Source organism: Miniopterus schreibersii (genome assembly GCF_964146895.1).
Source record: "Miniopterus schreibersii genome assembly, chromosome: X".
NCBI classification, from domain to species: Eukaryota; Metazoa; Chordata; class Mammalia; order Chiroptera; family Miniopteridae; genus Miniopterus; species Miniopterus schreibersii.
In genome coordinates this window covers 68,581,789-68,701,798 of record NC_138104.1, presented here as the reverse complement: position 1 = coordinate 68,701,798, position 120,010 = coordinate 68,581,789, and the positions used below count along the sequence as shown (strand labels likewise).

At 52.3% G+C, this 120,010-nt stretch overlaps 10 protein-coding genes across 20 annotated transcripts; 4 read left to right on the top strand and 6 right to left on the bottom strand.

The window, feature by feature from the left end:
* The first annotated feature begins 4,421 nt into the window (after positions 1 to 4,421).
* Positions 4,422 to 14,537, top strand: FAM3A (FAM3 metabolism regulating signaling molecule A). 3 transcript variants are annotated; one of them, XM_081125705.1, is made up of 11 exons: positions 4,443 to 4,573; positions 4,694 to 4,797; positions 4,895 to 4,956; positions 6,550 to 6,663; positions 7,253 to 7,276; positions 9,454 to 9,577; positions 9,698 to 9,756; positions 10,256 to 10,306; positions 10,622 to 10,706; positions 10,783 to 10,909; positions 12,090 to 14,537. In XM_081125705.1, the coding sequence occupies exons 3-11, from the start codon at positions 4,944 to 4,946 to the stop codon at positions 12,183 to 12,185; spliced, it is 693 nt and encodes a 230-aa protein (XP_080981831.1). In that variant the 5' UTR covers positions 4,443 to 4,573; positions 4,694 to 4,797; positions 4,895 to 4,943; the 3' UTR covers positions 12,186 to 14,537. The 3 variants fall into 3 exon arrangements, with proteins under 3 accessions (XP_080981830.1, XP_080981831.1, XP_080981832.1); XM_081125704.1 differs by having other exon boundaries at positions 4,422 to 4,797; XM_081125706.1 differs by lacking the exons at positions 4,443 to 4,573; positions 4,694 to 4,797; positions 4,895 to 4,956 and having other exon boundaries at positions 6,610 to 6,663; positions 9,416 to 9,577.
* A 2,736-nt stretch (positions 14,538 to 17,273) lies between these two features.
* SLC10A3 (solute carrier family 10 member 3) lies at positions 17,274 to 21,302 on the top strand. Of its 6 annotated transcripts, XM_081125267.1 has the most exons (3): positions 17,445 to 18,217; positions 18,352 to 18,495; positions 19,507 to 21,302. In XM_081125267.1, exon 3 carries the CDS (start codon positions 19,645 to 19,647, stop codon positions 21,070 to 21,072), a length of 1,428 nt encoding a protein of 475 aa, XP_080981393.1. In that variant the 5' UTR covers positions 17,445 to 18,217; positions 18,352 to 18,495; positions 19,507 to 19,644; the 3' UTR covers positions 21,073 to 21,302. The 6 variants fall into 6 exon arrangements, with proteins under 6 accessions (XP_080981395.1, XP_080981394.1, XP_080981393.1 ...); XM_081125269.1 differs by lacking the exons at positions 17,445 to 18,217; positions 18,352 to 18,495 and adding an exon at positions 17,274 to 17,406 and having other exon boundaries at positions 19,507 to 21,083; XM_081125268.1 differs by lacking the exon at positions 18,352 to 18,495 and having other exon boundaries at positions 17,390 to 17,535.
* Positions 21,205 to 24,775, top strand: UBL4A (ubiquitin like 4A). Its single transcript, XM_081125271.1, has 4 exons — positions 21,205 to 22,128; positions 22,289 to 22,394; positions 22,602 to 22,816; positions 22,928 to 24,775. The coding sequence occupies exons 1-4, from the start codon at positions 22,081 to 22,083 to the stop codon at positions 23,036 to 23,038; spliced, it is 480 nt and encodes a 159-aa protein (XP_080981397.1). The 5' UTR covers positions 21,205 to 22,080; the 3' UTR covers positions 23,039 to 24,775.
* Positions 24,776 to 40,666: 15,891 nt separating this feature from the next.
* Positions 40,667 to 56,117, bottom strand: PLXNA3 (plexin A3). Of its 3 annotated transcripts, XM_081126598.1 has the most exons (33): positions 56,072 to 56,117; positions 53,643 to 54,266; positions 52,755 to 53,294; positions 52,105 to 52,287; positions 50,889 to 51,017; positions 50,718 to 50,818; positions 50,274 to 50,397; positions 50,023 to 50,179; positions 49,845 to 49,944; positions 49,554 to 49,668; positions 49,182 to 49,382; positions 48,972 to 49,068; positions 48,632 to 48,822; positions 48,406 to 48,551; positions 48,217 to 48,337; positions 47,978 to 48,114; positions 47,693 to 47,863; positions 47,314 to 47,407; positions 46,991 to 47,230; positions 46,773 to 46,916; positions 46,459 to 46,693; positions 46,230 to 46,372; positions 45,890 to 46,146; positions 45,727 to 45,793; positions 45,482 to 45,628; positions 45,237 to 45,396; positions 44,977 to 45,080; positions 44,626 to 44,722; positions 44,148 to 44,338; positions 43,842 to 44,011; positions 43,145 to 43,357; positions 42,777 to 42,927; positions 40,667 to 41,727 (listed from the first exon to the last, which is right to left on the bottom strand). In XM_081126598.1, exons 2-33 carry the CDS (start codon positions 54,237 to 54,239, stop codon positions 41,632 to 41,634), a joined length of 5,619 nt encoding a protein of 1,872 aa, XP_080982724.1. In that variant the 5' UTR covers positions 54,240 to 54,266; positions 56,072 to 56,117; the 3' UTR covers positions 40,667 to 41,631. The 3 variants fall into 3 exon arrangements, with proteins under 3 accessions (XP_080982724.1, XP_080982725.1, XP_080982726.1); XM_081126599.1 differs by lacking the exon at positions 43,145 to 43,357; XM_081126600.1 differs by lacking the exons at positions 40,667 to 41,727; positions 42,777 to 42,927; positions 43,145 to 43,357; positions 43,842 to 44,011; positions 44,977 to 45,080 and having other exon boundaries at positions 44,248 to 44,338.
* An 8,104-nt stretch (positions 56,118 to 64,221) lies between these two features.
* FAM50A (family with sequence similarity 50 member A) lies at positions 64,222 to 72,266 on the bottom strand. Its single transcript, XM_081125893.1, has 13 exons — positions 72,042 to 72,266; positions 70,604 to 70,688; positions 70,403 to 70,502; positions 69,993 to 70,138; positions 66,953 to 67,029; positions 66,780 to 66,846; positions 66,572 to 66,633; positions 66,210 to 66,286; positions 65,759 to 65,813; positions 65,484 to 65,532; positions 65,315 to 65,385; positions 65,104 to 65,214; positions 64,222 to 64,928 (listed from the first exon to the last, which is right to left on the bottom strand). Exons 1-13 carry the CDS (start codon positions 72,150 to 72,152, stop codon positions 64,920 to 64,922), a joined length of 1,020 nt encoding a protein of 339 aa, XP_080982019.1. The 5' UTR covers positions 72,153 to 72,266; the 3' UTR covers positions 64,222 to 64,919.
* Positions 72,267 to 73,008: 742 nt separating this feature from the next.
* On the bottom strand, positions 73,009 to 79,234 carry GDI1 (GDP dissociation inhibitor 1). Its single transcript, XM_081124994.1, has 11 exons — positions 78,830 to 79,234; positions 77,498 to 77,605; positions 77,259 to 77,358; positions 76,982 to 77,116; positions 76,340 to 76,538; positions 75,943 to 76,074; positions 75,323 to 75,422; positions 74,709 to 74,880; positions 74,268 to 74,412; positions 74,100 to 74,154; positions 73,009 to 74,010 (listed from the first exon to the last, which is right to left on the bottom strand). Exons 1-11 carry the CDS (start codon positions 78,872 to 78,874, stop codon positions 73,858 to 73,860), a joined length of 1,344 nt encoding a protein of 447 aa, XP_080981120.1. The 5' UTR covers positions 78,875 to 79,234; the 3' UTR covers positions 73,009 to 73,857.
* A 367-nt stretch (positions 79,235 to 79,601) lies between these two features.
* Positions 79,602 to 87,968, bottom strand: ATP6AP1 (ATPase H+ transporting accessory protein 1). The gene is made up of 10 exons (XM_081125589.1): positions 87,585 to 87,968; positions 87,210 to 87,336; positions 84,564 to 84,638; positions 84,100 to 84,293; positions 83,531 to 83,571; positions 82,365 to 82,450; positions 81,695 to 81,942; positions 81,031 to 81,078; positions 80,713 to 80,944; positions 79,602 to 80,482 (listed from the first exon to the last, which is right to left on the bottom strand). The coding sequence occupies exons 1-10, from the start codon at positions 87,737 to 87,739 to the stop codon at positions 80,273 to 80,275; spliced, it is 1,416 nt and encodes a 471-aa protein (XP_080981715.1). The 5' UTR covers positions 87,740 to 87,968; the 3' UTR covers positions 79,602 to 80,272.
* Positions 87,969 to 94,797: 6,829 nt separating this feature from the next.
* Positions 94,798 to 102,967, bottom strand: TAFAZZIN (tafazzin, phospholipid-lysophospholipid transacylase). The gene is made up of 10 exons (XM_081124846.1): positions 102,476 to 102,967; positions 102,265 to 102,393; positions 101,227 to 101,272; positions 100,895 to 100,980; positions 96,870 to 96,950; positions 96,735 to 96,776; positions 96,465 to 96,527; positions 96,232 to 96,284; positions 95,732 to 95,809; positions 94,798 to 95,616 (listed from the first exon to the last, which is right to left on the bottom strand). Exons 1-10 carry the CDS (start codon positions 102,582 to 102,584, stop codon positions 95,515 to 95,517), a joined length of 789 nt encoding a protein of 262 aa, XP_080980972.1. The 5' UTR covers positions 102,585 to 102,967; the 3' UTR covers positions 94,798 to 95,514.
* Positions 102,968 to 104,236: 1,269 nt separating this feature from the next.
* On the top strand, positions 104,237 to 112,495 carry DNASE1L1 (deoxyribonuclease 1 like 1). Of its 2 annotated transcripts, none has more exons than XM_081124844.1 (8): positions 104,237 to 104,417; positions 107,533 to 107,736; positions 108,101 to 108,189; positions 108,270 to 108,356; positions 109,465 to 109,565; positions 109,711 to 109,823; positions 109,905 to 110,153; positions 110,228 to 112,495. In XM_081124844.1, the coding sequence occupies exons 2-8, from the start codon at positions 107,608 to 107,610 to the stop codon at positions 110,369 to 110,371; spliced, it is 912 nt and encodes a 303-aa protein (XP_080980970.1). In that variant the 5' UTR covers positions 104,237 to 104,417; positions 107,533 to 107,607; the 3' UTR covers positions 110,372 to 112,495. The 2 variants fall into 2 exon arrangements, with proteins under 2 accessions (XP_080980970.1, XP_080980971.1); XM_081124845.1 differs by having other exon boundaries at positions 104,247 to 104,391.
* Positions 112,496 to 115,652: 3,157 nt separating this feature from the next.
* Positions 115,653 to 118,272, bottom strand: RPL10 (ribosomal protein L10). Its single transcript, XM_081126509.1, has 6 exons — positions 118,107 to 118,272; positions 117,181 to 117,239; positions 116,981 to 117,088; positions 116,620 to 116,758; positions 115,940 to 116,102; positions 115,653 to 115,860 (listed from the first exon to the last, which is right to left on the bottom strand). Exons 1-6 carry the CDS (start codon positions 118,127 to 118,129, stop codon positions 115,708 to 115,710), a joined length of 645 nt encoding a protein of 214 aa, XP_080982635.1. The 5' UTR covers positions 118,130 to 118,272; the 3' UTR covers positions 115,653 to 115,707.
* Between the last annotated feature and the right edge of the window lie 1,738 nt (positions 118,273 to 120,010).

The following is a 120,010-nucleotide window of genomic DNA, read 5'->3' as shown; positions in this document are numbered from 1 at the left end:
CCCTCCAGCTTGGCCTATGTTCCCTCTGCCCCCTACCCCTGCTTGGGAAGGCAATTACGCAGGGCTTTTTCCCCAGCCATCCTTGGCCTGCCATTGAAAGCCAGCTGTTCTTACTCCTGCACTATCCCCCTGGGCTGGGATGGCAGCAATTGGGAGTCCAGTGCAGTTCAACAGGTGGAGCACCAGGTAAGAGGGATGAGCTGAGGCTCCCACCCAGGTCTCTGCAAAACCAATATATAGATGAAGAAATTCAGATTATGGGTTGGCCTGTTCCCATCCCATAAACTAGGATGGCACATCACACACACATTCACACTATATACACAACTATCCCTGGGCACTATTCCTCCTCTCCCCATCTCCTGTAACCAGGGCAGATGGCATCTCCAGGATATGGGAGGAGGGACATCAAGTTCACCTGAATTTTTTTCTTAATAGGAGAAAAGGGAGTTTTATGGGGCAGGGATAAGTCACAGGCTCCTAAGGTGACTTTTCAAAGCTGTGGATTTCATGGTCCCTTCTAGCCCAGGTCCATGCAGAGCACCTGAGAAGGCTCCATGTGGATAGGATTAGAGACCAGGCTTTGGCCAGAGGACCATGGGCTTTGTCCTGTGGCCTGGAGAAGGGGCAACGAGGCCAGCCTAGGGACTCAGGTTCCCTGTAGCCTGTGGGCTCCAGTGTGGCTACAGAGGGCCTTACCCTTGACTCTGAGGTGCAGCCACATGGCTGTGATGGGGGCAGAGGAGGCCCTTTTGCAAAGGCCCAGGGTGACAGCAGTGGACCCCCAGAATGATGCAAAGCCTGTCCCTGAAGACGCAGCCACACTTTCCCCATGCTTACCACCAGAGGGCGCTGTCCTGCCTGCTCCCCGAGTAGACCTCTAAATCCCCACCTACCCTCGCCTGCAGTCCTGAAACTTCAAATCCTCAAAATAGGGACCTGAAGAGGACATCAAACTCCTGGGGGAAGGCTGAGAGCAAATAAAGGCACGGGCCCTTCCTGACCCCAAGGGAGTCTTCATGCTCAGAGCCCTTCCACAGAGCCCACCAGAAGTTTACAGACTTTAGGGGATCAAGCGGAGCTGTGTGCTAGGGATAGTCCTCCCAGATCCCCAGGGGAAGGTGCTGGCATGGCATCACCGAGGGGGACACTCCCAGAAGTGTAGGATGATCCAAGTAGGGACAGCAGCAGGAGCCTGAAGTGGAGGAGGGACCCAGCTCCTCCCAGGCCCCCAGCACATGACGACTGTGTGTGAGCAGGGTGGAAAGACTGTGGGGACCTCCTGATCTGATCCTGCTCTGAATGTCTCCATTGTGACAAAAGCATGAGGGCCAGGTGAAGGCAACCAATTGACACCTCAGATCTGGGTGCTACACTGGGGCATAGATGTAAGGACCCTGGTGAGGATACTCAACTGTGACCTGACTTCTGGGTGCCTATGAAGGATAAATAGGTGAAAGCCCTGATGAGGGCAGTTGACGGTCATCTCAGCTCTAGGAGCCTGCAATCGGGAAGAGGCATGAGGTCCCAGGTAAAGACATTCAGCTGTTACCTGCAGTCTGGGTACCTACAATGAGACACAAGCATGAGGAATCAAGGGAAGACAGTCAACTTACCACCTCATCTCTGGGTGAATTCATTCTGACACAGACCTTAGGGCCTCACTGAATTGAGTCAAATGTCACCTCAGCTCTGGGGTCTTACAATGTGGAACAGATGACAGACCTGGTAATGAGAGATAGTTGTCACTCATATCTGTGTGCTTACACTGGGGCAGATACAACAGGTCTCAGGTGAGGAAAGATACCTGTCACCTCAGCTCTGGGTAGTGACTTTGGTGCTGAGATATAAGGGCTTTCAACTGGCACTGAATTCCTACACTGGGACAAAGCAGTAGGGCCATGTGAGGACAGCCAACAGTTCCTTCAGCTCTGGTGCCTACACTGGGGAAGAGGCATAACACTGGGTCCAGGTTTTGACATTGAACTAATATTTAACTTCTGGATGCCTAAACTAGGGTGAGGCTTATGGGCTCATGAGTGAAGAGTCACCTTTCACATCAGCTCTTTTTTTTAATTGACGAGAGAAACATCAATTTGTTGTTCCACCCATTTATGCATTCATTGGTTGCTTCTTGTATGTGGCCTGATGGGAGATTAAACCTGCAACCTTGACGCATCGGGACAATGCCAATTTAGCTACCCAGCCAGGGCTCACATCAGCTCTTGATGCCTAGCCTCTGGTAGAGGCATGAGGGACAGATGAGGGTATTCAACTATTACCTCAGATCTGGGTCCCTACTCTGAGGCCAAGCATGAGGATCCAAGACACAACAACACACAAGTAACCCTTCAGTGATGGGAGCTACCCTGGGGAAGACATAAGAGCACTCAAATGTCACCTCAGCTCTGTGTAGCTACACAAGTCAGAGACATTAGAGCCCAGGTGATAGCATCAACAGAAAGCCCAGATATTGATATTTACACCAAAAAGGAGAATGAGGGACTAGGTAGAGACATAAGGGCCCAACTGCAGACCATCAACTATCACTTCACACTGTGTGCCTGCACATGAGGTCCAGGTGAAGACAGTCAACTGAAAGCACAAATCTTGGTGCCTACATTGGAAAGGGGAATGAGGGACCACTGAGGTGATTCAACTGTCACTTCAGCTTTGGGTCATTAAACATAGGCAGAGACATGAAGGACTAGATGAGGACAGTCAACTGTCACTTCAGCTCTGGGTGCCTACTCTGGGATAGAGGCAGGAGGTACCTGCACTGGGGCAGAAGCACACAGGGCCACATGATTATCATCAACTGACAACTCAGTGGTCGGTGTCCACACTGAGAGAAGGGAAAGAGGGACCAGTTAATGGTATCAACTGCCACCTCAAGTCTGGGTGCCTATACTGGGACAAGAGGACCCAGGGTAAAACAGTCAGTTGGCACCTTAGCTATGGGAGCTACACTGGGACACAAGCAGGAGGGCCCAGAGGAAACATTCTCTGCCACTTCATCCTGGTTGCTTGTACTGGGGCAGGGACATGAGGGCCTGTAACATGAGGGTCTAATCCTTTCTATGTTCCCATCGAAAAACAGTCCCAGAGGAAATAAGGAACTTGCACAAGGCTGCCTACCTCTTGGGGCACAACAGACCTGGAATTGAATCCAAGGTTTCTGGCCCATCATTCATGTGGTGCACCTAGGGATGGTGGATGTGCCTCTGGACCCTCAACGTTTCCAAAATACTTGCTGTGAGTAAGATGTAAACACTGTCCTCTAAGAATGACCAGCCTGGCAGATGCCCCAAGCCTGGCTGTCAGCCCAGGAGTGTAAGAGAGAACTTCCTCTAATGGACATCACAACTACAGGCATTGCAGAAAAGACCATTGAGGAGGGCATGGTGCCCAAGGTTCAGCACCCACAAATATATGCAAGTTTGGCAAATGGCCACCATTATCCCTAATCCCAAATTCCATGACAAAATCCAAAATACCCCTGACTGCAGTAGCAGTGTCCTAAAACCGATTACCTTGATCTTGTTAAGGAGAATGAGAGAGTGTTGTGTATGCCAGTGTAGAAGCTACTGGATTCTAACCAGAGGTCTCTCACTGCCTAGCTGTATAAGATTTCTCTGTATTTTGGACTCTTTCCTTAGGAATGTTCCTGTAGTGAGGTCACTGGGTCAAAGGGCATGGATTTTCTATGGTTCCATGCCACCTAGCTGCTGCCCTCCAGAAGGATGTCCTGCTGACAGGGGTGGCCCCAGCTCTCCCAGTGCAGTAGTGATCAAGATGCACTGGGTGATGTCAAGGACACCCTCCTGAAAGCGGCCAGAAGAGCAGTCAGGAGTTTTCCCCTCCCATCAGTGGAGCGATATGGAAGACAGTGTGAATGCGCTTCCACCTAGAAATCAGACTGAGAGGGAAGGCATCGGAAGGCTGAGCCTCCTTGTCTCTGGCTCGTCCCATTCTGGTGTTTTCGCCTGTATACTCTTCTGTACCTCAGTGTTTCTAAAAGGCACATATATCAACTTTGAAAGGATTTCGAATTACGCCCCCAGATCCATTCGCCTCTTCCTAGGCTTCAGAAATCCGACCGCAGGGCACCAGCGTAGCCCCAGCACTCCAAGCCTGGGAAGCTGGAATTTCCCACCAAATGGGAGTCTGATGGAAGACTTTGGGGGCGGAGCACACGCGGGGACAGCGGCGGGGCTGGATAGAGCTCCTGCCGTATGGGGTACCCAGTGGCTCTTCTGGAGAGCGAATCAGAGGCGGGGCCCCTCTCAACCGGTGGCGGGAGCAAATGGCAGAGGCGGGCCTGCGGGCGGGGCTGCGCCGGGCTAGGGGCTGGGCCTCCGCTGCTTTCCACCCCCACCCCCCCACCTGGCGGCCTAGAGGCGAAGCCCTAGCCCAAAGTGGGGGTGGGGCCTGCGGGCTGTGGCTCCGCCCCGGGCCGCCATTGCCAGGCCGCGCGGCTTGGCTGCCTAAGCTCTTTCCTTTCGCTGAGCAGGGCGGGGTGGCCGACCTGACAGGGCTGCCCCCGACTGAGGTCGCATCTCCCCACAGCTAGGCAAGTCTCCGGTTGGCCCAGTTCACGTCACCGGCCCCGGGCTTGGAGGGGCGGCCTGAGCTCGGGGCCTCCCACGGGAGGGGCCCGCGTCAGAGAGAACCACTTTCATTTGCATCTCAGAGGCTCGATCGACCTTGAGCCAACGCGTTTCCGAGGCCCCTCCTGTCCCAACAGAGCTTCTCTCCGCGTTCCCCAGGAGCCCGGCCTGGAGGTTGGACGAACAAGTTAGTACACCGATCGCGCCCGTCCCGCAGCAAGGGCCCAGCACTGGCTCATCCCTGATCCCCACCCAAACCTGCTCTTCTGCTTTGTTGCCTCCAGAGTGCACGGTTCACCTGCTGGCGGCCTCAACCCAACCGGAGAAGTGGACATGAGGTTGGCAGGTGGGTGGCTTCCTCAGTGAGCAGGAGGAAGTTGGAAAGGGGGCCTGGCTAGAGGCCCAGGTGTCCAGAGGTCTGTGTCTGGAGGGGCCAAGGGGTACCACTGGGTTTGCTTTTAGAAACGGAGAACTATGCACAAGCATTCATTCTAGGACCTTGAACAGATCCTTTCACTTCTGAGGATTTCAGATCCCCATGTTGTGAGATGAGGATTAGGATAGTGAATTTCTGCCAACTCGGGTAACTGGCTGCTGTTCGGAAAATAAGTTGCCAGAGAGGCTCCAGGGAGCATGGAGGCTAGGTGGACAGGCAGTGGTCTTAAAGGAAAAACTGACCCAAGTGGCTGTGGGGTTGAATGTGAACCTAGTGCTAGCCCTGCTGTTCGCTGGATAATGAAGATGAAGGTGGATTAGGGAGTGGCAGCTTGGGGGTGGAGAACAGAAGTCAAGAATTGGAGTTTATACCTAAGGTTGCAGGGTTATGAATGTATTCCAGTGGAGCTGGCCAGTGACAAACTGGCTGGGAGGGTGTAGCCTCAAGGTTAGGGCCAAAAAAAAAGAGCCACTGCTGGGGGGGGGGGGGGTTGTAATTCAAGGCCAGAAGTAGATGAGAGCACCTATAGGGAGGGTAGAGGAAGGAGAGTAGAGTATAGGCACAGGAGGCAGCCTGAGACAGAAGCCTGGGAAAGTCTAGCTTTTCAGGGGAGAGTAGAGGAGGAGGATCTAAGCCAGGAGGATGAGGAGTGTCCAGGTAGGGTCAGAGTGTGTTGTCCTGGAAGCCAGCGGAGAAGTGTCTTCAGCAGGAGGGCTTGGGCAGTCAACTGAGAGGTCAAGGAAGATTAGGGCTGACAAGTGACCTGGGGAGTGGACACCAAGAATGTCATGGGTGGCCTTGGAAACAAGTTGTTTTCATGGGGTTATGGAGGCAAGGCCAGATTGGGGTAGGTTGTGAGAGGGTGAGAGGTGAGACTATGGAAAGAGCTAGTGTAGGTGAGTTTGGAGGGACTGATGGGGAAGAGGAAGGGAGGAGAGAGAGATCAGTAACTGTAAGGATGTGATTCTGAATTAGGGCTTTTTTTCCTGTGCTCTCTTATGAGGATGTTGAAAATAGAAGAGAGACAGAGATGGAATGATTTTTGTTACAAGAAACCTGAGCAGGGAGGAGAACTCGGGGTCCAAGTCATAGCAGATGAAGGGACTGGTCTTCAAAAGGCGTAGAGACCTCCTCCTTCACCATAACAGGAGAAAAAGAGGACACGATGGGTGGAACACAAATGTCAGCAGCCTCAGAGGGAGGAAGTTAGGGAGCTCCTGGGGGAGTGCTGGAGCCCTCTTGAGCAGTGAGTTCTGGAAGGCTCCTCCACACCTGCCAGGGAGAAACAAGCTGAGAGCCTTGGAGTTGGAACTTCGTTTCCTCCTTCCACCTGTGAGGAGCTCGACTCCCCCTGTTGCCTTGTGGATGGCCACAGGTCTCCACCTTCCTTTTCTCCAGTCGCTTCTTCCAAGTGGATGGGGAGACCTGGTCATAAGAGGCACTGGGGTTATTTGAAGCTCACTGGGATCTGAGGTGGCCTTGCCTTGTCTGTCTTGCCTCCAGGCCCCCTCCGCATCGTGGCTCTGGTTGTGACTGTGGGTCTCACCTGGATTGTAGTCAGCATCCTCCTGGGTGGACCTGGCAGTGGCTTACCTCGCATCCAGCACCTCTTCACCAGTGAGTGTGGGGCTCTTCCTTGCCTCCCTACGGAGGTCCCCAGGGTGGCCACCTGGGCCTGTGGGCTGAAGCTCAGGGTGGGGGTAGGGGTAACCTGGGTTTTCTTTCTCTTCCTGGAAGGCCACCTCTAGCTGCCCTCAGTCTGTCTCTGGGCATCCAGCACAGCCTTGGGCTAGGAAGTTGCTTTGGCTGGGAAGCCAATCCCCACTGATTAGAATTCTGAGCCCAGTTGGAGTCAGTGGGGCCTAAGTGAGGGGTAGGGGGACTTCTGCTGAACATTGGGGAGGACACCCTGGTTGCTCCCTACAGGCTTTCCACTGAGCTGAGATTCGGGAGGGACTCTACCTTGTCTCTGGTGACAGGTCACCTAAGTACTTTTTACAATATCAATTTACCCTTTTCCTGGAGCAGGGAGCTTTGCACACGAACATCACTTAGACTTGAGCAGGAACATACCAAGGCCTGTCTTAGCCCTTGGTCTCTGAGCCTGCTGCCCCACCACCTTGACTGCATGGTATAGAGCCAGGCTGTCCTGCTGCAGGCCCCAGGAGGCCTCTACACTAACAGAAACAACTCTCTGTACCAACAGGTCCAGAGAACTCAGTGACTGCAGGTAAGGCTCCTGTCACCTCCTTGCTCCTCCTCCGGGCCTGCCCCTCATACTACTTATGTGATACCCTTGCCTGCCCCCAGTTCTCCAGGGTTTCTGTTCTCCATTTCTCTCCCCCAAAACTAGCCAACACAGCCTGCTGGAGCTGCCTGCATGCTGTGAACCTAGAAAACAAGTTACTTGCTTCCAGAATACACTGGTGGGACAGGCATAGGATAGACAGTCCCATTTCAAAAGGGAAATATTGGAAGGAATAAAGGGGTCACTAGTCCCAAGCAAGTCCGAAACCCAGCAGGGCAAATGCCATTAGGTTTCAAGGCCTGAGAAGAATTGTCTGTGGCCCAATGCCCTGTCTTCTGGGCCCTCTGGTGGAGGGGGCAGGGCTCTGGAATGGAGGGGATGGTCTCCTGTGCAATTCATGAGGGTCTAAACTATAGGACAATAGGGTCCTCCAAATCTTTCCTGGGTAACCCCATCTCTATTTCTGGTTTCTGATGACATAGTTGAGTGGATCCATAAGTCACACACCTCAGTTCTTTGGAGAACAGTTGTCTGGCCACATCCTTGGTGTTCTCTCCAAAGCATGCTTTCTCATTTTTTGCAATATGATTAGGTTGAGAATTTCCTAAATCTTCACAGTCTTGTTCCTTTACGCTTAATAATTCCCTTCTCATTTTACTCTTTCCTTCCACATCTTACTGTGAGATGGTTCCAGGGAAACCAGGCCCTGCCCTCAGCACTTTGCTTGGAAATAGTGAAATATCCAAGTTCAGTATTTACAAGTTCTACCTGCCCCAAAACACTAAAACACAATTCAGCCAAGTTCTTTGTCACTTGATGACAAGGATGGCCTTTCCTCTAGTGTCCAATAATGTTCCCCATTTCTGAGATCTCACCAGAACAGACTGTAACATTCACATTTCTGCCAACATTCTGGTCACCATTATATATGTATTCTCCAAGACAATAGATTTCTCTACTGCTCTTCTCTCTTTCTGAGCCCTTACCACAATCACCTTTAATGTCTACATTTCTACTAATAGTCTCTTCAAGGCATCCTAGGTCTTTTCTAACATGCACCTCAAAATTCTCCAGTTTCTATCCATTACTCAGTTCCAAAGCCATGTCCACATTTTTAGGGATTTTTTTATAGTAGCACTTCCTGGGATCAAAATCTGTGTCAATTTCCTGGCACTGCCATACCCTCTGGAGGCTCTAGGGGAGGATACTTCCTGCCTCTTCCAGCTTCTGGTGGCCCCAATTGTTCCTTGGCTCGTGGCCACATCATTCCAGTCTCTGCCTCTGTCTTCATGTGTCTGTGTCTCTGCCTCTGTCTTCATGTGTCTTCTCCTCTGTGTCTGTCTTCTCTTCTGTATCTTATAAGGACACTTGTCATTGGATTTAGGGCCATCCTACTCCAGGATGATCTCATCTTAATGAATTATATCTTCAATGACCCTATTTTCAAATAGGGTGACATTACAAGATACTGGGAGTTAGAACTTCAACAAATCTTTTGTGGGGACACAATACAACCTGTGACAGAGGTTGTCCTCCTCCTGTCCTTCCACTTCTGCCCCATGGGAATCAGGCGCTCTCTGCGTTACTGCTTTCCTGCAGTCTGTTCTGGCTGTGTGCTCATCTGTGCAGTTGCCCTCCCAGCTGCTCTTTCTTTCTCTTCTCTGACCAGTGGAAGAAGAGCCTCCCTGGGATCCCTGCCACCTTGCCCTGAGACCAGCCCCAGCAGATATAGAGTGTCTATGAAAGTGTCCCTGGCCCTAGCTGTTTTCGCTTAGTGGTTAGAGTGTCATTGGCCCGCAGACTGAAGGGTCCTGGGTTTGATTCTGGCCAACAGCACAAACCTCAGTTACAGGCTCAACCCCAGCTCCAGGTCGGGGCTCTTGCAGGAGGCAACCAATCGATGTGTCTCTCATACTTCTCTCTCACTCTTTCTCTCCCCCTCTCCCTTCCACTCTCTCTGAAAAGCAATGGAAAAAATATCCTTGGGTGAGGATTAAAAAAAAAAAGTGTCTCTCGCCTGAGCCATGTCCCCTCTCCCCACTGGTCCCCTGTGGTGTCATCACTCATTCCTCCCTATGGGGTGGTCGTGACCTTCCCCTCTCAGACTTCGGGTGACCCTAGGGCTAGGCCTATGGGTCACCCCTGCTGTCCCTGCCCAGTGCCGCGGGCCAGGAAGTACAAGTGCGGTCTGCCCCAGCCATGTCCTGAGGAACACCTGGCCTTCCGCATGGTCAGCGGGGCTGCCAATGTCATCGGACCCAAGATCTGCCTCGAGGACAAGATGTGAGCTCCTTCCCTTGGGTATAATGAGTGGGATGGGAGAGGGAATGGGTGATTGGAGGCTGGGTCTGCAAGGTCAGGAGAGTGGAGCAGACTGCCACTTGAGGGTTTTCCCCTTGCTAGGCTCATGAGCAGTGTCAAGGACAACGTGGGCCGTGGACTGAACATTGCCCTGGTGAATGGTGAGTTCGCTATGATGTGGGGTCACAGTTTGGTTCAGGAAAGGGGGAACCCTGCTGTGACCTTCTCCACCCCCTCCCCACAAGGAGGGGGCATCTGGATGTTTGTCTTGGCTCTCCCCTTACCTCCCCTCCAGAATTCCTAGGGAGGTAGGGAAGGGGCCTGTGCTCGCTGAAGGCTTCACAGAGAAGTGACTTAATGAACAAAAGCATGGTAGCAATAAAGAATTGGAAGTTTGCAGGAGTTTGAAGCATGCTTTGTTGGGAACCCCTGGGGGACCTCAAATGCCAGACAGAAGCTCTGCAGCCTTGAGTGGGTCACAGCTGTCTGAACAAGGGGCACAGTTGGCATGAATATGCAGGGATATTTGAAAAGTTCCCAGAAGGGCTGCACCCAGTGGCCATGCCATGTTGTGAGCCTGGTCTGGGAGGACTGAGGTGATAGGGTGGAATTGCCCTGGTGGCTTGCCCAGCAAGATCCTGATCCTCCCTTCTAACCCAGGAGTTAGCGGTGAGCTCATTGAGGCCCGGGCCTTCGACATGTGGGCAGGAGGTGAGTGGCTGCCATGCCCCCCTTTTTTGACTGTGCAGCAGAATGACTGGGTATCCTTCTCCTGAAACACTGCTTTCCCTGTCCATTTGCTGGGGGCTTCTCAAGCACTTCCCTGGGTTCAGAAAAGGCAGGGGGAGGAACAGGTATGTGGTCATGGGGAGTGCCTTGGCTTCTTACACCAGTTACACCCTTAGTAGGATGTGTCCCTGGCCTGATCCCTACTTTAAGTGTACTCACTTGGAGAACAGGGGTTGGTGGGAGAGGGATGCTCAGTGATGTCTGATGTTTCATGTTCGATGGGACCTGTGCCCCCAGATGTCAACGAGCTACTGAAGTTTATTCGGCCACTGCATGAAGGCACCCTGGTGTTCGTAGCATCTTACGATGACCCAGCCACCAAGTAAGTGATTGCCCAGGCCAGCTTCAGCCTTCCCCTCCTATGGCGACAGCTCACATCTTTTCCTTCTGTGTGGCAGGATGAATGAAGAAACCAGAAAGCTTTTCAGCGATCTGGGCAGCAAGAATGTCAAGGACCTGGCCTTCCGGGACAGCTGGGTGTTTGTAGGGGCCAAGGGTGTGCAGAACAAGAGCCCCTTTGAGCAGGTATGAGTGGAGAGCCTGGTACCTCCGATTCCCAGCCCAGGGCAGGTGGCCTGGTCTTTCTACCTGCATCTCATGAGGTCCCCTTCTGTTCATGCTGCAGCCTTTCCTAAATTTTGCCCCTGCACCCCCACCTTGGACAGCCCCAGCCCCTTCCCAGTCTGCCCATGGAGGGGCAGTAATTTTGATCTTCCCTGTCCTGTATGGATTTCACCCTAAAGGGTCTTTAAGTGGCATAGCTTTCACACAGGCAAGACTCACAACTAAGAAACTTCCCTCCCAAACATCTTCAAGATGTTTGGTCCTGTCCCATCCTCCCAAAACCTAAAATCCCTATTCACACTGCACACCCTTCTCCCACCAGTGCTGACTGCCATCTGCTTCTCTGGGGCCACATGTCAGACCTTGTTTGAGGGGCGGGTAAACCCCAGGTGCCATCCTCATCTTTGGGAGGCTCCCAACTCTGTGAAAGCCATGGTATCCCCAAGTCCTGTCCCCACAGCAGGACAAGATAAACAGGCTATTTCAGTAGTTTCTGGAAAAGAAACCAAAAGAGCAACTTAGCCCCCAGAGAAGAAACACCCCCCCTGACCTTGCTCTTCCAGCAGCTCCGTGTGGGCTGGGTGAAGACAGACATACAGACTTCCTCCTTACCTTCCCAGTGTGTGCCAGGCCCACAGAAGTGCAGAGAAGTTGACACCCCCCCCCCTCCCTGCACCTGTGAGGAGGGTATGCCAATGCAGCTATTGCCATTTTTAGATGAGAAAATCAAGGTGCCCTAGGTGGTTTTGCTCAATGGTTAGAGTGTTGTCCCGCAGACTGAAGGGTCCTGGGTTCGATTCTGGTCAAGGGCGGGTATCTCAGTTGCAGGCTCAATCCCCGGCCCCCATCGGGGCGTGTGCAGGAGGCACCCAATCGATGTGCGTCTCTCTCTCAATGTGCATTCGATGTTTCTCTCTCTCTCTCTATCTCTCCCCCTTCCACTCTCTGAAAAGCAATGGAAAAAATATCCTCAGGTGAGGATGGAAAAAAAAAAAAAAAATCAAGGTGCTAGGATGGGAGTGTGTGTGCCGGGGTGCCCTGAGAGTGCATGGTTACTTGACACCAGTGCAAGGGGACTGATAGTTCTGTCTCCTGTACCTGAGGGCTGAGGCTGTGACTTCCTGCCCAACCCCCCCTGCAGCACGTGAAGAACAGTAGGCACACCAATAAGTACGAAGGCTGGCCCGAGGCACTGGAAATGGAAGGCTGCATCCCTAGGAGAACCACAGCCAGCTAGCCAGACAAGCGCAAGGACCAGGCTGAGGGAGGCTGCGTGTGCCCGGCCCCGGAGGAGGCAGCAGCAGTGCCAGCGCAGGGCTGAGTCCTGACCCCATTCCTGGCCAGGAGTGCTCTCTTGCTTCAACACATCAGGGCTCGAAGGTGGTGACCGGTGACCAGTGTGTGACTGGTGGGGGGACTGCAATGGTCAGCCTCATCACACTTTGTCAGGGGAGCCCAGGTACCCATCTCTTTCTTTTCCTAAAGCTGCTTTCCCTAGTCAGCCCCCACCCAATTCCCAAGCATCCCCAGGCACAAGGCCCTGGGTACTTGCCCCTCACTGCACAGCCAGCTGGTTGGGCATCTTCCAGAACCTCTCCGCCCCAGAGCCACTCACTACTCTAAAGGCTAGTCCTGTTTCCAATGATTCCTGCAGCTGTGGTAGGGGACCTGGCTGCCTCCTGCCCCACTCTCTGCAGGAAGGAACCGCCCTACAGCCTGGCTGGCCAGGGCGGTAAGGTAGTAAGCCTGGCCACTGTCCCTAGTGCAGTGGGTGGCGGCTCCTGCAGTTTGTCAGAGGAACCAGCTTCTAGATGGCCTCTTAATAAATTGGTGCCCCCAGTGGAATGAGTGCGTTCAGCACTGAGTCAGGGGTCGTGTTGTCCTGGGATGGGAGGGATGTGTCCTGAAGGCTCAGCCAACCTACCCCCACAGCCTTAGCAAACATCCTTTGTCTCCAAGAATCCTGCCTGGGACATGTCCTACCATTGCTGAGCTGTGACTCAGGCAGTGAGTAGAGCAGCTCCCCAGCTAGTAGCCCCATATCCTTGCTTGGGAGACAGTTCTGCTCTCTGGGGCTGCAGGAAAATCACTGACTCCCTTGGACATAGCACAGGCCTGTAGGGACACAGGTGGGGATTAAAACCAGCCCACAGGTCTCCCCACTACACCCAGCCTCCTTGAGAGCTAGTGTGTCTCCCCACAGCACTCAACTTTAGATGCCTTTGAAATCAGGACTGCAAAGGACAGAGTCATGTGGACTATTTGTCATTTCTCACAGATTAGTTATATTTCCCTTCATTGAACGAGAACCAGCAAGAAACTATCAGGAGTTTTGCTGGAATACCACATCCAGGGGGCAAAGAAGTGGTCTGGAGTCAGAAAAAGAAGAGAAGGCAGTTGGGATTTCCTAGATGGGAGGAATTGGGGCACCAGCCAGGCAGCCTTGAGGGGGCCATGGTGGGGGTGGTAGACTTACAAGTCCTGTTCTGAAGGTGGGCTTCCTGAGCCTCTGCCTTCTAGGAGTTCAGTGCTTCCAGAGTGCGAGCAAAGTGTCAAGAAATAAAAGATTTAAAGAACAGGCAGAAGAGGTGTGAGAGGCTTTGGTTGTGATGCCAGGAAGGGTCAGGGAAGTGGAGACTCAAAGAGGGCCCAGCTTGCTTGCCTAGGAGATGATCATGGAAGCTGACACCCAGCCTAACCCTGTGCCAAGCACTTTACGTGTATTCATTTTTTTATAGACTCTTTTTTTAGTGAGTTTTAGGTTCACAGCAAAGTTGAGCAGAAAGTACAGAGAAAGAGTTCCCACATACATACCCAACCTCCACTGACACGTCATCATCACCCAAAGCCCAAAGTTAACATAAGGGTTCCCTCTTGTGTGGTAGTCTGTTGGTTTGACAAATATATAATGATGTGTATCTACCATTATAGTATCACACATGTATTCATTTTTAAACCTTTTATTATGGAAATTTTCAAAGGTCCCCTAAAGTAGAGAGAATAGTATAAATAAACCCCAACGTACCCATTGGGGCTACTGCAGTAATCAAATGAAATGGAACCTCACTGAAGGTCTGTACTGCAAGGCTGGGAGGTTTGTAGGCTGCACTGTGCCTCTCAACTGCTGTGACTGCCCGACCTTCCCCAAACATTCACCAGATGCCTGCCATGGGCTAGGCAGTTATATGCTGGGAGTGTGACATTGAGCCCCAGTGACAGCTCCCAACTCCTCAGGGGGCTGTGCCCTCACAAGGGGTAGCCAGTCACACAGATGGAAACAGGCCAGCTTTATCCTCCACTTGGCCTCACACAGGCTAGAAGCTGATAGCAGTGTGGAGCACAGCCTGCCCAACTTTCCAAAGTGGAGGTCAAGCTTTATCCTGCAGTCCTCTGCCACGATGTCACCCCACCCACCCAGAGCCCTACCCTTTAGGATTATAACGTCCTCAATTACAAATACCATAATTCCAACTCAAACTGCATAAGCAAAAATAAATAATGACAGGAGGGAGACTTACTGTTTCTGTAACAGACCCCAAAGCCCATGGGTGATACTAGCTCTAATAAAGTCGTCAGGACATGAACTCTCTCCATTTCTTGGCTCTGCTTTTCTCTGTATTTCATTCCTTCTTAAACATACTGTCTCCTCCAGGTAGGGGAAGGCAACCTCAGCCAAAAAAGAGCTCCCACCTTCCCAATAGTTCCAGTACTTGTCCCTGGGGACTCTCATTGGTCCAGACTGGATTATGGGCTTATCCTTGCATCAGTCTGTGTGGCTCTGATTGGCTACACCTGGGCATGTGCCTACCCCAGAGGCCAGCATTGGGGTCATCCACAGACAAACCTTGTGTACCAAGAGTGGAGTAGAGATGGTTCCCCCAAAGGAAATTGAGGTGCTGTGACCTGATGCTAGGTAGGCAATACACTTCCTTGTAAATATCAAATACATCTCATCCTTGTGCTTGTATAAAATATGCTTCCATGCATCCTTATTTATCACATAGTATTCCGGGAGGCCTCTGCCTGGGGAGAAGTTAGGCACTCCTCTCTGGTCACCATTGTGACCCTATTAATAATACGGTGGCAGGTCTCCCATTTGAAGTGCATTTGTGTTATTTTGGCTGTCATTATAATTTGTTCTAGCCTGGCGGGGCAGGGTTCAGTGGTTAAGCATCAGCCTAGGATCCAGGAGATCGCGGTTCAATTCCTGGACACGGCACATGCCTTGGTTGCAGGCTCCATCCCCAGTCAGAGGCATGCAGGAGGCAGCTGATCCATGACTCTCTCATCATTGATGTTTCTGTCTCTCTCTCCTCCCTTCCTCTCTCTGAAATCAATAGTTTTATATATATATATATATATAATTATTATATAGTTATTATATAATATATGTAATATTATATATAACTGTATTATATATATAATATAGTTATTATATATAATATAGTTATTATATATATAAAATCTGTTCTATCTGTTCTCACAGTCCAGATGACTTCTTTTTTGAAACTAGATATCCTTGACTGATTTGTAGAGCCCTTCCTTCTCTTCTGGGGTAAATTATTAATTCCTTAAATTAACTACAAACATTCTCTTGCCTTCAATTTAGCCATCCCTTTTTCCTGCTGAGAAGGCCTCCAAATTCCCTCATGTCAGACACCCCAGCACTATGGCTTTTCAGGGAAGGCTGAAGTGACTGACGATAATGGGGAGCAACCTTCTAACTGCATTTGTTCTCCCTGACTCCTGGCACCAATTCCCATTCAGTTGTAATATAAAAGCACAGGTTTCGGCCTGGCTAGGTGGCTCACTTGGCCCGAGCGTTGTCCCATACGCCAAAAGGTTGCAGGTTTGATCCATGGTTGGGATGACTGATGTTTCTCTCTCACATCAATGTTTCTCTCCCCCTTCCTCCCTAAAAAATCAATAAACATATCCTTGGGCGAGGATAAAAAGAAACAAACAAAAAAATATGCAGGTTTCCTCCAGGAAGGACACACCTTTTAGGTTTTCCTTCCCCTACTCTTCCACCAGAACCATTCCCCTTATCCCTCTGGCCAGCTTTTCCCTGTCCTTAGACAGCCCACTCCCCACCACTTTTGCAAACTGCAGTCCTCAATGCAGCATGTGCCAAGCCAAGCCCTCTCACGTGTGCCAGCCTGCTTACATCAGGACCCCTCAACCCCACTTGAGAGGGGCAGTTTCAAATGTTCTGGGACACCAAGTCCACACATAAATGGCTTATGCTTTACTGGTCCTCTGAGGCTAAAGAACAGCCTAGAGCTATGGCCTTTGAATATTTTTCATCACCCACAAAAATCAAACCCTCTTGAGCATGCAACCCCACCACGTGTATATCTACACGTTTCATATGCACATCGAGCTTTATAAAACAAATACAAATTTTTTAAATGTATTTAAATAAGTTTAATAAAATTTTATTAAAATTATAATTCCCCAGCCAGCATGGCTCAGCAGTTGAGCATCAACCTATGATCAAGGAGATCACGGTTTGATTCCTGGGCAGGGCACATGCCCGGGTTACCGCTCGATTCCCAGTAAGGGGCGTGCAGGAAGCAGCAGGTCAATGACTCTCATCATTGATGTTTCTATCTCTCTCTCTCCCTCTCCCTTCCTCTCTCTGAAATCAATAGACATACTTATTTTTAAAATTATATTTACTTGAAAAAAATTAATAAAAGTAGAGATGATGTAGCTTTTTTAGACATTCTCAACGATGTGTCTTGTGGACCCCTCAGGGCAAGTACCTGCAACTTTAGGGACCAGGGCCTCTATCACAGCTGTGACAAGAGATTCTTCCCAAGCAGTGGGTTGCCACTGACCTGCTGGCAGACTGAATGCAACTGCCCTGCAGCCTTTGGGAACATGCAAATCCCCTTCGGCTCTGCACTTGTCTACTGTCTTCCCAAGTCTTTACACCTTCACCACCGTTTTGCCCATCCTTATGCCATCTATTTGCATTTCTTTTCTGTGAATCCTCTGGACCTTGCTGGTGGAGCCAAATAGTGTTGAAAGATGGACAAGTCCACTGGTGCCAGCAGAGTAAATGCGGCCAGAAGGAAGATGGAACCAGACCGCGCCTGGAACCAGGTGTCCAGGTTGGTCGGACTCGGCCCCCAGACTACAGGGCTGGGCGCCAGGAGAGGGAACGTGGCCAAAACCCTGACCCCAGGCATCCCAGCTGCACTGCTAACAGCTAAGCCTGTGTGTCACTGCCCCAAGAGGTCGCAGAGTGTTTGGGAATGACTGGGGCCCCTACCCGGAACCGGTGGCTCCTGCGACGATCGTAGAAGACTCACGCTGGGTTCGCGCACCGCACGAGACCACACCCAGCAGCGACCAACTGCGAACCGGAAGGTAGCCGGGCGCGCGCGCCAGCGCCAGCTGGTCGCTCCCAGATACGTCACATCCTGTCGGGACGGCCCCAGCCGGGAGAGGTGAGCAGGCTGCCGCTGAGGAGGCGGGGCGGGGCGTCGACGGGACGGAGGCGGAGCTTCGGTGGGCGGGCCTGGCCCTAGAGGGCTGAGCTAGCCGGCGTCCGCTGGCCCGGCCAGCTCTGGCGGCAGGTGAGAGCCTCGGGCGGGAAAGGCGACCTCTGGCCCCGGCTCCGCCCTTACCCTCTCAGGCCAAGCGGCCAGCCCTACGGGGAGGGACCGTCGCTCCGGGTTCATGAGGCCTCGCGCGGCTGTGGGACTGGGGAGTGGCGTGAGGGGCCCACTGGCGCAACCCCGGGACCGCCCGGCTGATCGCCGGCCCGTCAGCTGCGGAGCAGAGCGCGAGCCCTGCAGCGGCGCGCCCCTCCTTCCCTCCCGCGTTCACGCCGGAGCTCTGCTGGTGCCCCTTCCGACAACCTCTAGACTCCCAGGTAGGGAGAAGCCCGGGTCAGCACTGCCAACTGCCCTAACACCGAACACTACCGGTGTGGAAAAAGCTGCCGGCCCGGGGTTCCCTTCCCTGCTTTGGGGTACATCTGCTCAAACTTCCGACCCTTCAAGCAGAAATGGTGTGGGATCTGGGCCAGACCCCTCTTGCAGTGACTCAAAGCCGCCCGCCGTACTGGAAGGACAGGGTGAATGGCCCTTAGCCTCTTCTCCCTTCTGAACTGATTCACGCCACCCCAGTGGTTTCAGTCCCGGGAGCCTTCATCTTTTCCTTATGACTCCTCCACTTTGCTCCTCACATACTCCCTCTGGTTTTCCTGCCCTACTCTCCAGTGGTGGGACACAAGGCTGGACCAAAGCCTCCAGGGTAAGTGACCCAAACTTCAAACCAGCAGAGGCCATGGCATGCCAGGGCTGTAGAGTGGAGACTTAACCACGGATGAGCCTTTTGCTTAACTTGCCCTCTACCCACCCGCTAATTCCCCTGCTCCCCATTCTCAGATGAAGGAGACCAGGGCCAAAGACCAATTGAATATAGAGAGGCAGGGGCCTCTTCCAGGACTGGGGCACTGCAAGGCATGAGGCAACCAACAGTAGTGATGAAAAACCACTGTGTCTCCATCCTGGTTGCCCCAGTTCCAGCAGGTAAGACAATAGGGTGGTGGCCACCCAAATAGATAAATGGAAGGAGGTGAACCTCCTCCTTTCACCCTGAGGTACCCCTAGAAACACTCATTCCTACTGAGAGTTCCAGGCTCTGGTAGGATTGCATGTGGGCATGGGGAAGAGCCCCTCGACTCCAAGCAGAGCCCCACAGGTGTGACACAGTGGCTCTAGGAGCTCAAATTCTAGGACTGCCAGAGTGGAAGCTCTGATAGGAGGAAAAGCCCTATCTAACCCCCTCCTGCTGCTCCCTCCCGCAACTTCCATGGGGAGGGAGAACTTGCATCCCCATAATCTCCATCACACAGTCAGCAGGTAAGGTAGGCCAGATATCCATGGCAACACTGTTTACAAGTGCATGTCAGTGGCAGACATCAGTCCTTGGGACCTTTGGCCTGATGGTTACCCACTGCCCACACCACTGCAGATTGCTTTCTGCCTGACAGATGACACTCAAACGCCGTAACTTGCTCTCTGATGGCCTCTTGGATCTGGCCTGAGCCAGTATTTCCCATCAGCACCCTTTCTTTCCTCAGGCTTGTATCCTTGTCACCCCTGGGCGGCCTTTCAGAGATTTCATCCCAGTTGTGGCATGGCTGTGGACCTGCTATAGCTGTCTTGAAGCTGGTGGAAATCAGGCTAGTGGCAACAGGATTGGGAGTGGCTCTCCCAAATCCCTTGATATCAGGACATCTCTGTAGGGTCACTGTGTTGGGGGCAAGCCCAGGGGAATCAGCAGGTATGGGCAGACTGGAAACTCCCATCTGAGGTGGCTCCTCTGGGTTAGGGATGGCAAGCTTGAGACAATTGTGCTAGGGGATGGGACAGCCAAATGGTATTCAACAGCCAGCACTAGACATTGCTTTTCTGTTCCTAGGTTTGGGGCAGGGGGCCCTGCTGAGTCTCTCAGCAGTGGACTTTCAGGTTACCATACTCCTGGGTTCCCCAAGCTCACCCTCACCAGCCACCTCTCTGTGTCCCTTCTCTCCTCAGAAAGAGCTCTGCCATCAAGGAAGGCAGCACAGGGCGAGGCTCCATCCATGGACACTTCTCAGTACAACCCAAAGGCAACATCGAGGCTGCTCTCCTAAGCCACAGAGTGCCTGGGCACACCACCTTCCAAGAGGAGCCATGGTGTTTAGGAGGGGCAGCTCCCAGCTGAGGTCTGGTGCAGGAGGGGGCAGTGGTTGCACAGGCCCCCTAGGCACGCTCAGGGCTGCCCTGCTGCTTGTGAGCCTGCTGTGGGGGGTCCAGGGAACAGCCATTGCCAACCTCAGCACAGCTCTGGGTTATCCTGGGCCATTGCCAGGGGGCCGCTACTTGAGCATTGGGGATGGCTCTGTGGTGGAGTTTGAGTTCCCAGAGGATAGCGAGGGCGTCATCGTGATCTCGAGCCAGTACCCAGGCCAGAGCAATGGGCCAGGGCCTGGTCCTACACTGAGAGTTACCTCCTTGGACACAGAGGTGCTGACTATCAAGAATGTGAGTGCCATAACCTGGGGCAGTGGGGGTGGCTTCGTGGTAAGCATCCACTCAGGCCTGCCTGGGCTAGCCCCACTCCACATCCAACTAGTGGACCCCCATGAAACTCCACCCGTGCTAATCGAGGAGCGGAAAGATTTCCGCATCAAGGTCTCACCTGCCGAAGACACCACCACCACCGCTGGCACAGACCTGGTCCACTTCTCGGAGAACCCAATACTCTACTTGCTCCTACCTCTTATCTTTGTCAACAAGTGTTCATTTGGGTGCAAAGTAGAGCTTGAGGTTCTGAAGGGGCTCCTGCAGAGCCCCCAGCCCATGCTGCTGGGCCTGTTGGGCCAGTTTCTGGTCATGCCCTTCTATGCGTTCCTGATGGCCAAGGTCTTCATGCTGCCCAAGGCCCTGGCTCTGGGCCTCATCATCACCTGCTCATCACCTGGCGGTGGAGGAAGCTACCTCTTCAGCCTCCTCCTTGGAGGGGATGTCACCCTGGCCATCTCCATGACTTTCATCTCCACAGTGGCTGCCACTGGTTTCCTGCCACTGTCCTCAGCTGTCTATAGCCGTCTGCTCAGCATCCATGAAACACTCCATGTGCCCATCTCCAAGATCCTGGGAAGCCTGCTGTTCATCGCCATCCCCATCGTAGTAGGCGTGTTGATCAAGTCCAAGCTTCCCAAGTTCTCTCAGCTGCTGCTACAGGTCATCAAGCCGTTCAGCTTTGTGTTGCTCCTGGGTGGCCTTTTCCTGGCCTACCGCATGGGGGTTTTCATCCTGGCAGGCGTCAGGCTGCCCATTGTGCTGGTGGGCCTCACCGTGCCCCTGGTTGGCCTCCTGGTGGGCTACTGCCTGGCCACATGCCTGAAGCTGCCAGTGGCCCAGCGACGGACAGTCAGCATTGAGGTAGGGGTGCAGAACAGCGTGCTGGCCTTGGCCATGCTGCAGCTGTCCCTCCGCCGTCTTCAAGCTGACTACGCCTCCCAGGCCCCCTTCATTGTGGCACTGAGCGGCACCTCGGAGATGCTGGCCTTGGTTATTGGGCACTTCATCTATAGCAGCCTGGGCCCAGTTCCCTGAGGCCCCTGGGTCAAGCTTTTGCCACCCCTAGCCCCCACCCTACACCCACTGTCCCCACAGTTCTTGTGTACCAAAGGCCTTTAGTTCTCATGCACTATGCACTCAGAAAAATTTCCAGGCTTATTTTTGTTACTGGTTTTTTATTCTCCAGCTTTCAGTGCCAAAGAGGCCATGCTGAGTTAGGTAGGTGGGCACTGCCCACAAAATATATTTCAATAAAAGAGAGAAGCAAGCTTGGGTCTCTTCCAATCTTTGCCCTTTAGGGCCTGAGGGTGGTGGTACAAGGGTGTTGACTGGGTAGGTGTGGGCCAGGGTGTAGGACTGGCTTGGGTAACACGGTGACCTCTACACAGACTCTCTCTCTCAGCCCTCCTTCTCCACGCATCCCCTCTCTGTGAGTGGTGGGCCTCTGTTCTAGAATGAGCTGTGGGAGGGTGAGAGCAGAGGTCTGGCTCCCCTGCTTGCTCCCAAGCTCAGTTGACTTCCCGCCGCCAAATTAGAAAGGAGAAGGGAGATGGCCTGTGGCCAGTGTGGCAAGCTTGCCAGGGCGGGGCCCTTTGTGGACTCCAGAGTCGGACCGGGAGACTGCACGGACCAGCTTCACCAGCCCGCTGGGAACACAGGGCGGGTCAGGCCGTCAGCATGGGGGGGGGGGGGGGGCGAGGGGGCTCCCGGCCCTCCCTCCTCCCAAGCCCTAGCTCTCAAATGAAGCGCACCTGGCCCAGCTCGGTCCTCCTCCCCGTCCTGGCGGGCCCCCCTACACAGTCGCCGCGGTGGACTTGTCACCCTGGGCGGTCCCCATGCTGGTACGAAACAGGACTCGGAGGGGACTCCTCCTCCAGGAGCTCCAAGGGCAGTTGCGCGCCGGAGGCGGAGCCCGGGTGCCTGGCGCGCCCCGGCGCTGCTTCCGGCGGCGGCGGGCGGTTCCGGCGCGCTCCCTGGGCGGTGGCGCGCGGCAGGGGGCCGTTGGGCTGAGCGTCTGCCTGAGTGGACGCCGCCGCGGCCGCCATGCAGCTGACGGTGAAGGCGCTCCAGGGCCGCGAGTGCAGCCTACAGGTAGCGTCACCAGGCCTTCGACCCCCTCCCCCTCCGGGGCTCAGGGCTGGGCTGAGGGTGGGGACAGGGCTGGCGGGCCAGTCGCGCCGGGGAGGCCGGGCGAGCCGCCTTCAGCGGGGGCCGCGGGCTCAACCCCTGCTCCCACCCTCGGCCTGGCCAGGTGTCGGAGGATGAGCTGGTGTCCACGCTGAAACATCTGGTCTCCGAGAAGCTGAACGTCCCTGTGCGCCAGCAGCGGCTGCTGTTCAAGGGCAAGGCCCTTGCAGGTAATGGGGAGAGGAGATGCCCAGGGAGTCCCGCACGAAGTCGGGGTCGGGTGTCCAGGCCGAGTTAGGGCAGCATTGTAATGCCTGGGGCATTGGCCACTTGACTGTCGAGGCGGTGGCCGAACCCTCCTCAGCTAGATGCCACAGCAATCCCTGAGGCCACCCCCACCGCTGTGGGTAATGATTTCATCAATATCTTTTTGGTAGATGGGAAAAGACTCTCTGATTACAGCATTGGACCCAATTCCAAGCTCAACCTAGTGGTCAAACCTCTGGAGAAGGTGTTACTGGAAGAAAACGCCACCCGGAAACTGGCCGAGGCCCCACCCCCACGCCCGCCAGCCTGGCAGCTGATCGCCAAAATCTTGGCGCGCCACTTCAGTGCTGCAGATGCCAGCAGAGTCCTGGATCAACTACAGAGGGTGAGAAGGGTAGCCCCAGACGTCCACTCCTGTCCCAGCTGCTCCCACCTGCCTCTGTCCTGATGTACCCCCATTGGCACCCCCTGAATCCTCCTGGCCTTCTCTCCTCAGGATTATGAGAGGTCCTTGAGCCGCCTGACCCTGGATGACATCGAACGTTTAGCTAGCCGCTTCCTGCACCCCGAAGTCACTGAAGTTATGGAGAAGGGGTTCTCTAAATAGGATTCACCGAGTGCGGGGATGAGCCTGGCCAGGCTGCAAGCTGCATGTAGCATTAAATGTGTTCTCATGTTGCAATTTGGCTTATAATAATAGCTGGTGGGTACCCAGCTCTTGCTAGGTGCCAGGCACCACTGAAAGCACTTGACCTGGGTTGCTCCTCCACCTTGAACAAAAGGTGAGACAGCTGAGACTTCTTGCAGTGAAGTGGGGGAGCTAGAATCCGAGTCTAGCCAGCTTCTATAAGTGCCTCAGAATGAGAAAGAAAAAGGGACTGTTTAGAAGATTCTGAGGGATGGGCTTTGGCATTTGGTGTTTAGCCCACTAAGAATAAACCCTCAAGTGACTCCTTTCCAGGCCTCTGGCAAGTCCAGTATTGGTAGGAGGCCAAGTGACAGCCAGCCCTGGGCCCCCTCAGCTGCTGCAGCCAGTGTGCATTCGAAGGAAAAGCAGGTTGGGGAGTCGGGGATGAATATCACCCAGCTCTATGGTGTGACCTCAGGCAAGTCCCTGTGCCACGTTGGTCCCCAGCTGTTGACTCTGCCCAGTGAAGGCCACTCAAACCTCACTCAATTTCCTTCATCCTTACCCCAGACCCGATGGGGAGGGGGTGTCTACAGCAGTCCTCCCCTTTGTGTTCCATAAACTGAGGCCAGAAGCCAAGCGATGGCCAAGCATGGCCCAGAGATGAGATGTCCTGGCCCTTCCTATCAAGCTCTTCCCCGGGCACCCCCTTTGCTTGCCTCCCACTGGACACGGGTAGTCCTTGCTCCTTAGGAATGACAGGTGACTGGCTTAAAGTCACTCACCAAGGCAGTGCCAGAGCCAGGCCTTAGCCAGACCCTCACACAATGCGCTCACCCACAGAATGGAAGTGAACCCTTCCCCCACCATGTGTGCACAAGGGCTTTCACTTTGCACACCCCTCACTTCCTAAGAGTTAACCTCAGGGTGCCAGGGAGTGGGCAGAAGCACGGCCGGGTGGCACTGGTTCTCCCACCCTGCCTGGTGTGTGGGCGCTGGAGGTCATCTTGGCACCTGCTCCTTGGAGGTTACCCAGGGCAGTTGAGGCTGGAAGGAAGCCATGTGCATTGGAGGATGGACACTCCAGCCCTGCCACCGTCCCTGCCTGAGGCCCTCCTGCCTGGGTCCCTGGGCTGGGAAGACGGACAGACGCCTTATGGGCGAAGGATTTGAAGAGCAGACAGAAGCCCCTCTCCCCACCTGAGAACTGGGAATATCAAACAGCAGGGCCCTCTTAGGAGCCTGTGTGATCTAGCAGCTCATGTGATAGACTTGCCAATGCTCTCATTTATTCTGAGTCAGGAAGTTTATGTTGAAATTTTAAATAGCACTAAAGGTGAATATGAGACTGACTTTGATCCAAAAAGAACTGTATTAGCTAGGCTGCTTTTGGTTTCCAATAATTGGTTTAACCATAAAGGAAATTGGTTTAAACAATAAAGGAAACTTACTGGTTTACAAAACTGAGAAGTCCAGGGGTATTGGCAGCAGATGAACAATTTCACCAAATACCCAGTTTCTTCCTACCTCCCCTCTGCACTCTGCAGTGTCTGCTTCATCCCAAGCTGCTGCCTCAGGATCAAAAGATGGCTGCCTGCAGCTTCCACTGAATCCCTTGTTCATAGCCAGCAAGGAGCACCTTCTCACCCTGTAGTGTAGCTTCTTTCTCAGATGCCCCCAGCAAATAAACACTGTCCTTTCATTGGTCACAACTGAGTGATGCCTCCAATCATTTTGTCCAGGGTTGGGTTGGGGTGGGTAGTGGGAGGCCAGCCCCCTGGATACCCATGGGCTGTTGGAGGGAAAGGGAGATTCTCAACAAAAGCCAGGTCCTCAGGGAGAATGAATGGTGGCCCCAAATAGCAACTGTCCACTGCAGGGGCGTGGCACACAGATGCACGTTTCAGACAGACCCTAGAGATGGTTGTTGAGTTCCTTGTGCCAGTGCCTCCCAGCTTGGGGGTGAAAGCCATCCGGTGGTTAGGAGACATCTGGGCAATAGGACATAGGGGTCAGGAACTCAGCAGGGCTTTCAGGCAGGATGTGGAGACAGGAGTGGAATCTTAAGGGTGTATGATGGGAGCCTCACTGAAGGAAGAGCTGACTGGGACCCAGGCCCAGTCTGATCCCAGAGCCCTCTGCAGCCTTCTACTATGACAGCTGAGAGTGACCTGTGGACAGGACATCCTAAACCGTGAAGAAGGATGAGGTGGCTTCCCAGAGAGTGCGGCATGAAAAGAGGGGAGAGGATTGGGCCTTGAGGAACTTCAACTGTAGATGCAGTAGAAGCCAGGAACATCCCCAGATGCAAGGCCACAGAGAGCTCAATGTCAGAAGCCAAGAATGCCCCTCCAGAAAGGGGAAGTTGTCCAGTGCCGCAGAGAGGCAAAGTAAGGGCAGGACTGAGCCTCCTTTGCTTTAGTAACAAGAAGGTCATTGGTGATGTTTGGGGCAGGGGGACAAGAAGCAACTGCTGTATGGGGAGGGGAGGAGGTGGTGACAGTGACTGGGGGTGCCTCATTTTATTTTTTATTTTTCTTTTATCCCCACCCCAGGACTTTTTCTCCATTGCTTTTCAGAGAGAGTGGAAGGGGGAGAGAGAAAGAGAGAAAAAACTTGGATGTGAGAGAGACACATCTATTGGTTGCCTCCTGCCCGGGCCCCTACCAGGGCTGGGGGTCGAACTTGCAACTGAGGTACATGCCCTTGGCCGGAATAGAACCCAGGACCCTTCAGTCTGAAGGCCAACACTCTAACCACTGAGCAAAACTGGCTACAGTGGGGACCCCTCATTTTAGAAGCTTGTGTGTGGCAGGGTAGGGATGGGCAGGTTGGGGGAGGAAAGGCAGGAGAGGGAGGAAATGCAGGGATGAGCAATGGGAGGCCTGGGTGGGAAGGGACCAGGAGGCTCTGGTCCAGGCCCCGTGCCATCATGAGAGGAGACTAGGGACTCTACGTGAAGATGAGCAGCCACAGGCGCACTCTGCCTTTGCCCCTGCAGTCTGGGAATGGCCCCATGGACACCTGCAGGCCCGAAATCCTAAGATCCTTCAATAGGTGTCAGAATGTTTACTGCAGGGGCTGCGCCCCACCTAGCCAAGTGTTCCACCCAGGTAGTGGGTGCCACCCCACCTGATGCTACCTGTCCCCTGTCTACTGTGAGGCCCTGAGACCCATCGCCTGCCCCTAAGGAGGGGCCTCAGGCAGTCCTTGACACACACACACACACACACACACCCCAGGGACATGGTGCAGTTTGAAGGCCCTGTTATCACAGTGACACTAGGAGAAGGCAGGACAAGTGGTGGCCTCTCAGACAGAAATGGTCTGGCACCTGGACTGAGATGCTTGTGGTGTCATTTCCCAAGGGCCCAGAGAGGAGGGGCAGACTCAGAGGAGAGCAGCATATGCTTTAGGATGGGCTTGTAGGAAGTGCCCAGGTGATAGATTAGATGTGCCCACAATTTGCTGGTGCCTTGCAGTCCTCCCATGTAGGCCTGGCCAATACCAGGCCTTGCCAGTTCCAGTAAGTCCAATAGGGTGCTATTTAGCCAGGATAGGCACTCCCGAAGCAGATGTAACAGCTATGGTGGGCCTCAGACCTCCAGGCCCTGAAAAACTTGTGGGAGAGACAACCAACCTGTCCACCTCCAGGGCCCAGCTGGAGTGGCGTCCCTGGGCTCCTGGGGACTCGATCCCCTTCCCTCCCTGCCCACAAACTCCTCTGGGGTAACCAAATGGCTCTGGCATTCCTCACTCCTTGCCCTCTTCTGCCCTTACTCTCCAGCTTTTTCTTCCACTTCACTGCTCAATTCTCTGGCTCCTTTGCTGGTTCTTCCTCCTTCACATACGCACCCTGCCTTTTAATGTTGGGGGCTCTAGGGCTCTGTCCCTGGAGACCTTCTCTTCTCTCTCTCTCTGTATCACTCCCCAGGGGGGCTTGTCCACCTTCACTTCCATGTCCATGACTCATCCCGGCCCTCTCTCCTGAGCTTCAGGCTACATCTCTAGGGTGTGATTCTGAGACAGCTCCTGGCTCTCCTGCAGACACCTCATTCATTCCTTTAGCATACCCTCACTGAGTGCCTGCCATGTCCCAAATACTGGCAACACTAGAACTGGAAGATACAGTTCCTTCCCTCTTGGCACCCACACTGGCCTGTCTCAGTGAATGAATAGACCACTCAGCCATGCTTTTAACGACAGGCAGCTAGAGGCCACTCTATATGTTTGCTTCTCCCAACTCTCCCTTCTCATAGGCAATCAAGCAACAGTATTTTTCTAATAGTCCCGAGCAGTTGCTTTGTAGATGCTCCAGGATCTGGATTTGCTTTATTCCTCCTTAAATTCAGCTTAAGCATTGTGATGAGAGTGCCTCCAGGGGAATGCTGTGTCTTTCCCCTTCCCCACATCCTCAGCATCAAGGGGTACTCAAGGTCAGGTTGTCCTACTGTTAGGGAGGCTCAGTCACGTGGACAACATGGTGGCTACCTGGTCTCTCTGTTGCAAAGTTGTATTTTCCCTTCCTAATGCACAAATGATCTGGGGTAAAACCTTGAGACCCTGTAAATATCCTGTTCCCCAACAACCTTTATCTAATAGTTTACCACCCAAGGATGATTCTTTTAAAAAATAAAAAGTCTATTGCTTTCAGAGAGAGGAAGGGAGAGGGACAAAGAGAGATAGAAACATCAATGATCAGAGTCATTGATGGGCTGCCTCCTGCACGCCCCCTACTGGGGACGGGGCCTGAAACCCGGGCATGCGCCCTGACCAGGAATTGAACCTTGATCTCCTGGGTCATAGATCGATGCTCCACCGCTGAGCCACGCCAGCCAGGCTCAAGGATGATACTTGCCTGAATAAATTGCATTGGTGGCTGCAAAATGGTGGTTTTTCTGATGCTTGCTTTCTTTTTACAATTATTAGTTGGCATTTCTCCTTTTCCCCTGCTCTTTTCACAATTATCAGAGTGTATGCATTGTTTTTATTTATTCAACAACTTAGAATCTAAGAGTGTCATTTCTGGGGGTAACTTTTATTGGGCTATAGCATGCATAAAGTAATGTGCATAAAACATCACTATACAGCTCAATGGAGTTTTTTAAAATTTATCTTTATTGTTGAAAGTATTATAGATGTCTTCCCTTTTTTTCCCCACTGACCCCTTCTACCCCGCCCCCACCCACCTCCCCAGGCCTTCATCACACTATTCTCTGTGTCCATGGGTTATGCATATATACATATAAATTCTTTGGTTAATCTTTGATGGATTTTGCTTTGTTTTTGTTTTTTTCCTCACTCAAAGATATTTTTTTCCATTGCTTTTCAGAGAGAGTGGATGGTGGAGAGAGAGAAACATTGATGTGAGAGACACATCGATTGGTTGCCTCCAGCACAGGTACATACCCTTGGCCGGAATTGAACCTCGGACCCTTCAGTCTGCAGGCTGATACTCTAACCATTGAGCCAAACCGGCCAGGGCTCTTTGACAGATTTTTATTTTATTTTAAAAATTTTTTTTAAAATACATCTTTATTGATTTCAGAGAGAGGAAGGAAGAGGGAGAGAGAGATAGAATCATCAATCATGAGAGAGTCATTGATCGGCTGCCTCCTGGATGCCCCATACTAGGGATGGAGTCTGCAACCCAGGAATGTGCCCTGCCCAGGAACTGAACTGTGATCTCCTGGATCCTAGGTCGATGCTCAACTGCTGAGCCACACCAGCCTGGCTCTCCAACAGATTTTTAAAGTGAATACATCCATGTACTGTATCTGCCTCCTCCAGATAAAAATGTAGAATATTGCCAACATTCCAGCACCTTCTCTGGTGCCCCTTCTGGTCATACTCCTCTCAAAAAGGTTTAATATCCTTTTTTTCTTTTTTTATCCTCACTCAAGGATATTTTTTCCTTTGTTTTTTTTAGAGAGAGTGGAAGGAAGAGAGAGACACATCAACTGGCTGCCTCCCACACAGACCTTGCCCTGGGGAAAGCCTTAACCAAAGTACGTGCCCTTGGCTGGAATCAAACTTGAGACCATTCAATCCACAGGCTGACACTCTAACCACTGAGCCAAACCAGTTAGGGTAGGTTTAATATCCTTTTGGGTGCTCAAATTTTTCTAGCTTTGGTTCTTTCCTGTTGACTCCTGCATCCCTTTGACATGCCTCATGCTTTTGCTTTCCAAACACTTCCTTCCTGTTACTACAAGGTTCTCCAGGCTCATCTTGTATTTCTTCCTGCCCCAGCCCTAGAATTAGACATTCCTCCCAAAAGCTCCAGTTCTTTTTAGTGGAAAATAGTATCAAGAAACCATAGTCTGGGCTCAGGGTGTGTTCATTTCTACTGGGGTGCCAGACTCTTTCACTGGACAAAAATAGGAAAGACTTTTTTTTGTTAATCCTCACCTGAGAACATTTTTCCCCATTGATTTTTAGAGAAAGTGGAAGGGCAGGAAGGAGGGGGAGAGAGAGAGAGACATCGATGTGAGAAAGACACATCCATTGGTTGCCTCCTGCACTCTCCCCTACCGGGTGAGGGATTGAACCTGCAACTCAGGTACGTGCCCTTGACTGAGAATCAAACCTAGGAATTTAACCCCGAGACCGTTTGGTGTGTGGTCCAACACGCTAACCAATGAACCACACTGGCCAGGCTTAGGAAAGATATTTTTAAGAGTTTATACTGCAATCCCCAATTTCTAACCAGCATCACAGTTCTTTGTCACCTTCCCTTATTCCACAGTGAGAATTCTCATTCCTGGCACTATTGAAATATTTACTCGTTTGCTCCGCCAGATAGAGTCTGTCTTAAAGTACACCCAAAATAGCTTCACAGTCAACTCATCACTACCATTGCTGACAACAAACATCCTAAGAATAAAGCCAGTGCCTTTTGTCCTAATATTATGTCCCATGAAGGGAGTATAGAAAGCTAAGTTTAAAAGGCATCTGGGAAGAAACAGGATGGCAGCATAGGTAACAGCTGCACCCACCGCCTCCCACAACCACATCAAAATTACAACTAAAATACAGAACAACCATCACTCAGAAACTCCTAAATCTAGCTGAACAGAAGCCCTACAACCAGGGAGCTGAAGAAGCAGCGAGACCAGTAGGAGGGGTGGAGACGCGGGTGGATTGGGGCTGGATCTGAGAGATAGTGTGGCCGCAGGCCCACACCGGAGCTGCAGTTGAAACCCAAGAGGGACATCCCCCTGGTGAAGGTTTCCCGGAGGAGTGAGGGGTCCCAGCCCCACATCAGGCCCCCAGCCCAGGGCTACAGGGCTGGGAAGAGAAGTTCTCACAACTTTGGGCTATAAAAACTAGCGGGGACTGTTGCTGAGGGTCGCAGAGGCTGCAGGAGCCCCAACAGCTCCTCTTAAAGGGCCCGCGCAAGGACTCACTCAGATGCGCTCCCTCTGAGCCCCAGCGCCGGGCAGCAGCTTGAAAGGAACCTGGGACACTTGGGGAGGAACTAACCTAACTGAAATTGGGGCGAGAGGTGGAGGGGCAGCGTTCTCCCAGACAAAAGAGCTGGCAGAGGCCATTGCTCCAGTGGCGAGCCCTCCCACACAGCTGGTGGGCAGGTGCCCTATTTGAATCGCCAGCACCTGACTCGCACCTTTGGCCCCGCCCCGCTGATTCCCGGAGACCCCGCCCCTCCCCACCTGCAAGCTCATCCAGGCCATTTCCAGTGGCTTTTCTGTGCAAGTGGCCTCTCAAGCCTCATGCTTAGGACTTTCCTAAAATCTCTCAAACAAGCAGCAGTGTGCCCTATATGGCTTCGTAAGTGGCCCCAGGCCTGGCACTAGCGGCAGCCTGCATTGGCTCATAGCTTGGCCTCTCCTGGACAACACCAAGACCAGCACAAGTAGCAGCCAACTATGGTTTGCTGTGTAGCTCATGCTGGGTGGCCCTGGGGAAGGCACTGGCAGAAGCTGACTTTGCACCTCCCAGGAGGCCCCAGAGACAGTGCAACTGATGGTCAGACTCGACCACGCTGGATTACAACCCTACCACATCCATGAGTGACACACTCAAGGGGTACAATTGGTGAACACCAAAGCTCCTGCTCCATAGGAGTGTCTCCAGCACAGCAGCTCTTTGGCTGTAGTTGCAACTGGTCCTCACAGCCGATTGGCCTTGGGGTCAATTCCTCCCAGTGACGCCAACAGCAACCAAGGCTCAACTACAACAGGACAGCGCACACAGCCCACACAGGGGAGCACCTAGAAGGCCCAGCTCAGGTGACGGGGGAGGCTGAGCCACTGGACCCTACAGGACACCTACTACACAAAGCCACTTTACAAATTCCAGGAGACATAGCAATTCTACCTAATACATAGAAACAAACACCTGGGAGTAGCCAAAATGTGGAGGCAAAGAAACATGTCACAAAGGAAAGAACAGAAGAAATCTCTAGAAAAAGAACTAAATGAAATAGAACCAAGCAAGCTAACAGATACAGAGTTCAGAATTTTGGTTATAAGGATGCTCAACCATATTAATAAGACTATTACGAAAACAAGTGAGACCATCAATGACCTAATAAAATATCTATCAGAAATGAAGGCTACATGAATTGAAATGGAGAATAATTTATAGGGAATCAACAGTAGAGGACGCTGAGAATCAAATCAGCAACGTAGAACACGAGGAAACAAAAAACACCCAACCAGAAGAGCAAAAAGAAAAATGAATCCAGAAATATGAGGCTAGTATAAGGAGCCTCTGGGACAACTTCAAGAGGCCCAACATTGGTATTATGAAGGAGAAGAAAGAGAGCAAGAAATTGAAAACCTATTTGAAAAAATAATTACAGAAAACTTCCCCTGCCTGGGGAAAGAAATAGACTTACAAGTCCAGGAAGCACAGAGGGTCCCAAACAAGAGGAACCCAAAGAGGCCCACAGCAAGACACATCATAATTAAAATGCCGAAGGTTAAAGACAACAAGAGAAACTTAAAAGCAGCAAGAGAAAAGCAATTAGTTACCTACAAAGGAGCACCCATATGACTGTCAGCTGATTTCTCAACAGAAACCTTGCAGGCCAGAAGGGAGTGGCAAGAAATACTCAAAGTGATGAAAAGCAAGAACCTACAACCAAGATTGCTCTACCCAGCAAAGCTATCATTTAGAACTGAAGGTCAGATAAAGAGCTTCTCAGAAAAGGAAAAGCTAAAGGAGTTCATCACCACCAGACCAGCACTACAGGAAATGTTGAAGGATCTTCTTTAAGAAGAAGCTAATGAACAAAATAATCGGACAAACTAAATGGATCCAGAGACATTGACGCAGGCAACAGATGATCATATTTCAGAGGGAAGAGGAAAGAGGGAAGAGGGAAGAGGGAAGGGGGGTGGAAGGTGGAAGGAGATTAACCAAAGAATTTATATGCATATCTGCATAACCCATGGACACGGACAATGACTGGGTGAAGGCCTGGAGAGGGGTGGGAGTGAGGTGGAGGGGGTCAACTGGACAGGGGGGGAATGGGACACCTGTAGTGCTTTCAACAATAAAGATAATTTTTTTAAAAAAGCACCTGAATGATTTTCTCTGTGTGGTTTTGTTATAAATTATATATGCAGTTAGACTTACTTATTTTTGTTCCTATTCAATTTTAGCATTTGCCTTTTTCACTCTTTCAAATGTATTTTTGGACATTTAAAATATTTACAATACTTCAAAGTCAAAACTACACAAAAGTATATTCCAAGAAATCCTGTACTCATGTCAGCCTCCTATAGGTGACCATTTTCATTAGTTTTGAGTTTCTCCTTCCTGTGTCTTTTTTTCCAATAAGTATGTGTATCTGTGAGTGTGTGTTCTTTGCACTCTGCTTTTTTTTTTATCCTCACCTGAGGATTTTTTTTTTCTATTCCTTTTCAGAGAGAGTGGGAGGGAGTGGGGGGAAGAGAGAGAGAAACATCAATGTGAGAGAGACACATCGACCCCGCCGGGGATAGAACCTGCAACCAAAGTAGGTGCCCTTGGCTGGAATCAAGGCTGGGACCCTTCAGTCCACAGGTGGACCTCTAACCACTGAGCCAAACCGGCTAGGGCTGCACTCTGCTTTTTTCACATAACAGTGTATCCTAGAAATCATCTCATTTTTTAAAAAAATATATCTATTGATTTCAGAGAGAGGAAAGGAGAGGGAGAGAGAGAGATAGAAACATCAATGATGAGAGAGTCATTGAACGGCTGCCTCCTGCATGCCTCCAACTGGGGAATGAGCCTGCAACCCGGGCATGTGCCCTGACCGGGAATCGAACCGTGATCTCTTGGATCCTAAGTCCATGCTCAACTGCTGAGCCATGCCTGGCCAGGTTCATCTCACTTTTTATTAGAGATTTTCATTTATTTTTACTGCTACTTAGGATTATTATATGAATGTACCATAGTTTATTTCACCAATTCTCTGCTGATGGACATGTGCATTGTGTCCAATAACTTTATGTTACCAATTATGTTTCAGCAGGTAACTTTGTGCAAGTTTTTTTATATTTGTGAAGTAAGTTCCTACATGGGGATTGCTCGTCCAAGACAGTGATCCATAATACTTTGTTTCATTCAACAAAGAACAAACAGCCTTGGCCCATATGCTCAGTGGTTAGAGCATTGGCCTGTGTACTGAAGGGTCTCAGGTTTGATTCCTGGTCAAGGTCATGTACCTCAGTTCGCTCCCTGCCCCGAGTCGGTGCACGCATGGGAGGCAACCAGTCCATGTATCTCTCTCATATGGATGTTTCTCTCTCCCCTCACTTCCTCCCTCTCTTCTACTCCCTCCCTTCTACTCTCTCTGAAAAAGCAATGGAAAAAATATCCTCTATCCTCAGGTGAGGATTAATGAAAAAAAAAAATGTTGGCCCTGGTTGAGTATTGACCCATGAACCAGGAGATCACCGTTCGATTCCCAGTCAGGGCACTTGCCCTGGTTTCGGGCTCGATCCCCAGTAGGGGGCATGCAGGGGGCAATGATGTTTCTCTCATCGATGTTTCTCTCTATCCCTCTCCCTTCCTCTCTCTCTCTAAAAATCAATTTAAAAATATACAAAATAATGTATAAAAAGTGTTGGTATATTGAAATAAAGAAAACGTATAATCTAAAAAAAAGGAACAAACGACCTACTCTATAAACTGCACTGCGCAAGAAAAAGGTACCAGAGATGATATATTAACAATATATAAATGAACAAAACAAGATTATAATTTCAGATTATTAGAAATGCTATGCAGCAAATTAAAATGGGCAAATGTGATGAAGCATGCCTGGGGGTAGTATGTTAGACTGGTGATCCAGACATCCTCTCAGAGGCGACATTGTAGTCAAGATCCTAACGACAAGAAGGAGCCAGCTGCGGGAAAGTTTGGGGACAGTCTTCCAAATAGAAGAGTAAGTGCAAAGGGTTGGGGGCAGGTCACCCAAGGCTTTTATAAATTACAGGAAAGAGTTTGGATTTGATCCCAAGGGAAATGGTAAATTGTTTTAAGATTTTAAGCAGAGCTGTGATATGATGTGATTTATATTAAAAATTAAGACCTTGCGCTAGCCAGTTTGGCTCAGTGGTTAGAGCATCGGCCAGTGGAGTAAAGGGCCGCAGGTTCGATTACGACCAAGGGCACAGCACGTCCCTTGGGTGCAGGTTCGATCCCTGGCCCCTGTTGGCACATGAGTGGGAGTTGACCAATTGATGTTTCTCTCTCACATCGATGTTTCTCCCCCCCTCCCCACTCTCTCTGAAAAGAAATGGAAAAATATCCTTGAGTGAGGATTAAAAAAAAATAATAATAAGACCTGATTCTGCTGTGTGGAGAACAGGCTCTAGAGGAGCAAGTGTAGAAGAAAACCAGGTAGGACGCTGTGGAAGGAGTTCAAGGAGAGTTCAAGGGCTGATTAGGCTCTGTTTTAAGGGAAGATCCTACAGGATTTAATAATACAGTCCAGCTTTATGTCTTTCCTTATGATTACAAGGAGGAAAATAGAAAACTAGCATGACAATTACCATCAGAAATTTCATGTCACTTTAAAAACTTATTTTTGATTAAAAATATCATATAAGGTCACTGTAAAAAATATTCGTGAAAACACAAAAAGGAAGTTATCCACAATGCCATCACACACAGATAACAAGCATTTACTTTTTTGGTCTATTGTTCTAGGATTTCAATGTATGTATACAGTAACTTACTAATGGGGATTTCAGTGATTTTAGTTTTGCATTCTGATTTTTCACATACGACATTAGCCCGGCTCCCACTCCCACTACTTTATCTCAGGTCCTATCGTCTCCTTCCTTGCCTCTGTGCAGGTCTCCCTGCTGGCAGGTTTGACCTTCACACTGCCCACTTCGTGGTCATTTTAAAAGACAAATATGAAAAAAAGGCAAATACGATTGGCTCATCGCCCCCTTTAAAGCCCCTTTGGTTTCTCTATCTGCACCGGCGATGCGGACAGGGCAGAGCAGTAGCTCTGTGGGCTATTCGACCCTACCTCCCTGCACAAATCACTGCAAGAACGTTGAGAGACATTTCTTGGGGACTTTGGGTCCAGGGAAGGGACAGGTTGGGAAACTAGCCCACGCGTCTGGTGGCCTCACATGACGTAGAGGGGAAGTGGGGACGGGTTTGCGCAGGGGCTCCAGGGTCGCATGTCGCTCTAAGGGGCCGAACTCCATGAGGGAGCTCTCACTGGCAGTGCGGGCTGGGTGGGAACCAGTCTCCCGCCCAAGCAAAGTGCGGCGGGGGCGGGGGATTCTACGCAGGAGCTCCGAGGACCCCAGTTTAACTGCGTGTAAGGGGCGGAGCTTCGTGAGGCAGTGCCGCCGTGGGGTCTCCCGAGCCTGCGGGCAGCAGGGCCAGCTTGGTGGGAACTGACCCCACAACCGGCGGCCTCACTAGGCCTGCGGGGCGGAGTCAGCGCGATGGGGCGGAGCCTGTGGAGATGGCGGATGGTTAGAACCGCGCTCCGGGGGCGGGGTCGAAGGCGGAGCGAGGCAGACACGCTCGCCGCAGACGTAGGCCTCACCCGACCCCCTGGCCAGGATGGACCGGATGGCTACTGCAGCCTTGGCGACGCGGGTGCGGCGGCCACTGCAACCCGCGGAGCTCCGCGTGTTGCGGCAGCAGAGCATGCTTTAGGGCGGCGGGGAAATGCCGCACTCAGGGCCAGGAGGCTGGGAAATCGACTACATATATTGTATCCTACCCTAGGGACAGCGGGGAATACGCTTGGGGCTGTCTTTGGGACGGCTGTACCGTGTGCAGAGGGACGGACAGGTCGGGGCCAAAAGAGGAGCAGAGGGGACCTGGTGCCGGTTGGATGTGTACGAGCCAGGGGCAGTCTGGAGGGGAAGAAATGAGAGCAGGGTGATAACGGGGTGGCTGGTGGGAATTAGGGCCAGGAGTGCTCTGGAGGGGTTGGGGGAAGGCAGTCCCGGAGGGGTTGAGACTACTCAAGGGGGCGGGGCAGTAGGTGGCAGGGTCAGTCTCCACCAAGGGGCGCTCTATTGGAGATGCCGAGACACTCAGGGCTTAGGCCTAGGGGAGGGACTTGGTGCGATCTAAGGGGGTGTTGTAATGGAGACCGCAAGAGGTTCAGTGTAATGCCTGAGGGGCAGAGCAAGGAAGAGACACCACACCTGATTTGATTTTCTTTCTTCCCCTCACGTTCAGCTCCTGGATAGCTGAAGATTCTCGCCTCCTCCGAACTTCCATCATCAACTTTCTCGACCAGCTTTCCCTGGTGATTCAGACCATGCAGCACTTTGGGCCCCCTCTTTCCCGCTAAGCCTGGGTTAGGAAAAGGGGGCTGAGACCCAACCTTGTATCCGGTCCTAGGCCGTAGATCCTTCCCATGGCAATGATTCCTGCAGTAGCTGCCACTTTATTATGGGGCCCTAATCTTTTGCCTGTACTGGCCCTTGGGCATTTGTGGTCCACTTGCTTTGTTTGGTGCTTAAGTGTTTGTCACTGCAGGAAATAAAACTGAGATACTATTCCATTTCTGAGTTTCTTTTCAACTACAGCACCTCCTAATAGTCTTGCCTTTGTTCCAGGGTTGGAGGGGAGGTCTGGGAATCATATATTCAAACACTAGAAGGAAGTTGAAGACAATTTAGGAAATGGAAAATGGGTCCTGTTATTCAGTATTAACTACTGTGAACATTTTGGAATCTTCCTTAGTTGTTTTTTTTTCTTTAAATAAGTTTTTATTGATTTCAGAGAGAGGAAGGGAGAGATAGGAACATCAATGATGAGAGTCATTGACCGGCTGCCTCCTGCACGCCCCCTGCTGGGGACCGAGCCCACAACCTGGGCATGTGCCCTGACCAGGAATCAAACCTTGATCTCCTGGATCATAGGTTTATGCTCAACCGCTGAGCCACATCGGCCGGGCTTTCCTTAGTTTTATAGCTGCATTTATATAGTAAATGTATAACAATAACATAATGTATAATACTTTGCAAGGTTAGCATTTTTACTAATTTTTAAAAATTATTGATTTGAGAGAGAAAAAAACATCGATTTGTTGTTCCACTTATTTATGCATTAATTGGTTGCTTCTTTTATGTGCCCTGACTGGGGATCAAACCTTCAATCTTGGTGTATCAGGATGACACTCTAACCAGCTGAGCTACCTGGCCAGGGCTTTACTAATATTTTTCATCTAACATGAAGTTTTCCTCTTTCTAAAAATTCTTCAAAAGCATTATTGAATGGAGGCATAACAGATACATTATAATGTAATTATTGACCATTTTAATTATTTTCCACTTTTGTCCTATTATGTCAATGGAATTTTTTTTATTTAATGTGTTTTTTATTGATTTCAGAGAGAGGGAAAAGGAGGAAGAGATAGAAACATTGATCAGCTGCCTCCTGCACACCCCTTACTGGGGATCAAACCTGCAACCCGGGCATGTGCCCTAACTTGGAATAGAACCAGCATGAGATGATGTTCAACTAAGCCACACCGGCCTGGCTGGAATTCTTGTATATAAATCTTTGCCTGAATGATTGTTTCCTTAAGATACATTCAAAGAGGTAGACTTACTGAGTTAAATATTTATAATTTATTTTATAAAGCTCTCATTTTACCATGCAAAATCACACTACAGAAAATGTACCTCCTACCAGAATGCTGGTTTCCCCTTGTCACTGTTGGGTCTCCTTGGCAAATTTTATTTTAAAATTTAGTTTGCATGAGAAGAGCAAACAATCCCAAAATACTAAAATCAGAGCTTTGTGGGCTGACTGGCCTTGACTCAGGTCAGTGAAAATAAGTGCTGGGACAGTTGATTTAAGCCTTTCATTGGAAAGAGTGAGCTCCCTGTAAATTATATTGCAGCTCTTGCTAAACTCACTTATAGCAGCTCTTTTTATAGATGCCACTGGATTGTCTCCAAGATGATCATGTTTTCTTACAATAAAAGGTGGTTTTACTTCCTTTTCAATTTGAATGCCTTTTATTGGTTAATATATTTTCTCATTATGAGGTTATATTTTCCTGCTTCTCTGCATGCTGGGTAATTTTAGATTGGATGCCAGACATGATTTTCCTTTGGGTGTTGGATATCTTTGTAGTCCTAGACAAATTTTTTGAGCTTTGTTCTGGATGCTGAATCTTTTAGAGATTTGCTGCGTGGGCCCTTTCAGTATAGGAGTCATTTTTTTCCACACTACTGAGGCAAGACCATTCTGAATGCCCTGCCCAATGCCTTCCAAACTGTGAGGTTTACCATCCTGGCTGGAGGGGACAGCCACTAGTCTCTGTCCTGCTTGAGCGCTGGGCATTAGTACCTTTCATCTGTTCAGGCGATTCTTCCCCAAGCCTCACGAAGTTTCCTCGTACACTTGTGCTGATCAGTGGTCTGTGGAATACTCCAGTGAGACCCTTTGTGGATACACAGGGTCCTCACCCTCCGCCACTCTCTTCCCTCTGGTCCTCTACCCCGCAAACTCTGGGTGCTGAGAATTTCAGTTCCATCTCCTAAACTCGGAGTGTCCATTGGCCTCTACCAGGAAACTCCCTCACCAGACAGTCAGCGGGGCAAATGCAGGTCAGACCTCTTGTTTCCCATCTCCCTGGGATCACTGTCCTTCGTTGCTTGATTCCCGTTTTCTTTATAGCCTGTGTTTCATATAATGCCTCTGGTTTTGGGGGACCCTTTCAAGTGGCAGGGTAAATGCACTCCCTGTTACTCCACATGTGTGAACAGAGCCTGTCATTGTAGAACTTGAGAATTCTGATGTGAGCTGGAGGGAGGGAGATGCTGTTGATCGGGATAATGGTGGTGGTGGTCATGATGAAGACAATGAAGAATCTCACCTGGCAGCATGCAGCAGCTGTAGTGGCTACAGGGAGGGTCTCTTTCTACCTTTTTATTTTTTTAATTTTTTTTTTAAATATATCTTTATTGATTTCAGAGAGAGGAAAGGAGGGAGAGAGACAGACAGAAACATCAATGATGAGAGTCATTGGGAATCGAGCCCGCAACCGGGGCATGTGCCCTGACCGGGAATCGAACCGTGATCGCCTGAATCCTAGGTCGACGCTCAACTGCTGAGCCACGCCCAGCCGGGCTCTTTCTACCTTTTTAAAATAAATCATTTATGGCCTGGCCAGTGTGGCTCAGTTGGTTGGGCGTCCTACTGTACACTAAAAGACTGTAGGCTCAATTTCTGGTAAGGGCACATGCCCAGGTTTCAGGCTCGATCCCCGGTAGGAGGCATGCAGGAGGCAACCAATCGATGTTTTTCTCTCTCCCTCTCCCTTCCTCTCTCTCTAAAAATCAATAAAATTAAAAAAAAAAAAAAAAAAAGCCCAGCCTGTTTGGCTCCATGGTTACAGTATTGGCCTGTGGACTGAAGGGTCCCAGGTTTGATTCCGGCTAAGGGCAAGTACCTCGGTTGCAGGCTCAATCCCGTGGCCCTGGTTGGGGTGCATATGGGAGGCAACCAATCAATGTGTCTCTCTCACATCAATGTTTCTCTCCCTCTCCCTTCCACTGTCTCTGAAAAGAAATGGAAACAATATCCTTGGATGAGGATTTAAAAGTAAATAAATAAATAAAAAATTGCAACCCACTGTCTTCCTACCTGCATTACTATAACAGGGTGTGCATGTGTTGGGGGTAAGAGGTAGGTAGGTATATCATGAAGGAGATACAACTGGGACAATAAGGAGTGTGGGTGCAATGAAGCTACTGGAGGGTTCTGAACAAAGTAGAACAAGACCCACCTTATGTCTTAAACAGGATCCCAGTGCCTCCCACACTGAGAATAGGCTGAGGGTGGGCAAGGCAGACATGGGGATAGACAGGCATCCAGGCAAGAGACAGGGTGCTGGGACCAGGCTGGGGGCAGTAGAGGTGGGAAGACGGGAGCAGATTCTGAATGAATCTTGAAGACAGAGCCGCCAGCACTTGCTGAGTAATTGGACATGGCCCTGGACCTCCTTAAATCCTCAGGAACCCTACAATGAGTCACCCTTCCTCCCATAAAGGGAGTCCAGCTCATCTGGAGTCCTAGTTTCCCCACCTGCTTCCCATGTTCACAGACCACCCACCTGCCCCAAGGGAAAAGCCACACACTGACTCCATTTTCCCAACATTTAATTAGGAAAAAAAATTACATGAACAAAGGAAAACTCATGCAACAAAAGAGGAGAGAATAGGGTTTCCGGGACCTCAAGATGGGGCCAGATTCCTCAGAAGAGGCAGAAAAACAAAGGAGTAAGGCACTGCTGCCTCGGCCCCTTGGGGCGGGCGCAGGACAGGGCAGCTGAGGATGAGGGGGTCCAAGGCAAGTGCAGACAACACTAAGGAAGTTTGGCAGTAGGGCCGAGAGAGTGTTCTGGAGCCCCCAGGCCCAGGTCAGGCCCCAGAATGTCTAGTTACAGCTCTCCAGGTGCTCAGATAGAACAGGGCCCTGTGAGAATGTACAGTCCAACTCCCAAGAAGTTTGGAGGGGGGGGGCGTGCTGTGGCCCAGCTGCAGGGGGACCCCTTGATACAGCCACAGTCCAAGGGAAGCTTCAGGTGCATCACCCCACTCCAAGTGCTGCTGGTGCCGAGGCCCCCTTCTCAGAAAGGGTGGGGCCAGTCATGGCAAGGGAGAGGTGCCAGGAGCTAGGCCAAGGCTGACAGTGTCACAAGGGAGTCAGGACAACTCAAGGAGGTGAATGAGGTTGGCAACATCCCGGGGGGTATTTACAGATAGAGATGGTGAGGTGGAGATAAATTAAATAAATAGGTGGTTGGGGGTATAAATAGTAAGGAGGGCAGGGGCTGTCACAACACCTGGGCACAAGGGCAGGAGGCTGGGGGTATTGCTGCTGCTGGGGTGGGGGTTTGGTCCTGTCACCCCCTCCCTGCCTGCAGGGCCCAAAGCAAGGCACTAATGGAGGGGACCCAGGTGTGTAGGGGGGCATATTGGCCCGGTGACCTCACCTGTGCCACCCAATCCCAGGCTCAGCCTTGAGACCCAGACATGAGCCGCCCACCTCTTGACAGGAGGACGGCCCAGGACTGAGAAGCCCCCTCCTCACCGGTTCTGCCACCCTTAGCTGTTGCTGGACATGAGGCTGATGATCTGTTCCAGCTTCTGGCGCAACTTATGCTTCCGAGAAGAGACGTCTCTATCCAGAGCAGTGAGAACCTGTGGGAGGGAGGCCCCAGAACTGGGCTCGCAGGGAGGGACCAGCTCCTCCTAGGCAAAGCCCCCTCCCCCTGAGGTCTTGAGCTCTTCCCTGCCTCACGCCTCAGCGCATCCCTCCTCCCCTGGGGCCCTAGGCACATGGAAAGGGCTCCAACTTCTCACTACTGAACACATCTTCCCCTCAACCCCAAATCCTCCTCCAGCTGCAGAACTTTCTCCTCCTCTCCACAGCCAGAATGCAGCCCCTCCCAAGAGTGGTCAGGACTCGCTGTTCCCTATCTCCCCTTTCTCATCTGCTTCTCAACTCCTCCCCCCAAAACCTCTTGTCCAGGTCTCTATGATCTTGTCACCAAAACCAGCCAGCGTTCTCAGAGCCCCTCTCCCTGGACAATCAGCAGCACCTCACAGCTGAGCACTCTCTCCTCCTTGAGCCTCCTCCACATGGGGGGGGGGGGGGTTCCTCACATATGCTCTAGGACCAGCTCGGCACTTTAGGGTCCTTCCCACCCCACCTGTCTCCACTGCCTGCTCCCCTTCTTCTCTGCCACCTCTGAGTGTCCCAGGGCCCCAGGGCTCAGTGCTTGGGCTGCCACTCCCTCTACACCCACTCTCGGCTGCTGTTGCCAAACTCATCTAGGCTCAGGGCTTTCAGGGCCATGTCCTGACTCACAAATTCATATCTTTAGCCAAGAATACATCCTGAAGTCCACACCTCTATGTCCCTTGCCTACTGCCACTTCCAGTCACAAAAGCCCACAGGCCCTACAATGAGCTGTCCATGCCCAGCTTCTGACCCCCCCCTCAGCCTGACCCTCCACTTTTGCCCAACTAGAACTTTGTACTCTAGCCAGTGGCTTCTCTTCTGGGTCCCTCAAATCCCAGCATCAAGGAGAGTGTCACCTGTGCTGGCCCAAAGGACTGCTTGGGGGAGTGATCATGAGCAATCTAAAAGATGGGCTCCTTATCCCCTCTGTCCCTCCCACTTCCTTGTGGCACTCTTCGACTCCCACCAAGTTCCCCGTCTTCATCACACAGGGAGCAGCACACACCTCCTGGTGGTACTTGGAGACATAGAAGTAGAGCTCACTGAGTGCGCTTAGGACACTGAAGTCGCTGGCGTGGAGGCGGGATTGCTCTACCAGGTAGGCGTCCATGTCCTGGTCACTGATGGATGCCATCTTTGCAATGTCCCGATAGTACCTGTTGGGACCCTGAAGTCACATGGGCAGGTAGCACAAAAGCCAAAGTCCCTGCCCTGGCTGCTAAGCCAGCCTCTGGGCTTTTTTCCTGTGGTTGGCCCACCTCAGAAAAACCAGTCCAGAGAGGAGCAGCTCCTGCCTCCCTCAGCCCACAGCAGTTTCCCCTGGCCTGCCTGGCTCTGCCTCCCCGCAACATGGGGCCACAGGGTAGGGCCCACCTCTCCACCCAACTCTTGTAGTTTGGGATGTCCTTGGCATAGAGCAGCTTATTGGAGGGCGAGTCCTTGCCCAGGCGGTGCTCAGACGTGGAACAGGAGTCCATGAAGGTCTGGGCTACCACTGACAAGCAGGCGTCCGTGATGCTGCTCTTGTGGATGTCGAACACAAACTGCGGATTCTTGATCACATTCACCCAGAAGCGCAGGGGCAGGCTGGATGGAGGGACACACACCTACAGCTCCCTAGTCACCCCAGGAGCACCCTCCCATGGTTCTTGTTTGGCCAGCCCACGTCTTGCCCAGAGCAGCAAGAGTAACACATTTACGGTTAACAGCCTTTTCTTTAAGGTTCTGCCAGAGACACAGAATAAACAGCTACCACCTGGCCAAGCTACCACCTGGCCAAGCTACCAGCATATCTTCCCTATGCAAGGCCCTGAGGACGAAGGACCACCTCTGGGTACTGGCCCCACTACCATGCAGCCTAATGCCCCACAGGACCCATCTCCAAACTGCACTAACTCGCCCTCTTTGCTTGGTGGCACCACGGATGCTAGCCCTCTCTGGCCTGGACAACCACTCCAGCTCCCATCAATTGCCCTGACCCTGTGGTCCCTGAGTCTTGGCAAAGCCATTAGCCTCTTCCAACCACCCACCCCAGAGGGACCAGCAACAGCAGCCAGGCACAGGGCAGTACCAGTTGCTCTTCCAGGTGTGGCGTACGTCAGGGTCACTGATCTGGTGCTGGTCGGCCTGCTCATCCAGGAAGTCAAACATGTACTTGATAGCCAGGGGCAGGGCTGAGCCCCGGTGCGCGGTGCTAAACACGGTTTCAAACAGGTCATCCACAAACTTCTGCAGCGTGCCCTGAGGGGGCACAGCAAAGATACAGGCTGTGAGGGAGCCAAATAGAACATCCCCACAGCAGGACAGATGGGGGACAAAGGCTTGGCAATGAGCAGGGTGTCCCTGCAAGGCCAGAACCCCTGGGCCAGGTCCACACCTTGGTGGCCAGCAGCCGCGTCAGGTAGATCTCTGATACCATCTTGCTGCCACGGTCTCCCTCGCGGTGATCAGCATGGTCGTGGTTCTTCACCAGGTGCCAGAGCTTGGTGCCTGTCTCCTGGTCGGGTGTGATCATGGGTGCACGAGAGCGGAGGCTGTCAGGGCTGCTGGCTGTGCGGAGCAAGCTCTCTGGGGCAGAGGACCAGTTTGCCCCTTAGGCCAAGTGACACCACACCAGCCATCACTAGGACTCTTGCCCCACTTTGTCCTGGGAGCCCAGCAGGCTGAGGGGGGCCTGTCTGCTCCTGCTGGACCACCCCACTTCTAAGCTCTAAGGAACTGGATACCTTCCAAGGGCAAGGCCCAGGGAGGCCACCAGAGCCAAGCTGGCTGCTCAGACAGGGGCTCCCCATGACCACTGTCACAGCCTCAAAGGGCACAGGGCCAGCAGAGGTCACCACACTGAGGACACCTACCGTAGCGGCTAAGGGAGCGGGTGAAGGTGAAGGAGTTGGCCATGTTATAGGCAGACACTTGTTTGGGCACCAGTGCCACCAAGGAACCATCTGCCACCTGGAGACAGAGAGAGAGACAGAGAAGGAGCAGTGCAGGAAGCTGAGAAGCCAAGGGGCCCGAGCCACCACCCATCCAGACCTTGCACAGTGGTCAGCGTGGTCATGCACAGTGTGCTCCTGAGGCTCTCTGAGGAGGTGCCTGTGAGTGCAGGGGCCAAAGAGGAAAGGAGCCAGGGCCCTTGCTCTTATGTCATCAGGGCGGGGCCACACCTCCTAGGTGACCTGGGGGTGAGTGGGCCCCCAGTCCCTCACCTGGTAGTGGGCCAGTGAGTTGACCCTCTTCCAGTCACACTCGATCTTGGTGGTGACATCCTCATCCTGGAGGATGATGCGGGCCATGCGGCCCTGGCGCCACTCTGCAGGCCACAGACAGCCTTTGAGGTCCTGCTCAGTGTCCCCTGAGATCCTGGGCCCACCCCACTCAGAGGACAGAATCCAGGTGGGGAGTGTTAGTGCCAACCAAGGTAAGGCAGCCACAGGTGGGGGCCAGGAAGAGAGGGTGGAGGCCTCACCTAGGTCCATGTCCTCAGCTTTGGGACGCTGGGAGTATGGGATGCCCTTGTACACAGCATCCAGCAGCTTGTCTTTGGCCTGAGTGATGCTGTCGCAGTTGAGAACCTTCACTGGGACCTGAGCACTGCCCTCACTCTCTGGGCATACACAGTACAGGGTCTGTGGGCGAGAAGAACCACATGGTGGGTCCTAGGCTAGGCTTCCCTCCACTTCTAAAGCCATGCCCACCAGGTCCCCCATTCACCAGTGTCTTGTAGTCGATCTGCTGCCGAATGAGCTTATCCTCACTCAGGGAGTAGCGTGCCTCGCCCGTGATGGCGTCAATGGGGCCCTTCTCCATCTGCTGCTTGATGGCGCAGTAGAGCAGGAAAAGCGGCTCTCCGGCGCATTCCTGCAGCCAGAGTTGGGCACATGGCTTGCTGCCTGACATCACCTCCCCTACATCACTTCCCCACATCACCTCCCCTACAGCCCACCTGCCAAGCGCACCTTCAGAAACTTATGCAGCAGGAACGTGAACCAGTTGGTAAGCATCTTCTCGGCCACTGACTCCGTCCTAGGGCACAAAGGTTACTGGGGCCCTGTCCTGGCAGGGGGTGGGGCCATTTAGGGGCCAGGTTGGCAGAGGGTAGGGCTGGGGTTGGGACAGTACCTGCGTAGTAACAGCTTTGGGTGGTTCTTGCTCTCAAGGTTTTTCTCTATGAGGTCTGCCAGCAGTTGCTTGAGCAGCCCCGTGGCATAATCAAGGCGGCTCTGTAGAGCCACCATGGTAAGTGAAGCCACGGTGCCACGGTCACGCATGGAGAAGCTGCTCTGGGCCTCCAGTGTGTGAATGAAGGTGAGCACGAAGGCGCGGCTATGTAGCAGCTGCCCGAAGAGACGCAGAGCCTTCTCAACATTGGGGGGGGTCTGTGAGAGACAGGGAATGTCAGAAGGTGGGGCAATGGTCCTGGGGATGATGGGGTACAGGCAGGCAAGGTTAAGGGGCTCACATCCAGTTCCTTGAGCACTGGGTGGGCCTCAATGCCTGGGAAGAGCACGCGTACGGCATAGGTCCGGTAGTCCAAGAAAGGGATCTGCACCACATCCATGTGGTTTGTCAGCTCGTTGATGTCTGTCTGCAGCTCAGCAAAGGCTGGGAGGGGCAGAGAGGGAAGAGTGAGCAGAGCAAGAGGAGGGAGGCATCCCAGCCCACCCACCCTGCACCCCCAGCCCAGGTACCTTCTTTGCATTCCAGAGCCACACGGGACTCCAAATTGTCCATCTGGAGCTGGAGCCGCTTGAGCGTGCGATCTGCATCCTGAGTCTTGCGCTTGTAAGCGACCAACACAGCGGTGATGGCCAGCAGCAAGAGCCCACCCCCTGTAGCCAGCCCCACCATGGCTGGTAGGGTCAGTGCCCGCTCGGCCGTGATGTGTAGGGTGCCTAGCCAGAACTCCAGGCCACCTACCAGCACCTACAGGGATAGGCTCACTGTGAGCTGACCCCCACACCCGCCCCACACTTCCCTGGTGGCCTTCCCACCCCCTACCCACCATGACAGGCTGCCGGCCTGTCTGGCTGGGTGAGTCACATAGGAGTTGTGTGTCCGAGACGGTGAGTGCACATGGCTGACCCCCAATCAGCACGGTGTAGTTGAGGCGGGAGCTGCCAGCTGCCGCGGGGATCAGATTCTTGCCCTGCGTGTAGATGGCACAGTCAGCTAGGGCTCCCCATTTCCCTGCCCCTCCCAGCTCTTGCACCCCACCAGTACCTTCAACACTACGTGGGAGCCTGGTTTGACATCCAGGACACCGGAGGGCCCAAGTGGCTCAAAGCTGGGGTCAGGGTAGTAAGTGAAGGAGGACCGGTTGAGGGAGCGGGCTGTCTGCACGTGGTCCAGCAGGAAGCCAAACTCATCAGGGTGCTCGCCCTGGGCCTGGGGCTGGGGCCGCCCCAGGAAGATGCCAGGGGCCTTACACAGCATGGCAGTATCGTTGATAACCTGGCAGGTCTGTGTGGACAAGGGCGGGCAGCCCAGCACATGAGACCATGTGTAGCAGGGTCAGGGGCAGGGTAAGGGCAGCTGGCACTCACATTGGTGGTCTCGATGCCTCGGTACTTGGCCCGGACCCGGGGCTCTTGGACTGTCAGCAGGTGGGTCCCGCTTACAGTGATGGCAGTACTTCCACTGGGGACAGGGGGGAGGAGCTTCAGGCTCTGTCCCCCAATGCCCCCAGCCCAGCCCTGAAGAGCTATGAAGACTGCAGTGGGAGCCTGGGGCCTCCCACACCTCGGGTCGCTGGGCGGGTGCCAGGTGCTCTGTGGTCAGGAGGACCCTGCCCCCTTGGCCAAAAAGGGCTCAGGTTTAGAAGAGATGTAATTTGATGCCCAAGGGCCCAGGCACAGGTAAAGCCCCAGGACAGGTAAAGCCCCAGGACAGGAGCTTGGGGACCCATTCTCCCTAGGGTCTTACTTGATGATACTCCAGGTGGGTTCAAGGTGAGTAACAGTGGGATCCTGGGTGTAGGTGTAGAGAACTCCAGGACTAGAGATGTTAGCACGGTCAATGGCCAGGGTGATGGGGGCCTGGCTGGGGCCCAGGGTGGAAACGGGCGAGATACACACGATTGTTTCAGCATCTCTCCTACGTGAGCAAGTAGAGTGCTTTGAGTAGATGGCCCAGGGCCCTCACTGGCCCAGCCCTGCCCCTGCGGCCCCTACCAAATGCCCATCCCAAGACTGGTAGGGCCCTACCCACCTCACAAACTGGCATTCGCCATCTCTCACAGTCACTGTGACCCTGCTGCCGGCGTCTAGAGAGCTTCCAGAAATGGTGAGCCTCGTACCCCCAGAAGCAGGGCCCCGAATGGGACTCACACGGTCAAACACTGGGGTCTGTGAGAGAAGCAGCCCTGAGGGGAGGGAGGAGACAGCCCAGTGCGGGGCCACACCCCCTCAGAACGGGTGGGCATGGGAAGGGGTGGGCGGCTCACACACCACAAAGCTGTAGAGCTGCTCTGATTGTGTGCGGTAGTCAGCAGAACAGTCGCCTACACAGAGCTCCACAGGCCCCGGCAGTGGGCTGGGCACCAGCGACTCCTCCATCTCACACACGATCCTAGGAGTCAGAGAAGGTCAGGGCCAGCCTTGGAGCACCAGCCTGGGTGCTCACACAGCCGCACTCACCTCTCAGCGCTGATGTACTCAGCGGGGATGGAATTACAACGCACACCGGCCACCCGAAGGCCCACTTCTCGGTAGGTGAGGCCCAGGTTTTCACCCACGATGGTGACTCGGGTGCCTCCCTCCTTGGGCCCCATGAGTGGGTGGATCTGTAGAGTAGCAGGACAGGAGGTAAGAGGGTAAGCCAGACTCCTGGGTGCCTGGCGTGCAGAAGGTGTGGGAGGCTAACCTGGGCAATACGGGGGTGGCTACAGCGGGTGCCCTTCTGGCTTGGGTGCATCCAGTTGGTCTTGGGGGCTGGACAGTGGGCCCGCAGCTGGCACCTGTGCTCTGAGACGCACCAACCACAGTTGAAGCGGGGGTCAGCCTTCAGGCAGAGGCCACAGCTGGGTCGCTGTGCCCAGCACTTATACAGGAGAGCTGTGGACACAGAAGGCACTGCTGGGGGGCAGCTATGGGAAGCCAGAGCCACCAAGGGCCCTGATAGAGGGTCCCCTGTTGGGCCTGGCCCCAGCTCATACCAACTCTACCCCCAGAAGCAAGCTCCTTGGCCCCATCTCGCTCCTCACCTCGGAAGGTGGCAGGCTTGTCAATAGGGAAATCTCCATCCCACACCACAGAAAAGTCCAGTTCAGTGTCACCATACTCATCACCTTCATAGGAGTACTGGGGGAGAGGGACCACATGACCCCTCAGAAGGTCTCCTGCCACAGCCACCTGAGGATTCCAGGCCAGTGAGCTGGGCACAGACCCAGGGAGAGGGGCAGGGGGGGCCTCACCGAGGCATTCTGGCACTGCACGCTGCTGCTGTTGAAGCGCACAGCGGGCACCCGCTGCTGCCGCCCCTGTACCCGGACCACGCACTCATAGTTCTTCTGGCCTGACTGGGGCTGTGGCAGGTTCTTGGCCCGCAGGGTAAGAGGCTGCATAACACCAACTGGGATCAGGAGGTCACCACTAGGCAGGATCTCAGGGCAGCCCTGGGAAGGGGGAGAATGCCTGTCACCCACACACCAACTGCTGCCATCCTGGCCCAGCTGGGCCAATCCTACATTGAAGAGACTCCAAGAAATCAATGAGAATCAAAGGCAGAAAAGCCAGAGGCCAGCCCACATGGAGCCCAGCCCCCTCACGCGCGGCACCCGCCTCACCTCGGGGCTGTGGACCCTGCCCTCCTGGAAGGAGCACTCGTGGGGGTGGCTGGTACACACGTGGCGGTACTTACACCAGTGGCAGGGGTAAGGGCTGCCAACGCAGGACATGCACCTGGAGGGGAAAGGCTTCAGAAACAACAGAGAAGACCAGGCCTGCCCCCTCACCACCCCTCCTATGGGACACATGGGGAACAGAAGGAAGAAGGCACCAGGGCTCATCCAAGGCCTGTACAACACAGCAAGGGATGAAGTGACATGGGGACAGAGGTCACAAAGGCCAGTACTCACGACTGGAGGACACTGCAGTTGTAAAAGACAAAGTCGGTCCCAGCGAACCTCACACCAGTCTCCTTGGAGAGTAGTTGCAGCCGCACAGTGCGGGTGGCCCCTGTAGCATGCCCAAGAGCAGCCATGAGCCAGACAGAAACAGAGAGTACCCCCATTCCGAGCAGCTCCAGCCACTGACCGTGCCCTCTGGTGAGAGCCCGAAGCTCCTGGAGAGAGGGTGAGGGGCATCGCAACTCCCCAGAGGGCAGCAGGATGGCCTCGTTCTCTGTCACCTCCTCGAAGGCACAGCTCACGCCTGCGCTGAGGTCTGGCACATTGCGCATGGTCACAGTCAGCTGAGGAAGGCAGAGGGCTCAGCAGGGTGCACCCCCCAACACAAGCATGCATTGACCCACACACCCCACCCCACCCACTCACCACACTACTTACTTGCACCCCAGGTGATGTCACTGACACATTGTTGGGCCGGACCCGCACCTGGACACACTTGCTCAGCTCTTCGGCAAAGCCATGCGGGGCTGAGGCACCTGGACAGGCCCCTTCTCGACAGCATCTGTGTGAGGTCAGCCAGAGCCCATCCAGCATCTGCCCTGGGAGGGCTCTGTACAGGGCTCCATGGAGGGCTGGGGGGAAAGGGGACAGCCAGCCCAGCCCACAGTGCCTTGGCCTATGGGGTGGAGATTCTGCTCATTAACTGGAGAAAGTGGAAGGGGAGGGACAGGAAGACCACAAGGGCCGGGCTGGGAGACATTAGCATGTGGGCAAGGGCAGGTACTGCCCTCCCCAACCAACAATATGCCTAGGTGGCTTCTCTCAGGAACAGAGCCTCACTGAGCCCATCATCACCACCCAACCCCATACTGCCTCCCTCACCTGTGCTGCAGAACACACCAACCACAGTGCGGGTCCCTGGAGCCCAGGCAGGCTGCACAGCTTAAGTACTGCTCGCAAGTCTCCACTGGGAGCTGGCTCACCTGGGGACAACCTTGTTAGCACCCATCCCACCTCCACACAGCCGCCCACCACTACCCGCCTCGGGCCCACCTGCTTCTCACTCAGGAGGTAGATGTGCCGGTGGTCAGGGCTGAAGAGTAAGTCTCGGAGTATGGGGCTGCCATCCACCACAGGCACTGTCTCATACAGTTGGGCATCCTGGGAGCCATCAACTCGTACCTGGGCCACAAGACCAGGAAAGAAGGATGACAAGCCAGTTTGTGGCCACAGCAGCACCCTATGCACCCAGGGCATCCTCTTCTAGAGCCAGGGACTTTCCAGGTTGTGGCTGAACTGAAGTCAGGGCTTGGCAGGGCTCAGCACTCGACCTTCCCCTGCACCCACAATCCCCATGGGCAGGGGAAGGAGGGCTCAAAGACCACCCCTGGAGGTCCTTGGGGGTGACTCAGCCAACCAGAAAACACTCCCAGAAGACAGAGACAAAGATTATTGATGCCTAGGGATGGGGGATGGGGAAGAGGAGTAATATCAAAAGGGAAAGAGGTTTTTAGGGTGATGACAATGCCCTGGAATGAGATGGTGGTGAGGGTTGCACAACTCTGCAAACTTACTAAAACCACTGGAATGTATGCTTTAAGCAGAAGTGTATGGGATGGGAACTATACCTCAATAAAGCTGTTAAAATGACAAAAAGGGCCCAGGAGGGGAACAGGCCCACCCCAAGACCTCAGCAACTCCCTTCACAAGCCTTCCCCTAGCCACCCCCCCACCTCCCTGGGGATAGCTCTGCAATTGCCAGGCAAGCAGGATGAGAACGTGGAGGCTGTTCTGACTCCTGTCCCTTTAGGACACACCAGAGCTCCCAGGGGGTACATCTCCCCATTTCACACCACCCCCAGTCCTTGAACAGAAGCAGCTGAGGCCCTGCTGCACATAAGGGGACAAGAGGGCAAAGAAGGTTATGTCCACATTCATTTGACTAAGGATCCAACAATGACAGCTGAGCCACAGCCACCTGCTTTCCCGGCAGGGATGCCCTAAGATAGGTCTGGTCTCTGATCCCACAGCCACAGGAAGCCAGCAATTCAGGCCAAAGTGAGCAGTGATGTTGGTACAGGTGGATGGCTGCGGGGGCTGCCCGGGATCACAGCCAGGCTCCTAAGGCCCAGCCTGGGAAGTCCCTTTCCCCCACGGGCTGTGTACTGCCCAGGGCCTTACAAGGCTCATCTGCACATTCTTGTTCCCATCCCTCATTCCCTATCTGAGTCTGCCCCAATCTCCACATGCCAAGGGGGCAAGGGCCTACCTTCTTCAGACTGCCATTGCGAGTGCCGATGAAGACCACAGAGTGCTGGTGGTAGGTGTAGGCGGCCACACTGGCCATGCCATCAGTGCTGTCTGCCAGCAGGGGCAGCCCCTCGATCACGTGCAGGCCTCCTAGTGGCTGGTTCAACACCAGCCCGCAGAAGTTTCCATTTATCTGCATGGGCTGGTGAAATACGAGGAACGCATGTGAGAGTCAAAGCTTGGGGGCAGCAGCTAGACAGAGGCCATGAGACCCCACATTCAGGAAGAGAGCAGGACCTGGAACTTGATCCCCACCAGCTAAGACCAACTGCTTGCCCTGGACCCCACAGGAAACTGGGGACCGAGGGAGATGGAGGAAAGAGAGGATGCAGGAGCAGGAAAGGAGCAAAGCCTGGGCTTGCAAGATGGGACAGGCTGGGAGACTGTCGCTAACTCAGCGAGGGACATCTATGACATGGAGCAAGCAGCAGCAAACTGGGGATGGGAGGAGGAGCAGGAAAAGGGAGAGGTGGTACACAAGCCAAGAGAGACAGTGAGAAGACAGGCCAGGGAAGAAGGAGAAGCAGCAGATGCAGGGAGAGGATGAGAGGGCAGGGGTCCCTGAGCGGGAAAAGCAGATGTTTCAGGGCTAAAGCCCCCTACGCTCACGGTGTTGATGCAGGGCAGCTCCTTGTTGAGCAGCCAGGGCAGGGCCAGTGTGCCTTCCCCTCGATAGCATGACTGGATGCGGCGCCGGATGTGAGCATTGATGGTGCTAAGGGTAAAGAGACAGAGGACAGTCTGCCGGGGTGGGCTGGCCCGGTTCTTCTGGCCCTGAGAGAAGATGGTAAAGAGGACGTCCTCGTCAGCCGGCACACCCAGGGCCTGGGCCAGCAGCAGGCCGGGCTTGGCAAGGTGGGCACTCTGCACCAAGCGGTACTCCACACCACGCCAGGAGCAGCCAATGGGAAACTCCACATATGAGTAGAACTCCGAGTCCCCTGCACACATGCGCACGATCTTGGACGTGAAGAATTTCTCGCCTGCTGTGTCCAGCAGCGTCTGCTGGGTGTCCAGCTGCAGCGTCAAGAAGTACACGAAGGAGGCACTCACAAAGCCGTAGATGTAATAGATGTCAAAGGCGGGGTACAAGGACAAGGTGTCTGAGGGGATCTTGATCTGTGAGGAGACAAACTCATCCTGGTACACCTGGAGAGCAGGTCAAGGAGAGAGCATAGGATGAGACCTGGGTCTGTCATCAACCTCCCAAACTCTGGCCCCTTGGCCCCCACAATATGGTTCCCCCAGGGCTTCTCTCATGACCTCCTCCACCCCACACAGTCATAGGGGCCCAGAGCAGAAGGCAAGGTGAGGAGCCACATCCTATGCCTCAGCCCATCCTCCTGTCTTCAGAAGCTTATCCCCTCTAGGACCAGGGCTATTCCAGAGGTGGAGCTAGGACAGAGTGAAGGCAGGAGGGAAACAGGTGCTGGCTCTTAAGAGGGGCAGGAAGAGAGGCAAGGGGAGGAGTATAAACAGACAGGCAGGCTCACCCACCAGACTAAACATGTCGGCACTGTCCTCATCACTGATGAGCTTGCGGGAGCTCAGAGTAGGGAAGTACTCAGACTTGCCATCCACGGCGGTACCCACAAACAGCTTGCTGGGCCCCTCGCCCTGCTCCACAATGACACCAGCCATGGAGTCGGGCTCCTGGGCCCCTGATAGGTAGTGTTCCTTTCGGTGGTGGGGCTCGCCCAGCTTGAAGAGGTCATCCAGGCGCAGAAACTGGCAGATGCCTTGCCAGATGCTGCCGCAGGCCACCAAGCGGCGGGCAGTGTAGTCTATGAGAAGCAGCTTGTTCACGTTGTCCACAGGTGCTAGGCGGTGGGTGCACACACGCATACTGGGGGGTGGGTAGCAGCGAGCATTGTCCTCAATAGGCCCTGTGACATGGGCCCGTAGCTCAGTCAGATTGGGGGCCAGCTTGAAGACTCGGTTCACTGCACCCACAAATACCTCCCCAGTCACCCGGTGCACAGCCAGGTGGGTGAGTGTGGTGTCTGTCACTGAGAAGGCAGTGAAGGGCCTGCTGCCACCCAAGACTCCCCCCATGGCAAGGAGGAGCAGTGGGAAGAGGCAGACAGTGGGCATGGTCGGCGGCTGTGCTCCAGGACGAGCCTGAGGAGAGATTGAGAGTGCCAAGTAAGAGGCCCCTGGCCCAGACTGAAAGCTCTCTTTCTACCTCAGGACCCCCAGCAAACTAAGCTCCATGCCACAGTGGGTGGAAGCCACTCATTCATCCACCACCACACCAGAATCAGAGCCCCAGATGGTGACCACGGCTGGGAGAGGAGGGGCCTCCACCAAGGCCCAGGAGTGAGCAGTGAGCGCAGGCAGGCTTGGGGGCCATCAATCATCCCCCACCCCCCCACCTCTGGAAAGGAGCCAGGAGGCCTCGCCTCAATTGGGCCACACCCAAGGGGGCAGCAGAGCCAGATGCTGGGAAAGGCAGGGCGGGAGTCCCTCCTGGAATGAGACCCAAACACCAGATCCCAGAGCTGAGGGTGGCTAGCCACACACAAGAGTCACTGTAAGCAAACCCCAGGCCACAGACGCCCCACGCCCAAGTTGGGGGAAAGGGAAGAGAACAATCACAGCAGGGAGAGAACAATCACAAGCAGGGGGTAGGGGGGGGAACACCACTCTAGAGTGGCATTGCCACCAGGAGCCCCAGGACAGAGGTCTGAGGCATCAAGGCCTGAGACTGGACCCAGCACCAGCACCACATTCCCAACTGCTGGCCCCAGCTGCCTCCTCACCCCGAGGGCCTCCCTCAGCTGGCTGTCCAGGAGCCTGCTGTCTGGCCTACTGGCTGTAACACAAAGCCAAGTCACGCCTGTCCCCCCAGCCAGGCACCACTGAGACAGACATAAGTCAGGCTCTGCTCAGGCACAGCCAAACATATGGCTCGGGCAGTCCCACACAGCTCTCCCTCCAGATCTAGAGGTTAACTGGAGAAGGGGAGGTGCCAGGGTGCCCAAGGAATCCTATGGGGGGTTCACAGTCCCCAAATACAGAGAGACTTTGGGGAAATGGGGCAGGGACTGTAAGGACAGTGCCCAACGTTGCTGGGTCTTCACCCCCAGGCCACACCCAGCTGTCCTACCAAACCCAGGTAGCAAAGATAGGGGGAGGTGCCAGGAACCAAACCAAGGAGGTGCAGAAAAGAGAAAAGAAAAAATGCATTTGCTAGAACAAGGAGTAGGCCCAACTTGAAACTGCAAAGTTTCAGACTAATCGCCTCTCCAGGGCTCTTTTGTCAGGTCCACATCCTAGACCCCTAACGCAACAGCCAGAGAAGAAAGAAAGGCGAAAGAGAAGAGAGGCTGCATCCCACCCTCACCTCCTCTCCACCCAGCAGGAACACAAGCCTAGGAATGGGGATGGGGGACAGGTCAGGAGGAAGATCTGGAGAGGCAGGCTTTGCATCCCAAGCCCCCATTCCAACTTCCACCTGTAAGTGAGAGCCTGGGGCATCACAAGCACACACACTCCTCTGCTACAGCCCAGCCTGCAGGAAGCATGAGGATGAGAACAGCCCCTCGAAGAAACATGGCTCCAGCCCCCGTTCCCCAGTGCTCCCAATGCCCCCATCGTACTGTTCGCCGGGCTCGCCCTGCCCCCACCAGGGGCACCCCTAGGCCGACCCACGGGGACCCTAGTGGATGGAGGCGCCACAGCAGTCCTTGGAGAGGCCGCTCCTCCGCCACAAAGGGTCCCCATTGGGCAGGGGGGCTGCTGGGCTTAGAGTGGCCTTCCCTACCGGAGCAGGGCACGAAGGACCAGTCAGGCCAGCGCCCTAGGAGCAGGAGGAGAGACAGGGCCCCACCCCTTCAAAACCGACAGAACCCTCGGGCTACCCAAACCCCGAGCCGCGGAGCAGGCTGGCCCCGCACGGGCAGCAGGGGATGGTGGCCACCTACCTGTCCCCTCGCTGCCGCTGGCTGCCGGTGGCCGCCCACCAGCCACGTGGACCCGCCCCCGAGCCCCACACCGGCTCCGCTGGCGCGCGTCCCCGCCGCCGCGCCCCGCGTCCAGAGCCCTGTGTCCCGCTCCGGGCCGCCGCCGCCGCCACCGCCTCCTCCTCCTCCTCCTCCGCCGCCGCCGCCGCCGCCGCCGCCGCCCACACACTGGGCCGGCCTGCGGCCGCCAGGTCTTTTAAACCCGGACTGTACCACCGCTCCGGGCGGGGACGCCCAGAGAGGGCCGGACGGCTGGGCGCACGGGCCGGAGCCGCTCCTCTCCGGGGTCAGGGGAAGGCCCAGCGCGCAGCCCGGGCCCCGTGAGCTGCCGGGATCCCTGCCCAACGAGCTGACGCCCCCCACACTCGCACAATGGCCGCGTCCGCAGCGCGCGCCTCTACACCCTCCTCCCCACCCGCTGCCTCGGGCAACCCTGGGACCCGCGCGCGCCCACGCCACACCCCCTCGGGCCCAGGGCCTGCGCAAGAGTTACCCGGGCGCGCGCCGGCCCCGCCCCGCCCCGCCCCGCCCCGGCGCTCCGAGGCGTACCGAGGCCACCTGCTGCGGGCGCGCGGCCTCAGGGACCCCTCAGGTGCAAACCGGCCAAGGACTCGAGGTCCTCGCTTAGGACACGCTCCCCCTGGCGGCCCGTAGCCTGGAGGGCCCGCGACTAATATGCAAATAACCGGCACAAGGACTGGAGGCTGTCACCATTTATATTTGGCCCCTTCCCTAGCCTGAGACCAGGGCAGGAATCTGGGGATTTCATTCCCTTGCTTTTTTTTTTTTTTTTCCCTTTTCTTTTTAAACAAATTTGAGATATAATTCACCAATCATATTAAGTCACACATTTAAAACGTAACAGTCTCCTGGTTGAAGGTTGAGACTTCTCTCATCCAACATGTCTCAAGACAACTCTCCAAACAATGAATCCTAGACAAAGCCGCACCAAATTCACAGATCAATTAAATATCCTCATCAAAGCATTCAACCAAAAACCTTACCCAGGTTACACTACCAAGCAAAAACTTGCTTTAGAAATCAACACTAAAGAGTCTAGAATCCAGATCTGGTTTCAGAATCGAAGAGCTAGGCACCAAGTCCAGAGAAGATCAGAACCTGAGGAGGACTTAGAAGCAAGCCAAGACAAAGATCACCCTGTAGAGAAGGTTCCAAGCAGAGAAGGTAGACGGTATGGTACCAGCTACACTTCCTCCCAATTACAAACCCTTATCACAGCACTTCGAATATCAAACAGCCGGTGTCCTGGGATTGATTCCACAGAGCAACTTACTGAGGAAGTTGGGATTCCAGAGTCAAGAGTCCAAATTTGGTTTCAAAACTGAAGATCTAGATTCCATGTCCAGAGAAAAAAAGAACCTGATGGGCCTTTAGAACAGAAACAAGACCAGGAACAAGATCTCTGAAACGAGAGCGTTCAAGGCACAGAAACTACACATAATAACACCAATCTCATTAGGAACTGTCTTATTTCTCTAAAGCCAGAACGTAATGGACCAAGAGACAAATCAGTATATTTAATGTCATCGACCTGGACTCCAAATCTCTCTCACTCTTCCTGGGAACATACCCTTCTAAACATACCTTCAGCTCCTCCAGAAGCTAAGCCTCTGGAGGTGGTAAATAGATACAGGACTTCAGGAGGCAGATACAAGGCACCACACAGCCCTACAGACAGAACCTGGCTCACAGTTCATCAGATGTCAAAGATGATAAAAATGAACTTATTCATATCATATAAAAAATATAGTATAATACTCAATAACAGTACAACACACACAAAGTTGTGTGACCATCCTCACTATCAAATTCCAGAACGTTTTTGTCATCCCAAAGGAAACCACCATACCTATTAGCAGTCATTCCCCAGTCCCCTGGCAACAATTAATCTACTTTCTGACTAGGATTTTCCTGTTCTGGACGTCTCATATACATGGATTCATACAATATGCATGTGTCTTTTGTGTTTGGCTTCTTTTACTTACCATAATGTTTTCAAGGTTCATCCATGTTCTAGCATGTATCAGTACTTAATTTCTTTTTAGGGCCAAATAAGATTCTGTTACATGGATGTATCACATTTTATTTATCCATTCATCAATCGGTGGACATTTGGGTTGTTTTCATCTTTTGGCTATTGTGAATAATGCTGCTAGGAACATTAATGTACAAGTTTTTGTGTGAATACATTTTTAAAAATATTTTTATTGATTTCAGAGAGCAAGGGAGAGCGAGAGAGAGAGATAGGAACATCAATGATAAGAGTCATTAATCAGCTGCCTCCTGCACACCCCCTCCTGGGAATCCAGCCGCAACCTGGGCATGTGCCCTGATCGGGACTAGAACCCCAATCTCCTGGACCCTAGGTCGATGCTCAACCACTGAGCCAGGCCGCTGGGGCTGTGTGAACACATTTTCATTTGCCATCCACCTAGGAGTGGAATTCCTGGGTCACATGATAACTCCATTTTTCACAATTTTGAGAAAAGGGGCCAAACTACTTTAAAAAGTAACTGCACCATTTTATATTCCCACCAGCAATGTATGAGGGTTCCAATTTTTTCACATTCTCCCCAAGGCTTGTTACTATATTTTTGTTTCTAGCCATCCTAGTGGGTTTCAAATGGTATCTTGTGGTTTTGATTTGCATTTTCCTGATGACTAAGGATGTTGAGCATATTTTCATGAGCTTATTGGCCCTTTGTATGTCTTCTTTGATATTCAAAGAAATCTGAAATGTCCATTGAAGTTCTTTGCCCATCTTTTAATCAGATTTTTGTTTTGTTGTTGTTGAGTAGTAGGAGTTCTTTATATATTCTGTATAGAAATCCCTTATCATATATATTATTTCTAAATATTTTCTCTCATTTTGTGGGTTCTCTTTTCACTTTGTTGATAGTGTACTTGGATGCACAAAAGTTTTAAATTTTGATGATGTCTAATTTATTTATCTATTGTTACTTGTGCTTTACTTGTCATATATAAGAAGTGATTATTAAATCCAAGATCACAAAGATTTACCTCTATGTTTTATTCTAAGAGTTTCATAGTTTTCACTCTTAAGTTTAGCTCTCTAATCCATTTTGGGTTAGTTTTAGTATGTTACGTGAGGTTGTGGTCTAACTTATTCCTTTGCATGTTGCTACTGTCTAGTCCCAGCACTATTTCTTTCTTTTTTTTTTAGTCAAGTTTTATTTATTTATTTATTTATTTGTTTGTTTGTTTGTTTATTTATTTATTTATTTATTTATGTTATCTTTATCCTCACCGGAGGATATGCTTATTGATTTTAGAGAGAGAAGAAGGGAGAAAGAGAGAGATAATTTTTTTTTTAAAGTTTGGTCCTACAAATGTCTCTTGATTTCTTTCTCTCTTTTTTTTTTTTTAATATATCTTTATTGATTTCAGAGAGAGGAAGGGAGAAGGAGAGAGAAACATCAATGATGAGAGTCATTGATCGGCTGCCTCCTGCACGCCCCCAACTGGGGATCGAGCCCGCAACCCGGGCATGTGCCCTGACTGGGAATCGAACCTCATCTCCTGGATCCTAGGTCGATGCTCAACAGCTGAGCCAAGCCAGATGGGCCAACACTACCTTTTAATGAGCAAAAGTTTGGATTTTTTATGAAGTCCAATATATCAATTTTTCTTTTATGATTAATTTTTTTTGTATCCTTTCCAAGAAACCTTTGCCTAGCCCAAGGTCACAAAGATTTTCTCCCATGTTTTATTTAGATATTTTTTTTAGTTTTAGCTTTTACTTTTAGGTCTACAACCCATGTCGAGTTCATTTTTCTGTATGGTCTGAGTAAGGTGTATGAGTTTCCTGTGGCTGCCATAACAAAATTTCACAAACTGAGAGGCTAAAACAACAGACATTTCTTCTCTCCTAGTTCTGGAGGCCAGAAGTCTGATATCGAGGAGTGGGCTGGGCCACACTCCCTCCAGAGGCTCTAGGGCCCTTCCTTGTCTCTTCCAGCTTCTGGAGGGGGCTGGCAACCCTTCGCATTCCTTGGCTTGTAGATGTAGCATGCCAGTCTCTCTTGTCACATGGCATTTTTCCTGTGTCTGTCTGTCTCCTCTCTTCTTAGAAGAACACTAATCATATTGGGTTAGGGCCTATCTTTCTCCAGTATGGCCTCATTTTAACTGGATCACATCTACAAAGACCCTGCCTCTACATCAGATCCCATTCACAGGGGGCAGGACATGGACATATCTTCCCAGGGGACACAATTCAACCCGTAACATCAGGGTTAAAGTTCACTTTTTTCATTCAGATATCTAACTGCTTCAGCATCATTTATTAAACATCATAAATGTAAGGATTTATTTCTGGAATCCTAATCCTGTGCCATCCACCTCTATTCCTATCCTTGCACCTATACCACACTGTTTTTGTGTGTGTTTTTTTTTTTAATATATCTTTATTGATTTCAGAGAGAAGAAGGGAGAGAGATAGAAACATCAATGATGAGAGAGTCGTCATTGATCGGCTGCCTCCTGCATGGCCCTGGGCATGTGCCCCAACTGGGAATGAAATCTCCATCTCCTAGGATCCTAGGTCGATGCTTAACCCCTGAGCCACGCCTGGCCGAGCTATACCACACTGCTTTGATTACTGTGGCTTCATAGTAAGTTTTCGAATCAGGTAATGTGATCTCCTCAACTCTATTCTTTTTCAAAATTGTTTTGGATATTCTAGATCCTTTGCATTTCTGTATAATTTGAAGGTCAGCTTATTAATTTCTACAGAAAAGCATGCTGGGATTTGGGGTAAGGATTGCATAGAATTCAAAGGTCACTTTGGGGAGAGTTGTCATTTGGGGGGCAGAATTCTAAGATGACTCCAAGGTTCCTGCCTCCTAGTGTACAAACATATGCAATTCCTTCCCCTTGAGGCAGAGCAGAACCTCTGCATGTGATGGGATATCACTCCCATGGTTAGGTTACTAATCAGCTGACTTTGAGTTCATCAAAGGAGAGATTATCTGAGTGGGCCTGACCTAGTCAGGTGAGCCTTAACCAAAACTGGGACCTTCCTGAAGGGAGAGATTTGAAGCATGAGAGGGGCTATGGAGGGGACCAGGTAGCAAGGAACCTTAGGTGGCCTCTAGGAGCTGAAAGCATTCCCTGGCCCATACCCAATGAGAGAACAGAGACCTCAGTCCTACAGTCACAAGGAATTGAATTCTACTCAGAAGCATGTGAGCTTGGGAGGGGACCCTGCATATCAGATGAGAAGGCAGCCCAGCCAACCTTTATTGCAGCCTTGTGGGACCATGAGCAGAGGATCCAGTTCCATTATGTTCAGACTTCTGACCCACAGAAACTGTCGAGTAATAAATGAGCATTGTTTTAAGCTACTGAATTTTTGTTGTTACATGGCAATAGAAACTAAATACAGTCATCCCGCCAGTATTGAGTCTTCCAATCCATGAACATGGGATGTTTCTGTCTATGTAGATCTTTAATTGTATAATTCCACTTATGTGAAACTTCCAGAACAGGCAAATCCAGACAGGTAGAAAATAGATTGGTGGTTGCCAGGGGCTGGGAGAGGGGAATGAAGAGAGACTGTTCAGTGGGTATAGGGTTTCCTTTTGAAGTGATGAAAATGTTCTGGAATTAGATGGATGTGATAGTTGCATAACATTGTGAATGTACAAAATGCCACCAAAATGTGTATTTTTAAATGGTTAATGGTTATTTTTGTTATGTGCATATGTCCCCTGGTGGAGAGTAACAGTACCCTGTGCGAGCCATGACTCTTTCATCTGCTGGTGGAGCCGCAAAATGGGTCAGGCCCTAGGAAAAAGAATTTGCCAATATCTGGAAAATTAATTATACTACTTTAAAAGAAAGAATAAGGATGCTCTGCATGCACAGATATGGAGAGACATGTAGGATATTCAAATATATTAAGTGACAAATGCAAGTGCTTCTTTGTTGGGGACATTGTGAGAACTGGGCCAGAGGGCTGGGTAGAGGTAAGCATCAGTAGGTCCACCCTTTTGTGATGTGTGAACCAGGTAAATTTCTGGCCTCTGCAGAACAGTTCAAGGTAAACAAGAAAAGATCACCATCCCCTTCTTCCCACTCAGCTACCTCTTTGACCTTTCCTCAGTGCCTCTTCTTCCCCTCCCTCCTTCCCTCCATTTCAGCTCCCACTTACCTCATGTCTTTACAAGTGGATCACCCCCTGCCCAGTTTTGGAATGGCTGACTTGCCATGCTTGTCCGCTTCAATGTCACCACACCAGAAAGGCCTCCTCATCTTGCTTGTTTGTTTTGTTTCCCTATTTGTTGTTTATATCCACACCCACTCACACACCCACTCGCCCACCTACACACACACACACACACATACAATGAATGAAGCCTGGGCAAGTAAGGTACAGCTGGCCTTCCTCTCATCATTGTGTCTTTGGGAACCAACCCACCTCTGGCTCTGGCACACTGGTCCCCAGAAATATTGTTTTGGCCACTTATTGACTTCAGCGACCTCATATAGTTACAGAATATCAGATAGCAGTTCCACATCTTCTCTTGGCAGCTACCCAACCTCGCCTCTGAGCTCCACATTCACATGAATCCAAGGTCCCAAGGAGAGAGCCCTGAGGCTAGACAGTCCCCTCTCCAGGCAGAAACTGAGGGGACAGCTGCAAGAAGCTTGCTCTGCCAATGTTCTTCCAGTTTGGTCTTCCAGACTGCCACCGCAGTCCTTACTTAAGATAAGGGGCTCCTCCCTTGGGCTCCCCCACCATAGTGCAGCATTTCCCATCTCTTCACTGGCTACAGGGAAGTGGGTCTCCTTCCTTGACAGTCCTCCTGCCCTTTGATCCTGACTCCAAAGGGCTCCCTCTTCCCTCAGCCCAACCTCCCAGCAACTTAGAGGGGTTTCCAGAAACCAGCTCCCTCCCTGCTAGGACCCAAAACTGGGTCTCAAGGAGCTTGTTTTCCAGGAGGTTCAAGGCTAAAGACAGCTCCCTTGGAAACCATCTGCCACTGGCTGAGCTGGCTGAGAGGGGCTCATTTCCCTGGGAAGCCTGCTCTTCTGGTGGCTTCTCAAAGAATGCAAGAGGGGGTTGGTGCAGAAGGCCAAACAATCCCCTCTCTAGGGTTCCTGGAACCAAACAAAAGGTCCCATTGAGGTTCCCCAGACTTGTTCAAGACCTAAGGTCAAGCCTGGCCACCCCCTCCTGGCTGTGTCCAAGGTACTCTGGCCTACTCTACCCTCCTCCCTCCTCCAAGTGACCCCAGATGGTCACATCTCAGACCCAGGGCCTGGAAGCCTGAGTGAGAGCTCCTAGCTGCCAGCCAAGCCTCCCCAGGCTGTGGCTGAATAGAACACAGGGTCCTGCCTGTGGAAGGGCATAGGAGCCTCTGCATCCAGCAAAGCCCACACATTTGCCAGGGAGGTGGAGCCAGACCCAGAGCGTGGAAGCTCCCTACCAGCCAGGGGCTGTTCCCTGCCCCCTCTGTGTGGCCTCAGGCAAAGGGGAGAAGGGAAGGAGCAAGGAGTGGTCACCTTGCCTTCCTCAGCCTCCTGGAGCCAGGTGTGCCTGCCTCAGCTTACCCAAGGGGAACTGGGGAACATCCACCCCTAAGCCAGATTCCCTCTTTAGGGCCATGAAATTGACCCACCCCAGGGCAGTCTGAGCAGGGCACTCACAGCAGCCTTCCCATGTTGGGATTAAGGAGAGAAGCTGGGAAGGGCCCAGAGCAAGGAAGGCCACGATGAGTTTGCATAGCTGTGGTACTGATGTAGGGTGGCTGGGAGCCACAGGACAGCCTTGTCCCCTATAGAACAAGCAGCTTAGAGACACAAGAGGCGCCCAAGGGCCTGGGAGGGAGGCCTGTTGTGCAACGCCCCTCCCACTCACAGTAAAGAACCTCAATGCCTCATAGGTGCCCTGGGGAGGGTGGGCTGGCTGCAGGGATGGCTGGACCTGCCCAGACCCCTGTGGGTTACAAATGCCCCCCTTCTCCCTCTACAGACTCACATTCACATTCCCACCCAATCCTCTTCCACCCTTCCACCCCTACCAAACACACACTTTCTTGCCAGACACAAAGACCACAAATACTGCATGATTCCATTTATGTGAAACTTCCAGAATAGGCAAATCCATACAGACAGAAAGTAGACTAGAGATTGCCAGGGACTGAGGGAGAGACTGTTAATGAGTATGGGGTCTCTTTTTGGAGTGCTGGAAATATTCTGGAGCTAGGCAGAGGTGATGGTTGTACAACATTGTCAATGTACAAAATACTCCTGAATTATACACTGGCAAATAGCCAAAATGGTGAACTTTATGTTATTGTGAATTTTATCTCAAAAGTGTGGGGGGTTTTAATACTTTTTTATTGATTTCAGAGAAAGAAAGGGAGAGGGAGAGAGAGATAGAAACATCAATGATGAGATAGTCATTGATCAGCTGCCTCCTCTGCATACACCCCACTGGGGATTGAGCCCCAAACCCTGGCATGTGCCCTGACCTGGAATGGAACTGTGACCTCCTCGTTCATAGGTTGATGCTCAACCACTAAGACATGCAGGCTGGGCTCAAAAATGTGTTTTTAAAATAAAACACAGTACATGTGCTCTGACTCTGACATGTGCATTTCTTTATTGCAAAAGAAAAGAGCAGTAAATGACAGCATCAGGGGTAGGGGATGATCAGTGATGCCACAGGACAGGGGAGCTGGGCATCTGGAGTCCTGGAGACCCAGGGAGTTGGGAGACTAGAGGAAACTGGAGGAGTGAGCCTGCTCCACCTCTGCATTCACCGGATCTGGTGTGAGGACAAAGGAACACAGAAGGGAAGCAGAGCTGAGCAGGGTGGGCTGGACTATTGCTTGTGGTCCTCTAGCAGAACAGTACAGCCTAGCCCCAGCCAGGCCAGTTATCATCCCCCAGCTCCAGCTGACCAGCCCAGTACCAGGGCCACCTCAGAGGGCCCTCCTTACCGTGTACTTGTCCCACTTCTTCTCGGGGTCGTAGGGTTCCCAGCGGCTGGCAGGGAAGATGTGCTTGTTCTTCTCGTACCAGCTCCTTAGCACCACCTTGCCCGCATGTGACTGAGGAAGGGAGAAGGGCCACCCGAGGGCCTGACTTCTCCAATTCTCCTTTCCTCCACTGCTCCTCCCTCCCCGGCCCAGTGCCCCTGCACCAGTGTACCTCGTCCTTCTCCACAGTGGCATCACTGAGCAGCCGCACATCATCATGAACATCGAAATTAAAGAGTGGCCCTGCAGGGGAGAAGCAGCCAGCCCACTCTCAGGCTGCTGCCCGGATATGTTGGGGGCAAGTTGCTGGGAAGGGGAGGGGCTGGGCTGGGCACACTCACCACTCTTTCCTCGTGCCTTGGTGACGATGAAATCATAGAAGCTGTGGTGCTAGGAGCCGAGGGCAGGAAAAACATGGCTGATGACCCATCTCAGCCTCTCCCACCCACCTGCACCCACAGGCTAGATGCAGGCACAGCTACAGACATTGCGCCCCTCAGCCTGAGCCAAGGCCCCAGAGCAGAGCAGAGCAGAGCTGTTCCACAAAGCCCCTAGGCATGCCGAAGCCCACCACCCCTCCCAGTGCCAGGGCTGTGGGAAGAGAGAGGGGACTCACATGGGGTATGATTAGGTCCTCCTTGATGTACATGAGCTGCTCCACCCCTGCTGACCTGAGGGAGAAAGGCAGGGGGGCATGGATGGATGAAGCAGCAGTTAGCCAAGGAGACAACCCCAACTGCGCTGAGGCAGGTTGCTAAGTTTTATGAGCCCAGGAGTAGGGCCCACTCTCCTCCACCTCTGGGCTAAAGAGCTAAGGCCAATGCTCCCACCTAAGCTATGTGTGGCTAGAGGGATGGAAAAAGAATCCTGACCCTCTTCTCAGGAGAATAGTGCCAGCATGCCACTTTCCTACACAGGGAATAGTCATCCTGGTGTGCCACAAGCAGCAGCCACCACTTGGGGGTTCTGGTACCAGGGCTGAGACTGCAGGCTACACATGTAATGCATACATACACATGCTCACACATGTTCATGCACGTGTACATACATGTGCATACACCCCTTACCTGAGTTCACTGAAGTCTTTGCGCAGGATCTCAAGTGCCTTCTGCAGGAACTGCTGCATTGTGTTGCCTTTTTTCATCTGCACGAGGGCCCGAGAGTGGCACCCAGGACACCAAAGAGTTGGGAGGGAAAGATGGGAGCCTGGAGAAGGGCTCTCAAAAAGGCAGTGGCCCAGAGGTTCCTACCAGGGACCTTGGAGCCCTCACTACCATCACAGGTGGCCAGGGCCTCTTCCCTGCTCCCCCCAGGATATCCAGGGGCCACCCACATGAAAGGGCCTGCAGGGTTCCAAAGCACCAAGATTAAAGTTCCTTCTCACTGAATCTGAGCACATGGAGTGGGGTGCAGGCCCCACATTGCCCACCTTGACTGTCCGCCGGTGCCCAGAGCCATCCCAATAACTGAAGGTGATTTCAATTTCCTCGCCTACAAAGCAGAATTGCCACTTAGCCTCCAGAACCATGTGTCCCCAGCCCCCAGAAAGCTCCCTGAGGCTCAGCCTCCAGCCCCGGGCTCTCACTGCCACAGCACCTCAGGCTGGGCCATGCAGCTCCCACTTGGTGAGCACTCACTCTTGATCTTCTCCTGCTTAGCTTCCCACTCTTGCCGCAGCTCTTCCCGGAGCCGATTCTCTTCCTCCTACAGGAGGGAGGGCCAAGGCTACTCAGAGGACATGCAGAGCCCCACTCCTTCAGTAAAAGCCTCTGCCAAGGTCAGGGCCAGGGCTGGGGTTGGCTGCTTTTACCTCGCGGTCACGGTCAGGCAAAAAGCTAGTGTCCACATCTGGGTTCTTCCCCAATTTCCTCTTCTTCGTGGGCATCTCTAGAACCAAAGGAAACACAAGAGTCAGTTGCACGATGGGCCCTGCTTCCAGGGCACCTTGGACCTTTGTTGCTCAGGCCTCAGCTCAAACACCACCTCCTTGGAGTCTTCCTAGACCATCCTGGCTGGAACACACCACCCTCTGCTCTCAGCGACAGCGGCCTGCACTGTGGTATCAGGGCTGGGACTGCAGGCTCCACATGCACATGCACGCACACACACATACATATACTGCGTTCTTGTCCCATCAGCTTTGACCTAGACTATGTCAGAGTACTTAAGGCATCAGTACCAGTGTCTGAGAGAGCAAAGGCTCCTTTGCATTGGATGGGTAGGGAAACCACAGAAGGGGGGGTGCTTGGGGGAGGGCCCCCTCTGTGCCAGGAGTTGTGCTCATCACAGTCACTTTTTTTTTAATTGACTTTTTAGAGAGAGAGAGGGTAAGGGAGAGGGACAGCGAGAGGGGGAGAGAAACACTGATTTGCTGTCCCACTTATTTATGCATTCATTAGTTGATTCTTGTATGTGCCCTGAACGAGGATCGAACCCGCAACCTTGGCATATCAGGACGCTGCCCTAACCAACTGAGCTCCTGGCCAGGGCCCACAGTCACATATCTAATGTCTCATCTAATCCTCACAACAGCCCCAAAAGGGCATGACATTCCTTTTTTCCATTCAAGGAAACTGAACCCCAAAGTTCCATGGCTACTAAGACCAGAGCCAATGAGGAGAAGGGAAAGAAACGCCAGCCTTGCCAACATCCTGGACTCTGGGACTTGGTCTCCCCAATTAGAACCTATATGGATGAACCAAAGCTGGTTCTTCAACTTGCTGGTCTCAGCATACCCTGAACACTCTTACAAGTTACCGAGGACCCCAGAGAGCTCTTATCTACAGGGGTTGTAGCCATTGATATTTACCAAGTTAGAAATAGAGCCTGAGAAACACTGAAAACTCTAGAACAGAAAGACAAGCACTGTTACCTGTTGGAGTAATGATGTCATCATGTCACATAGCCTCTGGAAAGCTCTACTTCACATTTGTGAGAATCAGAATGCACAAGGCCAAGAATGGCCCTGGCCAGTTTTCTCAGTGGTTAGAGCATCAGCCCTGGGACTGAAGAGTCCCGGGTTCGAGTCCAGCCAAGGGCACATGCCTTGGTTGCAGGCTCCATCCCCAGTCCTGGTCAGGGTGAGTGAGAGGCAACCAATCGATCTGTCTCTCTCACATCGATGTTTCTTTCTCTCTCTCTCTGTGGGGAGGAAAGCCCCAACGAAACCCCAGTGATATACAGTGAGGTTGACAGCCTTCCCCCATACCTGAGCTATCCAAACAGGTAGCCTCTGCCACAAAGACACGTAGCTTGCGTGATGATGTGCTAATGGTAATATTTTAGATACCAAATATCCCTAAATACTTAATATTACTAAATAGTACTAAAATTAACTTCACCCATTTCTTTTCACGTTTTACTGTGGCTCCTGGATACTCAAAATGCAGGAGAGCCCGGCCGGCCGTGGCTCAGCAGTTGAGCATCAACCTAGGATCCAGGCGATCGGGGTTCGATACCTGGTGAGGGCACATGCCCGGGTTGTGGGCTCGATCAATTACTCTCTCATCATTGATGTTTCTATCTCTGTCTCTCCCTCTCCTTTCCTCTCTCTGAAATCAATAAAGATATATTTTTAAAAAAAAAATGCAGGAGGCTCACAAGCTTCTTCCTGCCCATATCAGCCACTCCCCTTAAAGCTGTCACACCTGGCCTGTTACAACACTGAGCAGTGCCATCTCATACCATTCCTTAGCTTTCACGCTTTCTAAACCAGTGCAGGCCTGCCACTGCACCCTCCCAAGTCCTCAAATGTATCACTCCTGCCACTCCATTTCTGGGCTCACTCATTTCTTGACTCTACACATTTCCCAACCCCCCCATCTCTCTGGCTGCTAATGAAATTCTCCTCATCCTGAAGGCCCAACTCAACTGTCCTCCCATGAGACACACTCTCTGAGCCCTGGGCTAGCCCCTGGGCTGGGCCCTGGCAGGTTGTATGCTGACACGTGATTCCAATGAGAGGGACAGTGCCCTGCTTTTTAAAACATATATATTTTAATCGATTTTAGAGAGAGAGAGGAAGGTAGCAGGGAGAGAGAAACATTGATGTGAGAAACATCGATTGGTTACCTCCCATTCACACCCCAACCAGGGATTGAACCCATAACCTGGGTATGTGCCCTGACTGGGAATCAAACCAGCAACCTTTCAGCACAGGGGACGATGCTCAACCAAGTTACACTGGACAGGGCAACAGTGCCCTGCTTTTGTTTGTCTGTCTGGGCCCTGGCCCAGCCTGAAGCAGGTACATGGCACATGAAGCCTCATGCAGGCTTCATCCTTGCTCCCCAGCCTTTCCAAGTTGTCCCTATAACCCCTTGTTTCTTCAGCTGAGTCCTGCACTGCCCAATAAATAGCCACTGAATTTCTATGACTCTGTCAATTTACACTGAAATTAATCAAACAGAACTTAACAATTTGGTGCCCCAGTCACATGCTCAGTGGCCACCTGGCAGCACAGACATGTGCATTTCCATCATCACAGAAAGTTCTACCGGCCAGCCTGATCTAGACCATCCTCTCTCGTCCTCAGTCCATCCTTCATGGTATCTACAAGCAGCTCACTCTGGCAGCCTCTCACACTGAAGACCCCATGCCCCTGTACAGGGGCCGCACAATTGGCTCTGATTCACTCTGCCAGTGAAGGCGAGGCCCCGCCCCAACTCAGCTTTACACGCAGTGCAAACTTGGCTCTTTCTCTCCTGCCCTGACATACAAAGATTAGGACCACAAATGCCGTGGGCAATGAAGGCTAAGTGGTGGATGTGCTTCTTCACTCTAGAGCCAGAAACCTCGAACAGAGCACTGCAGGCAGGGCCCCTTCCTGGTGCCCCAAAGCCTGCCCTCACCTTCCCTTTCCAACTCCTCTTCATACATGGTCTCCTCCTCTTCCTCTTCGCCCACCTCCTCTTCTTCCTCTAGGGTGAAGGACAGGCTGGAGATCTTCCGCTTGGCCTCCTTCTTGCGCTCCTTCTCTCGCAGCTTCTCCAGCTTCCTGCCGAGGCACGAATAGCCATCATGCACCACATCTTCACCCTGAGGTCCCTTCCCTGACCCAGAGCTACCTATGTGCTCAGTGTGGGGCCCACATGGTGCAGACCCTGGGGAGTCCTACTGCCATGGATCACTTTAAGCTCATAGGCAGGGCTCTGATTATGACACAAGGGTCCCCCTTCAAAATGCAGGAACAAGCCTGACCCAACCCCAAGCACTAGCTACATCTCAGAGTGGGGCTGCCAGCATGGAGGACAAGACTCACAGCTGCAGCTCCTTCGACTGCTCCTTCTTGGCCAGCTGCTTCTCCCGTTCCTTCACCAGTGCCTCCTGCTTGGCCTTCATGTCATTCAGGGTCACAAGTCCTGTGAGGCCAGGAGACATGGGGGTAAGGATTGGTCACCCAGAGCCAGCAAAGTAACAATTCTCTGGGTCCAGGAGAGGGTGACATGTGTGCTTTGCTTACCCACGGTGCTGGACTTGAGCTCTGCCTCCACGGCATCATAGTGCGCAGAGAACTTCTTGTCAATGTTGGATTTCATTATGTTCTCCTGTAGGGGAGGGAGAGTAGTGGTGAGGGCCACCCACCACCCCACAGTGGAAGTTGGGACCTGGGCCTGGGTTCCAGTCCCAGATCTGCTCCTGGCCTATAATATGACCTTGGGAAAGATGTGTCCCCTTTCCTTGGTCCATGGAAGGTTCTACAGGGCTGTGAGGGGCTCTTTCAGTGCTAAGGGAGCCAAACTGGGTTGTTTCCTCTGAGCTGTTCTAGCACCTCCATGCCTCCCACTGGGGACCAGAGCTCCCTCAGTAGCCTGGAGCCACAGGTTCTACCTGCCTTTTTTTAAAAAAAAAATTATTGATTTTAGAGAGAGAAAGAGAAAGAGAGAGAGAAAGAAACATCAGTGTGAGAGAGAAACAGATCAGTTGCCTCCAGCATGTGCCCGGACCAGTGATCGAACCCTCAACCTAGGTATGTGCCCTGACTAGGAAGAGCCACCTTTTGGTGTACAGGACAATGCTCCAACCAAGCCACACCGGTCAGGGCCACACCCAGCTTTTAAGCTGAAGCTCTGGAGACCCAAGCCAAGGGGCGACAGGATAGTGAAGAGTGGCCAAGGGACCTAGTCCCTCGCTGAGCAATGTGGCTCCCCCTCAGCTCCAGATGCTCTAACAGCTTCTCATGAGGCTTTCTTGCACCAGCTCAACCCCATCTCACATAGATCCCTCTCTGGTCAGTGGCCTCCAGAGGAGGTGGCCAGCAGAGAAATGTACCTCTGGAGAGTCAGCACTGAGACTGTGGGGCATGAACTGAGGCCTCAGCATGGGGCCTTTTGCTTGAGCTCAGCTTCCATAGGAGGTAAGGTAGGAGTCTGCTTGCCCCTCATGTCCTGAGTTCATACTTTCCAAAGGAAGTCTACTGCAAGGGCCCAAGTGGGGGCTCCTTTCTTCCTGACCTCCCACTCACTGAATCCCTTTGTGAACCGCTAGCATCCCTGATGCTCAAGCCTACATTTGTTGCGGGGCAAAGGGCTCTGGAAAGAGCCTCACCAACTGGTGGACTGACTGGGGCCTGCCCTTCCCGGTATCCATTGGCTAAGGGTGGAGACCTCACTCTCATGGCTCAGCGGCCAGAGCCAGGATGTTCTATGCCCGAGAGAGGCTCCCCAATGTGACCAATGGAACCAGTGACTGTTGCTCCCTCCAGTTGGAGACTTGTCACAAGCTAGCTCGGCTCAGCCTTCTGCGCCCATTTTACAGATGAGCAGACTGTCGCCGGTTCGCTTCTGCCCCTTGCTGGAGGTCAGCGAGCAAGGGTCCCCCTCCCCAGGTCGCACGGGGCCCCAGGGGGCCAGGAAAGTGCGCAGCGCGCATGCTCTGAGGTGCCCCGACCCAGCCCGCACCTCGGCGATCCGCTGCTTCATCTGCTCCATCTGCTCGCGCTGCTTCTCTCGCTTTTTCATCAGGTGCATGGCGCGACCCGCCTCGCTTGCGGCGCCCTTGTACTGAGCCATGGCGGCGGCAGCGGCGGGGCGGCAGAGACACTGACAACAGCCTGGCAGAGTCGGAGGCTGCGGTAACCGCGGCGTTTGGCCTCCGCGCAGTCAGCGGACGCCCGCGCGCGCTGTGACGTCGGCCAACGGGGAACGCGCGGGCGCCCCGCCCCTCCCCGTGCCGCACCAGCCGCCCCGCCCCGCAGACCCCCGGAGACTGGTCTCAGGTCCCCTCGGACTCCCGCCCTCCATCCCACCCCCACCCCCTCAGCTCCCCGTTAATTCCTGGACGTTAACCCCATGCCTGAGGCCGAGTTCCCCATTTCTGCTTCCTCCTGTTGATCCAAAGGCTGAGCCCCCGGGCCTTCCACTTGGTATTGGCCGGTCCCAAAGCCAGATTCCCCTTGCTGCTGCCCTGAGGCAGCACATTTCCCCTGCTTCTACCAGTTTGACCCTCACCCAAGGCTGGGTCCCAGTCCTCCATTTCCTCAGACCATGAGGCTGGGCCTGGGTCCCCTCTGCCTCCTCTTCCTTGATCTAGAGACAAGGACCCTGTTCCCTCTGCTTCAACCCCCACCCACCTCAGGCCAGACCCCTCTCTGGCTTTCTTTCGCATTGACCCCCACGGGTTGCAGTCCTGGTGCCAGCACTAACTTGCTGGCTGGCCCTGGGAAGGTTGATGTGACCTGTTTCCTCTGTACAAGTTCTTTCAATTCAGGAGCTCTTTAATTCCCTGATAAAGAAAGTGACCTTTTTGTAGACATCAGGAGCCAAGCTAAGACAGAGTCCCAAATTCATAAGGACAGCAGGACACCCCAGGGAAGCTGAGGCCCCACCCTGTGCCCAGCTTTTGGAAAATAAAGCTGAAGATCTGGGCTCAGGTTTCCACACAGTTTTATTGGGAGGTTTTGTTTTCTGTGAAGTACACTAGAGGTTGGGGAAGGGCACACATTCACTTTGCAAGATAAGGGTTTCCCACCACTAAAGGAAAGGTGTGAGGGCAGGGCACACTGGGGGATCTGGATCCATTTTCCCACCTCCTTCTGCTTGGCTCACATTTCTCTCTCAGTACCAAAGGACACAAACACAAAGACACAAAGAATCAAAAACAGTAAGATCAACCTCCAATGGGGCCACACCCAAGCCCTTCCCTCTCCCAGGCTGCCCAGGTAGCCAGGGGAGCTGCTCCACAGCCCCAGGCTGCACCAAAAGACTGCGAGGGAGGGGTACAGAACTCCCTTCTCAGACAGGGTGGGCAGAAGTTAATAAATTAGAATAAATTAACAGGGTGGGGAGGAATGAAGGATGAAACTTTGTGCTGGGAGGGCCCCTTCTCTCCAACACGCAAGAGTTGGTGGGGGGAGGCAGGGGGCATCTCCAAAGGCCACTACAGTGGGATTAAGAGTGGTGGGGGCAGAAGTCAGCTTTTCCTCTGCGTTCTTCCCAAACAGAGCAGACGAATTAGGGGAAGGGGGAAGAAACACACACAAGAAGAACCCTCTTTTCCCAGGATAGGAAGGGCCAAGAAAGAGGATGCTATCCAACCCCCCACCCGTCTCCCAAACCATCACTAAGATTAAGGATTTGGTCAGTGAATCAATGACGTGGGTGACAGGAATGTGGTGGGGGAAGCAGAGGATGCTGGAAACGGGTGCCCAGCCACACCCATCTCCTTAGTTCTGGGGAACAGGGGAGAGGGCATCTGGGGCTGGGGGAGGATCAGCAATCACTGGTCAGCTTCTCCAAAGACATCGTTCTGTTTGCGTTTCATGTTCTCAAAGTCAAAGGCGGAGCCTGCCATGCGCTTGTAGATGTCTTTGATGTCATTGCAGGTTGTCTCAAAGTGTGTGGTGGCATCATAGGAGCAGGAACAGAACACCTGAAAACAGCCAGAGCCGGGGCCCAGGGTGAGTTGGGCAGGGGTCCTGGGCAAGCAGCCAGGAGCCGGGGCCGGGACAGGCTGCTTACCTGGCTCTCAGAACCATCGTCAATGGGCTCATACAAGTCACTGATCGCCACAAACCTGAGGGGCAGATGGAGGGGAGGAGATAGTTCTCACAATCAGCCTTGCCCTCCCTGGTCTCTGTCCCCTAGTTCCCCAGCTCCTTGGTTCCCTTCCTCCCCCAAGCCCCTCACTTCTGGTCAATGGGCTCCAGTAGCTCCAGGGCCGGCTCAATCTCCTTTTCAGGCTCTGCGGTCTCCACCGTGGTGCTGGCAATGGCGATGTACTTGCCCTGAGCAGCCACATTGTGCGCGTAGGAGATCATGCACACATAGATGTCTGTCCAGAGGAAGCGCTCCATTAACGTGAGCACACAAAGGGCTCCCAGGGATGAGCTCAAACTGGGCCTGCCTGACCCTCCCCAGCTCCACAAAGCAGGCAGCATCCAAGCTGCCACACTCATGAAGGGGAAGAGTCCAAGCCACCCAATCCCTAGGGCCCTAAGTCATGGGGACTGTGATGCAGGTCCCTATTCTTCATGGAGGGATCAGGCAGAGAGCCCCAAGGCTTATAAGGAGAAGCAGAGTCACCTCAAAGACAACACCCTGGAGGAAGTCACATGGGGCTTGGCCTACCTGACTTCCTGTTGACCTGGTTCTGGGGGATGATTATTTGGCAGGAGTTGGCATCATTGGTGTTCTTGATGGGGTGGCTGAGAATACAGATGATGCGGATAACCTGGCCAGCCTTTCGCACACGGTCTGGAATGTAGCTGGGGTCACAGATCAGCTGCTTGCATCGAGCCACCTGTGAAAGCACCAAAATGACTTGTCTCTATCCAACACTCCCTTAGGTAGTCACGGGGATGGGCCCAGAGCTAGGGCCTGGTAGCTCTGGCAGGCAGGGTGCTCCTCTGAGCTGTCACCACTGCCCTTCCTGTAGCACACAGCTTCATTCTGCATCTCAGGGAGATAAGCCCGATATACAGGGTTGGGCAACCCCCTTTGCTGAGATACTGTGATCAGAAACACTTCCTGGACCACTGACACAGCACACTGGCTTTGAGAGATACCTCTTGCCAACAGGAATGGCTATGTAGACTTCTTATGGAGCCCCAGTGCACAACCCGAGGCCCTTACAGCTGAGAAGCAGCAAACCCAGCAGAGTCAGGGTCACTGGGAAAAGAACCTCTAAGGAGAAGAACAAACTCCACCCAGACCATCATGACTGCACTCTGAGAAACGCTTACCTCTCCCTCAGACTTCACACCCACCACCTTGCCATTCTCCATGATGATGTCATCCACAGGTTTGTTCAGCATATATGTACCCCCATAGATGGCACTCAATCTGTGGTGGGGAGAGTGATGGTGAAGTACCCCACCCAGGAGAAACAGGGACCATTGCCACTGTACCCTCCCCCCACCAGCACTGGGGTACAGAGAAAGCTGCCCCAAGCAGGCAGAGCTCAGGAGACCCAATGGTTCTTCCCAGACCAGTCACCCAGAATACCCTGTAAAGGGCTAGTGTAAAGGTGGCATGCGGGCATAGCTCCTCACAGAAGCGGTCTGGGGAATAAAATGAAGGGCTCTGGAGAAGCTCTGACTCAAGGTTCCAAGGATCCTGGCCCAGTCCTAGCACTGCCTGACTCAGTCTAGGAGACGAGCAAGCTCCATCTGTGGTGCCCTGCCTCTTCAACTCTGTACTTTAACACACTGCTGTGGCACTCCCATTACCCAAGGAAGATGCAAAGTAAATGAAGACCACAAGGGCAAGGTTCAGAATGCTATGAAAATGCTCAAGGGGGCTGTTCCCATTCTTGGCCTTAGTCCTACTCAGTACTGCCAACAGAAAGAAGCCATGCCCTCACCTTGCAAAGCCCTGAGGCAACTCGCCAAGGCCATAGAGTGGGTATAAATATGGGCTCTTGCCATACCGGGCCAGGGACTCGCTGTACAACTTGATGCGGTTGATGGTCTCAAGACACGGCTGGTCCAAGTAGCTGGAGGAACAGGGTCAGGAGAAGAGGCTCCAACAGCAAAACCCCTAGCTCACTCCCACCCGGGCACCAGGCCAGCATTCTCCCACCCTCAATGACCTGGGGAAGCCTATGGATTAAACACAAGGAAGGAATGGAAAAAGCAACAGGTAAGGGTGTGGCTGAGTACAAGAGATGTGCACAGTGGGCTGAGAGAGCAACAGGCAGGAGGGGGAGGGCAGGGGGCAGCCCAGGCAAGGTGCAGTGTGCTGTGCGAGCTTCCCCTCACTCATCAGTGCGGTAGAGTGCCAGGGCGTGGCCAGTGAAGTCAATGACGTCCTGGCCCAGGTCAAACTTTCGGTAGACTTCCCGCATGCTGGTGCTCTGGGGGTCGACGCCCTCAAAGGTCTTGGGGTCATTCTCATCAAAGTTTGCCACAAACACCAGGAACTTGCGGAAGCGCCGTTTCTCAAACATACCCATCAGATCTGTGGAGGTGATGCAAGGAGAGCCTTCGCACCACAAAACATGAACCTCTCCTTTCCACTAGGAAGGCCAAGAAAGCAGGTTCCCTAGCTCCCAGCTGAGTTCTCTTGCTGACCACTCTGCGACCTTAGATTAACCCCTCTGCCCTTCTCAGCCTCAGTTTCCCACCTGGGCAGGCTCTGAGGGCCCTCCCAGCTCTGACACTGGGGGATGTTTCACTGGTCATGTGGAGCCCCTGTCAAAGGCTGAAGTCTTTCAAGGAGTCCCCCACACACACATCCCTTCTGCACATGGACTTCCCTCCTGGCAACCAGTGTGAGGCACAGCTCAGGGTGGTAGAGGGAAGACAGAGCAAGGGGGCTTCTGGTACTGCATGGGGAATGTGACCTTGGGTAAGGGGCACCCCCATCCCCATGATTCTCTGGTTCAGGGGGCCCACACTCACTAGAAGCCAAGGCTTCAGTCTCAGTGGATGGCACTTTGTAGATCTTGCCCCCCTTGTAGACAAAGCTGCCCTCCACCACCTTGAAATCCAAGTAGCGAGTCACCTCTGTATACAGTAGCATCTTTACCAGCTGCCCTGCAGGGCGGTGAGGGAAAGACAACAGTATAAGCATGGCTCCCTCAGAAGCTCTAGCTGCTCTGGCTGCCCCGTCTATGGAGCTTGACCCTTCTCTGGTTGCCCCAATCACCCTCCACAATACCTCCTTCATCTCCCTCACCATTGGCCATGAGGAATTTGGGGATCAGATCAACATTCCAGTCTCGGCCCCGGCCCATCGACTCAGGTGGTCCCTCCAGCAATTGAAAACGCTTATACAGCTGCAAGCAGGAAGGAGAGAAAGAGATGCACCTCCAAGACCAACCCTCCCTCTCCCGCCCCTCCTGGCCAGAGAACCTAAGGAGCGCTTCAGCTATGCAAAGGTTAACAAGGGATGGGCCTGGGCTCAGGTGGCCTCACCTCCTCCAGGGGTGTGATAGAGGAGCTCTCACCCCCATAGTAGGGGTTCCGGTCCATATGCAGCACCTTCTTCCCATTCACGGACATGATGCCCGACAGGATGCATTCCTGAGAAAGGGTCAACATTTGCTGCACTCTCATCTGCCCACATTCCCACCGGCAGCCCTTACTTGTTCCCCACCCCAAACCAGAGAGGAGAGCAAAGCTAGAAAGACTGCACCAATGGACAGCTCCTTTCACACACACCCCACTACCACCGCTGGCCGCCTTGCCTAAGATTGGAGGACAATGGCTTCATCTGACCACAGTCTCCTTTATAAGCTTGTGGGGCAAAGACATAAATAAAAGAAATAATGGAGGCATAGCAGGAGAGTACCCAGCAGACACAAGGATGGTGTATCCAGCAACTACCATGCCAAGAAAATCATCTATCTACATCATCTATCTACACAGAGCCACAAGAAAGGACAGATAAGACACAATGAGCCACAGAGGAGACCCAGCTGGACAGTGAAGGACCCCCTGAAGGGAAGGGGAGAAAGACTTAGCAGGGTCCTGAAATCACAGGCCCCACCCTGGGCTGCTGGGTCCTCCAAGTTGCCCCTGACCCTGAACTTCCCACTGGGGGAGGGGCTTTTGCGCCACAGCTAGGGGAGAAGAGTCTCTCAGAGGAGCAGTCCAATGGGGTTTGAGGGAAGGGGAAAGATAAACAACCCTCACAATTCACTGTCACTAGCCCAAGGACAAAGGCTGCAGACACTAGTCAGCCTTAAGTCTCCCAGGGAAACCGGGGGTGGGGGATGGGGGTATCGGGAATGTGGTCACTGCCCCCACTGCTGCTCCTTCTGGAACATTCCCTGGGTCCCTAGGCCCAATAAAAAGCCGGGGAGGCAGGGTGAGGGTCCACCCTTGTGAGGCCCCCTGACCCGAGGTCCTTGCATTTCATCCTCACCAAGATTAGCGCAAGATGAGAGGAGATGGACAGGCCAGGGGTGCGGGCGATGGGTGGGGGGCGGTGTCGGGGGGGGGGGGCACTGGGGGTATAGAGCCCAGTGGGGGTGCAGGATGGAATGGGGAGGACGGAAGGGGCTAGCGGTCGGGGCTCGGGGAGTCGAGGGGGCAGAAAAGAAGGGGGCCATTTCTTGGAAAAGGGGCCATGGTGGTGGGTAGAGGCGACATCGTGGGGGGTGGGCACAGGGCTGTTTTTTCCAGGGACTCGAGCGCCGTGGTCAGCAGCGCAGCGGATGGCAGTGACAGGATGGGGCCGGGGGCGGCAGCACTACGGGGAGGAGGGGGCGATGCGGGGCTCTGGGCGCCCGAGGCCGCACTTACGGTGAGGCCGGTGCCCAGCACGATCACATCATATTCTTCATCCATGATCAGGCCTCGGTGCCAGCGCCGTCGGCTCCTCCTCCTTCACCACCACCACCGCCGCCGCCGCCGCCGCCGCCGCCGCCGCCGCCGCACTGGACCAAAGATGGCGGTGCGTCGACCGCCGCCCGACCCCTCCGCCGCGTCAAAGAGTCCGTCCCCCCGCGCCCCGCTGCGCACGGCCGGGGACACCGCCTCCCTGGCTCGCCTCCCGGGAGAGCTGCCAGTGCCCGGGCCTCAGCACCGGCGTGGCTCCGAGGGCAGCACCGCTCGCCGAGAGCCCTGAGGGGAGCGGAGCCAGGTGGGGCAGGCGGCGTAGGCGGGTGCCCGGTGCGGTGGACCAGGGATCCGTGCGCGGGAGCAGCCGAGCCCGCCCCGCCCTTTGGGATGCTCAGCACCGCCCCAAGGGCCAGGCGCTTGCCCCTGCGGCAGCCTAGGGTGGCCCCAAAAGGACGTGAGGGCTGCCATTGTCATCCCCAGGCGCTGACCGCCCTGGCCTTTCTTGCCTGCGCACTGCACCCCCCTCCCTAAACTAGTCACTTAGGGGTCCAGCTTGCTAGAGACCCTCTGGCTCTCTCCTGGCTCCCTGAGGCAGTCCGCAGGACCCCTACAGGCCTTCCCGCCTCCCCCTTGGCCTGCCTTGGCTACAGCTATACCTGGGAACCTCTCTGGAAGCCTTCAGTCAAGTGGATCCCTCATATCCAGTGCAGAAATCAGTGACAAGAGGCCAAGGCATGGTGACCCATCTTTATTTTATTAGGAAGGAAACCCATCGAGCACCCCAGGCTCCTGCCAGGCATTCCTGGCAGGAACTACCAGGAACCCAGTGAGCACACCCAGCCCACCTGCCGTGGAGGTCCCTTCCTTCTCAGGACACAGAAATAAACCCCAGTGTACTGCTTATTGTTAGCACATCGCCAAAAACACCACCAGCCAAGCGGGACAGACAGTTAAATAGTACTTCCAAACCCCCCTCCCCCCCCCAGCCCAGGGAACCTCCAGCTCCTGGCTGCTACAGGGAGCCCCCTAAAGCCTAGGGATGAAGCACTGACTACACAAAAGCACTATAAACAGCAAGGGGTGAAGGTGGAGATATGAAAATAAATAAGGAGAAACAGGGAGGAGGAAGGGGTTCTAGAATTCATGTCCCCTCCCCTCACAATCATAAAGCCTGGGAGATTTGTATACTATCTACGGAGAATATGTACACCTGTTGATAGAGATGGGGGGTGGGCAGCCCCAGGGCAGCCCCTCAGAGGGTTGAAAAGGAGCAAGACAGGCTGAGGGGAGTTGGGGGTTCATGCTATGGTAGGAAGAGAAGGAAGTCCTTCAGTCCAGCATGCCTTAGGTGAAAAAGCAACAACCTGGACACCATCACACCCTTAATCCCCAGTGGGCACAAGGTCACACAATCTGGGTCAAAGTAATGGTGGGGCCCTTGTGGTCATCAAAGCGGTCCATGGTCTTGAGGCTGAGGATCATGTGCAGGCCGTAGGTGAAGATGAAAAGCATGAACAAGGAGGTGAGCAGCCCCATCCAGATGCCCGGGGAGAAGAAGCCGGCACAGTCACTGGCGTAGGAGAACTGCTCGCCTGTCACATTGAAGGCCTGGATCTGGGGGACAGAAAGGACCATGCAGCCCCACACAGAGGGAGGCCCAGTAAGGGCTGAGGTTCCCAAGTTAGTGGGTGGTCCAAATCTCATGGGATGGGAGCACCATGAGGACATGACTTTTTACCACATTCCTGAGCCCAAGACCAAAGGGTACTAAGGCTTCAGGCCTCTGCTCCCTCCCCTCTCCCAGGACCTGCTACCTCTAGCCTGGGCTCCTCCCTGCTCCCTACCTGGAAGTCCTGAAGAGTCATCTGCCAGAGAGAGGGCTGAGTGTTGGGCACAAGGAGACTGCCCTTATTGCTAAGACTGCTGACATACTGGCAGTGGAAGGAGTAGATGCTGGGCCCTGTGATCTGGGAGACATTGAAGTAGACTACAGAGCCATTGCTGTGGATTTCGAGGCGCTCCATGGTAAACCAGTGCCGGGCTGACACTGGATAGAAGCGGTTCACCAGAGTGAACCTGGGGGAGACCACAGGGGTGTCAGGTAGCTGAGGAAGCCAGAGCCATGCCAGACCACCCACACCTTAACCACACCTCGGACTCACTTAAATGTCACTGTGGCATCAAAGAGTTGTTCATAGGTCAGCGCAAGCCTGTAGGACCAGAGTAAGACGCAAGGTGTTAGGCTCTGAAAGGGCCTAGAGCATCTTAGATCAAGTTGCTCAAGTCTGCTCCTACCTAAGCTGCCTGGTTCCTTGCAGCCACCTTAAGAGGCAATGCCCCCACTTGACAGATGGGAAAACTGAGACCCTGTCACATTCTAGGTGAGGAACCAGCATGTAGGTCCCCTACCTCCAACTGAGGGCTCCTTCTTCCTCTGGCTCCCTTGAATCCACTGCCCCTCCTCCTTTTAGCTCCCCCTTGAGGTCATTTAGGTGCCCAGGTTGGGCTTTGGGAGTAAGGGCGGTCTCTCTCACCACATGGGGAGGGTATGGAAGCCCCAGAACTTGCTCGGGCATGGTATGCACCATAGTGCAGTCACCTTGACGTTGCTCAAGGGGGAGGCGTCAGGTTCCCAGGTGACTGGGAAGTAATAACAACCAAGGTCCCAGTCAAGGACTAGAAGGCACGGGGAAGCAGAACTCTGAGCAACCCCCACACCAAGGGACCCTCTAATAGCCCCACCCCATGATACCATCAGTGTTCCCATGGTGAACACACAACCCCAACGCATATACCCACCTGAAGTGACAGGTATTTTGCCCTTACCTGGCAACGGAGTCATTCCAGAAGGAGCCAGTCAGGTTGAGATACTGGACCCCAAAGGTTCTGGGAGTCAGGTCTTCCCAGCGGTCCCTATATGCCACTGAGAAGTTCTGGGCCCAGAACAGGATCCTGGGAGCAGTATCATTATAACTCACAGGGGGGTGGATCACAACCGACACCAACTGTTTTGGCTGTGTTTGCAGCAGCTGGCGACCTAGACCCCCAGCCACCATGGCTACATCGCGGGCCACCTGCAGAAACAGCCCACAAGCCTTCTCTCAATGGCCCTGGGAGCAGGCCCCAAACCAAGTGGCCTGCCCTCACTGTCCCTTTCCACCATCTGTAGTTCCACCGGTCAAACTAAGAGGACCTTCTTCCAGGAAGCTTTCTGCAGCTGGCCCCTAAGCCTCTGTGATATTCCTAGTCCCTGCAATCTGGGGACACTTGGAATTACTGTCTGAGCATGCCAAAGGGTAAGACTGATAGGGCAAGATGGAAAGCTGCACCTGGAAGGAATAAGCAGGACTTTACAGTTCATATTCGTCTCTCCTGACACTGGTCCAGGGGAAAAGCTGGCCCCCACTGAGGCCACTTGGAGCCACACCCTCTCCAGGCCGACTCACCATGTGGCCTCTACCCACACCTCCCAGAGCCCCTGCAGCAGGGCACATACCCTGGAAGGGCGGACGGCTGTTAGGGCTGCTGTGTACGGGACATCTTCAGATTTGAGCATGCTCAGCACCTGTCCAATGACCTCATCTGAGGGGCAACAGGGAGAGCAGAGAACCAAGTCACAGATGGACACTTATAGCAACGCTTCCCACAACCTGTTAGAAACCATCTGAACTTCACATAGCAGAAGCCAGCAGAGGCAAGGTAGTGCCCTTCCACATCCCACATCAGTGCCCTTTCTTGATGGAGCTCAGTGAGATCACCTCATTGAGGTGGGAACCACCAGATGTCTTCACTGCGAAGTCCTCCCACCCCCAGCAACTAACATGTCCTCTGTGGTGGGACACTAAGACCCTTGAAGAGTCAGCTCCCATCAGTCTTCACTAGTGTTTTCAGTTTCCATTGTGAATCACTAACAGCAGCTGCTTCTCATCCTAATCTCACACACACACACACACACACACCAGCCTCCCCTGGGACACCTGTGGCCTCAATTGTCAACTCTCTAACGCCAAGCCCTAACTAAAGGGAATGAGAAAAGACAAAAATAAAGAAACTTCAGCCCAGCCAGCATGGCTCAGCAGTTTAGCATTGACCTATGATCCAGGAGATCGAGGTTCAATTCCGGGTCAGGGAACATGCCTGGGTTGCAGGCTCGATCCCCAGCAGGGAGCATGCAGGTGGCAGCCGATCAATGACTTTCATCATTGATGTTTCTTTCTCTCTCTCCCTTCCACTCTCTGAAATCAATATAATATTAAAAAAAGAAAAGAAAAAGAAACTTCAAACCACTCATAGAAGGTTTCCAGTAACCTTTCCACAGTGAATGACTGACTGTCCTTTATAGCAAAAAGAAGACATGTCTTCAGAACTGTTTTTTCAAATGCTGCCCATCTATTAAACCCAAACTATAGGATTCAGGCTGCCTTAGTGGAAACTGGCTCCACAGGGAGGATCCCCAGACATCCCAAAATCTTTGTCAGGCAGGGCCCAACTGAAGAGGGATCAGGCCCGAGGGCCAGCATTTCCCTGATCAACTGCCAGTTGCTCCAAGAAGCAGGGGAGCTGCCCTGGGGTTGAAGAGGAGCTGAGGAGCTATGGACCAGCTCTCTTGAGCTGAGAGCTGGATAAGGATGGAAAATGTGCACTGTCCCTGACCCTACTCACCATTGCCTGTGAGGACTTCCCTCGGTGCCATCAGACCTGAGCTATGGATAAAACAGAGCATCAGAGCCCCCACAATCCAAATAGCTCTCCACCATGCCCAGCTGCATCCCCTTTGCCCCTCTAGTGTGTCCTCCACTCAATACCACCATCTTTCTCCACTAGCCCCATTCACCTAGCACACTCTAGCTGGGGGCTCTGGGAGTCATCCTCACTGCTCCCTCCACATCTTTGCTCACCTCATGGCCCTGCCTGAAATCACTTGCCTCTCCTCCACCCCCACACTTCACGGTCGCACTCATGTCCCTGCTACATGCATGTGAATGGGCTGAGTCGGTTCCCTACCAGCAGAGCCCACATCAGCCTTGTCCCTGGTCTGGAGGGCCGATGGGCCTCGTTCAGTGCAGGGCACTGATTCCTGAGTCCCACCCCAGCCAGAGGCCCTTCCAGTCTCTTCTGGCCATACAGGGCACCTTCTGGAAGGGCTTCAAGGTTCTGAACAGAGGACTGTTGTCATTGACTGAGTTGTGCTGCCAGAGCCCAGAGCCTTTTGGCTGGAGGCTGGGCCATACCTGGCTGTGTAGGGCAAGCGGATGAGCAGCAAAGCCGGGAGGCTGGCATTGAGCTTTAGCTCCCGAAGGGTGGCCAGGTCCACGTGCAAGGGGCTTGCCCCAAGCTTCTCCTGCAGGTAAGTGGTCAGAGTGCTGACTGCATACCAGTCAACAGCAGGAAGCACAAGAGAGGAGGGAGCCAAGTCCAGGGCATTCTGGGGACAAAGGAGAGGTGTGGGTGAGTTAGCAAGGGACCAGTGGGCCTGAGTCAGCCCCTCAAACCTCTCTGGAAAAGCCATACCCACACCCATACAGTAGTGTCATTTGAGGTCAGAAAGAAAATGCCCCACACCCGACCCCTGACACTCAGGCCTTTCTACCCCCAAACCCAGCATCTCTGATTCCTAAGGGAACAGTTCTTTATTGTGCTGGAGGAGGTGGTACAGGACAGCCCCCATGGCCCGCAGCTGGGAGAGGACTCTTACCTCCAGGTTAGAAAAGGTGCTGTCCTGCTTGTTTCCAAACACACCACCGTATGCTGTGAAGTCCTCAATGCTCAGCTAGTAGGGAAGCAGGTAAGACGGCCTCAGAAGGTTGGGCCAGGGCCAGGGCAGGGGGCAGACACCTTCCCTGTGCATTTGCAGGGCCAGCAAAATCTCATTTAGAGTCATATTTGACTGTGGTCAAAGAAGCAAGCAAGGGTGAGCTTGGGGTGAGGGTGGGGAAGGAAAGTTCTTTCTTTTCTTTAGCATCCTCCTGGGAGGGTGAGGGTGAAAAATCATGGAAGGCAGTCATGGGGTTGGGAGGAAATCTGCAGGCAGCTGACTTGTGGTAACCTCAGGAGTAAGAGTCAGCTGCTGCCTGCAGACAACAGGAACTGAGTAGGGAGGAGGGAAGCTAGGGGGAGGGGCTGGGGGGGCAGTTAGAAGCATTTACCGCATGCCCCCCCAAGGGAAGTCAGAAAAAAGGAGAACCTGCATATCAGATGCAACAGCTAGAGTCACCTAGGTCCAGTCTGGACAGGACCTTTTTTAAAGGAAGGTGAGAAGTCCCCCTCCTCACCTGCTTTTGGTAGAAGGAGAGAAACAGGTGAAAATCTCAGAACATGCTGGAGAAAGCACTGAAGTCTTCTGAGCCCTCTGGACCACAGTAACCCCATGCTCATCCCTTTTCCTCTACAACCTAGAGATGCCCTTCAACTCCTGCCCCTCCACCCCAACTCCCAGCTTCCGCTGGCTTTTCCCAGTTAGGCCCAGAGGCGATCTTAATCAGGTTCCCTAATCTCATTCTGTTTAGTATACACACTTGCCCAGCTTCCTCTCCCTTCTGGGCAGTAATCCTGACCTTGTCTGGACACCTGGGCTCTCCTTCTGAAAGCTCAGAAACCACCACTATCTCCTCATGGCACTCTCTGCTTGAAATAACCCAAGGCTACCTGCCACATTTAGAACTGCAACCAATCTTTTTCCTCCTCATTTCCTGGCAACATGGCTAACCATCTCCTATCCCCTTCTCTCACTCACTATACTCCAGTGACACCAGCTCTTCCGAGGGCTCACCAAGAGCACTCCTTGCCTGGCCAGCATGGCTCAGCAGTTGAGCACTGACCTATGATCTAGGAGGTCATGGTTCAATTCCTGGTCAGGACACATGCCCGGGTTGGGGGCTCGATCCCCAGTAAGGGGCGTGCAAGTGGCAGCCGATCAATGACTCTCATCATTGATTTTTCTCTCTCTCTTCCTCTACCTTCCTCTCTCTGAAATCAATAAAATATATTTAATTAAAAAAAAGAGCACTCCTTGCCCAGGGCCTTCGCACCTGCTGTTCCCTCTGCTAGGAACACCCTTCCCCTATAGCTACATGGCTCTGTCCCTCCCTTTAGATCTCTGCTCAGATATCACCTCCTCAGTGAGCCCTTGCCTGATCACCTTTACCTTAAATAGGGTTGCCAGTCACTCTGTCCCCTTAGCCTGCTTCTTTCTTCTCTAAACACTATAGCACTGACACTATATCATATAAGAACTTAGCATTTACTTGTCATGCTCATGTGATGTCAGCTTCCTCAGGGTAGGGGCTTGGGTTATTCTGCTCACTGCTATGTCCCTAACACTTAATAACTGGCACATAGTAGGCAGTTCATATTTGGTAAATGGACAAATGCCATAAGACAGGAATCCAGCTAGATGTTTTAAGTGGATTTTAAGAATTGCTCCTCACAGCCCTCTGATGAGGTGGTATCTTCATTTTACAGATGCAGAAACTGGTAAGTAGTAGAACTAGAATTGAGTTCCAGTCTGACTACATTATTTACCGCCTCCTGGAAGGACTACAGGAGAGCATGACAGCCATGACCTGCCCACAGAGTGACGGAACAAGACCACAAGGGGAATGAGCCATACAGACCACGAATGAGGAAGGGACAAGCAGAGGCTCGATAACTTCCCCAACATGAAACCTACACTGCCCTAGAATCTTCTCATGGTCTCAATGCCTGGTTTGGGGGCAGAGAGACCTGAAAGGGAGGGAGCACAAACCCAGTCATGAGCACAAACTGGCAGCAGAGGTGTGTGTGTGGGGGGGGGGGGGTCTGACAGACTCAGGCCGGAACCAATTGTGGTGTGCACAAACCTGGCCAATCATTGCACCTCTACAAGCCTTAGCTTCCTTGATAGTAAAGCCAAGATAATGACATCAGTTTAGCACAGTGCATATGAAGCACTTAGTAAGTGATCCCTTTTTTTAAATCTCTATTATGATCATTACAATTAGAATCAAAACTCTGCTACCCATTAGCTGTGTGACCTTGAGCCAGTCACTTCCCCTCCATGGGCATCTGTCTTCTCATCTGCAAACAATAATCCCCACCATGTGGAGTAGCTCAGATAAGTTCATGGTACTGTGTAGATATCTGGCCTCCAACCACTTGCTTCCCCAATCAAGTTGGTGCCATTTTGGGGCCCTCACTATTCCCGCTGAACCTTCTCCTACAGCCCTTCCCAAGAAAGGAGCCACACCTCCCTGCACAAGGTCACTTAAGCTTCCCTAGGAGAATGGGTCTCATTACCCTGGGGGGAGGGGCCTGCCTGCCTCCTGATGACCCAGAGGGGGGAGGAAGGCTGGGACAGGCGCACCTTGTCCTGCAGGAACAACAGCACGTTGCGGGGGCCCAGCTCCAGGGCGGGGTCTAAATAAGTAGAAAGCTGCATGTCGCTGGTGATGTGGCCCTCATGGGTGTCGGCCGCAGGAGCCCACAAGTCCCTGTTAGTGGACAGAACAGGTTCTGTCAAGAGGGGGCGCATGGCTTGAGATCAGAAGCCCACGGGCTCCCAGCTTGATGCGTGGGTCCTGGAGCTCTGACCCAGCCGGCTCGCTACAGGCCGCAGAGCAGGGTACAGTCCCCTCTGGGCCTCGCAGCTTCTCGCCGAGGACAGCCCAGGAGTCGCGTGAGGGCACCCGAGCCGCCACGGCGCGCAGTGCAGCCCGCACCAGCCCACCGCCCAGCTCACCGGTCACTCGACCACAGCACCAGCGGCACCTGCTGCTCCGCCGCCGCCGCCGCCGCCGCCGCCACCAGCAACAGTGGCAGCCACCGCATTTGCCAGAACGCCGGGGCCCTCCTGGTCCCCGCCTGCACCCGAGCAGCCACCGTCGCCGCCATCATAGCTTCAGCCTCCACTGCCTCGGCCACCACTGCCGCCGCAGATCAGGTGACCGTCGCCCCCGCCTGAGCTCCGCCCCGCGCCACCATTGGCCAGAGTGCAGGCCACTCACGGTCGTTCCTTTTCACTGATTGGCCAAACGTGTCTCCAGGCGCGCACGCTCCTGTAGGAAAGGGAAGTGGATCGAGCTCCGTCAGTTCTCACCGCCACCCAGCCGACTCAGCTGACACTGACTTGATAGGATAGGCGGGGCGGGGCGGGGCCAGTGGGGGGCCAGAGCGGGCTCCGCTGGACAGGCCCCACACCCACGGCTTCGCCCGTGCTTTAATCTTTCAGTTTAAAATTGCGAGAGAGGCCTGGCGAGTGTGGTTCAGTGGTTGAGAGTAGAACCATGCACCAAGAGGTCACCGGTTCGATTCCTGGTCGGGGCACATGCCTGGGCTTCAGGCTCGATCTCCCGTGGGGGGAGTGCAGGAGGCAGCTGATGGGATGTTGATGTTTCTCTCTCTAAAATGCATTTTAAAAGATATTGTAAAAAACTGCAAGAGGGTGGAGTGCCTGGAGAGAACTCAGTAGCGCAGCGCCCTTTCGCAATACTTCGCCCTATGCATCTTTTACATCTGGTTATTCCTGAGTTGTGCAAGAGGGGTAATGCTGGCAATTCAGATGTGCCCAAGAGAAGCCGTAAAATACTTCCTTTAAGTGAAAAGCTTTTATGTAGAAGAATTGTTGGAATGATCTCTGTGTACAGGAATTCTAGAAGTTGCTAAAAAGTAGAAACTGGACACTTTCAAACTTCACTTCTGTACAGGTGGTGTGATAGCATTGAAAAGGAAGATGCCCTCCTTCCTGCTCAGCCTGCATGATTTTCTCCAGTGGCAAAAGCTTGCAAGTCATAGCTTTCATCACACTTTCTTTCCAGCTCTCAACTCACACAGCAGCAGTGTGTACAAGAGCCCCAGACAAGTCTGTACCCAGCTCAGGTCACTGCTTCCCACTCCATCTCCTCAGCCCTCAGCCCTGGAAGTGCACATGCGGGGAGATCCTGTGGGGCTGGCCACCCAGAGTCACTCTGGCCACTCAGAGCCACTGTGGCTCAAACTGTACACAGAAGTTTGCTGAGTTCCTGCAGAAGAGAGTGTCTCCAACTCCCAGTTTTAGCAGTGCCTGCAGTGGTGCCCCACCTTCCTCTGCATGTCCAACTGTCTGTGTGCCCACCCTTGCTTGCTCTCCAAAGGGTTGTTCCTGTAGATCTAGTGACTGTGGACCAGCTTTGGCCTGGACAACTCAGTGAATTTCTATACCATCCAGAGGGCTGAAACTACATCTTTTAACAAGAACACACCCTTCGAAGGAAGTTTGTCTTTCCTTGAATATACTCCCTCAGGACTGTATTACCCTTTAGAGGTTGCTATCTACCTTTAAAGTTACTCTCCTATTGTTGCTTAGTAATTTTTACATTAAGCATCCCCTATTTAAATTACTGTGTGTTGGGAGACAATTCTCCATGGATTTCTTGGTGTTCCTGCACAGTTGGGGCCTTCTGAGCAAAGAAAATTGATAAGCTATGATAAAGATAAGCCTCCCTCCCTGGAGACCTTCTAAGATCATTAAAAATTCCCTTCTTTTTAGAGATTTGCTTTTAGCTTACATTTAGGGTAATAAACCTAGAGATGCCTCCCCCCTCCCTAGGGAGGATTTGTTTAATTCCAGAGTAAATATGAGGCCTGTGTGTGTGTGTGTGTGTGTGTGTGTGTGTGTGTGTGTCTTGGATGGCAAAAGTGCCAGAAATGCTACATAAGCTCTCAGTGTCATAATTTTAGGGTTCCTCTCCTGTGGTGCAACCCTGCTATGTGTGCAAGGTAACCAGCACCAAAATGTTCTGTGAGTAATAAACTGTTCTATAAAAAAAATTGCAGAGCCCTGGCCAGTTTGGCTCAGTGGTTAGAGTGTCAGCCCGTGGACTGAAGGGCCTTGGTTTTGATTCAGGCCAAGGGCATGTACCTCAGTTGCAGGCTTGATCCCCGGCCCTGGTCCGGGGGCATTTGGGAGGCAACCAATAGATATGTCTCTCTCACATTGATGTTTCTCTCTCTCTCTCTCCCTTCCACTCTCTCTGAAAAGCAATGGAAAAAATATCCTCGCTTGAGGATTTTTTTTAAAAAAGAGCCCAGCCAGCATGGCTCAGCGGTTGAGCATCAACCTAGGATCCAGGAGATCGCCGTTCGAGTCCCGGTCAGGGCACATGCCCGGGTTCGAGCTCGATCCCCAGTGTGGGGTGTGCAGGAGGCAGCCGATCAATGACTCTCTCATCGATGTTTCGATCTCTCTCTCCCTCTCCCTTCCTCTCTCTGAAATAAATAAAGACATATTTGAAAAAAGAAAAAAGAAAAAAATTGCAAGAGTGGTTTCTTTTTCCTACAGATAAACCCTCTGTTGGAAGAGAAGAGGGCTTTAAGTGCTGGAGGAACACCAGCACTTAAAGCACTTACAATGGGCAGGGAGGAAGAGGGTCCAGAAGAGAAATAGGAGGAGCATCAAAGAGGAAGGGAGAAGCTTGGTTTCAAGGACACATTATTAACAAAGTCGGTGTCAACTGCTGCCAGGAAGCAGCAGGTAAGATGAGGACAGAAAACTGTTTCTTGGACTTAGCAACCACTGGAGACTTTGGCAAGAGTGACACCAGTGTGAGGAAATACAGACATGGTGTACTATTGTCCTTTCTCGATGTTTCCCTTAATGAGAGGAAAGAGAGTGACAGCGAGAGTCAGAAGACGGGAGACACTGCTGCAAGTGAGTTGGGAGACTTTCGCCTTTTCCTGTGTCCCCTTTTGTTTTATTTCTCAGATTGGTGACCGGTAGAAACAGCAACAACAAAATAACCCAGTACCTATAGGCAAATATTGAGCTCTCAAGGATATGTACAGTGACTTATTTGGGAGGAAGTGAATTGATGTCTGCAACTTAGTTTGGAATGCACCAAAAATAAAATGGAGAGGAGTGTTGTTACAGAGACATGTGTGTGATAAAGCAATGAGAGTAAAATGCTGATGGCAGAATGTAGGGGGTGGATATATGAGTGTTCACTGTAAGCTTTTTTTGACCTTGCTATACATGTACTGGGTTGAGTGGTATCCCCTTAAAATTCATATTCATCTAGAACTTGTAAACGTGATCTAATTTGGAAATAGGCCCTTTGCAGATGTAATCAAGATAAGGTCATGCTGGATTAGGGTGTTGTCCTTATAAAAAGAGGGAAATTTGGACACAGACACACAGGGAAGAAAGCCAGTTGACAATGATGGAGACAGAATAGTAACGCAGCTACAAACCAAGGAACTCCTGGAGCCATCAGAAGCTGGAAGAGCCCGGCTGGGCGTGGCTCAGCGGTTGAGCATCGACCTAGGATCCAGGCGATTGGGGTTCGACTCCCGGTCAGGGCACATGCCCAGGTTGTGGGCTCGGTCCCCAGTTGGGGACGTGCAGGAGGCAGCTGATCAATGACTCTCTCATCATTGATGTTTCTATCTCTCTCTCCCTCTCCCTTTCTTTGAAATCAATAAAGATATATTTAAAAAAAAAAAGAAGCTGGAAGAGGCAAGGAAAGTTCTTCTCCAGAGCTTTTAGATAATAAAAATACATGGGGAAGGAAGTTTAGTTGTGCCCATTGTTTGCAAGGATGTAATAGAGTCTCACCTACACAGCAATGAGAACATCAACTGGTAGGACCTTGTATGTATGGTATAAGGTAGGGGTCAAGTTTCTCTTTTTACATAGAGATCTACAATTGCCTCAGCACTGTTTATTGAGACAAACATCCTTTACCCATGGTCTTGAAATTCTGCTTCTGTTATATAAGTGCCCACAGCGCTGTGGGTCACTTTTTGGGCTCTCTATTTCATCCCACTGGTCAATCTGTCCATCTAACACCACATCATCTTAATTACCATAGCTTCATAATAAACCTTGGCACCCAATAAGGCAAATCCTCTCACCATCTTTCTCAGGAGGCTCTTCTTGGTCTATGGTGCTTCCATATAAGTTTTAGAATCAGCTTGTTGGGTTGATTAGATTATTTTAAAAAGCCTAATTAGATTATTTGAAATTGTGGTAAAATATGCACAACATAAAATTTAGCATTTTAGTCCTTTTTTACTTAAAAATTTTATATTGTAGTAAGATATTCACAATACAAAATTTACCATTTTATTCATTTTTAAGTGTCCTTTTTAGTGGCATTAAGTACATTCACACTGTTGCGCAACCGTCACCACCACCCATCTTCAAAACACTGTCATCATCCCCAACTGAAGCTCTGTCCCCAGTAAACACTAACTCCCCACGCCCCCTTTCCTCAGGCCCTGGCACCCACCATCCTACTTCCTGTCTCTATGAATTTGACTACTCTAGGGACCGCATACAAGTGGAATCATACAATATGTGGCCTTTTGTGTCTGGCTTACTTTACTTAGCATACTATATTCAAAGTTCATTCACATTGTAGCACGTGTCAAAATTTTTCCTTTTTATGGCTGAATAATATTCCATTTGTAAGATCACATTATGTTTATCTGTCAATGGACACTTGGGTCACTTCTACCTTTTGGCTACTATAATGCTGCTGTGAACACGAGCGTACAAATATCTGTTTGAACCCTGATTAGCTTTTGATTAAAATTACTTTCAATCTATAGATCAATTCTGGAGAACTGACACCTTTACAATATCAAGTCTTCCTGGTCATGACTGTGGGATCTCTCTCCATTCACTTAGTTCTTCTTTAATGTCTTTCAATAAAGTGTTACAATTTTCTTTATATAGTTCTTTCACATCTTTTGATAGATTCCTAGGTACCTTGTGGCTTTTGCAAATGGTGTCGTTTTAAATTATGTTTTCTAATTCTTTGTTGCTTGTGAATGTATAGAAATGCAATTGATTTTTGCATATATTGACCTTATAGCTGAGATACTTTCTAAATCCTTATTTCCAAAAATTTGTCTGTAAGTTCATTTGGATATTCTATGTAGACAATCCTATCAGAAGCAGATAATGACATTTTCTTTCTTTACAATCATTATACCTTTGATTTCCTTTCCTTATCATACTGCTCTGGTACCACCACTATGGTAGTGAGAGTTACTATCCTAATTTTGTTTTCTTTTTTGTTTTGTTTTAGTTTTTCTTGTGTTCCAGATTTTGAAGGAAATGTTTCCAAAACTTCAACATCAAAAATAGTATTGCCCTGGCTGGGTAGCTCAGTTGGTTAGAGAATCATCCTGATACCCCAAGGCTGTGGGTTTGATCCCGGGTCAGGGCACATACAAGAATCAACCAATGATGCAGAAATAAGCAGAAATGGAGCAACAAATAGATGATTCTCGCTCACTCTTCCTTCCCCCCTCTCTCTAAAATCAATCAATAAAAATCTTTTTTAAAGAAATAATAAAGTCCTGGCCAGTGTGACTCAGTTGGTTGGAGCATTGTTCAGCACACCAAAAGGTTGTGGGTTCAATTCCTGATTAGGGCACATACTCAGGTCATGGGTTCGATCCCCAGTCGGGGTGGGAAAAGGAGGCAACTCATCGATGTTTCTCCCTTTCCCTTCCCCTCTCTAAAAAAAATAAATAGAAACATCCTCGGGTGAGGATTACAAAAATAAAAATAAAAAAAGAATCATGAATTTTCTCCTTTAATCAGTTAATATGGAGAATGGCAGTTATAGATTTCACAATCTCTGTACAAGTCAAATTTTGCTGTGAACCTTAAACTGCTCTAAAAAATATAGTCTATATTTTAAAAAACCAAATTACAGAAGCATCTATTACACTACAATATCATTTACATAAAGTTAAAAACCTTGTAAAACAATGTTTGTATATTTATGGAGATGAGTATGTAGTTGAAACACAAGAACATGAGAAAACATGCAGCATTTGCACTTATAAATGCAAACTGGCCAACAGTCAGTCCATTTCTTACCTATATTTATTTACAAGTGTGTTGTTGTTTTTTTTACTCTCAAGTGATTTTTTTCCCTTCTGGTCATTTAAAAAAAACCTGTTTGTTTTGAAATAATTATACAGTTGCAGTTCTGATCATCTTTTAATTTTCTCTTCTTGCTGACTCCATCTTTTTTTTTTTAACCTCACCGGAGGATACTTTTTTGTTCCATTGCTTTTCAGAGAGTGAAAGGGAGAGACAGAGAGAGAGAAACGTCGATGTGAGAGAGACACATAAATTGGTTGCCTCCTGCATGAGCCCTGACCAGGGCTGGGGATCAAGCCTGCAACCGAGGTACATGCCCTTGGCTGGAATGAAACCCGGACCCTTCAGTCCACAGGCCAACTCTAACCACTGAGCCAAACCGGCCAGGGCAACTTTTTTAGTGGTTCCATCTTTTCTTTCTTTCTTTCTTTCCAGATTTCTCTTTTATTTTATTTTCCATAGTCTGCCTGACACTGTCAATTTCATAAGTCCCCAAGGGTTTCAACCTGTTCTTGTTTCTGCTGATATAAGTACTGGGCTCCATTTCCTTATATGTTTGGTGATCTTTGTAAGGTCTTTTTGGTTAATCTTCATCTTGGATGAACTGGAGATCTAAACTGAGCCTGCTTTTCTCGAGTGGATTTGCTTTCCACTTCTGTCAGGAGCGCCACCACCCTGGATCTGCTTTTATTCTCACCCAGGGTCCCAAGTTCAATTTAGGTGTTCCCCTTCCCACCTCTCACCACAGCACATGTTGCTCATGGAGGCTCACTGGGCCCTTCAGAGACCTCCTCTCTTCTGGGGAGCAGAGGGGGAGGACTGAACTGTTACTTGCTTCTCCCTACTTTGCTAGCTTTGAGTTTTGAAGCAAGTCCATTAGCCTTGCTCCTTTGCAAAATGAGATTAATTCCTACTTTCACAACGTTGTCATGAGGATTACAGACAATGACTGAAGTCAATGTCTGGTGCACACCAAGAGCTCAACACCCATCTATTCAAGTGCTCTGGATGCGCCCAGGGTTCTAAGGGTCCAGGCTTCCTGCCCATCCCACCCCTACAGAGAGGCCAGAGGTAAAACAGTACAACACAGATGCTTTATTTTTTACAAAACATGGAAATCCAGCCTCAGGTGGCTCAAGTAGTCCCAAGGACACAGAAAAGAAGGAGAAGTTGGTGGGCCCTAGCATGGGACAAGTGACCAGGTCTCAAGCCCTTGCTGCTGGCTCCACTTCTGGCTAAGGGCTGCTCTTCTGCCTGCAGCCTGGGCCGGGTCCTGCCCGAGGCTTCCAGGCCTGTGGGAAGCTCAGACAGAAGATGCAATGGCTAAAGACCATCCCTGATGAAGTGGTGAGCAGCTCCAGGTCAATGGCCTTGTGGGCTTCTCCCCAAGCTCCAGCCTAGTTGCCTACCCCCCTTCAACTATCCTCCCTCTGGACACTAGCCCTGGGAAAGAACACACGAAGGCAAGAAGGGAGGAGGCCACTACCTAAATTTTTCCCTCCCTTTGTGGCCAAGTGGAGGAGTAGCTATGACCCTTTTTCAACTGAAAAACCACAGAGGAGCTGGAATGCTCATCAACTAAGAGAGGGTACCCTTTAAGGGTTATAAAGAAATCTGTCTAAAAAAACCCTATCTGAGCTCAAAGCATCAGTCCATTACCCAGCCCTAGCCATATGCAGGGGTGAGAACCCAAAGGCAGCACTGCGAACCTGGCAGCTGTACACTGGGTCCCAGAGCTGCCTCTTGCCCAGTACCCTGAGGCAGCCAGGGCAGGGTCTGGGCAGGGCAGTGCCTATCTCCCAGGCTGCAGGCGGTTGTGGAGCTGTTCTGCCTGGGTCTTCAGACACTGGAATTCCTCCTGAATGAAGTCAGTCAGGGCTTTGCGCATCTCCACCTGAGAAGGACTGGAGCTGACCTGAAGCCCTCAAGGAGCTTTGCCCAGGGGCCCTGGAAGCCGAGGGTGCTGGGAGGGGTGAAGGACAGCCAGAGGGTAGCCTGGGGAAACTCACAGTGGACTTATTCTCTGCCCGGAGCCGCTCAAGCACAGGCAGGACGCTGAAGGGCTTCCCTATCAGCACGGTGATTTTCTGTGGGGGAACCAGCCACCAGGTGACAAGAACAGGGGGAGCGCCCACAGCCTCAGCCCAACCGCCCTGGGGAACCGGAAGCAGAGTCCTGCCCCTAACTTGCTAGGTACTCCCTCTGGCCACTCTCCCTCTTTAGAACGAGGCTTAATAGCACCCAAGAGCCTTCCCAGTCCTAGGGTCCATGCCTAGATGTCCTGTCCTGTCCTAACCCCAGGGACCACCCCTGCCACAGCCTGATTTCCTTTGCTCTCTTTCTATGGGGCTTGGTGCCAGAAAGGCCCTCTCAATGTTCCACTTGGTCACCCTGCTATAGCGTCAAACTCAGCTTCTCCTGAGTATGGCTTCAGTAATGCTGACTGGGAGACAAAGGGCAGATGGCAGGCAGGCAGGCATACAGACGAAGGTCAGCAGCTGCTACCTACCTGTCCAAAGCGGGGGAAGTATGGTGGGTTGTTAGGAAGGACGTCATTCATTCCTGCAGCACAGTGAACAGAAGGCTGGGAAGCAGGTGTGGGGTGGAACAGAGCAGCCCAGGTCCCCCACCCTGGACACCCTCTCCCTGCCACCCAGTGGAAACCACCCCCAAACACCTAGGGAAGCCCCTCTCCCTGCCTCCGTCCCTAGACTGCAGGCTTGCCCCAAGAGGAAGGCTCACCGACATGCCACAGTGGCAGGATAACAGGGTTGAGATGACACTCGGCAATCAGGCGCCCGATTCCTGCCCCACAGAGAGGCAGAAATGTTGGCGGAAGCAATGCTACAGTGCTAGCCTCTAGCGGGGGCTACCCTCCCCTCCCCCAGTTCAAACCAGCTCCCCCGGGCCAGCCCTTGGCTCAGCACCTGTCCCCTTGCTGCTGCTATCAACACATTCAACTGCCCCATATACCATGGTCCAACGGAGCCCAACAGGGCCAGCAGCCCTTACCCCACTTGAAGCGCAGGAACTCAGAGCTCATGTTCACTTTTCCTGGGTGTGGGAGGGAGACAGAGGGGAGGCTTTGGAGGAGAGTGGGGGTCTTGCCCATAATCTTGGCATTGTGACCCTGCCAACCCCACTCACCTTCTGGGAAGATGTGCACCCAGTCCCCACGGTTGAGCTTCTCCAAAATAAAGTCCATTCCCTTCTGGTAAACACCATCTCCTGCCAAGAAAAGGCGTCTCCCCATCAGTCCCCATTCTCCTAGGCCCCTCCTTCCCCCTCCCTCAAAATGAAGCAGCAGCTCAGGAACTTCGTCTTCCTCACAGAGACACCCTCCAATGACTGTCTCTCCCAAGCCTGCTCAGCCCCAGTGCACCACTTCACAGCCTTGACATCCTTTGTTAAATATCCTCTAAACCTCTAAGTGCCTGCCACGTGCAAGGCATCATCATCACCTCAAACTGTCTCCTACTGAAATTATGAACTTGACAATTCCTCCACTGACCTCCAACCTCACCTTTTGCCTGTTGGTCCCTCCAAAGCCTCACCATTCAGCCACAGGTATACACCTGCAGCACAGCCCCTAGCAAACCTCTGATCCATGCACTGCCCTCTCCAGCCAGGTGCCTGGAGCCTTCTTTCTCCTTGGGATGTGCCACTCTGGAGTGAGCCTACATCTGCTGCCCCTGGCCCAGAGGGTGCTGCTGGAGCAAATCAAGTCTATTCATGACTTCCAGCCTCACTTGCGCCCCAGATTCTGGACAGCAACCCTTTCTCGGGGTCTTGGCCAGGCCAGTTCTTGTAGCTATTCCTCACAGGCCTCCCAGCCTTGCCTGCACCCTCAGCCTCCTCCGTCCTGCTGGCCCCTTCCTCACAGGGCTCCCCCTGAAAACTAGACTCTCCATCTGATGGAACATATGGTGTTGCGAGTTGGGAAAAACTCAAACTCACTAGGCTGAAAAAAGTGGAGCCGAACTGCCCCCAGTGCTAGCAGTACTCGCCATGCAGATGCCCCAAGACCAGGACACTGAACCCAGGCAACCCAGAGGTCAACAACAGCGCAGACGTGCATGCCTAATTCTGTATGTGGGCTTTCAACTTGGAGCCATGTGGAGACAACTCATGACCACACAGTCATCGGCCTTGTCCATACAGTGGATAGAGACAAAGAAGGGGGAGGTTGAAGGAGCAGGAAAAACATCATCTGAGTAAGTAGAGTAGGTAAGGGCTACATCACAGAGGGAGAGACCCACACTGACATTATCTTGGGCCAAAGCACTAAGAAATGGACTTTTATTCTGTTCTCTGCAAGGCTGGGTCTTTGGAAGGTGCTAGTTAAGGTGCTAGCAGGAGTCTCAATCTAACCAGATGGGGACCTGGCCCAGCAGCTTCCTCAGGGGCTAGAGTTGGGAAGCATGGTGAGAATGGCAGTTTCCCCTCTTGGGACCGTGTTACCTGGTAGAGGTGGGCTTCAGGTATCGGCTCCTTCTCTACTAAAACCCACTGGTGCAACCGAGCCATCCAGCTTGAAATCGAAGTTTCAAAACAATGCTATGCTTTTGGAGCAACACTTCATAGTGTTTAGCTTTTGCAAATGCTCTTTCTACTCACTTGTAAAGCTTGTGCAAGATCACTCCAATACTTCATGTCATATCACAAGGCCTACGCTTGGCGGGGGGGTTTCGAACACAGGAGCAAAGTATGCCAGATAGTTCCTTTGCTTGAACACGTTAGATCTTTGCTGTCCATCAAATGCATTTAATAAAAGGCTTGTCCTGGCCCACTTTCTCACACTGAAGGTGTTTAGGATTAAGATTTTACTTTCTGTTTTTACTTGTGCAATAAATCTTAGATGCAGGTCAAAAAGAAGAGACAAAAAGTGGACATGGGATGCCTCTGTCTAAGGTCACAGAAGGGAGGAACTGAGACTCAGGGATGAGGGTACAAGAGCAGAGTCCCCATCTCTCAGAACAGGGCATAATAAACAACTCCATGGTCACCAGCCATGACATTGTAGCCTCTGCTTGTGCTTTAGAGAAACGAGGCAGCCTCCAAAAGCAGCAAAACGAGAAAGCATTCTAGGAGGCTGTCTCTGGGGAGTGGTTTGAGGATTTGGAGGCATGGGTGTGGCAGCTTTTCATTTATTTGAGGTTCCTTTATTGAATTTTACCATGTTTTACTTTGACCAACTAGAAATAAAAAACTCCCCCTTGACACCTCTAACACCCTTTGGTTACTTTTTTTCTTTAATCCTCACTCGAGGATATATTTTTATTGATTTTAGAGAAAGAGAAAGGGGGAGAGAGACAGAGAGAGAAACACCAATCAATTGGCTGCTGCATGTGCCCGACCAGGGATCGAACCCACAACCTAGGTATGTGCCATGACCGGGAACTGAACTTGCAACCTCTTGGTGGCATGGGACGGCACTCCAACTAACTGAGCCAGCCAGCCAGGGCCTTTGGTTACTTCTTCCTCTGTCTTCCTCACAACCAGTCTCTGGAAGGAGTGGCCACCCTTGCTGTCTCCCTTCCCTTCCCCTTTTCCAGTCCCCAGAAGCTCCTGTGGCTTTGCTTACTTCCTCTCTGGCCATTGCTTTCTGCTGCCTAGGTGACTTGTCTGTCCTTCTGAGCTCTGAGGTGCTGTTCTGGGCCCCTGCTCTCTCCCTGCTCTTCCGCTCCGCAATCTCACCTCTATGTTTGTGACTTAGTTTGTGGTTGAGTCCCAGTATCTTTATCCCCAACCGTTCGTTTGAGTTCCACAACTGCATACCCCACTGCCTCTGGAACTGCTCCCCTCCTTGCGTGACATGCTCTTCAGATGAAGCACATGCAAAACAGGATTCACCTCCCCTCCCAATCCCCTCATCCCATCCTCCAAGTGGCTCACTATCACACCAGATGTCATCTAGTGTCATCTTCTTTAAAAATATGTTTTTAATGATTTTTAGAGAGAGGAAGGGAGAGGGATAGAGAGATAGAAACATCGATGAGAGAGAAACATCATCTATTGGCTGCCTCCTGCACGCCCCCTACTGGGTATTGAGCCTGCAACCCAGGCATGTGCCCTGATGGGGAATCGAACCATGACCTCCTGGTTCCCAGGTGGACGCTCAACCACTCACTGGCTGGGCACCCAGTGTAATCTTTGAGTTCTCATTTCCTCGCCCCCTCCCACACCCAGTCTATCAACAAGTTTTGTCAGCTCTGCCTCCCGAGCAGATCTCAAAGCAGCCCCCTTCTCAGGCTCTCCACAGTGACTCCCAGGGGCTGAGCTACAACCCTCTGCTGCCAGAATTGCTGGGACAGCCCCTAACCAGGCTCCCCACCTCCATCTGGCCCTGCTCCCATCCACCAGCCACTCCGTGACCAGGATGCTCTCTCTCTGAACCACATCACTATCCTGATGAGAGAACAGTCCAAAATTCTTAAATCCAGAACTTTCACATTCAGCCTGAAACCTGCACTTTCAACATTTATCAATTACCTCTCCAGTGCCTGGCACATGCTTCCCATGTCTAGAATGCTTTTCCTTTCATATTCTGTCTGGAAAAATTCTACTTCCCCAGAAGAAAGAGCAACTTGGATTTGAATCCTGGCTTTGCCACATGTCACCCAGTGACCTTGGCCAGCAGCTTAATCCTTCCGAGTCCCTTTATGTGGAGAATGGGAACCCAAATGGCCCCTACCTCCTGAGGCTCTCGAGAGGTGCTGAGTAGTCATTCAATGTTACACACCTCACTCCACAAGCATGTTTGTTCTCCCTACAGCCTGTAGCACATGCTGCCACCACCACAGATACCACTCTGCTACCAGTGAGTCTCTTAGCAAGTCCTCAAGAGAAGGCGCTGCAGACAATGCCTCCTTGAATTCTAATGCCAGAGCTCCAGGTTTGTACAACACTGAGGCAACTGCAGAGAGTCAAGCACTCTCCAAGAAACCACTGCTCCTCCAGCAAGGGAGCTGGGCCTCACGGTAGTGGGGCAGCACTTCCTGGCTCCCCGTACTCCCAGGATGCCTGTCCCACCTGGGTCCCTCCACTCCCAGTGTTGCCAAGTCAGAGGCACTGGCCACCAGGCTCTCTGCCCCAAGCGAGACCAGAGAAGCCTATAGAAGCATCTCTCTGCACCCACTGCCCCACCAGCCCCTCCCAGAGGAGTAGCTTACCTCGGCATACAGGCACGCACTTGCCCAAGCTGAAAAAGTGAGAGTGCAGCTCCTTGGTGAAACAGATGTCTGCAGCTGCAGGAGTCCTGGAGTGGGGACAGACGCAGTCATCCCTGCCTCCCCTGGACACTGCTTCCCGACCATCCCCCCAGCACGATGCATGACATCATCAGCAATGTGGAATGGAGGCACAAGAGGACCTTTGGGGCCCCACCCCATGCCCTGCCTGGACTGCTGGACGCCGCCTCCTGGGCAGAGCAGGAGGAAGGCAAATCTGGGCAGAGACGGGTGAGGCCTGCCCGGCCCATTGAGAGGGGCCCATTCCTCCTCACCAACGCATCAACTTCAGGTTCCAGATGTGGCGGAGTTTCAGGATCCCTAGAGGAGAAGAGGAAAGGCTTCATGCCCCAACTTACCTTGTTCCTAGGGAGCACCTTTTCCTGTCACCCCATTTCAGGGAATGAAGGACAAGGGCAGCAGCACTACTATTTCCCTATGGCCCAAAGTGGTCTTCCAGACCCTTGAGCTGGACCCTCAAATTCTTTCTGGTTTCTTGCTCTGTCCCACTCCCCGTATCTTATTAGTCACCATGTCTGGTCTGCCTACCTCTCTAATATATTTGGACGGTGCCCTACTCTTCTATACCTCTCTTTCCAGTTTCACTGTAGTCCAGGCTACTGTAACGCTCTAAAGCCTCCTTCCTGGCCTCCTGGGATCTGGCTGCAGCACCTCACAGACCATTCTCTGCCCAGCAGCCAGGGTGAGCTCTGAAAGGCTCTGATTTGACCAGGTGATTCTCTGTGAACTCTAGGATAGTCTACCCTCCTGCGTTCAGCAGTGAAAGCTCTGGATACCCCTCTACCCAGCCATTTGGGTTATTGGAGCCAAGCAAATTCCTGTGAAGTCAGTTGAGCAGGAACTTCTAAGTGGGGAACCAGGCTCCCAAATAAGGCTGGTTGAAGGGTACAAACCCAGCCTGGGGCAAACCTCGAACGAGGATACAGGTCTCCCAGCCCCTAACCCAGAGTTTCCTTGAGAGGTCCTCAAATTTGTTCCCAAGACTCCAAGACTATGTGGGACGTTCAAGGATTTAGAGATCAGAATTCCACAGGCCTGTCAGACCTTGCCCTGCAGCCATTTCCTCACTTCCTCATTCCCTCCAAATTTCTGAGGCCCTCTCCAAATCACCTTCCCTGAGAGGATGCTGAAGGGGTCACAAATCACACTTTCACTGCTGGGGAAGGATGCCCCAGGAACAGGATGCCAGAGTTATGTGAAGAGCCCAGTGAGAAGTGAGTTTGTTCTGCTTCTTTGGCCATTTCCGGGGTTCTCTCCCTGCCTCCCTGTGCCCAGCACACTGGCCCGGGTACCCCAGAGATGAGGGTCATCCATGCAGGACTGGTGATTGGAGACAGTGATGAGGGGGGTGGCTGGGCCTCGGTTCTCGATGAGCTCATACAGCACCTCCTTGTTGTAGACGGTGAGGTGGTTCATGTACTCTGGGAGGGAGAGAAATAATGTGGGGGTCTCGGCCTCCTTCTCCCCTGGGGCCCAGGCCTCCCCCCAAACAAGCCCACTCACTGGTCCAGAAGCAGCTGTAGGTGCCCACCAGGCCCATGACAACGCTGCTGGCCAGGGTCCACGTGACCGGCGGCACCGCGGGGAACGGCCATTTCACACGCAGGGGCATCTCCCCCCACAGCCCCCGGCAGCCCGGACGTTACGCTGCCACGGGGCAGCCTGTGGGGCCGCTCTAGGTCTGTGTCCTCAACCGCTCCACAGCCCGGTCCCTAACAGGCCTACGCCACGGACGCGCGCCGCAGCTCAGCGCGACAGGGGACTCGACCAAGGTCACCTCGCGGGGCAGGCCAGATCCTGGCCTGGCCCCGCTCTCTCGCCACAGACGAGCCGCCACCGTGATCAGAAGTCGGGGATCGCTGTGAGGAACAGGAGGAGCTGGAGCCGGAAACCGCGCGCCCCACCCCCACCCCCACCCGCACCCGCACCCGCGGAAAAGCGAGCCTGAAAAGGCCCCTCGCTCCTCCGCCGCCTGTCGCAAAACGCGCTCGGGCCGCTTGACGGCAGCGGGGGCAGTCCTAACCCTAACCCCGCCCGGCTCCAGCGCAGCCTCAGTTCGAGTCCGCCCGCCTGCTGCGGGTCCTTTTTTGTCTGAATTCGTGCCCAGAAAAATCATCGTACGTAACACGGGTTGCAGAGCTGGATTACCTGACACCACTCGAAGTCGGAGCTAGTGGAGGACTTTTACTTTAGTCCCCCCCCCCCTTTATTTTTGTTGTAAAATTCATACAACATAGAATTAACCATTTTATAGCATTTTAAATGATATATTTTATGTATATAACATATACGTTGTTATATATTATGTACTCTTACGTAATTACAATATTACAGAATTGTACTAACTGTATAAGACATAATGGAACATGTCATGTAACATAAATGTAGCAATACATATACATAGTATGTTATATCACTTAATACATTTGCAGTGCTGTCAACCACCACCTCTAACTATTCCAAAACATGTTCATCCCCAAAAGGAAGCCCTGTACTCCTCAAGAAGTCTGTTTTTTATTTTAAATAATAATTTATTGATTTTAAAAATTTTCCAACCTGCTCATCACCACCCCCAATCCTGGCAACTGCCACACTGTCTTGATGACCACTTTACAATCATCAAGTGAAGATCCACCTCCCACCCTCAGACCCCTCCAGAGTCCCCTAGTCCCAAAACGGACAGTGCCGGACCCCACACGGTATTGAGCTGCCAAGCTCTCTAATCCCCTTCTCTCGGGGACAGTTCTCGGTCCGCCCTTGGCTTCCACCACCGTGCCTATTTCCTGCACTAGCTCTCGCTGACTTTGGGTCTCCAGAGAGCTCAGGACTGTGCAGCCACACTGAAGCCAGGCCCAAGGACGCGGAGAGAAGGCTCTTGTCCTCGGGTGTGCCTAGGCGCTCCGTGGGGCTTCCCCACGTCGCGCACGAGCTCCAGTTTTTGCGCCTTCTCTCACCAGAAAATGCCTGGAGAACAGGGAACGGAGAACCGGCTGAGCGCCGGGCTGGGAGAATGCAGCTCAGGGTTTGCACTCAGGCGCCAGTTCCTCCTCGCCGCCCTCGGTACTGGCAACCACTTATCGACCGGCTGCTGCCACTCGATCTCTCTCTGTGACTCACAGGTCGGTCATCTTCCCGCAGCTCCAGGCGCCCCCGCCCGGTCCCACACAGCTGGGTGAAGGCTGGGTCTGGTGGGAAAATGGGCGGGGAAGTCTGCTGTTCACAGAGAGGGCGCGGGGTCTTACTTGCAAAAGCCTGGGCGGAGCCGGAACTAGTCCTGCCTGCCAGGAGGGTAGGGCGGCCAGTCTGGCCCCGACGAGTGCGGTGGAAAGACAGCCTGTTCCTCTTTTCTCCTCTCCGGTCCCTGCCAGGCAGCTGCTGCGATTCCGTGGGGTGCCTTGATCCGCTTACAGCCGAGGCAGGTGTGTAGACAAGCTGGTCTGAGCAGGTATGGAAGCCCTCTGGGCAAAGGGAAGGACGAAGTTGCCGTTCACCCCGGAGGTGGGGGGTAGTAGGAGGGGAAGGGAACCCCGAGGCCTGGTGTTGGGAGCGCAGGCTGCGCTTTGGGCTGAGGCCAGGTACAGTCACTCTCTGGTTCTTCTTGTCCTCCACCCTCCTGACCCTCCTGGCCCTCCTGGCCCTCCTGGGTGCCCCTGGCCCTAGAGCCTCCAAGCCTGCCCTTGCCAGCCCAGGGCTGCCCAAACACCCACATACATCCCAGAATAGGCACCAGGGCAGGATACCCAAACTAGCATGAGTGACAGAGCAGGTGACATGGGAGAAACAGGCATTGAGCCCAGCCAGGAGAGTGAAGATGTGCAGAGGAGCCATGACAGATAAACAGAGAAGAGAGGCCAAGAAAAACAGAGGCACCTGAGCTGGTTTGGCTCAGTGGTTAGAACGTTGGCCTGTGAACTGAAGGGTCCCAGGTTCGATTCCGGCCAAGGGCAACCTTGGTTGCAGGCTCAATCCGGTCGATGTGTCTCTGTCATGCTGATGTTTCTCTCTCTCTCCCTTCCACTTACCCTGAAAAGCAATGGGGGGAAAAAAAATCCTTGGGTGAGGATTAAAAAAATAAAAGTCACTACTTTAAAAAAGAAAAGAAAAACAGAGGCAGGTAGAGCCTGATAGAGGCAGAAAGTGAGCCCCAGGGGGAAGGTGACAAGATGACAGAGAAGACCAGGCAGACAGAAGTAGATATCTCTGAATGAGAGCCACATGAACAGGGCGGATCAAGGAGCTGAACCCTAAAGAACAAAGTCTGGGTGAGTCTGAGACAAAGATAAACTGAGAGACCCTCAGGGAGAAGAAGAGGGCTCCAGTTCATAAGATGAACAAGATAGGAAAGGAGACCCATCAAACACTGCAGTAGGGTGATTTGGTGTATCTGAGATAATTTTAAATGCATATGCCCTTGAACCTAGCAATTGCACTGCTGAGAATTTATCCTTAAGATAACTTCTCATGCTCTGGCTGGGTAGTCAGATGGTTAGAGCATTGTCCCGCTATGCCAGGGGTGGAGAACCTTTTTTCTGCCAAGGGCAGATATTTGGATATTAATAACATCATTTGCAGACCATACAAAATTATCAATTTAAAAATTAGCTATGGCCCGGCCAGCGTGGATTAGTGGTTTAGCGTTGACCTATGAACTGGGAGGTCACGGTTCGATTCCGGGTCAGGGCACATGCCTGGGTTTCAGGCTCCATCCCCAGTGTGGGGCGTGCAGGAGGCAGCCGATCAATGACTCTCTCATCATTGATGTTTCTCTCTCTCTCTCTCCCTCTCCCTTCCTTTCTCTGAAATCAATAAAAACGTATTTTAAAAAATTAGCTATGAAAAAAGTTCCTAGATTTATTGAATTTTGAATCCCTGCAGTTCCCTTGGCAGAGCCAGACCAAATGATTTCTTTCCTTCCTTTTTTTTTTCTTTTTTAATCCTCACCCAAGGGTATTTTTTGAGGATATTTTTCCCATTGCTTTTCAGAGAAAGTGGAAGGGAGAGAGAAAGAGAGAAACAGCAATGTGAGACAGACACGTCCATTGGTTGCCTTCCCTACCCACCCCAACTGGGGCTAGGGATCGAGGCTGCAACCGAGATACCTATACTTGGCCAGAATCAAACCCAGGAACCTTCAGTCCATGGCCTGACGCTCTAACCACTGAGAATAACCAGCTAGGGCCAGACCAAATGATTTCCCAGCCCGCGGGCTGGACGTTCCCCACCCTTGTCATACACCAAGGTTTCAGGTTTGATCCCCAGTTAGGCCACAACCAATGAATGCATAAAAAAGTGGAACAGCAAATCAAAGTTTCTCTCTTTCTCCCTTCCTCTCTCTTTAAAATAAATTTTAAATTAAAAAAAAACCCATAATATCTCAGAAGTAGAGAGAGAAAGATTCATGAAAATGGCCCTCCTAACGGTGGTGAGAAGCTGGGATCAACCCTGAGGTCGAATCCTTGTGCACTGCTGGTGGGAGTGTAAGTTGGTGCAGCTGCTATTGAAAATAGTATGGCACTTCCTCAGTAAATTAAACAGGGAGTTTCCATGTGGCTCAGCAATTCCACTTCTGCATATATACCCAAAAGAATTGAAAGGAGGAACCTGAAGAGATATTTGTACACTCACGTTCATAGCAGCATTACTCACGGTAGCCAAAAGGTGGAAGCGGCCCAAGTGTCCATTTATAGAGGAATGGACGAGTCAGGTGTGGTCTATCCATACGGTGGGATATTATTGAGCCTTAACAAGAAAGGAAATTTTGTCTACGGTCATACCACCCTGAATGCACCTGATCTCACCTGATCTTGGAAGCTGAGCAGGGTCGGGCCTGGTTAGTACTTGGGTGGGAGACCCCTTGGGAATACCGGGTGCTGTAGGCTTAAAAAAAGGAAAAACAAGGCCCTGGCCGGTGTGGCTCAGTTGGTTGAACATCATCCTGTGCACCAGTTTGATTCCTGGTCAGGGCACATGCCCAGGTTGCGGGTTGGGGAGGCAACAAATCCATGTTTCTCTCTCACATTGATGTTTCTCTCTCCCTCCCTCTCTCTCTCAAATCAATACAAAATCTTTTTAAAAAGGAAACTTTGACACATGCTACAACACGGGTGAACCTTGAGGACATTATACTAAGTGAAATAGGCCAGACACAAAAGGACAAATAGTGTATGACTCCATTCTGTGAGGTCCCTGGAGGAGTCAAACTCAGAGAGACAGAAAGTAGAGTGGTTGGTGTCAGGGGCTAGGGAGGGGGCTGTGGGTTAGTGTCTAATGGGGGCAGGGTTTCAGCTGGGGAAGATGGAAAGTTCTGGGGATGAATGGTGGTGACGGCTGCACAACAATGTGAATGTATTTAACACCACCAAACTGGTTGAGATGTTAAATTCCACGCTATGTGTATTTTACCACAATTCAAAGAATGAGGCCGAGCCATATGTGCCGGTGTCAGGTGTTCACAAAGAGAAAAGGCAGGAAATCTGCGACACTGGCAGTTCTAGGGGGCTGGCGCCGGGCAGCAGGATGAGCATCACTTTGTCCTTAACACCATGTCCTTCTGAAACCAGAACCAAGCCCAGCTGGGACTACACACTGGGGCAACCTGGATTCCTCCAGAAGGTCCCAGCAACCCAAACACGGCCATGCACTGCTCAGCTGTGCTCCTGCTCCTGGTTGGTGTGGCTGAGGCCTTTCGCATCTGTGCCTTCAACGCCCAACGGCTGACACTTGCCAAGGTGGCCAGGGAGCACGTGATGGATACCTTAGTTCGGGTAGGTTCACCACTGTAGGGAAGCTGCACTCCTGAGGACAAGCCAAAGCCCACAGCCCTGCAGACACCGGGGCATGTCCCAGGAAAGAGGGGACATCAAGAGACGTGGGTGCAGAGATATTGAGCAAGCTCCTCCCCTGTCACTGGCCTGAGTCTCTTCCTCTGTAAAATGGGTGCAGTGTGGGTGGGGATGGCACTTGGTTTTCTCCCAGGTCTTTTCTAGTCCCACTGCTCTCTGTGGGCCACATCCAGCACACTGTGCCACTCTTACCCACATCATTGGTCAGTGCCAGTTTCTCAGGGACTCCACCCTCATCCTGGAGCAGCTGGCACTGAGTGGGGCCAGCCTTCCTGGTGTCCTGCAGATCCTGGCTCGCTGTGACATCATGGTGCTACAGGAGGTGGTTGACTCTTCTGGCAGTGCCGTCTCCCTCCTTCTTCGAGAACTCAACCGGTGAGCCGGGCTCTGTGGATCTAATCTGGGCCTACCCTTGAGCCTCAGGACCCCTGACCCTGCGCTCCCTTTCTTGGAAGGTTTGATGGCTCCGGGCCGTACAGCTCCCTGAGCAGCCCCTTGCTGGGGCGCAGCACATACATGGAGAAGTACGTGTACATCTACCGGTAAGCGCAGCCGGTGACCAGGGCAGCCTTGGCACCTGGCCCACTATGAGACAGCTGAGTAGTCCTAAGGGCTACAGGCCCCTTCCTCCTGGGGCAGCCCTCACCTTCTTGGCGTACTTTTTCTCCTCGACCGGTTTATTCTGGGCACTGCCTCTCCTCTACCCTTGCCAGCTTTGGTGTTCACATGTCTCTACAATAGGCCTTCTCCATGCACAGATGTCGGGCCCCTCTGCCTTTCTCCTGTGGAAGCCACCGGGGCTCAGGGCGTGTCTTGCCCTGTTTGAGAGTGGCTGGCTGCAGCTTCTGGGAAGAGGCTCAGCCATGGCCCGTCGTGGCCTCTGGTGGACACGGTTTCCAGAAATAGCTCTAAGATCCCGTGAGGACAGCTTGCGGGGAGCCCTTTGGGGTCAGGATCGAGAGGGCAAGGGGAACTGCCAAGGAAGGAGACATTTCTTTATATAGATGGAAGTATATAATGTCTAGAAATCACTCCAAGATAATGGGGGAAGAGTGCCCACACAGGAATGCTCATAGCAGCACCGCTCATAACCCCTCAGAGTGGAAATGACCCAAGTGTCCATCAGCTGATGACTGGGTAAATAAAAGGTGGTCTCTCTATCCAATGGAATATGATTCAGCCATAAGAGGGAATGAAATACTGAGCCATGCTGCAACATGGGTGAACCTTGCAATCCTATGCTAAGGGAAAGAAGCCAGATACAGAAGACCACATATTTGATTACATTCACGTGAAATATCCAGAATAGGCAAATCTAGAGACAGAAAATAGATGAGTGGCTGCCGGGGGCTTAGGGGGAGGAGAGTGGGAAGTGACTGCTTATGGGAACAGTTTCTTTATTGGGGTGTTAAGAATGTTCTAAAATTGTGGTGATGGTTATACAACCTTGTGAATGTACTAAATGACACTGGAATGTTGTATGTGAGTTTTATTGAAAAAATTCTAGAAAAAAAGACTAGGAAGGCTGTGCCCACATGCAACAGAGCTGAGGGTGGAAAGTCCCCTCCCTGAGTGCCAACTCTGATGCTGGCACTTGCAAACCAAAATCAGTGATGTAGGGCCACTGCTTCCTAACTCTTGGTCCCCCAGGTCACAAAAGACACAGGTCCTGGATCACTACGTGTATGATGACAAGGATGACCTCTTTGCTCGAGAGCCCTTTGTGGCCAAGTTCACTTTGCCCAGCAAGGGTAGGAAGGGAAGAGGGTTGGCTCTGTTATGGGGGAGTGGGAAGGGGGTTCTGGCTGGCTCTATTGGGGGCTTGGTTACTGAGAAGAGGCTGTGTGGAGAAGGGCCAGGAATGGGTGGGAGCCCTCCATCCCTGGGGCCTTGTAGTCCTTCCCAGCTTGGTGTTGGTCCCCCTACACACCACTCCGAAGGCTGTAGAGAAGGAGCTGAACGCCCTGTATGACGTGTTTCTGGATGTCTCCCAGCACTGGCAGAGCAAGGTAGGGCTGGGCAGATTGCATGGGAGAGATGGGGACCAGATGGCAAGGGTGGCCTGGCCCAACAGCTGACCCCCTCTCCAGGACATAATCCTGCTTGGGGACTTCAATGCTGACTGTACTTCACTGCCCAAAAAGCGCCTGGGCGAGCTGGTGCTGCGGACTCGGTCAGACTTTCACTGGGCGATTGCTGATGGGGAGGACACCACAGTGCGGGCCAGCACCCATTGTGCCTATGACCGCATAGTGCTGCATGGAGAGCGCTGCCAGAGCCTGCTACGCATGGCAGCTGCCTTCAACTTCCCCAGGATGTTCCAGCTCACTGAGGAGGAGGTAAAGGGATGAAGCAGGAATGGTCACAGGGAGGTCTTTCAGCCCTGACATTTTGTCCTTCTGTCCACCCCCAGGCCCTCAACATCAGTGACCACTACTCTGTGGAGGTAGAGCTGAGCCGGGCAGCGCACAAGATCCAGCCCCTCAGCCTGGCCACTCTGTTGCTGCCATTGCTGCTGCTGCCATTCCTGCCCCCCCAAATGGGCCTGGTGGCCTAAACCTCACCCCCACCCTGGTGCCTGCTGCCCACAGATGTAATGACTACACTGCCTTCAGGACTCAAACCCTAGCCTCTCCTGTCCCTCTGCCCTGGGGCCAAAGCAACTTCTCAGGGGCTTTGACTGCAGCCCTGCCCTGCCCTGCCCTGCCCTGCCCTGCCCTGCCCTATTGGACTGCAGCCCTCTGCCTTTCCTTTGGTTTGGCTTATGTTCTTCTGTTGGGCCTGTGCCTGGCATTAGAATGTGCAAGAGGAAGGCAGAGGCCCTGAGGCTGGAGCCTGGTACCTTTCCCCCAGGTAGTGTCAGGAGTGGGGACAGGACAGGCTCCAGGGCTAAGGGAGGGAAAAAGGGCTCAGAAAAGGGAATCACAACATGAAAAATTATGACAAAAAGGAAACACATACACACTGAGAACAAAAAGCTAGACAGGAGTGACACTACATGTGTGTAGCAGATACGTCAATGGGCCACCTTTATTGTACATGGGATTCACATGAACCAGTGAAGATCCCAGTAGATACAAGAATGTAGATAAGCAGTTCACACACACACACACACACACACACTAGTGAAAAAACGGCTGATGCATTTAAGCTCATTTGTAATCTCATGAAAATAGCTGCAAACAGCCCTAATGCCTGTGGTGAAGCCCATGAGGTGCAATCAGTTCACGTTGGCACCATTCATAGGGTGTGGCCCCAGGGAGAGTGGCTACAGGTGCACAGAAAATATATGAACCAGTTATCACACAACTAATAGCTATAATTGTAAGAAATTCTTAACTTTTTAAGCATGATGTTTGCTTTGTGAAGCAGTCATATTACTGGTGGTCACTGTGTCCCTATGTTACACTATCAGCAAATGGAACAAGCAGATTTCCTTGGGATGTGTTAGAACAGTCCCACAATAAGTGTGAGAGGGCATGAACAGGTGGCCTGAAAAGGACATGAAGTCAGAGAGGGACCTAGCTAACTCCAGGACTGCTCCATTTTCCAGAAAACAGAGCTCAGTAAAATCAGCTACTTCCCTAGCCAGGTTGCTCAGTTGGTTAGACCATCTTCCGGATAAGCCAAGGTTGCTGGTTTGATCCCCAGTCAGGGCACCTACAAGAAGCAACCAATGAAGGCATAACTAAGTGGAACAACAAATCGATGTTTCTCTCCCTTCCTCTCTCTCAAAACCAATAAAATATTTTTTTAAAAAGATAACATCTTGAGAGGGGCGTGGTCACAAAGCACTGGCTTCCATCCCACAGATGGAAGGGTGAGAACATGTGCACGTGGGAGGTTGGAGGCATATTGTCACTCGTGGATTTCCTGCGGGAGATGAACGTCTATAGTGTGTCTGCCAGGGTATGAGGGCAAGGTGGGCATGGCTGCTGTGCAGCTGGCCTCCCCACTGGACCTTTGATGGGCAGAGGCTGTGCGAGAACATCCACGTTTGGCTCCCTGCCTATGCTGTCCGTCATTTCATCCGTATCCAGGACGCCCTGGAGATCACAATCACATTCAAACTGGTGAAGTCTCGGTGTGTGAGGGTTTCAACATGGGTGTTATTGCTGACTCACTGTTTGTGCTGGACAACCAGACCCAGGCCTTCCGGCCCCTGACACAGGAAATATACCAGGCTGTGTGAGGGTACCTGGAAACTCTGAACATCTGGCCAGCCAACAGGACATCTGAAGGGGCACGACCCAGTGCTGACCACTGTCAAAAAATAAACAAACAGAGGCACTTTAAAATGGAGCTAGAGTTGCCATGCCAGAGGAACTACCTTGCATGTCCTATGTCTCAAGCCTTTTGAACGTTAAAACAGGGCCTAATCAACCTTGTGTCCTGAAGAACTGTTTGCAAGAATAACAAGAAAGCAGTTATTATGACTACTGGACTGATGACTATAGGACTGAGAAACTAAAAACATTGTTTAAGCCCGGCTGGTGTGGCTCAGCAGTTGAGCATGGACCCACGATTAGGAGATGGTGGTTTGATTCCCGGTCAGGGTACATGCCCAGGCTGGGGGCTCGATCCTGTCGGGGGCATGCAGGAGGCAGCCGATTAATGACTCATCATTGATGTTTCTATCTCTCCCTCTCCCTTCTTCTCTCTGAAACCAATAAAAACATTTAAAAACAAAAAAATTGTTTAGAATTAACATCACCAAGCTATCTGCACTGATAGCAATGCCTTCCTTCTGTGAAGTAATTGTTCCCCTTCCCTTTTTCATAAATACCCCTTGCCTTTGCCTCCTAATCCAAACACTATTTGGGCCTCTGCCTGAATCAGTGCTTCCGGAATGGCTATTCTTTTTCTTTTTCCCCTCCAACCTAAAAAAACACTAGTTTCCTCCCCCCTCCCAAAAATAGAAAAAGATAATATCTCAGAAGTGGAGAAAGAAAGATTCATGAAAATGGCCCTCCTACTGGTCGTGAGAAGCTGGGATCAACCCTGAGGTCGAATCCTTGTGCACTGCTGGTGGGAGTGTAAGTTGGTGCAGCTGCTATGGAAAATAGTATGGCACTTCCTCAGTAAATTAAACAGGGAGTTTCCATGTGGCTCAGCAATTCCACTTCTGCATATATACCCAAAAGAATTGAAAGGAGGAACCTGAAGAGATATTTGTACACTCACGTTCATAGCAGCATTACTCACGGTAGCCAAAAGGTGGAAGCGGCCCAAGTGTCCATTTATAGAGGAGTGGACGAGCCAGGTGTGGTCTATCCATACGGTGGGATATTATTGAGCCTTAACAAGAAAGGAAATTTTGTCTACGGTCATTCCACCCTGAATGCACCTGATCTCACCTGATCTTGGAAGCTGAGCAGGGTCGGGCCTGGTTAGTACTTGGGTGGGAGACCCCTTGGGAATACCGGGTGCTGTAGGCTTAAAGAAAGGAACAAGGCCCTGGCCGGTGTGGCTCAGTTGGTTGAACATCATCCTGTGCACCAGTTTAATTCCTGGTCAGGGCACATGCCCAGGTTGCGGGTTGGGGAGGCAACAAATCCATGTTTCTCTCTCACATTGATGTTTCTCTCTCCCTCCCTCTCTCTCTCAAATCAATACAAAATCTTTTTAAAAAGGAAACTTTGACACATGCTACAACACGGGTGAACCTTGAGGACATTATACTAAGTGAAATAGGCCAGACACAAAAGGACAAATAGTGTATGACTCCATTCTGTGAGGTCCCTGGAGGAGTCAAACTCAGAGAGACAGAAAGTAGAGTGGTTGGTGTCAGGGGCTAGGGAGGGGGCTGTGGGTTAGTGTCTAATGGGGACAGGGTTTCAGCTGGGGAAGATGGAAAGTTCTGGGGATGAATGGTGGTGACGGCTGCACAACAATGTGAATGTATTTAACACCACCAAACTGGTTGAGATGTTAAATTCCACGCTATGTGTATTTTACCACAATTCAAAGAATGAGGCCGAGCCATATGTGCCGGTGTCAGGTGTTCACAAAGAGAAAAGGCAGGAAATCTGCGACACTGGCAGTTCTAGGGGGCTGGCGCCGGGCAGCAGGATGAGCATCACTTTGTCCTTAACACCATGTCCTTCTGAAACCAGAACCAAGCCCAGCTGGGACTACACACTGGGGCAACCTGGATTCCTCCAGAAGGTCCCAGCAACCCAAACACGGCCATGCACTGCTCAGCTGTGCTCCTGCTCCTGGTTGGTGTGGCTGAGGCCTTTCGCATCTGTGCCTTCAACGCCCAACGGCTGACACTTGCCAAGGTGGCCAGGGAGCACGTGATGGATACCTTAGTTCGGGTAGGTTCACCACTGTAGGGAAGCTGCACTCCTGAGGACAAGCCAAAGCCCACAGCCCTGCAGACACCGGGGCATGTCCCAGGAAAGAGGGGACATCAAGAGACGTGGGTGTAGAGATATTGAGCAAGCTCCTCCCCTGTCACTGGCCTGAGTCTCTTCCTCTGTAAAATGGGTGCAGTGTGGGTGGGGATGGCACTTGGTTTTCTCCCAGGTCTTTTCTAGTCCCACTGCTCTCTGTGGGCCACATCCAGCACACTGTGCCACTCTTACCCACATCATTGGTCAGTGCCAGTTTCTCAGGGACTCCACCCTCATCCTGGAGCAGCTGGCACTGAGTGGGGCCAGCCTTCCTGGTATCCTACAGGTCCCAGATCTAGCCCCAAGGGAGAGTGGTTACCAAAGCTACAAATGCAGAGAAAATATATGAACCAACCATAATGCAACTAATAGCTAGAAGAAATTCTTACCACTTTAAAACATGTATCTTTATTGATTTCAGAGTGAAATGGAGAAACATCAACGATGAGTTACTGATCCGCTGCCTCTTGCATGCCCCCGCCCCCCAGGAACAAGCCCACAACTGGGGCATGTGTCACGACTGGGAATTGAAGGATCCTAGGTTGATGCTCAACCACTGAGCTACTCCAACCAGGCAAGAAATTAACTTTTTATAGGTTTGCTTTGTGAAACAGTCATATTAATGGTGGTCAGTGTCCCTGTTACACATCAGCAAATGGAACAAGCAGATTTCCTTGGAATGTTGGAACAGTCACACAGTAAGTCTAAGAGGGCCTGAACAGGTGGCCTGAAAAGGACATAAAGTCAAGGTTACCTAGCTAACTTCAGGACTGCTCCATTTCCAGAGAACAGGGCTCTGTCAAAACAGCTAGTACCCTGGCCAGGTTGCTCAATTGGTTAGAGCATCTTCCAGATATGTCAAAGTTCCCGGTTTGATCACCGGTCAGAGCATGAATGAGAACCAGTGATGGATGGGTGGAGCAAAGTTGATGTCCCTCTCTAAAAATCAATATATAAAAATTGAAAAACAGCTAGCAAGCCATCAAAACCATTAAGTTAAAGTTGCAGTCATATTTATGGCTTGGGGCTGCACACTATTTGCTTAAAGGTCTCCTGTTGCAAAGCTCTATGGGACACTTGGGGAATAAACTGGATGACCTGGAGGGTTTGTTAAAATATGGCTGTGACCATGCCCAGATGGATTCAGCTCTTCCCCATTCCCTGTGATACTGCTGTCTTGGGACCCATGGGCAAAGATCCCCCACCAGCCCAAGGGTCACCTTAAGCCACAAGCCCTTTATCACCCAGGGAAGGGCACTTTATAACCATGGCCTGAAGCTTTTGAAACCTACCACCTCTGGTCTAGGCAGGTGGAAGTCATGTTCTAAGTAGGCTCTGCTGGGCCCTGATCTGTTGTCAGACATTTTTGCAAGACAAAGGACAGTGATCCTGCGGTTCCCAGAGGCTCCCCCATACCCCATGAATCCAGATGCAAAGACATGAACAGGAAGTAGGATTTATTGGTGGGTGTAAGGTGGGGGCAGCACTGAAACTCTCACGAGTGCAGGGCCCGCCATTTGTCCAGGGGACCACGATTAGGGATGTATTTGACTCCACAGCCATCTGGGATGAGCCGCTTTTCAGCCACCATGTCTTCAAACTCATCCGCGTTAAATTTAGTAAAACCCCACTTCTTGGAGATATGAATCTGAGGAGAAACAAAGAACTGAGTCCAGGGATTTGGGGACTGGGGCAAGTTAAGAAGGAACCAAGACTGTGGCACTAACCTTCTGGCGGCCAGGGAACTTGAACTTGGCTCTGCGTAGGGCCTCAATCACATGTTCCTTGTTCTGCAGCTTGGTGCGGATGGACATGATGACTTGTCCAATGTGGACCCTGGCCACTGTGCCCTGGGGCTTTCCAAAGGCACCCCGCATACCTGTCTGGAGCCTAGATTGGTGACAGCATGAGCTCAGACATGAGTGTCCACCAGAAAGCGCTGTATCCAAGGTCCCTTAAAGCAACCCATACTTAACAACAGGTTGCATACACTACCAAGGATGCTACTGTTTGCAGCCATTGCACACCAGGCCCCCATGAGTAAAAGAGCATGGTCGGCTTAATTGGCTGCAGCGAACCCCAAAACAGACTAGACAGAATCCCTACCATGGTGCTAATGGGCTCATTTGAAGCCCTCCAACATAGAACTGCCCCAGCAACATGCTTGCAGTCAGACGGGTCATCAGGCTAGAAGCTGCTCCCTCCATCTGCCACCCAGAGGCTGCTAAGACTTAGTCATGATGCCCTTTTTGTTTTTATTTCTGGGAGTCAGTTCTAATTTACAAAGCAGTGGAAAAATTAGTGTCCATGATATCTTGCCAGCCACCTCTTTGCCCTAATACAATAATCCAGCTCAACAGAGGCCCTCAAGCTATGGGAAACACCAGAGACCCAGGACCCAGCTCACCTGTCAGCCCCAGCACAGGACAACATCTTGTTGATTCGGATGACATGGAAGGGGTGGAGCCGCACTCGGATGTGAAAGCCATCTTTGCCACAGCTTTTCACCATGTACTTGTTGGCACAAATACGGGCAGCCTCCAGAGCTAGGTGGGAAGGAAGGCAGCAGAGTAAGGATGGGATATAAGCACTTTCCATGGTCTTTCCTGGCTCTTAGGGGACATCTGTATTGCCTAGGTGAGTTTCAAAGAGGCTAACAATTGGGTGTTCATGATTAATAAACTGGTAATTCTGGTATAGTGAGGTCCAGATTTGGCTGGGGGAGCACATAGAAATAGGTGGGATTAACAAGGAATCCTGCACCTCACCTTCAGAAGAGAGCTGCTCATATTCATCTGACACCATGTGACCACAAAGTGGGAACTCATCCACTTTTGCCTTCTTCCGCCCCAGGTCAAAGATGCGGATCTTGGCATCTGGAAAAAAGCTTGGGTAAGTTGTGTGTGGGATGCCATTGACAACTGAGTCAGTGCAGTCAAACCAGTTGGGGAGCTCTTCCACAACTTACCAGGGACACCTCGGCAGAAGCGAGACTTTGGGTACGGCTTGTTCTTACAATACCGGTAACTGCAGTGGGGGAGAAAAAACCCAGGTTTGCAGGGATTCACAAGTAAACTCAACAACAGTCACTTCCAGTGCTCCCCCCTTCCAAGTTAAAACCAAAGGAGGGCTGCAAAAGGGGGTAACAGCACAAATCAATCTGTAATCTGCCTCCACGTCTGGAAAGTGGCTCTAAAGCAAGACACAGTCACAACTAGGTGGCCAAAAGTTAAAAGGACAACCATGTTAGGAGCATATAGGAAAAAATACCATCCTTGACCAATTATTGGGTTTTAAACTTTCTATAAGGCCAACACTTTGAAACACTTTCCCAGTTAAAAAACCTCTCTCTTCCAGACACTGCTGACTACAAATTTGCCTTGTAAGAGTAGCAGAGTTCCTGTGATCCAGATAGACTTTTGAACACGTGGCATTTCGCCTCCAAGCCACGTGAAGGGCTCCCGGCGCCCCCTGCAGGCCACAGAAGAATTCAGAGATCTCACAGCTCGCAGCCCGGAAATAAGATGGGGATGGCACACAAAGGCCCAGAAGGCATTGAGCCTGAAAAGGTGGCGAATTTCCAGGACAAAGGGCGGAATGCAAGGCAGTTGTCGCTTCCAGCCTGAAACTGGCTCAGAAATGCAGTAAAGGGTCAACGCAACACCCCAACAAAATTTCGGAAGCGCTTAAAGAGCAGCATCAAGTTTTAAGTTAAAGAGGCACATGATATAAACGAAGACCTAAAGAGACGCGTAAAGTACAGAGGAAAACGATAAGTCCGTTCCCAACATAGGAAAAGCTGCACTAAGAAGGCCCCACCCCATGGTTGCCTTCGGCGGCCAAATGCAGTTATCCCTCTTCCCAGCAGCGAAATTTCATGGATTCAGTACTCACCACCGGGCGGGCCGGCGACCCATGGCGACACCAGGATCTTCAGTGGCTGCAACGAAACAGAAAAAGTGGGAACAGAGAACGAAGAGAGGCTCTAACCACGGAAGAGAAATGGGAAGGGCTCGGCAGGAACCTACAACCGACACTACTCACCACGCCGAAGGGAAAGACGCTCCCACGCCTGCGCATGCCTTATATAGGCCGTCTATCTTCGCGCGTAGGAACCATAGAGTCCTGACGAGGGCGGGTGGACGCTCTGTCAGACTTGCAGACCATAGACGCAAAGACGCTCTGCGCCTGCGTGCAGGCAGCCGGATACATGCGCAGAACGGGAAAGAGGCGGAGCGCCTGACAGTTGTGGACAGCTAGCAAATGGGTGCCAGCCACATCAGCACGGGAAACCCTTGCCCAACTGGCCATCTTGGGCGTAGAACTCGGCCCGAGGTTTTGCTCTAACTATAAAAAACTTTTGTTCTTAGAGTTGAAAGAGGGGCAGTACCCCCGAATGGGGCTCACGGCGGCTGTGCGCAGTGTTCCGGGGGTTCGCCTTGCCGTGACACGCTCTCTGTGCCTCCCTCTCGGTTCCAGGGCCGGCAGGGGACGCGCCGTGCTGGAGCCTCGACCTGCATTCCTTTGTCGATGGGGAGGCTGAAACCCGAAGCCCGCCACCCCCCCACCCCCGCCGTAACCTAAGAGCCCGCATCCGGCTTTGCTCACTGTGAGCCCTGCTCCATGTCTGTTACCGGAGAATTGGGGCGTAGCCTGCGCCGGTCCCGGGTGTTCTGCCCCCGCCCGCAGGACAAAAGCTGATAAGGAGCCTCCACCAAAATCCAGGGCCCAGGAGACCCCGTGAGCACCGTTGGGCCCTCTTTGCCCACCCTGACTGGGCAGAGAAAAGAGACTTTGTGCCCATGGTGACTTGGAGAAAAGAGGGCTTCGACCCCTTATAGCAAAGGGCGCAATTACTCTGTCTCCTGCCCCGCCCAGTCCAGGCCTCAGAGCAGCATTCACCCTTCCAGGGCCCAGAATGTGTCCCCCCTCCCCCCACACACACTCCTTGCCAAGACCACTATGGTCCAGTGCCTCTTGAGTGTGACTGGATGGTTCTCTGTAAAGCATGGATTCACTCTCCCTGCCCGCCAGGATCCTAGTAATTACCGAGAGGTGGACAGAGCTGGGGGCCAGCCACCTGGGAATGTACTGTCTGCTGGAGGTGTCTGTCCAAGCTTCTGGAGGTGGGGAAGACTGGAAGTACCAAAGTCTTCTCAGTGTTACTGGACAGGAGTGGCCCTTGGAGGGTGGGAATCCTTCTCAAGCATGCCTGTTCTCCAGGATAACCTCTCACTTAAGTAAATGGCTGCAGGTCCCTTTGAAAAAGCTCAGAAAGATTTATGGTGTGCAGGTCCAGCAGTGGTGCAAAGGCCTTCCCAGGGGACCCAACCTCTCATTCCATCAGGGGGCTCTGGGTCTGCAAACTGAGTTATAGGCTGTGACCCTCTACTGTGGCAACTCAAGTCAGGTGTTTGGCTCCCAGACCTAGAGCATTTAGGGTTATATACATAAAGCAGTGCTGTGAAAGGCTGCCTATTTCCTAAAGAGACCATGGTCTTTTCAAAGACACAGATGTCGTCCCCGTCCCCGTCCCCCCCCAATGGCTCTCAATACCTCACTGAAAAGAGCTGTTTCGGGACTTTCCTGTGGAATATAGTTGGGGGTGGAGGGTTCAGGTGGAATGCGATAAATCTACTCAAAAATTCCTCTCTCCCTGAGCCTTTGGATCTCCTCCTCCACATCATGCCAGGACAACTCTGGCATCAAAATCCATGAACTGCAGGCCACAGGCATGTTCAAATTTCAGTCAGCCAACCAAGTGAGCCGCTGGGCTTCTCACCAGGTGCATGCACTAA

Excerpts from the sequence above, each read along its gene's own strand:
- PLXNA3 (XM_081126598.1), bottom strand. The coding sequence starts at position 54,239 with ATGCCCACTGTCTGCCTCTTCCCACTGCTCCTCCTTGCCATGGGGGGA. Across the intron at positions 46,373-46,458 it reads GGCTCTGGAATGCAAAGAAG|CCTTTGCTGAGCTGCAGACA; the intron begins GTACCTGGGCTG and ends TGCCCCTCCCAG. Across the intron at positions 42,928-43,144 it reads TACAAGAGTTGGGTGGAGAG|GTACTATCGGGACATTGCAA; the intron begins GTGGGCCCTACC and ends GGGTCCCAACAG.
- TAFAZZIN (XM_081124846.1), bottom strand. The coding sequence starts at position 102,584 with ATGCCCCTGCGTGTGAAATGGCCGTTCCCCGCGGTGCCGCCGGTCACG. Across the intron at positions 100,981-101,226 it reads AACCTGAAGTTGATGCGTTG|GACTCCTGCAGCTGCAGACA; the intron begins GTGAGGAGGAAT and ends TCCCCACTCCAG. Across the intron at positions 96,285-96,464 it reads CCTGCCACTGTGGCATGTCG|GAATGAATGACGTCCTTCCT; the intron begins GTGAGCCTTCCT and ends ACTGTGCTGCAG.
- FAM50A (XM_081125893.1), bottom strand. The coding sequence starts at position 72,152 with ATGGCTCAGTACAAGGGCGCCGCAAGCGAGGCGGGTCGCGCCATGCAC. Across the intron at positions 66,634-66,779 it reads TAAGCAGGAGAAGATCAAGA|GCGAGGAAATTGAAATCACC; the intron begins GTGAGTGCTCAC and ends TCTGCTTTGTAG. Across the intron at positions 65,814-66,209 it reads AAAGACTTCAGTGAACTCAG|GTCAGCAGGGGTGGAGCAGC; the intron begins GTAAGGGGTGTA and ends TTTCTCCCTCAG.
- DNASE1L1 (XM_081124844.1), top strand. The coding sequence starts at position 107,608 with ATGCACTGCTCAGCTGTGCTCCTGCTCCTGGTTGGTGTGGCTGAGGCC. Across the intron at positions 107,737-108,100 it reads TGATGGATACCTTAGTTCGG|ATCCTGGCTCGCTGTGACAT; the intron begins GTAGGTTCACCA and ends GGTGTCCTGCAG. Across the intron at positions 110,154-110,227 it reads TCCAGCTCACTGAGGAGGAG|GCCCTCAACATCAGTGACCA; the intron begins GTAAAGGGATGA and ends GTCCACCCCCAG.
- FAM3A (XM_081125704.1), top strand. Across the intron at positions 9,578-9,697 it reads ATCTGCCTCGAGGACAAGAT|GCTCATGAGCAGTGTCAAGG; the intron begins GTGAGCTCCTTC and ends TCCCCTTGCTAG. Across the intron at positions 9,757-10,255 it reads GAACATTGCCCTGGTGAATG|GAGTTAGCGGTGAGCTCATT; the intron begins GTGAGTTCGCTA and ends CTTCTAACCCAG.
- ATP6AP1 (XM_081125589.1), bottom strand. The coding sequence starts at position 87,739 with ATGATGGCGGCGACGGTGGCTGCTCGGGTGCAGGCGGGGACCAGGAGG. Across the intron at positions 87,337-87,584 it reads GTGCTGTGGTCGAGTGACCG|GGACTTGTGGGCTCCTGCGG; the intron begins GTGAGCTGGGCG and ends GTCCACTAACAG. Across the intron at positions 84,639-87,209 it reads TGTTGTTCCTGCAGGACAAG|CTGAGCATTGAGGACTTCAC; the intron begins GTGCGCCTGTCC and ends CTTCCCTACTAG.
- SLC10A3 (XM_081125265.1), top strand. The coding sequence starts at position 18,125 with ATGACTCCTCCACTTTGCTCCTCACATACTCCCTCTGGTTTTCCTGCC. Across the intron at positions 18,218-19,506 it reads GCTGGACCAAAGCCTCCAGG|AAAGAGCTCTGCCATCAAGG; the intron begins GTAAGTGACCCA and ends TTCTCTCCTCAG.
- UBL4A (XM_081125271.1), top strand. The coding sequence starts at position 22,081 with ATGCAGCTGACGGTGAAGGCGCTCCAGGGCCGCGAGTGCAGCCTACAG. Across the intron at positions 22,129-22,288 it reads GCCGCGAGTGCAGCCTACAG|GTGTCGGAGGATGAGCTGGT; the intron begins GTAGCGTCACCA and ends CGGCCTGGCCAG. Across the intron at positions 22,817-22,927 it reads TCCTGGATCAACTACAGAGG|GATTATGAGAGGTCCTTGAG; the intron begins GTGAGAAGGGTA and ends TTCTCTCCTCAG.
- RPL10 (XM_081126509.1), bottom strand. The coding sequence starts at position 118,129 with ATGGGTCGCCGGCCCGCCCGGTG. Across the intron at positions 116,103-116,619 it reads TCCTGTGCTGGGGCTGACAG|GCTCCAGACAGGTATGCGGG; the intron begins GTGAGCTGGGTC and ends TCACCAATCTAG. Across the intron at positions 115,861-115,939 it reads AGTTCCCTGGCCGCCAGAAG|ATTCATATCTCCAAGAAGTG; the intron begins GTTAGTGCCACA and ends GTTTCTCCTCAG.
- GDI1 (XM_081124994.1), bottom strand. The coding sequence starts at position 78,874 with ATGGATGAAGAATATGATGTGATCGTGCTGGGCACCGGCCTCACC. Across the intron at positions 77,606-78,829 it reads TGCTGGGCACCGGCCTCACC|GAATGCATCCTGTCGGGCAT; the intron begins GTAAGTGCGGCC and ends ACCCTTTCTCAG. Across the intron at positions 74,413-74,708 it reads CCAGGTCAACAGGAAGTCAG|ACATCTATGTGTGCATGATC; the intron begins GTAGGCCAAGCC and ends TCCTCTGGACAG.